Genomic DNA, 112,194 nt, shown 5'->3' on the forward strand with positions numbered 1-112,194 from the left:
AAAGAAACAACAACCACAAAAAAACCCACTCTTAAACACAGAGAACAAATTGATGGTTGCCAGAGGGAAGATGGGTGGGGGAATGGGTAAAATAGATAAAGGGATTAAGAGGCATAAACTTCTAGTTATAAAATAAAGAGTCATGAAGACAAAAAGTACACCAAAGGGGATATAGTCAAGAATATTGTAATAATGTTATATGGTGACCACACTTACCGTGGTTAAGCACCGAGTAATGTAGGAAATCGTTGAATCAATATGTGGTAATCCTGAAATGAACATAACATTATATGTTAATTACACTTCAATGAAAAGAAAGAAAAAAAGAAAGGACCTCAACATATGGTATATACATGCAATAGAATATTATTCAACCTTGCAAAGGAAGGGCGTTCTGGCACATAGTCCCACACCATATGGTAAATCTTAAGGATGTTATGTTAAGTGAAATAAGCCAGTTTCAAAAAAGACAAATAGTGTATTGGCTCACTTATATGAATTATCTAAAGTAGTAAAGTTCACGGAAACAGCAAGTAGACCACTTGGTTACCAGTGGCTGGAGGTGGTGGGGGGTGGGGGGAGGGCAGTACTTTGTTTAATGGGTATGGAGTTGCAGATTTGCAAGATGAAACGATTCACAATGCAAATATAGCTAACAGACACTACCGGACCGTACGCTTAAACACTGTTAAGAAGGTAAATTTTTGGTGTTATTACCACAATAGAAAAAAAAAAATTGCTGACCTGGTGTTCAGTAATGAGAAACAGGGGAACAGAGGTGATCTTATCCGAAAATCCTCAAGATGCAAGGACAGTGTTTTCACATGCAAGGGTAGAGTGTCTTCCCCCCTTCCCGCCCAGAGAATTGGAGAAGGGTCGATTGTTGGAGGAATGCAGAGGGGTATTGGGAGGTGAGAGAGAAGTGAAGAGTGCAGCACTATCACCCCACTCCCGTTCCCCTCATTTAACATTGACACATGGACCTGTACGCACCATTCACCAGCTTTTTTCAGATACGGAATTGTGAACAAAATGATTCCTGCCGGATTCAAACGGTTAAACCTGTTGCCTTTTGAGAATGTTTTAAGGCATTAAGAGCGTTAGGCATGGTTTCAGAGAACTGAGAGAAATGAATGCTAACCACTAAACAACTTATCGGTTGGCTGTGGGTTGTCATCGCTTTGCTTTGCTTTCTCGCTCATTCCGGTCCGGCTGCCCTGCATAAGTGGCAGTTTTGTTCTTGTTGTTGTGTAAGCCTCAGGACTTCAGTGTTCCGTGAAAACAGGTACACTTGCTGCCTTCTTCTGCGTGCCTGCAGAGTTTGCATGCAAAGCACGTTTACAATTTATTTGCAGTATGGTAGTATCTATGTTTTGGCTGTTAGATTGAAATTTTCCCCGGAACCATGACTGTTTTGTAATGCCAGAGGATAACTACATGCGTACATACTGAAGGGATGAATGAATGCGTGATGCACTTGTTGTGATTGTCCTATGCTTCGTATTTGCACTGGGGATTAGATGCATAACACTGCCCGTATTGGTTGCTAGGGCTGCAGTAAAAAGGTGCCACAGACCGGAAGGCTTAGTTCTGGCAGCTGGATGTCCAAGATCAAGATATCAGCAGGGTTCATTTCTTCTAAGGCCGCTCTCCTTGCGTTGGAAATAGCTGTCTTTTCTCCATTTCTTCACGTGATCTCCTCTCTGCATCTATGTCCTAATCTCCTCTATTGACAACGACACCAGTCATATTGGAAACAGGCTCACCCTAAAAGCCTCATTTTAACTTCATTATTTCTTTAAAGACCATTTTTCCAAACAGTCACAACTGGGGCGCTAGGGCTAGGATTTGAATATATGAATATTTTGGCAGCGAGGGGAGTATAGTTCAGCTCATAAAATATCTTAATAAGTTTTGCACTTTTAAATCAGGGTAATGGTTATATTTGACTGTAGATGGTTTGTGTGTGTGTGTGTGTGACTAAACTTGGAATTATTAATAAAAGCTGATCATCCTGCAAAAATTAAAGATATCTAAACACCAACTGAACCTACTGATTCACCCAAGGCAAAATACAGACTCTTCCAAATTGTTCAGGCACTGTCTATAGCTCATTTCATAAGGAGTTATGCCAATGCTGAGAATGTTTTCAACATTATAATGAAAAAATGATACTGGACAGAAATGATTTCTGTTCGAGGTTCAGAAATTTCCACTGCGAACAAAATTAGGCCAGTTGCCTTGACGCACAGGAAATACTTACCACAAATATCTTCCTAGAAACATTTACACATTTTACCCTTCAAAAAAATGTTTATTTTTGAGAGAGTGAGAGTGCATGTGCAGAGTGGGGCAGAGAGAGACGGGGACAGAGGATGTGAAGCAGGCTCTGTGCTGATACAGATAGACCAATGTGGGACTCAAACTCAAGAGCTGTGAGATCATGACCTGAGCCAAAGTCAGACGCTTAACTGACTAGGGCCACTCAGGTGCCCTGAAATGTTTGCGTTTTTATTTTTTATTTAGTTTTTTAATGTTTATTTAATTTTGAGAGAGAGAATGAGAGAGAGACAGAGCACGAGCAGGGGAGGAGGAGAGAGAGAGGGAGACACAGAATCTGAAGCAGGCTCCAGGCTCCAGTTGTCAGCACAGAGCCCGAAGTGGGGCTCAAACCAATAAACTGTGGGATCATGACCTGAGCCGAAGTCGGACGCGTAACTGACTGAGCCACCCAGGCGCTGCCCATTCACTTTATTTATGTATGTATGTATGTATGTATGTATGTATTTATTTATTTAAATATAATTGGTTGTCAGGTTAGCTCACATACAGTGTATACAGTGTGCTCTTGACTTTGGGAGCAGATTCCCATGATTCATCGCTTACATACAACACCCAGTGCTCATCCCAACAAGTGCCCTTCTCAATGCCCATCACCCATTTTTCCCCTCCCCTGCCCCTCCCCCCCAAAAAAGTCAGTTTGTTCTCTGTATTTAAGAGACTCTTATGGGTTTGCCTCCTACTCTGTTTGAAACTATTTCTTCCCCTTCCCTTTCTTCATGGTCTTCTGTTAAGTTTCTGAGGTTCCACATATGAGTGGGAACATATGATATTTGTCTTTCTCTGACTGACTTATTTCACTTAACATAATAGCCTCCAGTTCCATCCACATTGTTGCAAATGGCAGGATTTCATTCTTTCTCACTGCCGAATTATATCCCATTGTATATATATACCACAGCTTCATTATCCATTCATCAGTTGATGGACATTTGGGTTCTTTCTATGATTTGGCTGTTGTTGAAAGTGCTGCTGTAAACAATGGGGTACATGTGCCCCTATGCATCGGCACTCCTGTATTCCTTGGGTAAATTCCTAGCAGTGCTCTTGCTGGGTCATAGGGTAATTCTATTTTTGAATTTTTGAGGAACCTCTACCCTGTTTTCCAGAGTGGCTGCACGAGTTTGCATTCCCACCAACAGTGCAAGAGGGTTTCCGTTTCTTCACATCCTTGCCAACATCTTGTTTCCTGAGTTGATAATTTCAGCCACTCTGACCAGTGTGAAGTGGTATCTCAATGTGGTTTTGGTTTCTATTTCCTTGATGATGAGTGATGCTGAGCATCTTTTCATGTGTCTGTTGGCCACCTGGATATTTTCTTTGGAAAATGTGTATTCATGTCTTCTGCCTATTTATTCACTGGGTTATTTGTTTTTCAGGTGTTGAGTTTGGTAAGTTCTTTATATACTTTGGATGCTAACCCTTTATCTGATCTTTCATTTGCAAATATCATCTCCCATTTCATTGGTTGCCTTTTAGTTTTGTTGATAGTTTCTTTTGCAATGCAGAAGCTTTTAATCTTGATGAGGTCCCAATAGCTCATTTTTGCCTTTCCTTCCCTTGCCTTTGGAGATGTGTCAAGTAAGATGTTGCTGTGGCTGAGGTCAAACAGGTTGTTGCCTGTTTTCTCCACTAGGGTTTTGATGGTTTCCTGTCTCACAGTTAAGTCTTTCATCCATTTTGAGTTATTTTTGTGTGTGGTGTAAGAAAGTGGTCCAATTTCATTCTTCTGCATGTTGCTGTCCCAACCTCCCAACACCATTTGCCAAAGAGACTGTCTTTTTTCCATTGGATACTCTCTCCTGCTTTGTCAAAGATTAGTTGGCCATACCTCTGTGGGTCCATTTCTGGGTTCTCTATTCTATTCCATTGGTCTGTGTGTCTGTTCGTGTGCCACTAGCATACTGTCTTGGTGATTACAGCTTTGTAGTCCCTGGCTAACGTCCAGGATTGTGATGCCTCCCACTTTGGTTTTCTTTTTCAACATAACTTTGGCTATTCGGGGTCTTTTGTGGTTCCATACACATTTTAGGATTGTTTGTTCTAGCTCTGAGAAGAACGCTGGTGCAATTTGGATTGGGATTGCATTGCATGTGTAGATTGCTTTGGTAGTATTGACATTTTAACGCTATTTGTGCTTCCAACTCATGAGCAGGGAATGTTTTTTCCATTTCTTTGCGTCTTCTTCAATTTCTTTCATAAGTTTTCTATAGTTTTCAGCATATAGATCTTTTACATCATTGCTTAGGTTTATTCCTAGGTATCTCATGGTTCTTGGTGCAATTGTAAATGGGATCGATTTCTTGATTGCTCTTTGTGCTGCTTCATTAATTGTGTATAGAAATGCAACTGACTTCTGTACATTGCTTTTGTATGCTTCAACTTTGCTGAATTCATGTATCGGTCCTAGCAGCTTTTTGGTGGAGTCTTTTGGGTTTTCCATGTAGAGTATCATGTCATCTGTGGAAAGTGAAAGTTTGACATCTTCTTTGCAAAATTGGATGCGTTTTATTTCATTTTGTTGTCTGATTGCTGAGGCTAGGACTTTCCAACACTATGTTAAACAAGGGTGGTGACAGTGCACATCCCTGTCGTGCTCCTAATCTCAGGGAAAAGGTCTCAGTTTTTCCCCGTTGAAGATGATATGAGCTGTAGGCTTTTCATATATGGCTATTATGATATTAAGGTATGTTCCTTCTAGTGCGACTTTTTTTTTTAGTAAGAAAGGATTCTATGTTTTGTCAAATGTTTTTTGTTTTTTGGTTTTTTTTTGCATCTATTGACAGGATCGTATGGTTCTTATCCTCTCTTCTATTACAGTGTTGTATCGCATTCATTGATTTGCAAATATGGAACCAGTCCTGCAGCCCAAGAATGAATCCCGCTTGATCATGTGAAAAATTCTTTTATTATGCTGTTGAATTTGATTTCCTAGTATCTTGTTGAGAATTTCTGCATCCATGTTCATCAGTGATATTGGGCTGTAATTCTCCTTTTTGATGGGGTCTCTATCTGGTTTGGGAATCAAGGTAATGCTGGTTTCATGGAATGAGCCCAGAAGCTTTCCTTCCATTTCTATTTTTGGAAGAGCTCGAGAAGGATAGGTATGAACTCTGCTTTAAATGTCTGGTAGGATTCCCCTGGGAAGCCATCTGGCCCAGGACTCTTATTTGTTGGGAGATTTTTGCTCCGTCATTCAATTTCTTCACTTGGTCTGTTATGGGTTATGGGTCTGTTCAAATTTTCTATTTCTTGCCATTTGAGTTTTGGGAGTGTGTAGGTGTGTAGGAATTTGTCCATTTCTTCCAGGTTGTCCAGTTTGTTGGCATATAATTTTTCATAGGGTTCTCTGATCATTGTTTGTATTTCTGTGGTGTTGGTTGTGATCTCTCCTCTGTCATTCATGATTTTATCTATTTGGGTTCTCTCTCTTTTCCCAGACTTCAGAGAAGTCTGGCTAGGGGTTTATCAATTTTGTTTATTTTTTCAATAAGAAAACCAGCTGTTACAGTCATTGATTTGTTCTAATGGTCTTTTTTATTAATCTATATTGTTTATTTCTGCTCTAATCTTTATTATTTCTCTTCTTCTGCAGGCTTTGGGGTTTCTTTGCTGTTCTGCTGCTAGTTCCTTTAGGTGTGTGGTTAGGTTTTGTATTTGGGATTTTTCTTGTTTCTTGAGCTAGGCCTGTATTGCAATGTATTTTCCTTGGAGGACTGTCTTTGCTGCACCCCAAAGGGTTTGGACTGTGGTGTTTTCATTTCATTTGCTTCCATATATGTTAAATTTTCTTCTTTAATTGCCTGGTTGACTCATTCATTCTTTAGTAAGATGCTCCTTAGCCTCCATGCATTTGGAGGCCTTCCAAATTTTTCCTTGTGACTGGTTTCAAGTTTCATAGCATTATGATCTGGTATGCAGACTCCTTTATCCAGCAAGGCTGTTATTCAGAATAGAAGGAGAGATAAAGACTTTCCCAGACAAACAAAAACTAAAGGATAAGCCAGCCCTACAAGAGATTCTACAGGGGGCTCTGTGAGTGGAACACTGCAAAGACCACAAAGGACCAGAGACATCATCACATGCATGAAACCTACAGATAGCACAAGGACATTAAATCCATAGCTTTCAATAATTACTCTGAATTTAAATGGACTACCAAATTCTCAAAGTCTTTTTTTTTAAATTTTTTTTTAACGTTTATTTATTTTTGAGACAGAGAGAGACAGAGCATGAACAGGGGAGGGGCAGAGAAAGAGGGAGACACAGAATCTGAAACAGGCTCCAGGCTCTGAGCTGTCAGCACAGAGCCCAACGCGGGGCTCGAACTCACGGACCGTGAGATCATGACCTGAGCTGAAGTCGGACGCTTAACCGACCAAGCCACCTAGGCACCCCTCAAAGTCTTTTTAAAAATATATATTTATTTTGAGAGAGAGAGAGAGAGAGAACAGGGAAGGGACAGAGGGAGAGCAAGAGAGAGAATCTCAAACAGGCTCCGTTCTGTCAGTGCAGAGCTGGATGCAGGTCTCGAACTCACCAACCATGAGATCATGACCTGAGCCAAAATCAAGATGGATGCTTAACTGCCTGAACCACCCAGGCACGCCACAAAGTCTTTCTTTTATAAAGTGATATGATCCCCTTGTCATGTGAATCCTTCTACTGGTATTTGGTCCATATTCATGAAGCATTTACTATGTTATGCTTCATGTTATTTGCTTGGAGGGTTATGTAAGTAAAATTTAAATATAAAATACAAATACACAATACAAAGTTAGCAACAGCAAATGTTAAGCACAATTTAGGTTTTCAAAAAAAAAAAAAAGAAATAAAAGGGTTGGGTAAATTCGCAGCTGATGTTGGGTGGGTGGTTGTGGTATAGGAAATGGTGGTGAAAGTAAGAGAATTTATCTGAAGAAAAAAAGTCTTAAAACAAAAGAGCCTTGCGTTTTGAACACGATGCAATGTAAAAAAGAGATAAAACGGTTTTCTGTGTTATTTATTAATAAATATTTATGGTAAATGCATAAAAATATGCATGCAAGTTATCTGCACCAACCTCAGTTTAGATGGTAACTTTGGGAGAAAGAAAAGGAAAAACAAATGGCTTTAGTGGTATTTGTAAATTTTGTTCAAGGTTTTAACTTGATGCAAGTGAACTGTGTGCAAAAGTGTTGATTTCTTACATATGCGAGGCATTATTTTATTGAATCACTAATTTATTTAATTTTTTTGCTATAAATCCCAAGCAGGTATTGGCCGTATTTTTATTTTCAATATCATTAGTCATTTTGCTTACATGCATTTCATAATCAGAAATTTTTATTTTATACAAGCAGCAACTTCAACGGATGTTTTATCCCATTTATTTTTGTTGATGTAACGGCTTACCCATAATTTCATCTCTTTATTTTGTGTGTGTGTTTGTGCATATGTGTTTTATGATTATTTTTTGCTATATGATCTATGTTTTCTTTGTTTGCCCAGGACATAGGAGCACATCTTTTGGAAATTTGAAAGTTTTATAATGTTATTAAGGTCTTTAGTGGTAATATTGCATCTATTTATTTTATTTATCTTGTTAAAAGTTTATGTTGCTTTTATTCTGAGGGAGCTGAGTATCTGCTCAATGCTTTAGAGCCATTTGTAGATCCTTCTGGTAAATGTTCTGTTTTGGTCATTTGACTCTTTCTATATTGAATTACTAGAGGTTTCCTTAGTGAATATTTAAGGCTCTTAATATATTAAAGAAATGAACCCATTTAACCCAGATTGATATGTAACAGTTATTCTGTTTGTACTCAAACGGTTAAGGGACATGATAATGTGGGTATCCATTTTTTCCCCATACCATTCGTTGAACAGAATATTGTTTCCCCATTGCATCTTCTTGGCTACCTCACTTTATTCAAGCTCTTCTAATTTATAACTTTTATATCAGGGATCAAGGAACGGGTCAAATCTTCCTGCCACCTGCTTTTTTATAGCCAGCAAACTGGAAACATTTTTTTATTTTTACCTTTTTCATTGTTGACAAAAATTTTAAAGAATGTTTCATGGTATATGACTTTCATACTGAATTCAAATTTAAATATCTGGAAATAAATAGCTTTTTATTGGAGTTTTTTTTTTTTAATTGAGGTAAGATCAACGTATAACATTGTGTAAGTTTAAAGGGTAAAACATGTTGATTTGATACATTTATATATTGCAATATGATTACCCTCATAGCATTTCCGACACATCATATGATTATTATTACTTTTATGTGGTGAGAAGTTTTAAGATTTAGTCTCTTAACAACTTTATATAATACAGCATTAACTATAAGTGCTATGCTGTGCCTTAGAGCTCCATAGCGAATTCATTTTCTAACTGCAGGTTTGAAATCCAATTTCCTGAAACCCAACCCTTGATAACCACCATTCTATTCTGTTTTTACAAGTTTGACTTCTTTAGATTCCACATAGGGATGCTATCATATAGTATTTGTCTTTTTGTGTGATTTGCCTTACTTATCATAAGGTCCGTCCATGTTGTCGCAAGGGGCAGGATTTCCTTCTTTCTCCTGGCCGACTAGTAAATTCCATCTTAAATACTTACCACATATTCTTGATCCATTCATCCATTGATGGACATTTAGGTTATTTCCATAGCTTGGCTTTTGTGACTAAGGCTGCAATAAACATGGGCCTGCAGCTATCTTGTCTTTTTTCTTCCCACTTTTCTTGAGACATAATGGGTATATAACATTGTATTACTTTAGGTATCCAACATAATGAGTTCATAAGTGTATCTATTTTGAAATGATTACCATGATGGATCTAGTTAATGTATAGCACCTCATGTGGTTGTAACTTTTGTCCTGTGGTTAAATCTTTTACCTTAGCAACAGTCAAATGTATATTATTGTTAACTGTGGTCACCGTGCTGTGCATTATATATCCAGAACCTACTTATTTTGTAACTGTTAGTTTGTATCTTTTTGACCACCTTCCCTCATTTCTCTCAACCCACATTTCCTGCCTCTGGTAACCACCAGTATATTATCTGTTTCTATGAATTCAGTTTTTTTAGATTCTACATATAAGTAATATCATACAGTATTTTTCTTTCATTGTTTGACTTGACTCCTTTGCATACTGCCCTTAAGTTTCATTCGTATTGTCGTCACAAATGGTGGGATTTCCGTATTTTCGTGGCTGAATAATATATTCCATTAGGTAGATAGATAGATGGATAGATAGGTAATAGTTGGATAGATAAATGATAGATAGATCTACCTGTCTATATAATATCATTTATAATATCTGTCTACCTCATATTTCTTTACCCATTCATCTGTTGATGGATGGTTAGTTTGTTTCTATACCATGGCTATTGTGAATAATGCTACAGTGAACATTGGAGTGCAGCTATCTCTTCAACATAATGATTTTGGGGTGCCTGGGTGGCTCATTCAGTTGAGCGTCCGACTTCAGCTTAGGTCATGATCTCATGGTTCTTGGGTTTGGGCCCCTTATCAGGCTGTGTTGACCACTTGTTCAGAGCCTGGAGGCTGCTTCAGATTCTGTGTCTCCTTCTCTCTCTGCCCCTCCCCTGCTCACGCTCTGTCTCACTCTGTCTCTTAAAAATAAATAAATGTAAAAAAAAAATTAAAAATTAAAGATAATGATTTCTTTTCCTTGGATATATAACCCAAAACGGGATTGCTGGATCATATGGTAGTTCTAGCTTTAATTGTTTGAGGAACCTCCATACTGTTTTCCATATTGGCTAAACCATTAGTTTACATTTCCAACAATAGGGCACGAGTGTTCCCATTTCTCCACATCCTCACTAAAACTTGTTATTTCTTGGCCTTTTGACGGTATCCATTCTAACAGGTCTGAGGTGATATCTTATTGTAGTTTTCATTTGCATTACTCTGATGATTAGTGACATTGAATATCTTTTCACTGACCTGTTGGCCATGTGTATGTCTTCTTTGGAAAAAAAAAAATTCTATCCAGATCCTCTCCCCATTTGCTTTGCTTGTTTTCATTTTGTATTGAGTTGTATGAGTTTTTTTTTAAATGTATTTTGAATACTAACCCCTTATCAGCTAGATGGTTTGCAAATATTTTCTCTAGTTCTATAGGTTGCTTTTCATTTTGTTGATCATTACTTTTGCTCTATAGGAACTTTTGATAGCACCAAGCCCCATTCAGGGCTTGAACCCATGAACCATGAGATCATGATCCAAGCTGAAGTTGGATGCTTAACCGACTGAGCCACCCAGGTGCCCCTGTACAGGAACTTTTTAATTTGCTGTAGTCTTGCTTGTTGATTTCTCTTTGGTTGCTCGTGCTTTTGGTGTCATATCCAAAATACTATTTTGAAGACCAATGTAAAGGAGATTCTTCCCTATGTTTTCTTTTAGATGTTTTATAGTTAGGGGTCTTATGTTTAAGCCCTTTATCCATTTTTAGTTAACTGTTGAGAGGTATAAGTGTTTACCTAATTTTATTTTCTGCATGTGGGTATCCATTTTCTCCCCATACCATTCATTGAACAGAATATTGTTCCCCCACTGCAACTTCTTGGGTACCTTGTCAAATATTGGTAGACATTACTGGAGGGTTATTTCTGAGCCTCCATATTATGCTGTTAGCACGTCATTTTGATTATTATTGCATTAGAGTATACTTTTAAATAAGAAATGTGATACCTCCAGTTTTGTTCTTTCTGAGGATTACTTTGGATATTTGGCTAGCCATACAAATTCTAGGATTCTTTTCTGTTTCTTTGGAAAATGCCCCTTGGAATTTTAACAGGGATGGCATAGAATCTATAGGTGACTTTGGGTATTATGGACATTTTGACAATATCAGTTCTTCCAATCCATGAACACGGGATATCTTTCCATTTGTTTGTGGCTTCTTCAATTTGTTTCATTAAAGTCTTGTAGTTTTCATTGGACAGGTCTTTTACTTTTTGGTTAAATTTATTCCTAAGTACTTTATGTTTTCGATGTTATTATACATGGGATTGTTTTCCTGATTTCTTTTTCACACATTTCATTGTTGGTAGATAGAAATGCAACTAATTTCTTTATGTTAATTTTATATCCTACGACTTTACTGAATTTGTTGATCAGTTCCAACAGTTTTTTCGGTTGAGTCTTTAGGATTTTCTGTATATAATAAGATCATATGATCTGCAAATAGAGACAGTTTTGCTTTTCCCTTTCTGATGTGGATACTTTTTATTTCTTTATCTTACCTGATTGCTCTAGCCAGTACTTGTGGTACTATGTTGAGTGAGTGGTGAGAATAACACCCTTGTATTGTTTCTGATCTTAGAGGAAAAGCTTTTAACCTTTCACCATAGACTATGATGCTAGCTCTGGGATTGTTGCATATGGCCTTTATTATATTGAGATACCTTCTTTCTATGCCCAATTGTTGAGTCTTTGTATGGAATGATGTTGTATTGTGTCAAATGCTTTTTCTGCCTCTATTGAGATGATCATATAATTTTTAAAATTATTATATTAGAGTTCGACGCGGGGCTCGAACTCACAGACTGTGAGATCATGATCCGAGCTGAAGTCAGATGCGCAACCGACTGAGCCACTCAGGCGCCCCGGTATTAACTCTTCTTTAAATGTTTGGTAGAATTCACCAGTGCGATCATCTGGTCCTCGGCTTTCCTGTGTTGGGTAGCTTTTGATTCCTGATATAATCTCTTTACTTGCTATTGGTCTGTTCAGACATTCTATTTTTTTGTGCTTCATTTCTGGTAGAAAGGAATTTATCCATTTCTTCTTTGTTACCCAGCTTGCCAGCATATAATTGTTCATAGTAGTCTTTTAGGATTCTTGTATTTCTGTGCTATCAGAAGCTGAAGTGAATCTCGTACAGCATATTGTTGGGTCGTCTTTTTTTTTTTTTTCCCCATCTAGCCACTCTGTATCTTTTAATTGGAGCATGAAATCCATTTATTTTTAGAGTAAATATTGATATGTTAGGACTTCGTAATGCCATCTTATTAACTGCTTTCTATTTTGTAGTTCCAAAATATTTTGTTCTTCTTTTTTCTCACCTGCTGCCTACCTTGGTGAAATGGTGATTTTCTATGGCAGCGTGCTCTGATTTCCTTCTCTTTGTTTTTTGTGAATCTACTATAGTTTTTTTTTTTTTTTTGCTTTGTAGTTCCTATGAGACTTAAATAAAATGTCTTACAGATATAATAGTCCATCTTATGCTGATCGCAACTTAACTTAGATTGCATACAGAAACTCTACCCTTTTAGCTCTCTTTTTATGTTTTTAATGTCAAAATTTGCCTCTTTTTACATTTTGTATTTAAGTAAGTATAGTAGCTCTAGTTGATTTTAATACTCTTTTGCTTTGACTTTTGTAATGTAGTTAAGTGATTAACACACTATCATGTTGCAGAATTGAAGTTTTCTGAATCTGATTACACATTTACCTTTACCAGTGAGTTGTATAACTTAGTATATTTTCATGGTACTAATTAGCATCTTCTCATTTTCAGTTTGAAGAACTCCTTTCAGCATTTCTTATGAGGTAGTTTTAATGGTGATGAACTGCCTTAGTTTTCGTTTGCCTGAGAAAATCTCGATTTCTCCATTTCTAAAGGACAGTTTAGCCAGCTTGTGTATTCTTGGTTGGCAACTTTTTTCCCCAGCGCTTTGTTTTTTTAACTGTTTATTTATTGAGAGAGAGAGAGAGAGAGAGAGCACAAGCAGGGGAGGGGCAGAGAGAGAGCGAGAGAGAGAATCCCAAGCCCACTGCATGCTCACCATGGAACCCGACACGGGGCTCAATCTCACGAACCATGGGGATCGTGACCTGAGTCAAAATCAAGAGTCCGGGGCTTAAGGGACTGAGCCACCCAGGCGCTCCTAGTTTGGCATAATTCTTAAATTTGTATATCTTCTCTTCACCTTATAACAAACAGAGCAAGCTGGCTTTGGTAACCTTTCTTTTCTTTTCCTGAAGGTGGTGCTACAGCTGAAGCTTGTGTTTCCTCCCTTGCGTCAAACTCTGCCTTGTTTTCTGCACATCCTCTCTTTGTCTATTTCGCTGCCTCTTGCTTCCACCCTGGGAAATGCACACCCGTGAAATGCCAGTCACGGAGTGGGAGTTTGGTACTTAGGGCCAGCTCGGGGAATCCCCAGGTGAGGTTTTCCTAGCTCTTGGCTGGACTTCCCGCTGGAGCCTCGAAGGCAATTGGCAAGATCAGTGTCACTTTAAGATCAGTGTCTCTGATATTCTCATCTCCCTCTCTCCCAATCTTCCTTCTCGGACTCACGGGACTCACAGAATTCGTACGTTTATGCTCTGGGTTGTGTGGGAGAGAAGGCCTTCTCTAGCAGTGTCCTGCACAAATTGGGTAAGCCAGGCGCTCACTTGGTCTCCCTTTTTTTTCTCATGGGAGGAATACCAGCGTTCTTTTTTTTCTCTAAAGTGTGCCACCTTCTGGGAGGAATAATGCTTGCAAAGTTCCTCCCACCCACTCCAAGGCATCCAAACTCTTCTGGGTTGTTTTTTTTTTTTTTTTTTCGCGCTGAAACTTTTCCTCCATAAACCTGAACTTTCCTGAAGGCCCTCTTGTCTGCAAATATCTGCCCAAGTCTGTGTTTTCCAGGCACCACGACCAAAAGGGATTGGATCTGGTTCACAGGATCCTGCTGGTTCCACTGGGGTCTATCTGCCTATTATCCAGTTCACAGGTGAGTAAGGCTTCTCCTAAATCCCTTGGCATATGGTGCTAGATAACTCAGGCTCCCACGGAAGCACTTTCGTTCCTGGATAGATGCCCAATTTAGATGTTGAGAGAGGGCAAATGAGGAATGTCTTACGCTGCTATGATGTTGCTCCGTAACTTTTATGATTTAAATTGATTTTCTTAATTTCATATTTGTTGGCTGACCAAACGTCTATCACACGAATTTCTACCTTTGCCAGAAGAAGAATTTAGCCACATTTACAATATATATTATCTATCTATCTATTTAGGTCACGATAATTTCAATTGTAGCTCAGCCTTAGTACTTACTTCATCATACATAGTGTTGATATTAGTTATACAGCACCCACTTTAAACTTCATATTAAATACAGTCATTAACCCCAGTGAACAATTCGCACTTCTAGTCATTTCATACGACGTCTTTATCCTTTCTGAGATCCTTAGTTTTAATCATCCGTTAGTTGGCTGGGCTTATTCATCAAGTTGTTTATTTTTCGAACGATATATGCTGTATTTATCATATTCAATAAGTTCTTAATGTTAAGTTTTGGTTTTAATTTGCATGACAACTCAATGGATATAAGAACTTGCCTCTTTCGCTGTTTTTCTCAGACAGTGTAGACATTATTCTTCTATTTCCCGCCATCGATGGGCCTGCGGCAAAGTCCAGGGTGGGGTTCGCATTGTGCATTGTAAGCAACAGACTTTTTCTTTGTACCGAAAAATAAGAAACTTTACCCAGACTGCTTTATTTATTTATTCAATGCTCAGATTTAATTGTCTTCTTATTTCAATGAAGTTTTCTTCTACTAATGCTTAGCCGTTTTCCACTGTGGGCTAGTCTTCAGGAACACCGATTTTATGCATGTCAGAACTGCTCACTCTTTCTTAACAACCATTTTCTCATTGCTTTGACTTGGTTCACAGAGTCACTTTGACATCATGATATCTCTAACATAGTTTTCCTTTATGAGATATCAGAAGGCATTCTATCTTTCTGATAAAAATATCAGAGGTATTTTTCACCTCCCTTTTCTGTGCTGACTGCCTCCAGCTCATGTTTCGTCTCTCTGTTATGTCTTTACCCTCTCCATTTTACCTGTTAGAGGAGTTCTTTTTCCAGTCTGAGTCGTCCATAATTTCTTCAAGTATGAAAAAGTATTTCTATGCAATTACCTAATTTCTCCCGAAACATGGATTCTCATACAAAGTGTTCACCTGCTTTTCTATGCTAATTTTAGTGGGGGCAGCAATAAAACAAGGTGGAGAGGGTGTCTATGCAGGGATCCCCTGGAACTTCTTTCTGGACATTGTTCATGTTGTATGGGGCAGCTTTTCAAGCCAGTCATTTGTTCAAAGATAGTTTTGGAAGGGATGGGTATAATAATATAGATGATCCGGAAATTTCCAATTTTATACCAGGGATGGTATGAAACCATCAAAAGATTTTAGTGAAGAGGGAAATCATATAGACACACATTAAGAACAATGCAAGCAGAATTTGTGTGGAATAGAGAAGGAAAAAACATATAAATAAATATGATACCATTTTGAAACAACTGATAGGGGAAAAAATCCATTGTTTGTCTCTAAATACCTATGGAGAGCTCTTAAAATCAACTCATTTTCCAAACTTTTCAACCACCCCCCACCAGTTTCTGATGGTATTCAAATGGTCTTCACCTCCAGACCCCTGAGTGAATTCTTTTATTTTATTCCAACTAGTTATTTCATTGAGATACAGTGGACATACCCAAGTGATTTCTTTAACACTTAATGTCTCATTTATGAGAAAAGTATTTTAAGTATTAATAATAATACTATTCGAATTTGGAAACTTTGGCAGTCCATAACCTACATTTAATCCTCTCCTAACCCACTTCACATTTTCTATTTCTTGACTCCTCTTTGATGGGTTTTTTGGTTTCGTTGTTGTTTAACAAATCACCTCCAAAATTTAGCCTCTTAAAACAACAAACATTTATTATATTGCAGTCTTTCTTGATCAAGAACCTGAGTGTCCCTCAGTGAGATGCTCTGCCTGAGAGTTTCCCAAGATGTTGGATAGGGCGACAGGCATGTCAAGGTTCAACTGGAGGACGTTCTGTTTCCAACCTCATTCACATGGCTGCTAGCTGGCTTCCGATCTTCAATGCCTTTTGGCTGTAGATATCAGTTGTTTGACATGTGGATCTCTCCATAGGGTCCTAAGGAATAAAGAGGAAGAAAGTTTATGGCACACAGAATTCAGTTTTTTGTAGCCTAATGTCAAAAGTGACATTCCATCATTTTGTTGTATTCTATGCATTAGAAGTTAGTTACCAGGTCCAGCCCGTGCTCCTGCGTGCAAAATACATTCACCCTCCCAAAAGCCCCAAACATCTAATCCCACTAAAATATCAGCTCCTAGTGTGGAATCTTATCAGATAAATCAGGTTCATAGGTGGATGCTTCTTTGGACATATTTCTTTAAGTACAGTTTCTCTAGGTATACAGACCTGAGAAATTAAGGAGACAAGCTTCCCATAAACAAAATGTACACTGTCATACGAATGAGGAGAAATGGATTTTTGTCCACACTGTTTATCTTTGGGTCTTTAAGGTCTCAAAAATTTTAAGATCCTCGACCTCTTGCCAATTGTTTTCCAGAAAGGTTGTGGCAATTAAATTCCATGCTGATTAAGTGTAACATGCCACTTCTCATTCTTAACATCCCCCAAAACTTTCCTTTCATTTCTCTAATTTTTGCCAGTTTAATAGGTGAAAATGGTACCCACTTATTTGGTACTTTATTCTAGTCATTTTGTTGTCATAGGGATCATTCATTCATACTTTTAGCTTGAATGTACCTTAGTAGAGTGTAAAGGCATTAAGCCTAGTTGTAGTTGAGACCCACAGAACTGTGCCTGACTTAGGTTTCACTTAGTAGTTGCAACATACTAGGTCTTTCAACTGTCAGTTTCTATAAACCCTAGAGTCACATTGCGAGGTTTCACGCCCTCCCTTTCCTGTTTACTTATTTTGTTGCCTTGGACAAGATATAGTAATCTTTTCAGACCTATTTCTTAGTACTGTGAGGAGATTTCTTAGTACAACCAGTACAATCGGGAGATAAGGGTGCTTTGTGGAGACTGAGACCACATGTGTATGGGTTTAAGAAAGTTTCTGGCGGGCGCCTGGGTGGCTCGGTCGGTTGAGCGTCCGACTTCGGCTCAGGTCACTATCTTAACAGTTCGTGGGTTCGAGCCCCGCATCGGGCTCTGTGCTGACGGCTCGGAGCCTGGAGCCTGCTTCGGATTCTGTGTCTCCCTCTCTCTCTACCCCTTCCCCGCTCATGCTCTGTCTCTCTCTGTCTCTCAAAAATGAATAAACGTTAAAAAAAAAATTAAAAAAAAAAAAGAAAGTTTCTGGCTGGTGGTAGGCTCCCTCCTCTGTTGGCCTAATATATGTTGCCTATGCTAAGTTACAGTCTCTACAAATTTAAACACACACATATACACACACAAGTTATCCATAAAAGTACATATAACATGCTTTGATCATTCAAAAAAAGTCATGGAAAAGGGTGTTATTGTTATCTTTTAAGTAATTTGTGAAGTAGGGAGGAAAGATTGCAGATTTTTAATCTGCAAAGGCTTCTTTGAAGTTTTGCACAGGAAGCACTAAACTTTATCACAGGGTGTAGCCCTGATCTGCACAGTCAACAACACAGTTATTGGTGCATCAAATTAAATAATGTGGATTGAGGCACTTGGCAGGTAGCTTTAACTTTCTTACTTCGGTATACAACTATGCAAAACTCAGGTACAAGGAGGGATGCAGATTGCTTACCTAACAAAGATTTCAGAGTCTGTTTCAGACTTCGTTAAAGCCCAAGAAGTTTTTCTCTTTAAAACTACACTTCTTTCTGAGCCTGGCAATGGGGAAAGAGGGAAAGAGCAACTGAATGGTTTTGAAGGTGACGGAGACAGACGTGGGAAGCGACTTTCTCACTGGGTGAGGAGTCTATAAGGAAAGTGAGTTAAGGGAGGAGGGATGGTTGGCGGTTATGGGTACTCCCCCCCTGCCTCTGGGCTATCTGGGACGCGCATAAAGGGAAATTTACTTCAAGAGTATGTGGAAGGAATTAGAGGTTTATGGAATGGCATTCGTGGTGAACAAAACAACAAAACAACAGGTCCAAAATGGAGTCACTTGTGTTAAGCTCCACATTACCGAAAAGACTTAATTATAATTTCAGCTTTCCCAGAAATGGCATCTTAAGCCAGGCAATCAGAAATCGCCTGATCAGTGCTAGAGAGGTTATTTGCCTGATAGACCCCTGCGATCCCCTAAACGAAGGTAGCTTTGTGAAGATCGACCTAACTTTTTTTCCTTCCTTCCTCGATGCTACTCCCTTCTTTTATCTTGTAGAGTCTTTCATTTTGTAAAACTCTTCAAAGCTTCCTTCCGTCTGCTAGACCGGATGCTGCTGACTCGAATCCATTTTTGTTCAAATAAACCCTCAGCATTTTAAATATGTTTCAGTTTACCTTTCAACAATGGGGTGATATCTCCAGGGAGCCGGTCATAGGAGGAGGTCGGAGTTTTAGAGGTCAGGGTATGTCCACTTAAAAACCTACGTCCACATAGTAACAGATGAAAATAAGTTCCCATATGCCAACTTTCCCCTCCCTTCCCATTTTCCCCTCTTACTGACATCTTGCATCAGCGTGGTGCATTTGTTGCCAAAAAAATCCATACTTTCCATTAAGGCTGTCTCTATTCATATATTCTCTGTGTTTTGACAAATCTATAAGAACATGTCCAGCATTACAGTATCAGACAGAATAGTTTCACTGCCCTGAAAATCCCGTGGGCTCTGCCTCTTTATCCCTCCCTTCTCTTACCCCTTGGCCTTGTGAATCACAGATCTTTTCACTGTCCCCATAGTTCTGCCTTTTCCAGGATGCCAAATTGTTGGGGTTTTCTAGGATGTAGCCTTGTCAGATCGTCTTCTTTCACTTAGCAACATGCATTACAGTTTCTTTTAGGTCTTTTCTTGACGTAAGGACCCCCCCCCCCCTTTCTTCTTCTTTTTTTTTTTCCAACGTTTATTTATTTTGGGGGACAGAGAGAGACAGAGCATGAATGGGTGAGGGGCAGAGAGAGAGGGAGACACAGAATCGGAAACAGGCTCCAGGCTCCGAGCCATCAGCCCAGGGCTCGAACTCACGGACCGCGAGATCGTGACCTGGCTGAAGTCCGACGCTTAACCGACTGTGCCACCCAGGCGCCCCCCCCCCCCCCCCCCGCCCTTTCTTCTTTAAGTCCCTAGATAATATGCCATTGTCTGGATGTTCCACACTGCTTATCCATCCATCTATTGACAGACATGGTGGCTGTGGGACAGACAGACAGACAGACAAGCTGCTACAAACAAGCTTGGGCAGGTATTTCGTGGACATCGGTTTTCAACTCCATTTTCAACTCATTTGTGAAATGCCCAGAGAATGAAACTCATTTGTGAAATGCCGAGGTCTGGATCCTAAGATAAGCATATTTAGTTTCTTAAGAAACTGCTGCCTTTCACAGTCGAGTGCTTTGTTATTATCATCACCTGCTGAAACTTCTAAAATGTATCAGAAATTAAAACAGTCCACGGAGGGGAAAAATGTTGAAACTAAGACCGATTTCCTCAGTTACTGTCTTGTTTTAATAGAAACACGTGTCATTGCTGCTCCAACTGGACAAATCTCACTGTGCACCATCGTCGGCTTTGAAATCTAATCCCTCCCCCCCCCCCCCCCCCCCCCCCCCCCCCCGCCAAGAAAATCCAAGAGAGGGTGATGGGGGCAGACTTAACCCAAAGAGGCAGAGCCCTGTCGCCGTCTTTGCTAGGCCAGGCCACGCCCACGATGTCGAGTCCGGAGCAGACTTTTCCCCTGCAGTGAGTGGCCCCGCAGGGCATGGCAGGGGCCCTGGGAGGAGCTCCGTCCCCACTCAGTGACAAGGGTAAAGGCGTCCCCACAGTTGTCCACCAGGACCCCAAACAGCAGGTCGAGCGGCCCAGCTGAGTGTGGCAAGGAGCCAGTGAACCGCTTTGGCTTCCTGTTTACAGGCTTGCGCGGCTCCGTTCTTCCTCTTTGTCTATTTCAAAACTCGTGGCAGCGAATAGAAACACAAGGAGGTGAAACTGAGACTAAGAACCCGACCAGGTGGCGGTCAGGCCCCGTTCGTGGTTTGGGCGGCTGCCGGCGCCACCTGGCACGGCCCTGGACAGGCCTGTGCGGCCTAGAAGCTGGGGCGCGGAGCGCAGGGCTTCTGCAGACGCCAAGGCAAGGCCTGCCGAGGTGCGCAGCCCTAAGACTCCTCCGTCCCCACTTTTCCTCTTTCTCCGGAGTTCCCAGAGAGTGAAAGAGGAACCAGCATCGGCAGCCAAAAAAGGCGGAAGAAGAAAAGGCCACCCGGGTTTCGCCCAGGGTGTGACCTTCGAGGGCCTTCCTAGTCTGGTGAACATGCCCTGGCCAGGCCACTTGAAAAAATACGACCTAAGACCCCCATCCCAGACGTCCTGAGCCCCTGACCTATTCTGTTCATCAGAGTTTGCAGAACTTAGAGGCGGGGGGGGGTGGGGGGGGGGGGGGGGGGGGGGGGGGGGGGGGGGGGGGGGGGGGGGGGGGGGGGGGGGGGGGGGGGGGGGGGGGGGGGGGGGGGGGGGGGGGGGAGTAATGGAGTCCCTGGGACAGACCCCATGGGCTGAAGCTTAAGGACTTTTGGAAAGGCCGCAGGGGGAAACAAGTGTTTAGTGTTCCAGTTCAGGGTCCCTGCCCTTCCTATTTCTCAATATCGTCGTCTCCCCACTTGTCCCCAACTCCTTGGCCTTCCTGGGTGGAAAATCTGTGAAAGCTGCTCCTCTCAAGAAGCGTTGGTATTTTAAGTGGAAGGTAGAGATCCACTTGGAACTGGTCCCTGTCTCCTTTTCCACGAGCACAAACACCCTAACTTTTGGGGGGAGACTTGTTTTTAAAGTGGGTCTTGGGGCGCCTGGGTGGCTCAGTCGGTTAAGCGTCTGACTTAGGCTCCGGTCATGATCTCACGGTCAGTGAGTTCGAGCCCCCACGTCGGGCTCTGTGCTGACAGCTCAGAGCCTGGAGCCTGTTTCAGATTCTGTGTCTCCCTCTCTCTGACCCTCCCCCGTTCATGCTCTGTCTCTCTCTGTCTCAAAAATAGACATAAAATAAAATAAAATAAAATAATAAAGTGGGTCTGGGTGTCCTCAAGCCCCTGGTGGCAGAGCAAGGGTGTATTTAAAAAAAAAAAGGGTTCCTTTATTCCTTTATCAGGCAGCTTATCTGTGCCACTGTTTTCCTAACGTATTGCTCTTGGCTTTGCCATGGTTTTCAGGGTACGAGATAATCATGACCTTTTGAGATATCCTTCTCTTGACTAGACACCACCCACCTTGCCTGGCTCATTCTGGAAAATCTGTCCAGACCTCTCTTGTAGATGTCAAAGGTGCTTGCCCCCCTCCTCCCCCCCCCCCCTTTCAGAGTATGCAAAACTTTCCTTTCTCAAGCCACAACAGTAAACATTCTACAAATATTTGGTGATTGGATAAGAAATGACCAGTTGCAACTTGCTTTTAAATCCTTTTTAGCGACTCTGTGCCTTTTGATTGGAGAATTAATTACTGATAAGTAAGGGCTTGCTAACACCATCCTGTTGTTTTCTGACTGGTTTTGGAGTTCTGTGTTCCTTTCTTTGTCTTTCGTTGGCTTTCTTTGTAGGTGCTTGATTTTCTGTAGGGGTATGCAGTGGATTTGGTCTGTTTATGCTTGATGAATTTACCGTGGGTTTGGGTCTGTGGTTACCATGAGGGTTACATAACATGTGTTGCAGATAAAACAGGGCGTTTTATGCTGAAAACTTGGCTCGCTCACAAAAACTTTACCCTTTTACTTACCCCTCAATGATTTGTGTTCTCAGTGTCATAATTTATTTCTTTTTATGATGTGGGTCCATGAGAACAGTCTCATAACTATAGTTATTTCTTAACAGTTTTGCCCATTAAGCCTTTATGCTAAAGCCATGGATACATAGCACCATACTCCAGTATTTGAATATTCTGAACTTGACTATGTATATTTACTGTATATGTCTTTACCAGGATGTTTTACAATTTCATGTTTTCTTGTTACTAATTAGCATCCTTTTGTTTCATCCCGAGGAACTCTTTTTTCAGCATTTCTTGTGAGGTAGATCCAGTGGTGATGAATACCCGCAGTTTATGATGGTTTGGGAAAGTCTTTATCTCTCCTTCATTCCTGAAAGACAAATTTGCCCTGTAAAGTAATTTTGGTTGGCAGTTTTTTTCTTTTGCACTTTAAATATGTCATCACAGTCTCTCCTGGCTCGCAAGGTGTTTGCTGAGAAATCTAATAACGTTACGGGGGTTACTTTATTTGTGAAAAACTCATTTTCTCTTGCTCCTTTAAAGATTCTCTCTTTAGGGGCGCCTGGGTGGCACAGTCGGTTAAGCGTCCGACTTCGGCTCAGGTCATGATCTTACGGTCCGTGAGTTCGAGCCCCGCGTCGGGCTCTGTGCTGACAGCTCAGAGCCTGGAGCCTGTTTCGGATTCTGTGTCTCCCTCTCTCTCTGACCCTCCCCTGTTCATGCTCTGTCTCTCTCTGTCTCAAAAATAAATAAACATTAAAAAAAATTTTTTTTTAATAAAAATTAAAAAAAAAATAAACAAACTTTCTGTTCCTTTTGCCCACTCTTCTCCTTTGGAGGGTCCGGCAATGCACAGATTATTTCTTTGCATGATATCCTATAATTCATATAGGCTTTCTTCACTCTTTTTTTTATTATTTTTCATTTTGCTTCTCTGGCCATATGATTTTTTTTTTTTAATTTTTTTTTTCAACGTTTATTTATTTTTGGGACAGAGAGAGACAGAGCATGAACGGGGGAGGGGCAGAGAGAGAGGGAGACACAGAATCTGAAACAGGCTCCAGGCTCTGAGCCATCAGCCCAGAGCCCGACGCGGGGCTCGAACTCACGGACCGCGAGATCATGACCTGGCTGAAGTCGGACGCTTAACTGACTGCGCCACCCAGGCGCCCCTCTGGCCATATGATTTTAATAGACCTGTATTGTAGTTCACTACTCCTGCTTGTTGCAGTCTCCTGTTGAAGCTCTCTTTGAGTTCTTCAGTGCAGGCATTGTAGTCTTGGGCTCTAGGATTTCTGCTTGACTTATTATAATGTTTTCTGTTCCTTTGTTGAACATCTCGTTTTGTCTATGCATTGTTTTTTGAATTTTCTTTAGTTGTCTATCTGTGTTTTCTTAGAGTTCACTGGATTTCTTTAGGAGGATTCTTCTGAATTCCTCGTCAGACAGTCCATAGATCTCCATTTCTTTAGGGTCCATCATTGAAATTTTATCAGTTTCCTTTGGAGATGGTGTCATGTTTCCTTGCTTATTCATGATTACTGTGGCCTCGTATTGGTGTCTGTACATTTGAGGATATAGGCACCTCTCCGGTCTTCACAAACTAGTGTTGGAAGGCCAGACTTTCACTACTCAGCTTGTCCAGAGATTCAGGTGGGCAGTCTAGTGTTATCCAGGGGTGGGCTTGCTATTGGAGTCCTTGGGTGACCTGATGCTGAAAATGGTTGTATGTCTGGACCAGCTGTATTCACCCTGATGTTGAGCCCTACTGGGACCTTGGGTTCATAGGTGTTGCTCCCATGGAGCTAGGGTTTGTGGGTATTGATTGGGAGCCTGAGTTCATAGGAGTCACCCAGAGCCATGGGAGCCAGCTGGAGCTACCTGGGGCCATAGGAGCCTGGTAGGTGATGGAGTGGATCAGGGGCCCGAACTCATGAGAACAGTGAAAGATACCTGGAGTTATGGGGGCTCCCTGTGGCCACTGAGCCACTAGGGGCTACTGGAACTAGCTGGCATAAAGGTGGGCCAGGAGCCTCATTTCCCAGGGGCCCTCTGTGAGGCCGGGGCCAGTGAAGCTGCCTAGAGCGTGTAGCCTGCCTGGGGTCACTGGAACTGGAAGGTTCCAGAGTGAACCAGGGTCTGTTCTCATGGGAGCGTTGTAGAACCTGGTGCCATGGGAGCTGCCTAGAGCCACGGGTGCTTCCCTGCCTGAGTCAAGGATTCCGCGTGGGGCTGCTGGAGCCACATGGGGATGCTGGGGCTGCCAGATTCCCGGATGCAATGAGGGCCTAGATTCTTGGGAGCCTGCAGGGAACCCTGCCTTGGCAGCTGCCTGGAGCCGTGGATGGTGTCTGGGACCTCTGGATCAGACAGGTGCTGGATGAGCTGGTTTCATGATTTGTGGGAGCCTGCAGGGGAGTCACAGGAGTGGCTTTGGGGCCACTGGAGACAGCAGGTGCCTGGATGAAATGACGCCTGGGTTTCCGGGACCCTGCCTGGATCCTGGTCACTGGAGCTGGCTGGCACTGGTGGGGAGGAGGCCCTAGGTTAGTGGGAACCTGCAGGGAGCCACTTAGACCTTCTGTGACTCAAGCTGCCATGGTTCAGTTTGAAACCCTGGAAGAACTGGTAAAAAATGGTTTTGGATCATGCTGTTTGTTGAATACTTCGCCCTCTGAGAGGGGTAGACTGCATAGGATTAAAGCTGAAGGATAAGGAAGAACCCTATTCCAGCAGACTTGGGGGCCTGGGTGCATATTAGTACCTCACATTTATTGTGTTCTCTTCCTGGATCCCTGTGAGATATTTTAGATCAACTCTTTCATGTAATCTGCATAATTAGCCTACAAGACTAGCTCTGTCGCTCCCACTGTATGAAGAAGTATGGGGATCCTATAGTTTGTCATCTAAATATCATCTTAATCATCCTCATTTAAGAAGTGAAAACGACCAGAGGGTTCTGTAGCACAACAGGCATAAACTGGGACTTCCCTGAGCTGGGATTTTGGGTCAGTTTCACAAAAGTAAGCTGGAATCAGAGACATTGAATGAGTTAAGCTCGAAATGGGGAAGTCAAACCCCAAAGTCCGTGCTTCTCCTTATTACCACCCAGAAAGAGAGAAGGCTGTAGAGAAGAGAGGCCCAAGAGCAATGTGACAGAAAGATAACACACGTACTTACTTCCTGTAAGTAGAATTTCCTTTTAGAATAGAATTTCTTGTAAAGATAAAAAGGCCTTCTGACCTTCAGATAGGCCTGAGCAGAGAATCATCCCATCACACTTGGAAATGTACAGACAACCCTGAATATAGTGTCTGGTATATTTTGAGCTTTCTTTTCTTTTTTTTATTATTATTGTTATTTTATTTTTTTTATTTTTTTTTCAACGTTTTTATTTATTTTTGGGACAGAGAGAGACAGAGCATGAACGGGGGAGGGGCAGAGAGAGAGGGAGACACAGAATCGGAAACAGGCTCCAGGCTCCAGGCTCCGAGCCATGAGCCCAGAGCCTGACGCGGGGCGCTCGAACTCACGGACCACGAGATCGTGACCTGGCTGAAGTCGGACGCCTAACCGACTGCACCACCCAGGCGCCCCGAGCTTTCTTTTCTTTCTACTGGGATTATGTATGGCTCACGCATGGGCATTGTATTTATGGGAAGAATTTAATCTCATGGGACACGTATTGCACCATGGGATAAGATATATAAATTCTTTTTGCGCTCTTCCATTTATTAAATTATTTTGATAAGCAATGAGAAAAATTACAAACTGGCCTGCGGCTGGCCTTTAAAAAGTGTTAACACATTCGAAATTCTCTCATCGTCCATTACAATTATATAGGAGAATTTGAAAGGTGCTGAAACTCTCTACTTTGTTCTCTGTATGTTAAAAACTTAGAAACACTGAAAAGTGCCTTTTGCACTTTAATTCTTGGTGTTTATGTCTTAAATTACAGGGTGCTACATAAATATTATACCTATAAACCAATAGCAGTCTTTATTTTACCCTTTCTTGGCTTTAAAATTCTGCTTTTATCCCAGATTAAATCACACAGAGTTAATTTCCCGAACGCTTTAAGCACCCAGCACCCAATGTCAAGGCTGTTTCTATACTATTGAGTTTAAAAAGCAAAATGTTAAAAATCCTTATAGCGTCAGCTACACGGGACTGATGAATCCCCAAAAGAACAAATAAGAATTGACACTGCAATTTTCCCTTATTCCATTTCTCCTCCTTTGTTGGTGTATCTGTCAATTTCTTCTTGTAATTCCATGAAATTCTTATTATATATCCTTTAAGGCTATGTTATTAGCTGCATGCAAATAAATTTCATTCAGGGATTAAGTGTTTTTTTTTTTCCAGTGAGTAGTAACTTTATTTCACCCTGAATATGATGCTTTTTGCCATACAATCTGTTATAGCTCAGGGTTTCCAAGAGGCACGAACTCCCATCTAGTTCACGTCTGTGTCCTCGGAGACTGGCAGTGTGTCTCACATATAGCACATGTTCGATAAACTGGTCTGTGGACATGCCTTCATTATTATAAGACTCCGTCTTACTTGCGTGGTTTCTGTGAACTTTTTGACGAAGACAGGTACATTTCTCCAGACGTCTGGAGAGTAAAAAACAGAACAAAGCAAAAAACCCCCAAGACTTTACGTTGACAAACTGTGTGTGACTGACTCACAGATGAAATTTGAGTCAAAGCGTGGCCCTAACCTGGTGTTCTTTTACAAACTGGGTTCCGAGGCATATATCTAAAGCATGGATTCCATTTCTCAACCGGCTGTGACCTTGATCCATGACCAAGCCCCTTGAGCAGAATGTTTTCATATGAACAGTTAAGTATAAGAAGAGCGGTTTCACTGTCTAGTGACAAGGTTCAAATGAGATAACATGAAAGCCTTTGCCAGCATGTGAAGCTCCTAGTAAATGTTAAAATATGTTGTTCTTCCATTATAGCTCTATGGAAATAAAAATAAAGTACCAGCAATAGCTCTGCTACCAGTGTGGGGAATTCAAAGTGACGTTAAGTTCATCGTCAGTCTTCTGCTCCTCCCAGCAGGAAGTCAGTGAGCTGTTTAAGTCAATTGCTGATACTTCTGTGGAAATCATGATTAGTTGAATTAATTATTCAAAGCGCATGTGTGAAACATGTCCTTATAAGAACAAGCTTGCAAAAGTACACGGTTTATAACAGAAAAAGTCTAGGTAATTTGGGACTTACCCAGTTTCCTAATTTAAATACATTCTGATTCATTCTTGACATTGTGACCAGAGAGATGCTTTCAATACAGATGGGATCAGGTCACGTTCTTGCATAAAATCTTTCTATAATTCCTCCTCTGCTCTCAGTGTGCAACCCAAACTCCTAACAGTAGCTAAGGCCACATGATAGAATTATGTCACTGTTTCCTTTCCATCTTTAAAATGCCTGCGCCCCATCTCCCCGACCTTGTTACCAAAAAATAAATAAATAAAAGAAATCGTACCCTAAATACATTTCCGGCTACCGGATAGCTCCGGACTGGTGGAAGCGTTCCAGAATGCGCAGTAGTCAAGCCAGAGCTCCGTGGTGTTCACGTCCACTGGAAATGATAACAGGAGTCGCCCACTTAATGCACGGTCTCTTTATTCTGTGGTTTCAGAGACCCTTGGTAAACTGTGGTCTGGAAGTAGACGATTGTCCTGACATAACATCAGAAAGTCAGCAGTAGCCTATCACTCCCATCTCCCTGCCTGCCTACATCATCCACCTCAGTTCATCTCATCACATAGGCATTTTATCGTCTCAACCATCACACGAGGAAGGGTGAGTATAAGAAAAGCAGATCGATTGAAAGACAGACCGCATCAGCATAACTTTTATTATAGTGTGTTGTTCCAATTGTTCTCTTTTCTTATTGTTATTGCTTATCTCTTGCTGTGCATAGTTTATAAGTTAACCTCTGTCGTAGGGGTGTGTGTGTGTGTGTGTGTGCCCAGTACTATCTGCAGTTGCAGGCATCCACTGGGGATCTTAGAACGTGTTCCCTGGGGCGCCTGGGTGGCGCAGTCGGTTAAGCGTCCGACTTCAGCCAGGTCACGATCTTGCGGTCCATGAGTTCGAGCCCCGCGTCAGGCTCTGGGCTGATGGCTCAGAGCCTGGAGCCTGTTTCCGATTCTGTGTCTCCCTCTCTCTCTGCCCCTCCCCCGTTCATGCTCTGTCTCTCTCTGTCCCAAAAATAAACGTTGAAAAAAAAAATTAAAAAAATAATAATAATAAAAAAAAGAACGTGTTCCCTGTGGATACGTTGCGGGGGGGGGGGGGGGGGGGGGGGGGGGGGGGGAACTGCTGCATTGCTTTTTTAGCAACTTGAGAAGCATTCAGGGCGCAGCCGTCTAGGAGTAATTGGGATCATAGTCGCGTCAGCAGCTGGGGTTCCATAGACCTGAATTCTGGCTTAGACGATGGAGAGAGACTGAAGGAGCGGATCAACTGGGGGTGTGGTTTATGTGTAGAGAGCTGCAACCATAGAGGAGTTTCGTCAACTCATCCTTAGTCTTCATTTAATCGTGGCCTTTCGCGGAGCTCCTTTCTGAGTTTCTCGACATGCTTGTGTTCCCAAAGCTGTTGCTTCCCCAACAGAAACCTCATTACACTGTGTTTCTGTTACTTACCCAGTTTTCTTATTTCCCAATAACAGTGTTGCAGCATGCAAGGAGAAGTCACAGTGACTTCTTGCTTATGTTCTCATTGCTTTGTGCGGTCCCTGACGGCAGTAATTCAATTAAGTTAATTCATATTTTGGGGTACATATTGTGGTTTCCTTCAGTTTCGTGATCACAATAAAAAGGGAAAAGATTACATTTTTTCCTAAATATTTATTTATTTAAATCCAAGTTAGTTAACATATAGTGTAATAATGATTTCGGGGATAGAATTTGGTGATTTATCACTTACACAGAACACCCAGTGCTCATCCCAACAAGTGCCCTCCTTCATGCCCATCACTCATTTAGCCCATCCCCCCACCCAATACACCTCCAGCAACCCTTAGCTTGTTCTCTGTATTTAAGAGTCTCTTATGGTTTGTCTCCTTCTCTGTTTTTTATCTTATTTTTGCTTCCCTTCTCCTGTGTTCATCTGTTTTGTTTCTTAAATTCCACATGTGAGTGAAATAATATATTTGTTTTTCTCTGCCTAACTTATTTCACTCAGCATCGTCAATCCTAATTTCATCCATGTTGTTGCAAATGTTAAGATTTCATTCTTTTTGGTTGCCGAGTAATATTCCATTGTGTATATATACCACTTCTTCTTTATCCATTCAACAGTCGATGGACATTTGGGCTCTTTACATAATTTGGCTATTGTTGATAGCACTGCTATAAACGTTGGGGTGCATGTTCCCCTTCAAATCAGCAGTTTTGTATCCTTCGGATAAATACCCAGTAATGCAATTGCTGGGTCATAGGGTAGTTCTGTTTTTAATTTTTTGAGGAACCTCTATATTGTTTTCCAGAGTGGCTGCACCAGCTTGCATTTCTACCAGCTGTGCAAAAGGGTTCCGCTTTCTCCACATGCTCACCAACATACGCTGTTCATTTTAGCCATTCTGACAGATATGAGGTGGTATCTCATTGTGGTTTGACTAGTATTTCCCTGATGATGAGTGACGTTGAGCATCTTTTCATGTGTCCCTTAGCCATCCGGATGTCTTCTTTGGAAAAGTGTCTATTCATGTCTTTTGCCCATTTCTTCACTGGATTATTTGCTTTTTGGGTGTTGAGTTTGACAAGTCCTTTATAGATTTTGGATACTAACGCTTTATCACATATGTCATTTGCAAATATCTTCTCCCATTTCGTCGATTGCCTTTTAATTGTGCTGATTGTTTGCTGTGCAGAAGCTTTTAATCTTGATGAGGTCCCATAGTTCATTTTTGCTTTAGTTTCTCTTTCCTCTGGAGATATGTCAAGTAAGAAGTTGCTATGGCTGAGATCAAAGAAGTTGTTGCCTATTTTCTTCTCTAGGATTTTGATGGCTTCCCCTCTTACATTTAGGTCTTTCATCCATTTCGAGTTTATTTTTATGTATGGTGTAAGAAAGTGCTCCAGATTCATTCTTCTGCATGTCACTGTCCAGTTTACCCAACACCATTTGCTAAAGAGACTGTCTCTTTTCCATTGGGTATTCTTTCTTGCTTTGTCAAAGATTAGTTAGCCATATGTATGTGGGTCCGTTTCTGGGTTTTCTCTTCTGTTCCCTTGATCTATTCTATGCATCTGTTTCTGTGTCAGTACCATACTGCCTTGATGATTACAGCTTTGTAATACAGATTGAAGTCTGGAATTGTGATGCCTCCCACTTTGGTTTTCTTTTTCAACATTACTTCAGCTATTTGGGGTCTTTTCTGGTTCCACACAAATTTTAGGATTGTTTGTTCTAGCTCTGTGAAGAATGCTGGTGTTCTTTGGTAGGGATTGCATTGAATATGTAGATTGCTTTGGGTTGGATCAACATTTCAACAATATTTGTTTTTCTAACCCATGAGAATAGAATGTTTTTCCATTTTTCTGTGTCTTCTTCAATTTCATTCATAAGCCTTCTATAGTTTTCAGTGCATAGATATTTCACCTCTTTGGCTAGGCTTATTCCTAGGTATCTTATGGTTTTTGGTTCGTTTATAAATGGGATCGATTCCTTGATTTCTCTTTCTGCTGCTTCATTATTGGTGTATTGAAATGCTGGGGCACCTGGGCCGCGCAGTCGGTTAAGTGTCCGACTTCAGCCAGGTCACGATCTCGCGGTCCGTGAGTTCGAGCCCTGCGTCAGGCTCTGGGCTGATGGCTCAGAGCCTGGAGCCCGTTTCCGATTCTGTGTCTCCCTCTCTCTCTGCCCCTCCCCCGTTCATGCTCTGTCTCTCTCTGTCCCAAAAATAAATAAAAAACGTTGAAAAAAAATTAAAAAAAAAGAAATGCAATAGATTTTTGTGTGTTGATTTTATATCCTGTGACTTTTAAAAGATTAGAAGCAAAACAAAAAAAATCAAAGCAAGCTAGATTTTAGGTGTCTTTCAGTGTCCTTGTTGAAAGAAGCTTGATAGAGAAAAAAAGGGAAAGGAAAGAAAAAAAGAAAAAATTAAAAAATTTTAAAAAATGTATAATAAAATAGAATATAAAATGAAATCGGACAAAACTTTTTAAAAAAATAAAAAATAAAATAAAAGGAAATACATTTTTCTCTTTCTGTGTCCAAGAGAAAGAAAGAAGGAAAGAAAAAAGAAAACAATTTAAGCAAAAACAGAAGCAAAGAGAATGAGCAAATAAATGAACCAGCAAACAGAATGAAACCCAAATGAAGTTACATCCTGTTTCCCCTAGAACTGAAACTATGAAGCATTCTATAGTCCATACGCTAAGCAGGTGGAGGGACTGTGCTGGTCTTCTGGGGGATGGGCTTGGATTAATGGTATAATGGCTCCTTTCTCCACTAAGTGTTGCTGCTTAACTTACTGCAGTGGATCTGTGTGTGTGTGAGAGGTGAAAATGGCTTCACCCAGCTCCCTAGTCTCTGGGGGAAGGAACTTCTTGCTCTCACTGACCTGCATTCAAGCACCTCCCCTTTGGCTCAGGCCTCCGTCTACTCCCCACCTCTACCCTGTCCATGTCCAAGCTGTTTGCCTGTCAGGTGGCAGTTGACTCCAGAGCTTTATCTCAGATGGGGTTGTGTTCCAAACCCCACACTTCAGAGATCCCCGTGGCTTGGACCCCCACTGACTCTCTGGGGGAGGGTCTCACCGAGCAATGGCTTGCCCCAGAAAATGTTCTTATGATCACGTAGTAGCAGAGGTTCAGAGATGCCAAGTCACAACCCACAGCCCGATGCCAGGTTTCGCCGCACTCTGGTTTCTGCGTCCCAATACCAACAAACGTGGCTGCTTTCCAGGGTCCACTGGGACCTTTGACTGTAGGTGGGGAAAGGCCCTCCAAGCAAGGAACTGCTTCTCTCCAGCATACAGATCCCTCAGACCCCGCTGCTTGCTCCTGGGAATTCACCCTAGTTCCTCACCAGAGCACCGCCAGTCACTAACCTCTGAAACTTCAGACTTTGCACTCCACTGTTTATAGAATCCTGGTGGTATTGAATCCCTCTCCTTTCTCCCCATCGATGATTTTGGGGAAAAGATTTCTTATTTAGTCCCCTGCGAGCGTTTTCACTCTTTCTCTCCAGCTACTTTCAGGGGGAGTACTTTTCTTGTGCAATCCCAGTGCGCCACAATTCCCCCCTTTCTCTTTCTCTCTGTCCTCTCTCTGTGAAAGTGGCTCCCTACTTTTTGTGGCTTTTCTCTCCCCCAGTTCACCTCTCTACACCAGGTACCTGCTGAGGTCTGTGGCTCAAGTTATACGGATTGTTGCGTTAATCCTCAGATCAATTTCCTAGGTGTTGAGAATGGTTTGGTACTGATCTAGCTGCGTTTCAGGGACAAAGACAAGCTCAGCGTCTCCAAGCTGCTCTGCCATATTAACTCACCATCCATTTATTTTTGAGAGAGAGAGAGAGTGGGGAGGAGGAGCAGAGAGAGAGAGAGAGAGAAAGAATCCCAAGCAAGCTCCACGGTGTCAGTGCAGAGCCTGATTGGGGCTCGATCTCATGAACCGTGAGATCACGATTGAAGCCCAAACCAAGAGTCAGACACTGAGCCACTAGGCACCCCAGAAAATCGGATTCTTTCAGCATTCCTGTTAGGTCTAAGATTGGACTTCTGTGTCTCTCAGAATACAATGTAATAACCAGAGAGACCACTGAGACCTCAAGAGCAGGAATAACCACAGAACAGGTGGAGAGCAAGACGTGGGAAGACACAAAGTAATAAAAATGGAAAAGGAGAGAAGGACAAAGGAAGTGAACTTGGATAAGATTTATTACAACAGGAATTCAGATAGAAAATGTGGGTGGGGCCATAACTTCTGGTAGGACAGGCTGGGCTAGCATTATCTCTCCATGATCCCCATCTGAAAATCACACCAGGGATAGGCAGTCGAGAATTTTTAAAGATGGTGAGATGAAAGGGAGCTGGTTTGGTATCCTAGAACTGGAGAACTAACACGGTGGCAGGGCACCTTGAATGCCCTTCCCACTGTACCTAAAAGAAGTCAACTACAGCTTGGTATTTCCTGACCCCCAACCTAACAGTAAAAGACAACCCAGGTAGATTCTTCTTTTGCACTGATTGATGGCTTCCCACTAACACTACCAGGCAAGTCCAGTAGGGCTAGTGAAAGGGATCTACTGGGATCCCCACTGTCAGTAAGCAGCTGAAGGAAGCACTCACCCTTCCAGACCTGAGACTCTCCTCTCCCGTGCAGAGACACCACAAGGCCAGGAACGCCAGCAGGGGTGAACACATGCTAATGAGCACACTGTCCAGGCAGTTTTCTTCATTTCTGTGGCTGAAGGCTCCCTTCTTCCAGCTGGATGCACCAGGTTGGGCCGGGTGAGAACGCTCCTTCTGCCCCCCCCCCCCCCCCCCCCCCCCCCCCGCAGCACCAGGAGAGACCACGGGAGCCCCTGTGGTACCAGATAAACCAAGACCAAAATAACCCTGACTCTGAAAATTTTCACTGGAACCACAGAACCCAAAAGGGGGCCAGAGTGCACATGCTACTTCTAAAGAAGCTGACTCCCTACTAAAATAAGGACGTATAGCTCCCAGAGTCTCCAAACGTAATGGTCAAAATAGAGAATCATGTTCCTTGGTATTGACCCGAAGAAGCTGGAATCTTCCATCCGCATAAAAACCTGCACAAGGATGTCAGCAGCCTTATTCATAATTGCCAAAATTGGGAAGCAATCAAGATGTCCTTCCGTGGCTGAGTGGTTAAACAAACTACGGAACATTCAGACAAGGCAATATTATTCACAGCTATGAAGAAATAAGCTATCAGTGCATGAAAATACTTGGAGGAAACTTAAATGTGCGTTACTAAGTGAAAGAAATCAATTTGAAAAAGTTTATGATCCCAACTATACGACTTTCTGGAAAAAGCAAAGCTATGGAGACAATAAAAAGGTCAGTGGTTATGGTAGTGGGGGGCTAGAAGGTGATAAGTTAGCAGAGCAAAGAGGTGTGCCCTATTATTGTGGTTGAGATGTGTTTGCCTTCAGTCTAGTTGTCTGCAATGGCTCTCTTGGCCTGTTATAGGGAGGGTTTGGTCTCCATGATGTTAAAGGGCCAGTCTTAGGCCACCTTGGGCTTGAGTTGGGTCAGACCAGATAGATGCCCGGCCTCAGACCACTGCTGGGGTTAGAGTCTTACTTACGTGTGTGGTTATCTTACCCTCTCCCCAGGACAAGTCACTTTGGAGTGGTGCTGGCCATTGTTGGGGATGAGACCTGCATCCACTTTAGAGGGACTCTGCTGAATGAGAATGGTTGGAGGGTGTAGTCTGCAGGAGAATGTGGGGGCAGGGTGCACTGTTAGCAAAGCTAGGTGGAGAGTCTTTGGGCTGATTCCCACAGGTGTCCATGTATCTAGGCTAGTGGGCCGAGGAGAGAGATGGCACCAGCCAGATGGCACTTCTTAGAGAAGTGTCCCAAAGATATCTGCCCCTCCTGTACATGCTCTGAGGCCAGGAAATAAGTCTACCTTACTGCATACCCCATATGCTATGCTTTTCAAACTGCTGCTCTTATGCTATATCTGTGTAGATGGGCTTGTTTCTTAGGCTTTTTTTTTTTTTTTTTTTAAGGGTTGGAGCTCAGTTTCCCTGTCACCCTCAAGCTCCGTCAGAACCAAACCTGCTAACTGTTAGAGTTTCCGGTGTTAAGCCCTGCTGATTATAAAAACGTGTGAAGTTAAGCCCCTGTGATTTTCAAAGGCAGACATGATGGGGATTCATCTTCTCAGTGCAAGTCCCCCTTGTCTGGGGTCCCCGGCGTGGGTCTCTTCCTCTCCCTTCTCCATGCCTATGGTGTACCTCCCTATTGCGATGAGCCTTGCAGCTTAGTTTGGTTCCCAGCCTGTCTCCAGGCCATCCTTCCAGTTTTGATGTGGCCTCCTCTCTATGATTAAGAGTGGAGAGGGGCGCCTGGGGGGCTCAGTCAGTTGTGCATCCAACTTCAGCTCAGGTCATGATCTTGCAGTCCGGGAGTTCGAGCCCCACGTCAGGCTCTGTGCTGATAGCTCAGAGCCTGGAGCCTGCTTCCGATGCTGTGTCTCCCTCTCTCTCTGTCCTTCCCCTGCTCGCATTCTGTCTCTCTCTCTCTCTCTCTCAAAAATAAATAAACATAAAAAAATTAAAAAGAGTGGACAGCCTGTTCAGCAAGTCTTGGGGTCATTTTCTAGGTTAGTTACACTGATGTCTGTGTTATTTAGGTGTACCAATGGGACCAGGTGAGCTCAGGATTCTTCTACTCCACCAGTCTTTCTGGAAGTCACAATATTTTCATTTTTTTAAATGTTTATTTATTTTTTTTTTTTTTGAGACAGAGACAGAGCATGAGAGGGGGAGGGGTAGAGAGCGAGGGGGAGACACAGAATCCGAAGCAGGCTCCAGGCCCTGAGCTGTCAGCACAGAGCCCGACGTGGGGCTCGAACTCATAAGCCGCAAGGTCATGGCCTGAGCCTGAAGTTGGACGCTTAACCGACTGGAAGTCACAATATTTTAAACTCTGATGCTCATTAAACCCCGGTCTTTGTTCTTAGTGACCCCCGGAAGTTTCAGGTATGCCAGGCTCCATCAGAATTAGCATCTTCTTGGCCTCATTAGCTTTCTGAGACAGGCAAGTTAGACATTGATGGTAACATGTCAAAGCGAGCCGGCAAAGTGGTCATGTGATTTGTGTGGTCCAACTCCTTTTAATGGAAAGCTGACGTGGGGCTTGATCCCACAAATCATGAGACCGTGACCTGAGCTGAAACCAAGAATCTGAGGCTTAACCAACCGAGTCACCCAGGTGTGCCTAAAAACGTGTAAGTAAAAAAAAAAAAAAAAAAAAAAAATGAAAGCTATATTGGACGAGACAAAAACTACACCACCTCTTTTATGCACAAAGGGTCAGGGCCTGCTACGTAATTTGCACGGTCACGTGCAAAATAAAAGCTTGGAGTGTCTTGTTTAGATATTAGTAATAAGTTGAAGGCATTGAAGGTAACATATTAAGCTGAGTATAAAGCCCCTTTGAGCATGGAGATCGGCTCCTGGACAGTCTGGATGTCCATGTACCTGGTCCTGCACAGAGTCATTTTTCTCCCCAGTTACAATTCATCATTGACTGCTCATGTTCAGTGTTTCTGCTTCTTGAAGAGGGTGCCTTCTTTACTGAGCTGCTTAGCAATAGTCGCTTTGGCTGGATGGCTTCCCTCATTTTTCTCAGATTCTTTTCATGATGCACTAGGATGAAACACACCATTTCTCTCCCCCCCCCCCGGCTTTTTCTAATATTTATTTTTGAGAGGGAGGTGGGAAGAGGAGAGAGAGAGGGAGACAGAGAATCCAAAGCAGGTTCCAGGTTCCGAGCTGTCGGCACAGAGCTCGACACAGGGCTTGAACTCAACCATGAGATCGTGACCTGAGCTGAAGTTGGACGCTCAACTGACTGAGCCACCCAGGTACCCCCCCCCCGCCATGACTCTTACCCTTGAAGAAACATTGATGTTCAGAATATTTTAACCCAGGCATGAGCCAATCAGAGTAATCTCTGGCCAGTGGTCCACTTGGGGGAAATGGCTTTATCTGAACCCGGCAGAAAAAAGGTTGTCGGTATTCTCCAGACCAAAGCTTCATCAGGAAGATTTTAGATACTAAAGTTCATAATGTTTCCTGAAGCATGCATAAATTAATAGTTATTGGATACTAAGTATTAAGCTGAGGTTTATTGGACACCTTTACCTAAATCATAGATTTCGTTTTTCAGAGCAAGCCTGTCACCATATAGATCTTGCGGGCGAGAGAATTTAGTTAATGTGCTGTAATAATTTGTGAAATAATGAATTACCACACATTGTGGTTTAAAAACAATATGAATTATTATCTTATAGTTCTGGAGGTCAGAGTTTCAAAATGGATCTTAATAGGCAAAAGTCAGGGTGTTGGTAGAGCTCTGTTCTCTTTGGAACTCTGGGGGAGAATCGATTTCCTTGCTTTCTGCAGCTTCTAGAAGCCACTTGCATTCATTGGCTTGTGGCCTCTTGCTTCATCTTCAAAGATGGCAGCACAGCTCCTTCAAGCCTTTCTCTGGGTAACGCTGCCACCTTCCTCGAACAAAGATCCCCATGTGATTAAATTGAGCCACCCCCATATTCCAGAATAATTCTCCATCTTAACAGTCTTCATTTTTTAAAAATTTTTTAATTTTTCAAAAATTTAATTATTTAAATTCAAGTTAGTTAACATAGAATGTTGTATTGGTTTCAAGGGTAGAACCCAGCGGTTCATCACTTCCATATAAAACCCAGTGCTCATCCCAACAAGTGCCCTCCTGAATACCCATCACCCATTTAGGCCATTCCCCATGCACCTTCCCTCCAGCAAGTCTAGGTTTATTCTCTGTAGTTAAGTCTCTTATGGTTTGCTTCCCTCTTTTTTCCCCTTCCCCTATGTTCATCTAATTTGTTTCATAAGTTCCACATATGAGTGAAATCATATGATGTTTGTCTTTCTCTGACTGGCTCATTTTGCTTAGCATAATACCTTCTAGTTCTATCCACATTGTTGCAAATGGCAAGATTTCATTCTTTTTGACCACCGAGTAATATTTCATTGTATATATGGACCACATTTCTGGATTCTTAACCACATCTTCAAAGACCTTTTTTGTTTTTTAATTTAGTTTTATTTTTTTAAATGTTTATTTATTTTTGAGAGAGAGGGAGAGAGAGAGACAGAGTGCCAGCAGGGGAGGGGCAGAGAAAGAGGGAGACACAGAATCTGAAACAGGCTTCAGGCTCTGAGCTGTCAGCACAGAACCTGATGTGGGGCTCGAACCCACGAACTGTGAGATCATGACCTGAGCTGCAGTCAAATGCTTAACTGACTGAGGCACCCAGGCGCCTCAACTTTCTTTATTTTAAATAAAAAATTTATTTAGAGGGAGAGAGAGAGTGAATAGGGCAGAGGGGCAGAGGGGGAGAGAGAGAGAGACAGAGAGACAGAGAGAATCTCAAGCAGGCTCCATGCTCAACATGGAGACTCATGAGGGCCACGATCCTATAGCCTTGGATCATGAGCTGAACTGAAGTCAAAAGTTGGATGCTTAATTGACTGAGCCATCCAGGCACCCCTCTTAAAGACATTTTTAAATTTTTTTCCATGTAAGGTAACATATCCACAGGCTTGGGGATTAGGACGGGGAATCTTTGAGGGGCCAATATTCTGCCTACCATGTACACGTAAAGTTAAACAACTACCAGGCTATAAGACTTGTGCTTGAGTTGAGAGTATTTTGCTCCAAAGGCCATGTCTTTCACACAATCTTTTATGTTTCCTCACATTGAATACATCTGTCATCCATTCTGTTGTCAAAACCAGAAAGGCCAAGAAAAGTGGGGCAGAGGTAAAGTAGGACTAAATACTTTTCATGAGGTTTTGCTGTTTCCTATAGTTTCTTATCAGTGAGCTGTTCCAACAAAACAAAACCTGTTACAATTATTTTTACATTAGTCACTTGAGAGAGTCCCTTCTATTGAGTAGTGACGGGAACCTTGAAGGGCTTTTTCGCCACAGCCAGACAGTCACTCATTTGTGCCTTTTAAATATATGCCTCATTTTAAAAAATCTTGTTTGGGAAAAGAAAAAAAAATCCTTTTTTTCTAAGTGAAATTTGAAATAACTGTCTGGGTACTCTGTCTTTTCACCATGTAAAAACATGCCAGTGTATCGTGTATAGGATAACACCTGTTAGACACAGGATTTCATAAGAAGAGTGAACAGAATCCTAGGGCTTATAAGTCATGAAATTCACACAGTTTAATATAGAGCCCTTGTATTTTAGAAAGGTAGTTTTTCATGTAGCTAACACATCATCGGGACTGTATGCACTAGTTTTCTGTTTCTTTTGCTCATTAAGAGGAGCTGTTTCAGGAACAGAAACTGAGAGGGTTTTTTTTGTGGCTGTTTGACTAACAAGGTCAACGTTTGACCTTTACTGACTATGGAGGGTCTTAGTTTCAAACTAGTTCCTCAGACAGATCATCCAATCGTGGCATCTATCAGTAACTGAATGTAGACAAATGGCTTTGCCCTTAACTCGAGGAGCTCATTTTAAAATAAAAGTAATAATGTCAGCCCCGTTAAATGAGAACAAGTGTGTAAGTCTTCTCTCCGTGTTCCTAGATCATGGTAAAGGGTAATAAACTGTAGGTTTTTGTTCTCATGCCATGATAATAATAGTAAAACTGATGTTGTTAATTGTGCCACCTATGTAGGAACTCCAGTATAGTGTGAAACCTATCAAAGTTTACTTTCTGTCCCCTTTGATGACAAAATCGTGAAAAAATACAAAAAGGGCCGGCTTGACAATTCATATTTACTCTGCCGATGGTATTACAAGCTGAGAGACCCCAAGCTTACGCTGAGAACCAGAAGGGGCCGATTTAAAAAAAAAAACAAAAACAAACCAGAAACACCTCTTTGAGGGCATTGGAGCAAACGTCTTTTAAGGTATTGGAGAGTTTTCAGGGTTAACTGGAAGACCAGCAAAGATTCTGGATTAAAAAAAAAATTTTTTTTTAAGGGAGAATGAGCTCTTGAGAATAGGTTTTAATTGGAGATTGGGATTGCCCTCGCTTTTTTATGTGCGTCATATTTACTGCCCCTGAGAATCACCTCCTCCATCCTCACAGCAGTACTTCTGGTAATGCTCAAGCAGTAACATATTTGACTGTTCCCATGACCGAGTTTTAAAGAAATTTTTGCCAAAAAAAAGAAAAAGAAAGAAAAGAAAAGAAATTTTTGCTAAGCACCCACCTTCTCTGAAGGCAAGCTGCTTTCTGACTCATGTGGTCCCCTTTCTTTTCGTGAGGCGGGTGTGTAAAGGAGGAAGTTCTAAACCGAAAGGAGAGGTGGTTCTCTTGGCTTGGAAGCGATCTGAAGCCACTTGTTAGCTGTCTGCGATGTAGGGGCAAAATGCATGATAGCAATTGTGTGGAGAAAGCCTGTGTGCCGGTGGAATTGCTGAGAAACCCAAGTAAGAAGCTGGTCTGTATGCGGTGACTGTGGGAATTGGGGCGGTAAGAGAAGAGCAGTAATGCGGGTCTGGTTTCTGCACAGGGAGGACAGTCTTTTGGAGAGAGTTTTCAAGGCTGAGAGATGGAATGCTAGAGGTTATACATTGCAGGTTTACGATTGGTGTAAAAATATGCAGCTACTTGGGTACACTTGCGCCAACAAGTGAGGAGGGAGAACTGTTAGGGAAGGATGTCAGAGAGTCGAGTCCGGTTCCATTGGTGACGGAGGATAAACCTTGTAACAATGAATCTCACTGACATATACAGTCATGTTTTATTAATAAATATCAGTTCACAAATAGTAAAAGTTCAAACGTAAGAAGATGGAATTAAAAATTAAATTATGAGGTTAAAACTTAGTAAATGTCAATAACTGAATGTCAGCGAAAAGGACAATGTGCATTTTAAAGTGTCATACAGATGCAGGGTATTATCATTGGTAAATAATTGAAAATAAGGGCGCCTCGGTGGCTCAGCCAGTTAAGCGTCTGACTATTTTGGCTCAGGGCATGATCTGAGGGTGGTGAGTTTGAGCCCCATGTAGGGCTCCATGCCCAGCAGGGAGCTTGTTTGGGATTCTTTCTCTCTCCCTCTACTCACTGTCTCTCTCTCTCTCTCTCAAAATAAATAATTAAACAAACAAATAAATAAAATGAGGTGGAAATCTACAATGGAAGCTCATACATAGGAAAGATAGAGATAAAAAGCAAAGAAAAGGCAAACAGTATGGAGTTTTTTAGCAAGTAAAAAAAGTAAACAGAAGGCAAAGGAAAAATAGTACAGCATTCAAATGGAATTATCTAAAATTGGAGGCACAGTAAGAAGAAAATAATGTATATACACACATATAATCTCATATATATTATATGAGATACATTATATATTATATATATTATACATTATATATATATTATATATATTATACATTTACACAAAGCTTGAAACTCTAAAAAACCACTTGTATTCAAGGCTTTATGTGATGAGTTAGTAAGTGGGGGGGAAAAAAAACGTTTTGGACCAGTTGCAGAAAATCGAAGTGGTATAATTTAGGAGTGAAAAAAATTTCTTTTGTCTTTGATAAAAGTTGTCCTCGACCTAGAGAAAAGGCAGTTCCTACGAGGACAAGACGATGTCTAATCCTTGTTGAGTGACTTCATTTATTTCTTTATTCCTCTGGGATTTTTCATATTTCCATAAGAGCTGCTTGAAAGTATATGTTAGATAATTCCAGCATCTTGTCATCGCAGCATTGGCTTCCATTGACTGTCTCTGGCCCCGTTCGTTGAAATTTTCATGGCATCTGGACATTTTGAATGAACATTTCGTTACGAGACTTTTGATTTTGTTTAAATTTTGGGGTGTATTGATATTTGTGGTTTTAGCCGGCAATTACTCTGGCTTGGTTCAGCATTCTGTGGGCTCTAATTCCAATGTCGGCTCGGTGTTTGGATGCTTTGTAGTGTTATTCAGATCTTTCCTGGGTGTGCATCAACCATTGATGGTTCTGGGAAACATTAACGAGAAACTTTCTAGTGTGGATAGAATGTTACAGGAAAATATGCCTGCTTCACCAAGAAAGTCTTTAAAAGAAGCAGCTAGAAGTGTGTATGGTGGCCACGTGATGGACTCTGAAGAGGGTTCCAACAGGAAATTTGACAAGAGGGTTTAGGGGCGCCTGGGTGGCTCAGTCAGTTAAGTGTCTGACTTTGGCTCAGGTCATGTTTTCATGGTTCGCGAGTTCAGGCCCTCCATCGGGCTTTCTGCTGTCGGCACAGAGCCTGCTTCGGATCCTCTGTCCCCCTCTCTCTGTGCCCCTCCCCTGCTCATGGTGTCTCTCTCAAAAATAAACATTTATTTTTTATTTATTTTTTAAAAAAAAATTTTTTTTCAACGTTTATTTATTTTTGGGACAGAGAGAGACAGAGCATGAACGGGCGAGAGGCAGAGAGAGAGGGAGACACAGAATCGGAAACAGGCTCCAGGCTCTGAGCCATCAGCCCAGAGCCCGACGCGGGGCTCGAACTCACGGACCGCGAGATCGTGACCTGGCTGAAGTCGGACGCTTAACCGACTGCGCCACCCAGGCGCCCCAATCAAAAATAAACATTAAAAAAAAAAAACATTTACAGCAGGTTTTAGATAACGTAGGGTCTTTTGAGATACAACACAAATATAGAAAAGTGTACAAAACACATATACAGCTTAATGAATTATTCTAAGGTGAGCGTCCTTGTTAAATGCTGTCTTTGTCTGGGGTGCCTGGGTGGCTCAGTTGGTTGGGCAGCTGACTCTTGATTTTGGCTCAGATCATGATCTCACAATCCATGCTGGGTGTGGAGCCTGCTTGGGATTCTCTCTCTCCCTCTCCCTGTGCTCCATCTCTGCTCACACAGTCTCTCTCTCCCTCCCTCTCTCTCTCTCTCAATAAAAAAAAAATACTATCTTTGTCAGATAAAGAAGCTTGCCATCCATCTCAGAAGCCCTCTAGGCAGTCTTTAGGAATAACACTAAATTGACTTTGATGAGAATCATTTTCTCACTTTAATTTTGACTCCAATAAAAAGGCTTTTAAGTCCCTTTTAATGAAGAGATACCCCCGCGATCGCTTTTTAAAATGTGCTTTCCATGTTTTTTTAAGTTTCAAGATAATTTATCACGAAGAATTTACAACAGTCTGAAGTTTGTTGATCTCGTTACTGTCATTTAAGTAACATGATTCTCCCTCTCTTACATTTCTATTCAACTGGTAGCTGGATCTGGAAATAGAATGAGATTTGTATTTAGTTTTGGGGGACAGGTGCAAAGCCACTTCATGGCTTGTGCACTAAGATCAGTTCTTCTGTGAGCAAGTAAACTCCAGAGACAAAATTGTACATTCATAAAATGACAGGCCAGTTGGCCCCCCTAGCGAGAAGGAATGAAGAGGAAGTAACATTTTGTCGGTTAATGCTTCTAGTAGTATGACGTCTGTTCTGCAGTTAACGTAAAAAAAAAAAAACCTAAAACAAAAACGCGTTTTTCATTATGTTTTTTTCCAGATTATCTGCCTTCAAAAAAGCATTCTACTAAAGTTAAACGAAATAGAGCCTTTTCCTTCATCATCACATGTTTCATACTTATATTGAATGGAATAATTATATACGTTGTAGGTAAGTAATTTGTAATCTTTGTTCATCTAGAGAAGTCCACTTTCCAAAAGAAGAGAGGACTTATTGATAATTTCCCTGTTCTTTACAGTTCCTAAGTTTTTTTTTTTTTTTCATTTCACCAGTTGAGTTAAATTCCAATAACCTTGTAAGTGGGGTCTAAGATTTTAATTGTGTAATATAGGGGTCACATTATTACAAACTTAATAGAATGCTTAGAGTTTGCAGAAGGTAGAACCCAATTGCCAGTCATATTGTGCTTTAATTTATATTATTGCTAGGCCTTTTATCATGTAGTCTTACTATATATGTATACATTTCTATATATATTATATATGTATAAATATTTACTTACAAATATATATTTATATATTTAATATATTTATATATAAATTTACTCTCAAATTACATTTTCTTTTTAAACAATTTTCTTAGGTTAAGGATATATCAGAAATGAGCCATAGTTGGCATGTAACATTATGTAAGTTTCAGGCATACAATATAATTGAAATTACATTTTCAATTAAAATTACTTCAAAGATCTTGTGTGTAGGTCCTGATGGAGGACGCATCCAAAGAGAGCTGTAGAAACTGATCTGTTTGATTCATGAAATTGCATTTGTGCTTGAATATTTGCCAAGAATTCAGTAATTTTCTTTAATGTTGACTTTTTTGAGGGACAGAGACAGCTCTGTCTCTGTCTTTGACCTGACAATTTATTAGGATTTGCCTCAGGGTGAGGTTTGGGCGTATTCATCCTACTGGGCATTGGCTGAGTTTTTGAATGTTTAGATCATGTATTTCATCACATTTGGGAAGCTTACAGCCATTACTTTTTCCAGTAATCTCTCTGCCACTCTTTGTCTCCCTACTTTTTCTGAGACCCCTGTGATGCGTGTGTGGGTTTGCTTCATGGCATCCAACAAGTGCCTGAAGGCTCTGTTCATTTTCTTCATTCTGTTTTTCTGTCCGCTCCTCCTACCTGATAATTTCAGTTGTCCTGCTGGTAACTTCCCTGAATCTTTCTTCTGCTGCTCAAATCTGATATTAAGTCCTTCTACTGAAAATTTTTCCGTTTTAGTAAGAGAAATGTCTGTCCTGCTCCCTCCCTTTTGAGAGAGGGAACAGAGGACGGGGCTGCCTTCTACCTTAGGCCCAAACTGCCGCTGCACTAGTCAGAAGGTATTCCGTGCATGAGAAGAAAACACGTTTTCCTGCCATTTTGAAGATGGCCTTTATTGACTGGGTGTTGGCTCGATTTGTGTAGACTTTTATAAACCTTTGTTTTCCACAGGGCTTACCAGTTTCAGTCAGCTCATTTCTTGGGCTCTCTTTGGTTTGTTTTTATTTTTTAAGTTGTTCTTGTGGAGGAACGAGAACTTGGGGTTTCCCAGTTCACCATCGTACTGCCCTCTACTCCTGGGGATGGGGAGATACTTTTCAGGGAAGTGTGCAAGCGCATGCTGCCTTCCACTGTTTTCTCCTTCTGACTGCAAAGAATATTTGAGAATTACTGTGATAGAAGAGCAGTCCGCCAAAGAAAGTTATTCATTCATTTTCTCAGTGAAAGGTCTACTGTTGAGTCATAGCCTTGTCAAACTTACGTGCCCCAGGAGACAGTGATGGTTCACAGGCGGTCAGACTCCCTGATAAGCCCTGGCGTTAGCAGAACAATAGGGAAAACTATGCCCTTGAGTAACATAAAACAAAATCCATGATGCAATTCACACGCAGGTAATAATTGGTTAAAGTACTACGTTCACGTCCGCCTCCATTTTTATGTCTTTTCTCATCCTCATCACACCTAATTACCTACTTCTTAGTCCTTCATAGGTCGATCAGAGTACAGAGTTTAAAAGCACAAATCTGAGTACAGATTCTGGATTTAGATGGCTTGGGTTTGAATTCTAGCTCTCTCGTCGGTGCAGCTTTGTAAACTTGGACAGCTCTAATACCCTCTCGGTGCTTCAGTTTGCTTACTGTTGTTGAAATAATGAAGTAAATTTGTGTATGATTGAACTTGGACAATGTCTGGGGCACAGCTGGTAGACAATGACTACTGCTACTTGTTAGAGAACTCAAATTCTTTTCAGTTAAAACACAGTAGCGGACTCTGCGCTTCGGTAAAAAATTTAAAATTTCGTAGAATCATGTGAATCCACCATGTAGTGAAATGTGATGAAAATCAGAAATGGTTGAATAATTGTCCCAAAGTCATGTATTTCATCTATGGCATAGGCAGGACGCTGGCCTAATTATTTTGGCTCCATTAGAATTGACTTCCTTTTAAAGCAGGTACACGTTCGGACACATTTATAAAGTGCTTCCATTTTTCAGGAATAATATATTAATATTGATTGCACCCCTGAGTTCTCATAGCATTTGTTATCTGATGGTTATAATTATTAATTTATATGTGCATTTTTTACGTTTGCGGTGAGCAACTTGAGGGAAAAACACCATTTTTTCCCTATATCGTTAGTCCCTAGCTTAGTACAGAATAAGTGTTCCATAGATGATCACTGATTGTATAGATTTCCAATATTTTTATCCTTTTGAATATAATTTTAAATATGCGGCTTCATTTCCAGTTTTCCAACTTCTCTAATCATACTATCCATACTATAATTTTGGATAGGGATTTTTCCTTCTAAAAGTCCGAAAAGTGGTGTAGTCCAGTGATAAGGCACATCCACATTTTCACCACCAAACTATCTGAGTTCAAATCCCAAATCTGCACTTGTGAGCTGTGGAACTTTTAGAAAATTAAACGTCTATTCTTAATTTCTTCATCTGTGAAATAGGCATGATAAATCAAACCACTTCATAAGGCTGTTATGAGCATTAATAAGCTAATATAAATAAAGTATATAAACCAGTAAATAAAGTATATAAAGATTTTTTTTTTTAATCATTTTCTTCTCTGGTTTTCTTCTGCATGTTCTGTATAGCCACTATGGCTGATAGGTGAGGGACTAATTTTTCAATCCTATGTGGACTACTGCACTTTTATTTGTTTTTAAATTTCTCATATTATTTTGACAGAAAACTAATTTTGAGCCCTGTGATCCAAACCACTCAGCATGGTTGACGGGTAACATAACTTAATACTGCCCTACCTTGGACTGTGAATTTTGCTATTATTCAGTCATACCAGATGTTTTGAAATCTGTGACTGCCCTCTGGTGTCAGTAAGAGATTATACAGACTCTGTTAGCTGAAAAAAAGTCTGCTTTTATTAATGTATTTTTAATTTTTATTTTAATCCCAGTATAGTTAAGATACAGTGTTATATTAATTTCAGGTGTACAATGGAGTGATTCAACATTTCTGTAATTACTCAGTACTTGTCAAACTAAATATACTCTTAAAAAAATTTTTTTGGGGGGCGCCTGGGTGGCTCAGGCGGTTAAGCATCCGACTTCAGCTCAGGTCACGATCTCGCGGTCCGCAAGTTCGAGCCCCGCGTCGGGCTCTGGGCTGATGGCTCAGAGCCTGGAGCCTGCTTCCGATTCTGTGTCTCCCTCTCTCTGCCCCTCCCCCGTTCATGCTGTGTCTCTTTCTGTCTCAAAAATAAATAAACGTTAAAAAAAAATTTAAAAAAAATGTTTTTTAATGTTCAGACAGAGCATGAGCAGGGGAGAGGCAGAGAGAGAGGGAGACACAGAATCTGAAGCAGGCTCCAGGCTGTGAGCTGTCAGCACAGAGCCAGATGTGGGCCTCGAACTCATGCACCGTGAGCTCATGACCTGAGCCAAGGTGGGCCGCTCAACCGACTGAGCCACCCAGGCCCTCCAAGATAAATACACTCTTAATCCCTTTCACTTATTTCACCCATGTCCTCACTCACCTCCCCTCTGGTAACCATCTGTTCCCTATAGTTAAGCGTCTATTTTTGGGGAGCACATGGGTGGCTCAGTCGGTTAAGTGTCTGACTCTTGATTTTGGTTCAGGTCATGAGCTCACGGTTCGTGAGATCGAGGCCCATGTCCACAGAGCCTACTTGGGATTCTCTCTCTCCCTCTCTCTGCCCCTCCCTGCACATACACGTGTAAACACGCTCTCCCTCAGAATAAACAAGCATTAAAAAATGAATCTGCTTTTTGTTCGTCTCTTTACTTTTCTTTTGTTCCTTTGGTTTTGTTTCTTAAATTCCACATATGAGTGAAATCATATGGTATTTTTCTTTCTTTGCTTTTAAATATCTGGGTTGCAAAAGGCCACTAATAGACAAGACGCGTGGAATTTACCTTTAACTCTAAAATGGAAAGGTAATGGAGTAAGTAATTGTAAATTTAGTGTATTGAAATATAATCAGGATTAAATAATTTGATGCATTAAATAACTGGATACACCTAATAAAAAATAAAATCTTCAAAAACTATTTGCTGCTATTTTGTTATCATAAACAGTATCACTATCACCATTACCATCTTTAATGGAAATGTTATAAGCTTACAGTTAAAGAAAAGATAGAACAAGTAATAATCCACCGTGGTCATCCTCGGTTTAAAGATTTCTCAGTGCGACATTTGCTCAGGATTACCTCCGGACAGAAACCTCGAGTAGAGTGATTGCTTATCACTTGCTCTGCCTAAACTTGAACTTTGCAAAACAAAGACGAAGAGGGGAGACTCGTTTGAAATTGGTCAACATACTCAGCAGTCTCTTGTCTAGTTTGAAAGTTGGGGACAAAGATTTGATTTTACTTTGGACTCTCCCATGTTCCAGGTGATCCGTATTTCTGTTTTAATATTTTTATGATTCCACAGAGAATGATCTATTCTTGCCATTCTGTTACCAACAAGAAAATCTCTTATACATGGATGAAGCAAAAATAAAGCTACAGAGATTTAAATTAACATTACTTATTTAAGAAAGAAGCTGTGAGGTTACTTAGAGAAAATGGTTATAGAAATAAAAGCCTCACCTACTAGCAAATCAGTAAAGGCCACCTGGAGAGACTTTTCTTCTTTTTAATCTCACCTTTAGAGAGCATCTCTCCTGGTTATATGGGAAGTGTGTCAGAAAAGCTTACCCCATGGAGTACTATCAGCTTCAAAATAGAGAAAGCTTCACAAAACTTCCTTAGTTGAAGGAAGTTCCTTAGTTCCTTTCATCATCATGGGACTCTTTACACATCTATCCGACCATTTCATTTCCAGAAACTTTATTCACAAAAGGTATCTATGCCCTGTCCCTCATTTTATTTAGGAAGGCGTCTAGAGCTCTTGAACTATCTGTTCTCTAAGGCTGGGAAAATGTTATTGATGTGCCTAGTGTTTTAAGAAAGGTAGCATTGTTGAAATCTAAGTAGGCAGGTCTATAGTCCAGATTTTAAGACATTAGTAATTCTTTATTCAACTCATCCACTAACTAAGGCATTAGTTTGAATCTCAGCTTTGACATTTGCTGTGTAATATATGCAATGACTTGCAGAATCGTATTCTTTGTTTGAAAAATAAGGATGATATATTTAGCATATCACACAACTATGGAAAAGTGTATTAGAAAGTACTTGATAATGTACATATAGGAAAATATAAAAGTAAGTTGTTTTTATTTTTAGTAACTAGAAGAAAACCCCATCAAATACTGCCAGAGTGCCTTGAAGCTGCATGCCCAGAAAACTGGATTGGTTTCCAAAGAAAGTGTTTCTATTTTTCTGATGACATCAAAAATTGGACATTCAGCCAGAGGTTTTGTGTCTCACACGGTGCTGATCTTGTTCAGATTGAAACCGTCCAGGAACTGGTAAGAAAATAGTTCTGTCTAGAATAAAATAATGTGCCCCATCAATACACTATGTAATTCTATGTGAGAATGTCTAAGGTGCAGGTTTAGACACTTGCCTAGACATTGATATTTTTAACATAAGGAGAGAAAACCAGCAGGTGCTACATTCTGCAGCGGATCATCTACAGTTACCTTAACATTCATAGCAGGAAAGTGGCCAGAGAGCAAGACAGTGCTTTCTTTGACTAATGGGCAAGAACTGTGCAAACAGAATTAGAGAATTAAACAGGGAAACATAATTTTAAATCTGCACGAAGTTAACGTTGCTTCAAAATAAATCAGGCAGGAGTGATGTCAGAGAAGATGGCAGAGTAGGAAGCTTTGAAATCTGTACCTACACCTAAACAACAATTGGACTGGCAGAAACTCTCAACGAATCTGGAGCTCTGGAGTCTTGCAGCATCCAAGGGATAACTTAATGAAGAGGTTAGTAAATTTCAGTTAATTTCATGAATTTCAGCCTTCCCACTCAGTGGTTACCATTCCCCATACACCATCATGTCCTGCAGCCATGGGGACTCCTGGCCACGTTCCTGGTAAAGCTTGCTGGAGCCAGGATGGTGAATAAGAACATTGTGCTTCAAATATTGTGGTTACGTGGTGTTATTTGTCATCGCTGCTTTTCTTTGCTGAGGGACAGACACAGAGGTGGGCTGCCATTTTTTCTTCAACTCCTACCAAATGGAGTGATTTTCAGAGCATTTAAAGAAACAGTACTTGTTTTCTCCCCCCTTTTGGGAGCTAGACATTTAGCTAGACATTGCCAGCTAGACATTGGCAGTTAACTGGCTGACCATAAAAATAACAGAATAGAAATTTCAGTGACCAGACACAGTACGTAATGCACATTTTGCAAAAATTGTTTGGAAAAGTCACAACCAGATGGCTCTGAATCTCAGTAATCGAAATTCAACAATCACTGAAGAAAAGAAGTATATTCCCAGAATTAACACAATAAAGTATTCATAATGTCCAGTTCTGAACAAAGAAATTACAAAACATATAAAGGAATAGGAAAGCATAGCTTATTCGCAGGAAGAAATATCTGATAGAAACCATCCGTGAGGGAGTCCAGACATTGGAAATATTAGTCAAAGATGTTAAATCTATTGTATTAAATATGTTCAATGAGCTAAGGGAAACCATACACCAAAAAAGTAAAAGAAATCAAGAAAAATGATATGTAAATAAAATGAGAATATCAATAAAGTGGTAGAAATTATTGAAAGGAACCAAATAGAAATTCTGGACCTGAGAAGTATAATAATTGAAATGAAAAACTCACTAGAGGAGTCAAAAGAATATTTGAACAGGAAGAAGAAAGAGTCAGCAAACTTGAAGATAAGAAAGTTGAAAGTATCCTGTCTAATAATAGAAAGAAAATTTAAAAATAAAAACAAATAAACATCCTGAAGGAACTGTAGTATACCACCAAGCAAACCAATGTATACGTTGTGGGAATCCTAGAAGGAAAAGAAAAAAAGAAGTAGAAAAAATATGTAAAGAAATAATGGACAGAAACTTCCCAAAGTTGAGGAAAAAGATAAATATACATGTCCAAGAATCTCAACAAACTCCAAGCAGGATAAATTCAAAGAAAACTACATGAAGACTAACATTAGAGTAAGTTGTCAAAGCTGAAAGAGAGAAGTTTGAAAGCAGCAAGAGAAGGGACTAGTCATGTACCTAGGATCCTCAATGAGATTAACAGATGATTTATCCTGAGATACCATAGAATCCAGAAAACAGTGCAATGACGTATTTTAAATTCTAAAAAAACCCTGCCAGTCTAGAATTCTGAATCTGTCCAAACTATCTTTAATAATGGGGAAAAATTTAAGATACTTCTAAAAGAACAGCAGCTAAGTGAGTTTCTTATCAGTAGACCCATCCTATAAACAATGATAAAGGCTGAAATTAAAGTGCATTAGATAGTAACTCAGAGCCAAAGGACTAAACAAGACTCATAAAAGTAACCACATAGATCAATATAAAAGCCAGAATTACTATACTTTTGGTTTAGTTTGTAACTTCTCTCCTTTCATATATGATTTAGCAGGTGAATTCATAATACAATAATTACAAATCTATGTTAATGGGTATATAGCATATACATATATAGTCTATGACAATATTATGAAGAGAGGGATGGAGATGTAAAGGGGCAAAATGTTCATTTGCCATTATAACCAAGTTCATATTATAAACTATGTTGTTATAAGTTTAAAATGTTAATGGCAATCCCCAAGGTAACCACTAATAAAATTACTAAAATATATACAGTAAAAGAAGGAGGGAATAAAAATGGTACTTAGAAAAACTCAATTAAATAAAAATCACAATAGTAGAGGAATTAGAGAATAAAAAACATATAAGACATATAAAAAATAAATAAATGGTAGAACTAAGTCTTTTAATGGCAATCACATTAAATGTAAATGGATGAAACTATCTGATTAAAAAGCAGAGACTGGCAGTTGGCTAAAAACAAAACAAGATCCATCTATATGCTATTAGAGACTCACCATAGATATAAGGACCCAAAGAAATTTAAAGTAAAAGGCTGGACAAAGATATGACATGCAAACAGTAACCAAAATAGAGCTGTGTGGCTATATTTTTGTTGGACAAAACAGATAAAAGCAAAAAAGTTTACAAGAAACAAGGAATATTATATCTTGATAAAAATTTTGTTACAGCAAGAAGATATAACCATTATGAACATATAGTACCCACAGCACCAAAATATATGAAGGAACAATTGATAGAATTGAAATGAGAAATAGATAGTTCTATAATAATATTTGAAGACTTCATGATTCCACTTTCAATAATGGATAGAACAACCAGACAAAGGAACAATGAGGGCATACAAGTCTTAAACAGTACTGCAAACCAATTCGACCTAAAAGACCTGCAGAGAACGCCTCCCAACAATAGCAGAGTACGTATTCTTCTCATGTGTGTGTGGAACATTTTTCTGGATAGTTCATGTGATAGGCCACAAAACAAGTTAGGAAGTTTGAAAAGATTGAAATCATGCAAAGTTCCTTTTGTAAACACAATGGAATGAAACTAGAAATCAACAACAGAAGGAAAATTGGAAAATTCACAAATACATAGAAATTAAACAGCCCACTGTTAAACATTCAGTGAGCAAAAAAGAAATCACAGAGGGAAATTAGAATTGAAACAAATGAAACGAAAACATGCAAAACATAAGTGTTTTGTAACATACCAAAACCTATGGCATGCAGCAGAAGCAATACTGAGTGGGAAATTTATAACTGTAAATGCATACCTTAAAGAAAAAAAATAAATACTTGAAGTCAGTATCCCAACTGTACACGTCAAGGAACTAAAAATGGAGAAGTAAAAATAAATGTCATCTTCAAAGAGTAAAGATTTCCCCGAGAAGTCCACTAATCGTAAAGGAAACTTATACATTGGATTATATAGAAATTCATACTTGTAACCATAAAAAGACACTCTACCTGTTGACAAAGATGTGTAACGTGGAAAACTACAATGCTGGTATGAATACGATTTGTTACAATTATAGAATCAGAAAATAATTAGGTGTCATTTGGTGAAATTGACAATAACCGTTACTGTGGCCTAATCATTCATTCCAGGACAGGAGGACAGGTGCCACGAATGTCATGAAGGCATTCATAATAGCTTCAAACTTGAAATAATAGTAGTGGAAACCAATAATAGAATAGATAAATTATGGAGTAGTAAGACAAAGTGGCACTATGCTGAATTAAAAGCAAACAAGTTATCAGCAATTTCTCTCAGTTTTAATATTCGTTTGTGCTACTGTAGCATATCTATTCTGTATGTATTATTAAACAATACAAAATTAAAAAGAAAATTGTGAGAGCAGTTGAGAAGATAGCATAGAAGCAACATTTCTTCTGGGAGAGGCCAGATAATGTCGGGTTAATGCATATCATCTTTGTTTTCTGAAAGCGTTTCCTGTTGCGGTATAAAGGCCCCTCTGACCACTGGATTGGGCTCAGCAGAGAAGAAGGCCAACCATGGAAATGGGTAAATGGCACTGAATGGACCAGCTGGTGAGTTCTGAAAAATATGGTGGCAATATTTGTACCATACTGTGCACATATCTAGTGTTTAAAGGAGCAAATATTTTGAATTCACTTTGCAGGAAACCAAACACAGAAACCAGTGTGCTCTCTAAAAATTTTTATTTTGCGATTAGTCATAAAGGAACAAAGTGAAGAATTGTAGACTGCGAAGGTTTTGCAACGTCCTCAAACCGCTACAAAATCTATCATAGGTGGCACAGTAGAATGGTGGTGAACTTGACTCCAGCCTCGGCTATGTCATTTACCAGCTCTTTCCCTTTGAGCAAACTACACACTATCTTTAAGTCCGTTGCTTACTCCACAACAAAATTAGTCGTACTTGCCCAATTGATTTCACAGGGTTGATATGAGAATCAGAGATTTTGATATTTACGGTGGCACCATTTAACTTTAAATGTCATATAAATGCAAGGTAAATTACTATTTTCGTTGATCGCTGCATCAGTCTTCAACCATTTACATAGGGATTATGAGGGATGGTAATAATGTCTATTATTTATAAGATCATCATTACAATGTTTAGGACAGGTGCAGTTAGCATTGTCACATTTCATCTCAACTACATATCTGTTGGATCTTTATATCACTAGAAGAATTTTGGATAATGTCGGAAGACTTGGATTCAGAGAGCCTCACTAAATGTTTTCTTATCTGAAGATACGAGGAGGTTTTGAAAAGTTGCTTTATGATGATAAAATAGTCAGCATTGGAAATGTCCCTTTATTTAGTGGAAAGAGCACTGGACCAGACGTTGGTAATTTTGAAAACTGGTTCTTACCTATTAGCTTTTTTTTTTTTTTATATATGAAATTTATTGTCAAATTGGTTTCCATACAACACCCAGTGCTCATCCCAAAAGGTGCCCTCCTCAATGCCCATCACCCACCCTCCCCTCCCTCCCACCCCCCATCAACCCTCAGTTTGTTCTCAGTTTTTAAGAGTCTCTCCTATTAGCTTTTTGATCTCGGACAGACACTAAGTTTTAGGAATTAGAGCTTATATTTATACACTGTTGTATCTGCAGTGCCTAGCCCATTGTGGATGCTTGATGAATATTTAGGATTGACCTTTACTTCTCCCTTTATAATAGTGAAACGGTAATGTTTACTTCATCTAATTCTCTAGTGTTTAAGGAGCAAATATAGTGCTAACTGTTCAGTCATCGAAAATGGTTCATCACCATAGAAGTGAAAAATATATTTATTAAGGGCTAGCGTGTCTTAACAAAAGGCAAATCATGTCACCCTGAGCAATTTCAAACAGTACAGGGGAAAAACTTCTAGTCTAAATGCTGACCCAGATGTCTGAGCCAGGCTGCTTAAATGCTGAGTAGACAAGCATTCTCTCTCCTCTTTCCCAAAGGGAAGAAGGTGGGAATAGCGTGGACCCTGTGTTTTCACTGATTTAGTTATGAATCCTCGTTTCATTTGTTATAGAATCCTGGGAAATTCTGTGAATTTTGCTTGTTGGCTTGCTGTGTGTGTGTGTGTGTGTGTGTGTGTGTGTGTGTGTGTTTTCCCCCGGCCTGTAAAAAGAGATGATCGGTATCTCTCAGGGAAATCTTTAATATTGAAGAGAGAATACGGGGCGATGCACCTTATATTTTGGAGGCTGAATTAATGTTAGTTTCCTGATTTCCTCATCTGTGTTCCCTGTGCTTTTGAAGAACTATCCGGCGGCCAACTGAGCGACTCTGCTTTTTCATTGCAGTTTTCCTATCAGAGGAGGAGGAGAGTGTGCCTATTTGAATGACAACGGTGCCAGTAGTGCCAGGCACTATACGGAGAGAAAGTGGATCTGTGCCAAAGAGGACACGTACTCCAAGATCAGGAGGCAAAATGCAACGTAACTCTCCCCTTGTGAATTGCACTCCTTCCCGAATGTGTCTCAGCTCTGACAGTGTGGAGCCTGCTGCGGATTCTCTCTCTTGCTCCCCATCAAGAACCCCCCCCAAGACTGCCACATATAATTGCTTTCCTTCTAGAATCCTCATTGAGAGAATAAAAGTGGTTTCCTTTGTACATAACTTCTTGGCCTGATTGCACTTTCAGAACATTCCCTAGTGTTGGCAACATAAGGTGACATTCTCTACGTGCCTTCTCACTTACGTCAAATACGAGAGTGAATGAAAAGGGAAACATCTTTGAAAAGTCCTCGCGTACTTTACAAGTTTTAATTCTTCTTGATTGGAAGGTACTCCTTCAACATCAAAAATCTCAACATTTTTTTTCTCTTCAACCTCATTAAAATGTTAACTTTTTTTTTTCATTTTTATTGAGTTTTAATTTTAATTCCAGTAGAGTTAACACACAGTGTTATATTAATTTCAGGTGTATAATACAGTGATTCAACGATTGTGTACGTTACTCAGGGTTCATCATGGTAAGTATACTTCCTAAAGGAGGACACTTGTGAGGAGCACTGGGTGTTGTATGTAATTTAGTGATGAATTACTTAGTTCTGCTCCTGAAAATATTATTACACTATATGATAACTGACTAGAATTTAAATAAAAATGTGAAACAAACAAAAAAGAGATTAAAAACTGATAAATGTACTCTTAATCCCTTTCACCTATTTCACCCATGCCCCCACCTATCTCCCCTGTGCTAACCATCGGTTTGCTCTCTATAGTTAAGAGTCTGTCTCTCTTTTATCCTTTGATCATTTGTTTCATTTCTTACATTCCACATATGAGTGAAACCTATGGTATTTTCTTTCTCTGACTTCTTTTGCTTACATTATACTGTAGCCCCATCTCTGTTATTACACATGGCAAGATTTCACTCTTTTTTATGGCTGAATTGTTTTTTGAGTTTGATAACTTCATTATAGATTTTGAATACTAACCCTGTATCAGATATATTGCTTGCAAATATCTTATCCCATTCCATAGATTGCCTTTTAGTTTTGTTGATTGTTCCTTTGCTGTGGAGAAAATTTTTATCTTGACAAAATCCCAGTAGTTCATTTTTGCTGTTTACCTTGCCTCTAGAGACATGCCAAGTATTCATTGATAGATAAGTGGTTAAAGAAGAAGTGGTCTCTGTGTGTGTGTGTGTGTATATATATAATGGAATATTACTTTATTTTTCTGATTCAGCACATTGAATATATCCCGCCACTCCTTTCTGGCATGCCAAGTTTCTGTGGATAGGTCTGCTGCAAACCTGATCTGTCTTCCCTTGTAGGTTAGGAACTTTTTTTCCCTTGCTGATTTCATGATTCTCTCCTTGCCTGAGTATTTTGTGAATTTTACCATGATATGCCTTGTTGATGCTTGGTTTTTGTTGAATCTAATGGGAGTCCTCTGTGCTTCCTGGATTTTGATGTCTGTGTCTTTCCCCAGGTTAGGAAAGCTTTCCACTATGATTTGCTCACATAACCCTTCTACCTTTATTTCTCTCTCTTCCTCTTCTGGGACCCCTATGATTCTGATGTTGTTCCTTTCTAATGAGTCACTGTTTTCTCTAATTCTTAAGTTATGCTCTTTTGCCTTACTCTCCCTCTTTTTTTCTGCTTCATTATTCTCCATAAGTTTGTCCTCTATATCACTGATTCTCTGTTCTGCCTCATCCATTCTTGCCACCACAGCATCCATTCGAGATTGCAGATCAGTTATAGCAGTTTTTATTTCATCCTGACTAGTTTTTACTTCTTTTATCTCAGCAGAAAGGGATTCTAATCTATTTCCAACTCCAGCTAGTATTGTTATTATCTTGATTCTAAATTCTGGTTCAGACATCTTGCTTGTATCTCTGTTGGTTAAGTCCCTGGCTGTCGTGTATTCCTGCTCTTTCTTTTGGGGTGAATTCCTTTGTTTCATCATTTTTTAAATTTATTTTTGGGACAGAGAGAGACAGAGCATGAACGGGGGAGGGGCAGAGAGAGAGGGAGACACAGAATCGTAAACAGGCTCCAGGCTCCGAGCCATCAGCCCAGAGCCTGACGTGGGGCTCGAACTCACGGACCGTGAGATTGTGACCTGGCTGAAGTCGGACGCTTAACCGACTGCACCACCCAGGCACCCCTGTTTCATCATTTTTAAGGGAGAAAAGGAATTAATAAGGTAGAAAAATTAAAATTAAAAAAATTAAAGTTAAAAACCTATTAAAATTAAAAAATTAAAAACAAACACACTCACACACAAAATTGAATAAATGATGCTAGAACCTAGGTATGTTTGGTCTGGGTGTTGAAAGTGGCTTGATAGATTAGAGAAAAAAGGGGAAAAAAAGAAAAATAAAGGAAATCATTTGAAAATTTGAAAAAATGAATACACTGAAGTAGACTAAAATGAAATGATGGAAGTAAAATAGAATTTGAAAAAATTTACACATAAGTTAAAAATATAGTAGAAAAAAATCAAAGGAAATATTTTTAATAAAAATTAAAAATAAAAATGAATTTTTTCTCTTTCTGTATTCAAGAAAAAGGAAAGAAACGAAAAAGAGAAAAAAAAGAAAAGAAAGAAAATAAATTGAATAGTTGGACCAGCTAACAAACTGAAGTACGACTGAAATTACTTTGTTTTCGGGGCGCCTGGGTGGCGCAGTCGGTTAAGCGTCCGACTTCAGCCAGGTCACGATCTCGCGGTCCGTGAGTTCGAGCCCCGCGTCGGGCTCTGGGCTGATGGCTCAGAGCCTGGAGCCTGTTTCCAATTCTGTGTTTCCCTCTCTCTCTGCCCCTCCCCCATTCATGCTCTGTCGTCTCTCTCTGTCCCAAAAAAATAAATAAACGTTAAAAAAAAAAAAAAAAAAAGAAATTACTTTGTTTTCCCCTAGAAGTCAAACAACGAAGTGCTTTATAGTCCATAAACTAAGCGGCCGGTGAGACTTGTGTTCTTGAAGAGGGAGGTTGGCCCAGTTGGGCAGGGCTCTGTGTAACGGCTCCGTTATCCACTAGATGGCGCTGCTAGCCTACTGGGGTGGATTGTTGTGGTGCTTGTAGGTGTGTATGCGCATGCGCGGGAGCAGTGAAAATGATGTCACCCAGCTACCCAGTCTCTAGCATCAGAACTCTGTTCTCCCCGATCAGCAATCATGCACCATCCTTCATCTTCAGCTTCTCTCCACTCCCCACTTCCACCGCTGTCTGTGACCAAGCCCCAAGTAGCACCTCCCTCCCGTGTTTTGTTTCAGATGTGGCTGCCTTCCCCCGTCCCCCACTTCTGAGGGACTGTAGCTTTGACCCGCTCCGACCCTCTGTGGAGGGTCTCACCAAGCAATGGCTGGGTGCTGGCCACACCCAGGAACGCTTGCAGAACCGTGCTGCTGCCGATGCCCAGAGACTGCAGCCAGGTGCCAGCCACCCCAGAAAAAGTTCGGGAGACAGTGTAGCAGCAGCAGATTTTCAGGGATTATGGAAAATCACAATACACATCTGGCACCCCAACGACCTTGTTCTCGCACCAGCGAATGTGGCCGTTCTCTGGGGTCTGCTGGGCCCAGGTGGCCTCACAGCCTCTACCAAATGTGCTTCCAACAGTGGAACCGCTTCTCCCAGTGTGCCCCGAGAACCTCCTGGACCTACTCTGCTCCTGGGGATTTGCCTTTCCCACCAGATCAGCACCACGTATTGAGCTGCAGAGTTGCAGACTGTACTCCCCCTGTTTATAGTCTTAATGGAATTTAAACCCTCTCCTTTCTCCCTTTTTAGTTCAGTCCTCGTGGCTGTTTCCAATTTTCAACTTCTCTCCAGCTGCTTTTGGGGAGGGGTGCTTTTCCCGTATTCTCCCCCCCCCATCTCTGTCTTCTCTCTGCATGCAAAAGTGGCTCCCTGCCCTCCGCGGCTTCTGTCTTCCCAAGTTCACCTCTCCACACCATGTACCTGCTGAATTCTGTGGTTCAGGTTGTGCAGATTGTTGTGTTAATCCTCCAATCAGTTTTCTAGGTGTGTAGGATGGTTTAGTTTTGGTCTGGCTGTATTTCAGGGACACGAGACAGGCAAAAAACTTCCTTGCTGTTCTGTTATCTTGGTTCCTCCCTGTTGGGCCTTACATTTAAAAGCATGGTCCCTGTAGGGGTGTATGGGTGGCTCAGTCAGTTAAGTGTCCCACTTCGGCTCAGGTCATGATCTCGTGGTCCCGAGTTTGAGCCCCGCGTTGGGCTCTGTGCTGACAGCTCAGAGCCTGGAACCTGCTTCAGATTCTGTGTCTTCCTCTCTCTCTGCCCCTGCCCCACTCACGTGACATTTTTGTCCAAGACGACATCCACAGAATACCTTGTGGGCACAAGCTGATTGTAGTTACAAACTTTCACCTAAGACTTGAACTTGGTCTTTGACCTCTAGGCATTTTCTTCTTGCCCATGGCAGCTGTCACTTTGAGCAGATAGCAGTCAATTCCAGCCAGAAGAACATGGCTCTATGAATAGTCTGAAGCACCATTATCAATGTTCTTCATGATAACTACTCTGTGTCCAGAGTAATGTCCAGCCAGGAGCAGCACCACTTTTCCGGGTTCCGTGAACTTGCCCATCTTGACGTAAGGCACTCAAGCTTAAGCAGAAAGCAAAAAAGGGCTGGAGCTTCTCTTGATTTTGATATTTATGTTTTGTTTGCTTTTGGTCTTGCCACATGGGGGCATGAAACTGACACACACACACACACACACACACACACACAATGATGTTAAACCATCAATAAGTCCACAGTGACGAGGAGAAACAAATGCAAAGGGATGCTGGAGTTGGAGTATTATTTAGATATAAAAAAAAATGAAGCACTGACACACGCTACAATGTGGATGATCCTTGAAAACATTATGCTAAGTGGAGGAAGCCACACAAAAAAGGTCACCCAGTGTAGGATTCCGTATATATGAAATATCCAGAGAGGTGAAAACACAGAAACAGATGCAGCTTGGTTGTTGACAGGGGCTACCTGTGGTGGTGAGAAATGGGGTGCAACTGCTTAACGAATATGAGGGTTCCTCTTGTGATAATCGAAATGATTTTGAACCAGGTAGGGTTGGTGTGTGTGTATTTAGCAATGTTGGTTTAGCAATGTTGTGAATGAACTAAATGCCACTGAGTTACTCACTTTAACTTGTTTTTTTAATGTTTATTTATTTTGACAGAGAGAGAGTATGAGCAGGGAAGGGGCGGAAAGAGAGAGGGAGACACAGAATCGGAAGCAGGATCCTGCCTCTGAGCTGTCAGCACAGAGCCCGATGTGGGGCTTGAACTCACTAACCGTGAGATCACGTCCTGAGCCGAAGCTGGATGCTCAACGAACTGAGCCACCCAGGCACCTCAAGAATAACATTTTTACATAAGTGAATACAGCTTTCACAAATGAAAAACATAATAGTAAATTTTTTAATGAAGTAGAGAACAACTGATTCAGTTAAAACTGAGGATAATGAAAAGATTAAAAATATGTAAGACATTTCAAAACTTGAATGATGAATGAGAACATTCCAGAAAATATCTAATAAAAATTCTAGGGGAAAATATAAAAGAAAAAAATAAGAGAGGCAATATTTGAGGAGTCAAGGACCAATCATTTTCTATAATTCTCATTATTGTCTAATAAAAGTATAAATGATTACTGTCAGCCCAGAGGCCAACACGGGGCTTGAACCCACAAACTGTGAGATCATGACCTCAGCTGAAACCAAGGGTCAGACATTTAATAGACTCAATTATACAGGTGTCCCAGTTAAATTACTTTTAAGAAAAATTTGTCAATATCTAATAAAGTTGAAGAACGTATATATATATATATATATATATATATATATATATACTTTCTACAGATATAGATATTGAAGAATATATATACTTGTACTTTTTAAGAAAAATTTGTCAATATCCAATAAAGTTGAAGAATGTACTTGCTATATATATATATATATACACACACACACACACACATATATATATATGAATGTATATATACTTGTACTTTTCTAATGGGGAGAAAATCTCAGAATAAGTACCCATGTAGTAATGTATCTTGCAGCCTTATCTGTTTTTTCCTTTTAAATTTTATGTTTATTTATTTTTGAGAAGGAGAGAATCAGAGTGCAAACAAGGGAGGGGCAGAGAGAGAAGGAGACACAGAATCTGAAGCAGGCTCCAGGTTCTGGGATGTCGGCACAGAGCCCAACCTGGGGCTGGAACTCACAAACCACGAGATCCTGACCTGAGCCAAAGTCGGATGCTTAGCTGACTGAGCCACCCAGGCGCCCCGCAGCCTTATTTGTAAAAGGGAAAATATGGGACCCTATTAACTGAATCACTCCCCGGACATCTTTGACACACGCTGCTTCTATACATTAGGAAATGTGCATTCAGTCACCAGAAACTGTATACTACTCAAGAGTTAAAACATTTGACTAAATTTTATTTGAGGAAAAAGTCCCGTAATTGAGTTCAAAATAAAAAATATAAAGTAATAAGCAGAGACAAATACTTTAAAATACCCTGTCAATTTATAGAGGTCTGCTGAAACAATGTGCTCAAAATAAAGCTAATATGTACCTTTCAGAAGAGTGTCCCATTCCGATCTGGATTCAAAATCAGTTTTGTAGTTATACTATGCACAATTCCAAGGGGCTTGACGCTTCGATGGGTTCACAAGCTATATATAAACAGTGGATGAGAAGTAAGGGATGAAAATATGCCTACAGAGGAACAGGAGTTTCAGCAGCAAGGGATGACAGCAGCAATAAAAAGCAGACGCATTGACACAAAAGTCTTGTCACTTTGAGTCCCTTAATTTGGAATTGTACAACCCTGTGGACCTGTTTTTCGTGAAGCCTTCATTATATTACGGTATGGCTTTAAAGTCCATGTTCAGAGTAAATCATTAGCCCACATTTCATTTTGTCCCATACGTCCTGTTTAAGGCAGTAGGTTAAGAAGAATGGACTAGAATGTGTAGACACGAAACACACGATTGAAGAAAGATAAATAAAGGGGAAGGTTCTTAGAGCTTACGCTGGCAGTGTGAACTCAAGGCATGCTGCTGGGTAGGTGAACTTCCGGAGCCAGATGCCTTTAAAGTTGTGTGATTCACCTGAAGCAATACCTAGAAGGCAGGGGTGACATCAGGGAGATCAGCTGTCTGCTCTGTTTTCAAGAAATAAATGGCATGGAAGCAAGAAATGATGTCGTTTTAAAAACTGGCTTATCCTATGCACTATGATCCTCTCTGATTAAACTCTCTATAAACCTTCAGTAACACATATGCGTCCTATTATGCTCTGGAATGAAGGATTTGTGATGGTGACAGGGGACGGTGTTGAGTCCTGCCCAACGAGCAGTGAAAATAAAGAACTGCCGGCGGGTACAGCTAAGAGTCAAGTTCCGGCCAATGCTTTGTCGTGGAGCTAAGGACATCCCCATTAGAAGCCCTGTGTGAAGAGCAGGTGGTACTTCATTTGGGAAACAGCAATGAAGATCTTCTAAACTTGAACAACACCCCAAAATTACATTATCAGCATTGCTGACAGGATATTTGAGCATTTTTCCGAAAGGCTCTTTGACAGCAAAAAATCCTTGACTATCTCTGCTAGTTCACTCTCTGATACCCTCAGGTGGAGAGGCACCTGTTATGTTTCCTAGGAACTAAAGATAGTAACCAATGGGTAGTTACTCAATGACTGACTCAAAATCCTCTTCTCACAATGGATTATTAGTATTTTTTTTTTGTTATGTCACAGAAAGGAATAACAAAAACATAATTGCAGAGACAATTCCCTTACTAACTAAATAACCAACTATGGACATTTCCAGGCATGTCTTCAAGTCTTCACGTGTTTGTTTGGATTCTGGGTCATGACCACAGCAGTTAAGTTTTTCTTTGCACATTGTTCGGCTCTCCAACCAGGTGTCATTCTTCTCTGAAAACCACTAGCATGTTTCTTGGTAAGGCGATCTCTCTGATGAACAAGTAGAGATCTAGAGGCTTCCGGTGGCAAAATGTAAATAAGATAATGTGACGACTGTCAGCATGGGGAGCCTCCGGAAGCCTTGCGAAGGATATTGTGTTTTTCTTATTGCCATTCAACTTTATTCTTTCAGTGTTCTCCTTCCCAGTTTCTACTCCCCATCTTGAAACTTCGATGCTCCAGTCCCGCCACAGTCCTCCGTGACCGGACCCACCCTTGCAAACAATGTTGCTCTTATCAGATTACTCTCCAAACTCACTTTGCGCCCTAGTGCCTAGGAGATTAATTCTCTGGCAGGGGTAAAACGATGGTTTTAAGCAAACCGATTTCACTCCTAAATAAGTTAACATAAACCAATGTCTAGAAAAGTTAAGGATCCTTTCGGGTTAAAGATCTATAGCTTTAACCACGATTGCACTGTGTCGATTACAATTCCCAGCGGTTACAGCTCTTCAGAAAGGAGGCCTACAATCCCCTCTTCACTTCTCCCCGGTCCTCTCTTGAACCCGTAGGGGTAAGTCTGGTTTGTTTGCTTGCTTTTGTTTTTCCCTTACCACGTCACCCAAACTGGCCCTGTCCAGGTCACCGGGGGCCTCCCTTAATCCAGAATCAGCGTCTCCTCCCCCGCCAGCGCCCCCCCCCCCCCTCTTCTGGAGGGATGGCACCGGGGCAGGAGCCCTGGGTAGGAAAATAGCTGAGGGTGAGAGGGGGTAGGAGGGATGGCAGCGCCCCTGGAGCTCCGGGGAACTCGCCCGCCGGGCAGAGGAGGGAGATGTCGCCACTTCCCCCGACTCCTCCAGTCCCGTATAGAGAGCGCCACCGCACGCACGCACGCAGGGGCGCAGGGGGAAGCGCGGAGGAAAAAGACCCGGCAGCGCGCGCTGCACTGCGGGGACCCGCGAGCGCCGGATGTCCCCACCCACCTATCCGCACGCAGGGACTGGGGGACGCGCGGGTGGACCGGCCGGCTAGTGCACGCGCCGCACTGCGGGGACCCGCGAGCGCCGCATGTCCCCCACCCACCTCATGTCCCCACCCCCACCCCCTGCTCCCCTGCTTCCCACCGCCTCTGCAAGGAGAAAACTAAGCAAAGCCGGTGCACCACTTCCTCCGGCTGAGACCCGATAACGTTGTTTCTTCCGTTGAGGGTTCTGCAGAACCCTCCAGTTTCATCACGGAACAGAAAGAAAACACACCGGAGAGCACTGATTTCTTTATGGGGAGGAGCATCAAACCTACCTCTGGTCCTTGCAGTGAGCACAACGGTGTTGTGCCTGTGTGCCCAGTATCATGAAAGCCTTCCGGCTACACAGTCCCTATATTTGTCAGTTGCACTGAACGGCATCTCTGAGGCAAAATACTCCAGCCAGTGGCGAAGGTAATTTTAAAGCCAACAGTTTTGGGTTAAAAAAAAAAAAATCTGCCAAAGCTGTATAGGGAGAAAACGGCGAGAGGAGCGATCAGGTGTAAGAAAACCCAGAAATCCTGCATCTGGGTGGGTTGCGAAGGAGGCGCTACCCCAGGCCCAGCTGGGGCACCTTTATGAAATTCTTCAACACAGAGCAGATACCTTTAGGAAAAGTATCCTTACCCACTCCGTCCTCCACCAGGGGAGCTTTTTCCCCTGTGTGTGAAGGGTACCACATGGCCAGCAGTGGTCTTGGCTCAGCCCCCCAGAATTTACAGGGGGGTTACTCTGGCAGTTACATTCTCCCCAGTCGTATTTGAGAAGGCAGCTTCAGACCGTGGGCCCCTTGGGGCTTCCCTGAGGGAAGTGCATCAACAGCAACTCTAAGAAACCAAGAGGGAGGCGAGAGATTGTGGAATCTCAACCTCTTGGGACTGGGAAGGCCCCTCGGATTTTGCCTGGGGAGTAGCTTTGCCAAGAGCTCCAGCATCTCGACCACAGAGGGTAGTGGCTTGATATTAAGCGTAGGAACCAGGCTGCCTGGGGGAAGCCTCGACTTTCTGCTTATTTCCTCTGTGACTCTGGGCAAGCTACTCAACTTCTACGTAGTTGAGTTTTACCTTCTAGAACAATCCTGGCCGAAGTAATAAATATTTAATGCCTATTGGTAAAAAAGAGGTAAAAATCTCCCTGGAATCAGATTTGAGAAGGGGAACCTTGTGAATGCTGACGTCCTTCTGTAAAAAAAGAATAGAGCTTGGAATAGTGTGATTTGGGCACTAAATGAAAATATGACCTGGCATATGACCTGGCTAGTAAAGACAGATATTTGGGGTAATAAAAATAGCAAGATGCTCTATTTTACTTAACTTCTCTTTTAAGCTATCGCTTTCATTTTAGTCAAAGTACACTTATTAAAGTACACTTATTAAAAGGATCACTTTTGCAATAACATGCAATAATTAATAACGCAACATTATATGATAAGAAGAATGCTGGAGAGAGAGTCGGGTAGGCTGTGTTCCAGTTTCTTCTTTGTCACAGTTATCTGGGTGAGCAGTTAACATCATAAGGTGTGTTTTCTTTTCGTTTTCAAAACCGAACTGTTTAGATCGATGGCTCCATGTTATGATGTGAGTCATAATAATCTGGAGAGTTTTTGTTTAAAATATATATTCGCATGTACTGCCCCAAGTCTATTGGACTAGAATCATCTGGGTTGGGGACCAGTAATCGGCACTTTTTAAGAGCTATGATGACAAATTTGGAGCAACGCTTAATATCTACGGTTGATTTCAGCTCCAAAGTTACGAACGTAGTCCATTTCACTGTCTCCTTGTACACTCAAATTCTATGATTCACAGTTGTGTATTTCATTAGTTACTAAGACACTGTTTACACCACTGTAATTATTTCTACACTGTGCCCATATATACAGTCTCAACAGGGTCAACAACTCAAATCTTTATGTTAACACATTGGTACCAGAGGAGTTGTGAGACACAATCCTAAAAGAATGTTTCAGTTCTATTAGTTTAGGATTTCTTGTCAATTGTGTTAAATTTTCATCAGCGCACGAAGAACAAAGGAAATTTTTCCACACACAATGAGTAGCCGTGACCAAGCCCTGTAAGAGTTTGTGGTTGAGGTCGGCTTTTCTCTGCTGATCGTGTAGAAATAACATCAGGTTACGTGTGAACAGGTGATGCGATTTTTCCTTTTCACAGAAATCGCACTTGATTCTCTGACTAGGGCTTCCTGTCTCTAACACTCAGGAAATCAACTCTTTCATTCAGTGAGTATTGTTTCAAAGATGACCTGATCATTATCTTTCGTAAGATTATTTAGAGTATGAAACCAAATAAGAATATTTGTACTTGTTTGCTGAGAAAAAAAAAGTAAATTAATAGATTAAATGCTCATTTCAGACATGAGACTTAGAGACCCATTTTTTTTTTCCAAAGTATAAGACTATTGGAGTGTGCCAAAATGTTTCAAGAATCTGAACGAACATTTTAAGTAAAAAAAGTGCATATATTTCTGTCCCGTCCTATATATTTTTCCTCACTATAGCTCAGTAATGAAAAGCAGTCTTTCTTTCTATTTGTGAGATGTGAATTAGAATTCATCATAGAAAAAATAGGAAGCAAATACTTTTAATAATTTTATGAGAGGAAAGGCATTTCATGATTTCAACTACCTTATTAATAAGGAATAAAACAATTTTAAGATTTAAACAGATATAAAATTCTCTCATGTATGATTAAATTTTTTTAAAAATGAAAGAAAATGAATGGAACATAATCTCAATGTTGAAATTGAGTTGAAATTGAGTATAATGAGTTTTTTTCTGGTCTCAAATTGTAGATAAACTATCAGAGAGGAGAAACTGGTACTTTAACTTCTCTGGGTATTCTGATATCTAGTACAAATTCAGTGATTCTCTTAATAAAGTAATGTTGGCTTACCACGTCTTTAATCCGTCTGAGATCCTATCCTGTTACTTCTCCATAAACCACCAGTCACAAGTTTTGATTTTTGATTGAGAACTAAAACGGTTCTCGAAAGACTTAGGCTATATATCCTTACATTCTAGAAGTCACTTCTTTAGTCTCAAGAGCAGCAGATTATTCCCTCCTACATTTGTTTCCTCCTCCTCTGTCCACAAATATAGATGTGTGTCATTCCCACACTTCTATGACCTCAAAACGCATTTGTCAATAGCTTTGCTCTGTTATTTATTTCTTTTATGATCTTCTGGGTTTGTTCACAGCGGTGATGTTTTCTGATTTTTAAATTGTAATGCAGATTCTGCTTCTTCTTCAGTTGGAACAAGGGGAAACCCTCCTATTTAAAAATAATCTTGGGGCGCCTGGGTGGCTTGGTTGGTTAAGAGGCTGACTTCGGCTCAGGTCGTGATCTCACGGTCGGTGAGTTCGAGCCCCGCGTCGGGCTCTGTGCTGATGGCTCAGAGCCTGGAGTCTGTTTCAGATTCTGTGTCTCCCTCTCTCTGACCCTCCCCCGTTCATGCTCTGTCTCTTCCTGTCTCAAAAATAAATAAAACGTTTAAAAAAATTTAAAACAAATATAATAATAAATATAAATAATAAATAAATAATAAATAATAAAATATAATATAATAAAAATAAAAAATAATCTGTAATGTATTTTTGATACCAGCATGGTTGACCAACACTTGTTTTATATTATTAAGAGCTTGAAAATGTTTTTTTTTTTTTTTGAAAATCACAACTTGTTAATGGTAATTTTAATGCTTATGAAGTTATTTCCTAAAATAGCTGTAAGATTTGGGAACATTTCAAGTATTCTTGTTCAGGGATGAGTCTTAAATACTCTTTGACTTGATGACCTTCATTTTCCAATGTGTCATAGATGTCCTCATGGCAGTATATTTTTATGTTATCCTACAGGAAGGAAATATCATTTTGTCTAAGAGTGGATGGGAATCTGTCCTCCGCTTACAGTTTTACTTGTGTGACTCTTGGAAGAATTTTCCACAGGATAAGTTACGGCTTTGTACATTTCAGATCTTGTTTCCACCTCATTTCCTACATGCTTCTGGTTCTGGGTGCCGTGGGATCCAGTCATATCATGATATGATTTCTAGTCTTACATCTCTATGTCCTAATACAAGGTGTTTAAGAGTATTCCTGGAATACAGGGCAGTTAAGAGTATTCCTGGAAGCCATACTTGTATCAGGAAGGCTAGCAAGAATATATTGATTCCTGAATAGGCTTTGATATGACAGAAAACTACATAGATTCATGAGAGTTGACTAAGCTGAAAATGCCACCTCAACTTCTCCTTCAGAAAAGAAGAAGAAAATACTGGCCTCCAATGCCATCCAATACAAGTGGAAGGAAATGTGATGGCATGGAAGGCAGATCAGAACAGAAAGACGCAGTATGGATGAGTTATATCTTAGGTTTACAAACCTGTGACGACACACAGCCGTGAGGACACATTGCCAAAGTTCATCCGATGCCTTAGAAGGGAGTCAGGCAAGAGAGGAGTTTGAATCTTCAGCCTCACCAGCTTTGGAGTAGATCCACCGGGGGACACATTCCTGTGCTTTTCGGACAGTAAGTGCTGCATGAATGAATGACTCTTAATGTGGAAGTCTAAACTGGGAGCTGAGATGACAGATCACGCCAAGTGAGTGGAAAGACCTGCCGGGGCCCTTTCCTTCATTTGTGCCCCACGTTTGCCACATCCGGTTCAGAGCAATGCCCAGGACCGAGCGCAGTATTCTGGGAGCAATCCACTTCATGCAAGGCAGGCAAAGCCGAAACATTGTCTTGCCCATTCCAGACCGTTCATCTCTGTGAAGCCAAACTAAAGTTGCTTAGCTGGGTTATTTCCTTTCCTTCTCTTTGGCAACCTTGCTATGACACTGATGCACAGTAAGCTTGGAGTCAATGAAAACCTTTAAATTTTTCACACTTGCTAAACCAGTTCTCTCTCAAGCTGTAACCAAGCAATTGAAGTTGCACGTGATACTTAATTTTGTGTGTTAACCAGGCGACGGGCTATGCCATAGATGTGTACTTCTGCTTGAGTCTGCAAAAATGTTTCTGGAAGAGGTTAGCATTCGAATTGGCAGGTTGAGTAAACAAGGTCACCTTCATCGATACAGGTGGGCGTCATCCAATCTGTTCAGGGCCTGAATTAGAGCAAAAAGCAGGGGAAGGGTGAATTTGCTCTGCTTGCTTCAGCTGGGACATCCATCTCGTCTCTGCCTTTAGACGCCGTGGCTATCTGACCTTTGAACTAGACCGAATTACACTAGGTTTCCTGGTTTTCTAGTTTGGAGACAGCAGATTGCAAGATTTATCAGCCTCCATAACTGCACGAGTCAACCACTGTAATAAACAAACAAACAAATATCTCCTATTAATTCTGTTCCTCCCATTTGAAACAAGTGAAAAACCAAACTGTATCTACAAAAATGGCTTTTAGGAACACTGCACATCAGCGACAGTCATCACTGAGAAATGGGAAATAAATGAGGTGTGCTCTGCGATTGCTCTAGCTTACTGACTTGAGGATGTTTCCAGGCTGCAGTGCAGTGAGACTCCAGATAAAGCCCATCCTGGTAGTCTCCCTGAGTTGAGAAGAAGCCTGAAGACCGGAGAAACAAAGGCTGCTGGAATTTTCAGGACAAGAGAAAAGCGTGCCGCTGTTAAGTTTTTAATATCCACATTCATAAGTGGTATCCTGGACACATTTTTTCATGTGTTTATTAGCTACTTATATATCTTCATAGGTGAAATGTCTATTCCTGTATTTTGAGCACTTTTCATTTAGGTTCCTTATTTTCTTATCATTGAACTGTAAGTGTTCTTTATACATTCTTTATCAAATATATAATTTACAGATATTTTCTCCCAACCTGTGGTTTGCATGAATTAACATTTATGGAACATTCCACCCAGTACCTGCAGTATAAATATATTTTTCAAGTGCAGACAGAATGCTTAATGGGATAGGCTATATTCTGGGCCATAAAACAAGACAAATCTTAACAGATGTAGAATTACTCATTATAAAAAACATGCTGTTAGACCAAAATGGAAATAAATTAGAAACTAACAACTGAAAGATATCTAGGACATTCTCAAATATTTGTAAACTAAACAATATATTTATAAATAATTTGTGGGTCAAATAAGACATCCGGAGAAAAGTTAGAAACTATTTATAAATTAACACAAACACAAACATTTGCAAGATGCCAGTAAAGCAATACTTATTCCAAAATTTTTAGGTCTAAATTCCAAATTAAAAAAGAAGAAAAATCTTAAATGAAGGATTACAGATTTTGTCTTACAAACCTGGAAGAAGAGCAAATAAAATCCAGTGTAAGCAGAAGAAAGAAAACCTTAAGATAAAATTGAAAAGTTGATGAAATAGAACACAGAAAAACAATATAGAAATCAATGAAAACACGAGCTGGTTCTTTGTCAAGAACATTAAGATTGATAAACCTCTAGCCAGATGGATGAGGAAAAAAAAGGAAGAAGACAGAAGCTCGAGTATCAAAATTGAGAGAAGTGAGGTTACTACAAATTCTACAGACTCTGAAAGAATAGTTAGGGAGTACTATGGACAACTTTATCCTAATAAATTCAACTTTGATGCAATGAACAAATTCCTTGAAATATACAATCTATCAAAGCTTAGTCACTCATACATAGATACTTTGGCTATATCCCTATACCTACATAATAAAAATGAATTAGCAGTTAAAATTATTCCCACCAAGGACCTCCAGGCCCTTATGAGAACTTTACTGAGGACATTTAAAAAAGAAACAAAACAACTTCTTCCTGAAAATTGAAGGGAAGGGAATATTTTCTGACTCATTCTATGAAGCTCGCATTAATCCAATAGCAAGATAAATGACATTACAAGAGAAGTATAACAGAAATTATTATTCCTCATTAATATAGATGCAAAAGTTCTTAGCATTGAAAATATAGATATAAATAGATAATTCATCATGACCAAGTACGGTTTATATATTCATGTGAGGCTTAGTTAATCTATTCACCTACTAACAGAGAAAGAAAAGGAAAATATATGATCCTTTCACACCCAACATTCATTCTTAATAAAGCTTTTCAGCAAAATAGTAGAAGGAGGTTATCTTAACCTCATAAGGCGTATCTACAAAAACCTTACTCCTAACAGTATACTTAACTGTGAAGGACTCGATGATTTCTCCCTAAAATTATTAGCATAAGCAAGATAGCGATGTCTGCTATCATAACTTCCTCCAAATTTTGTACTAAAAGTACAAGATCTGCAGGAAGCCAAGAAAAAAGGATAAAAGGTATCCAGACTGGAAAGGTAGAATTGTAGGTGACTTGTAGAAAATACTAGAGAAAATAGAAAAAAGTTGCTACAGTCAACAAATGAGTTTAGCAATATTGTAGCATATAACATCAATATGCAAAAATAATGAACTTAAGTCTATGATTCACACCATATGCAAATATTAGCCTGGGGATAAAGTTAATTATCTCTAAATTAATCTACTAATCATTGATGCACTATAAAGCCGTAAACTATAATAGTTCTAGAAGAAAGCAGGAAAAAACCCTTTTGAGCTTGAGAGAAGTAAAGATATTTTCAAGATACAACCCCAAATACAGAATATGCAAAAGAAAAAATAAATATAAATTGGACTTCACCAAAATTAAGAACAGGTCTTTGAAAGATGCTCTTAAAGAAAGAAAAGACAGGCCACTGGGTAGGAAAAACATTTTTGCAAACCACGTATTTCATACAAGGCTAAAAAAATACATATTTTATACCTGTTACAGATAAAACATATTTATATATTGATATTTCTTATCTATATCCTCCAAAACTCGATGATAAGACAACTAACAAAAATATTTGGACATTACACAAAAGAAGATACATGGGTGGTAGATAACATATGAAAAGATGCTTGCCATCATTGGTCATTAAGGAAATGAAAATCAAAGCAAAAATCTGATATGAGGACACCTGCATTATAACATACAAAATCAAGAAATTTGATCACATTAACTGTTGGCAAGTACACACAGCTGCTGGAACTCATACGATGTTGGTGGGGAAACAGAAAATGGTACAACCTCTTTGGAAAAGAACTTGGCCATTTCTTCTTTTGTTGTTGGTTTTCTTTCTTTCTTTCTTTCTTTCTTTCTTTGTGTTTTGTTGGTGGTGTTTTTTTCTTTTTAACAACGTTGTCATTTCTTGAAGAGGAAAACGTGCTAAGCGACAAAAGGCCACATATTATATAACATGTCCATACACAGAGAATAAACAAATCTGTAGAGATAGTAAATAGATTAGTGGTTTCCTAGGGTTTGGGGTAGGTAAGGACCGGGGTGGAGATGGGGAGCGAGTGACTACTAATGGGTACAGAGCTTTATGTATGATTGTACAACCCTGTGAGTATGCTAGAAAACTTTGAATTGTACATTTTAAGCTGCTGAACTTTATGGTATGTAAATCCTATCTCAATAAAGTTATTTTTTAAAAGGTAACATACACATATCATATGACTGAACTATCCCACTCTTTGGGTTTTGTTCAAAGAATAATGAAACCACACGTTCATACAGAGACTTGTATACAAATATTCATAGCAACTTCATTTGTAACAAGCCCAAACCGGAAATAAGCCAGATGTCCAACAACAAGTGAATTGGTTGAAGGAATTGTGATATATTCATATAAAAGAATACTATTCAGTGATAAAATAGCAATGACATATGGCATATAAAATACGACCAATGAGTGTTCAAACAATTGTAGTGAAGGAACTAAGTCTGTTTATAGAACAGTGTATACTTTATTATTCAACGTGCATAAAATTCCAAAAACAGTTCAAACCTCACTACAGTGACAGAAGACATAGCCTAGTGATTGAGGTGGGGCAGAGAGGGGCCTTTCGGAGGGTCACAGAGGAGAAGTAGTCTCGAAGATAATGGGTATGTTAGTTATTTTAGTTGTGGTGATGGCGTCAGGTGCATACATATATGGAAATTTATCGATTTGTATTCCATAAACATATGGTTTTTATTTTATGTCAATTATACCGCCATAGATCTGTTAAAAATTTTTAAATATAAGAGAAAATATAATTAATCAACTAACATATAAAAAGGTGGGTTTCTGTCATCAGGTGAGTCCCCAAAGAACTCCACAGGGAATTTTTCTAAAAGCTGGGTGTTTTTCTAGTATCTCAACTAGACATGCCCAGGATGACAAAGTGGGCCAAAGATCACATGATTCCTCCACTATGTTACATTTAACATACTAAAATCTCCTCCCCCAGAGCGTTATGACAGGCAACCCTTGGCCAAATAAGAAAGAAAAAAGGAGTGGCCCATGTTCCTGGAAGTTTCCACCTCCTCCCCCTGGAATCCGGCTGACATCAAACAGAGCGGGTCTGCCTGAGCCCTGTCATATACACCCCCCCCCCCCCACCTCTCAGGAGAAGGTGCCTTTAGAATACGAGCTCCCCTTACACATTCTCTGGCCACTGAATAAATTACCTGCTTGCCGTCCAATACTGCTTTGTTATTTCACTATGTGGCGAATGGTATTGAAAAGGGAAGGAATCTACCAATTCCATAACATTTCATGCATTTTTGTGGGATACTATAATCTTTAATAAAATTATACATTGTAGTCTAAACAAATGGAGACACAGTCAATGCTCTCAGATGGGCTATTTACTCATACAAGTAAGAATATTTTTCAGGTGGGACTGACAATGCATTTTCTTCTTTCATAAATGGTTGGTGCATATTTTCTGCCATTGTTGTGGGGTTCTTTTTGTTTGTTTTGTTTTGTTTTTCACGGATTAGAAAGAGCCTCTTATGTATCAAGACTCCTTATTTTATATATGCATTGCAAATGTTTTCCATACTATTTTTCTTTCATTTTTGGTATGGTACACACAAGTTTTACATTTGTTTATCTATCTGTTTGTAAATCTGTCTTTTCTCTATGGTTCCTGTCTTTTCTAGACAGCTATAGAAAATCATTCTCTATATAACCTATTTCTCCTTCTTGAATCTTTGATCTAGCCTCCACACGACTAAATTGTTGTGTGGTTGTCCAAAGACCACTTTACTCTGCTCTCTTAGTTTTGGAGACCCCGAAGTTCCTTATGCTCATTTTGATTATTTTACCTATCAAAGTGTTTCTTTAATAACAACTAATTGTTATTATATTACTATATTATTATTATTATTATTATTATTTTATTATATTATTCTTGGGTGAACCAAATGCACAGTAGGTGATTAAAAAGATGATTATTCACACATTGATAATAACAGGTAAGATTTCTCATAAACAGATAATGGAGACTTTTAGATGGTTTGGAATAGATGCCTTTGGGTAAATGTGTGTGTTTGTATGTGTGTTTTGAGAGATGATATAACCATAGGTTTAAGAGTTCAGACTCTGCATCAGACTGTACAGATCCAGTACAGATCCAGCTAGACTGTACATTCTAGCTCTCATAGAGTGGTTTGAATGCTTAAGTGAGATAATATGTGTCCATTTAATATTGTAAATAATCAATGTAATTTATTTTTTAAATTTTTTTTAATGTTTATTTATTGTTGAGACAGATGGAGACAGAATGCGAGTGGGTTAGGGGCAGAGAGAGAGGGAGACACAGAATCTGAAGCAGGCTCCAGGCTCTGGGCTGTCGGCACAGAGCCCGACACGGGGCTCGAACTCATGAGCTGTGAGTTCATGACCTCTACGCTGAAGTCAGACACTCAACCGACTGAACCACCCAGCTGTCAATTTAATTTAATACAATTTAAAAATACAATTTAAAAATAATATCTATTATTTAAGTAAGTGATGGAAGTCATAAATTGTGTGTTTATTATTTCAAAATAAATGCATACCTATCTCATCTTTTGCATTTTCTGTCTCCAGTCATAAGGCACACAAATCAGAGTGTGTTTGTGTAAACAAACCGCCCTTTGCTTCAACTGGACTTCATCAACCCCATTCATGTATTTGTTTATTCAACACACATATTAAAAATTTTTTTTTTAATGTTTCTTTACTTTTGAGAGAGAGAGAGAGACAGAGCATGAGCAGGGAAGGGGAAGAGACACAGAATCCGAAGTAGTCTCCAGGTTCCAAGCTGTCAGCACAGAGCCCGATATGGGGCTCGAACTCACGAACCATGAGATCACGACCTGAGTTGAAGTCAGGCACTCAAACAACTGAGCCACCCAGGTTCCTCCAACACACATCTATTTTTCAAGCTACATTTGTCAAGCATTCTACCAGGTGATGTAAATCCAAAGACAGACAAGAAATTATGTCTACTACTTATACAGGTTAACTCCAATATTCATAAGGTAAGTAGAAGAATTCAAAAAATTCTTAGTTACTCAATAATCTTGGAAGGTAATCTTAGCTTTTTACTCTGCTTTTTAAATTACTAGGAATTCTATTGCCATAATCTTGTTAGCATTTTCTTTTTACGCCTCTGTCATTTGTCTTCACCTTTTTCCCCAATATTCTGCCCTCTATTTCCTTCACTGCCCTCCAGCCTTTTGGAGAGTAGTCTCTTCAAGCAACGATACCGTTGAAAGAGCCTCTCCTTTACTTCCAAATCTTCTCCTTTTAATATAATACACATGATATCACACACACACACACACACACACACACACACTGATAATATAGTTAGCTTCCAAGCAGTCAGTTTGCTGTCATCTCCATTTAAATGCGTGCTGGTCTAATTTGTTATTTTTTTCTGCAAAATTTCAAACAAATCACGAAAGCATAGGACCTATATGAAAGTTTTAGGTTAACCACAGTCTTCAGAATATACCCGAGAAATGCCAGAACCACTGCAGAGAGGAAATGAGTAGCCAGCAGAGGATGAGATTGTGGTTGCCTTCCACAGCTGCTTTTCTTTGATGTACAAAAACAATTTGTAGTTCTGCACACAACTCTCGGCAGATTGAACCAAACGTGTCTAGAATTCAAAGCATAGAATCATCCTTGTTCTAGTCACCAACGGTATATATTTAAAACCTTTGTCCTTACCTATTTTCTCCACTGTTCCAGTAGAAATAATGTTTTTGCTCCTATAAGAAGCCAACCCAGCTACGTGTACTCTGAAACCCATTTTCTCTTGACCTCTCAAAAAGCTATTGAATTATTCCTCTTCCACTCTTTCTTGCAGTGTCAATTCTTTTCCTTTACACTGATTCATTTCTATTATCATAAAATGCACTAGCACTCGCTATATTTTTTAAAAACTCCCTTGACCGGGGGCGCCTGGGTGGCTCAGTTGGTTAAGCATCTGACTCTGGATTTCAGCTCAGTTCATGATCTCACAGTTTGTGGGTGTGAGCCCTGTGTCAGGCTCTGCGCTGATGTGTGGAGCCTCCTTGAGATTCTCTGTCTCCCTCTCTCTCTGCCCCTCCCCTGCTCATGCTCTGTCTCTCTCTCTGTCTCAAGATAAATAAACATTAAAAAAACCCACCCTGATCAGACATATTCCTCTAGCTACTATCCCATTATTCCTCTCAGAGTATACTTGTCATAGAGTTGGCTAAGTTCACACCCTCAAATTCCTCACCTTCTGTTCTCTTTTCAATGCATTCTATTCTCTTCACAAAATCATTTCTGATAAACGTCACTAGGAATTCCACATTGCCAATTCAATGGCCATTTTCCTATTGTTGCTTTTCTTGACCTTTCAGCAGCATATAATACAGCTGACAAAAACTTTTTTCTATGGATTTCTGAACATGCCTTTGTATTTCCTCCTCTATCCTTAGCTGCCCCTTCTCCGTCTTACCTACTGGTTCCCCTCTGTTTTAGCTTTCCAACAGTCAAGGTCATGATCCCCAAAGGACAGGACTCAACCCTGTGTCAGTACTCTTTATCTAGGTGAGCTCCCTCTGCTTCATGTACGGTTCTTTTTCTTGAGTTCCTGGTACAAATATCTAACTGCCTATTTGACATTTCCCTCTGGATATCTAATAGACATCTCACACTTATGTCCAAAATCATATCAGTCTTTTTCCAATTATGTCTCCTAAATCCTTTATTTCCCTATCTTTTTATTTCAGTGAAACACAACAAGCACACCATGGTACCCCACTATGAATTGCAAGAACTGCTAAAAGAATCTGATGTATTGTAGACGTATGAAACAGCCTCACTGAAGGATGTGGGGATAAGGTCTGTAGATCTAAGTAATCTTGAAAATGTGTAGTTTTAACTTGTAAGACTAGTAACAAAAGGAATTGTACATAAGCACTGTCTTTGGTAGTTTCCCACAAGGTATGAGATAACAATTCTAAAGCCACAAAAAATGTATCCTGGAATTGAGCAATTAAGTAAATGGTGATGGTGGCAGCCATGTTTCTCACTGCTGGAGCAGGAGGTAATGGAAGTGAAAGGGTGGGGGTTAGGAGGATCTGTGTTGTAATTTATTAAAGTTCATCCGCATGAACTCATGGAACCAGCTGAAAGAGTTCCAATGGCTAAACTGGAACAATGTGAGGAACAAAATAAATAAGGTAGTATTGGGCTAGAACAGAAAAGTATAAAATGAATTTGAATGAGTTTTACTGATATAAATGATTGAATAAATAAGTAAATGGGAGACTACACAAAAATCACCTGCAGATTTCTAAATAATTTATGTAGATACTCTGTCATGGAAGAGGTGGGGCATAACTCTCCACTTCTTAAACTGTGGGCTGCACATATTGACTTCCTTTCAAAGGGTCCAGTATGGAAATGGAGAAAAAAGAGTAACTTTATAGTAGATAAAACTGACAAACACTACTGTAGCCACGTGATCAAAGATAATAATAGTGATAAGCCATGTTGGTCCTATGCACTCTACAAGATGTGATAAAAATGGGAATTTATCCCTATGGTCTTCCTCCAAAAACCTTTAACCCAAGTGTAATGATGAGAAAAACATCGGACTATTCCAATTGGAGAATATTCTACAAGACATATGATCAACAGTTCTCAAAACCGTAAAAAAAAAAAAAAACCCAAAACGATACATCAAAAACAAGAGAAATTGTCAGCCAAGATTATCCTAAGAAGACATAAAGAATATGGGGCGCCTGGGTGGCTCAGTTGGTTGAGCGTCTGACTTTAGCTCAGGTCATGATCTCGTGGTTCATGAATTCGAGCCCCACAGCTCAGAAGTTGGAGCCTGCTTCAGATTCTGTGTCTCCCTCTCTGTCTGCCCCTCCCCCGCTCACATTCTGTCTGTCTCTCTCAAAAAATAAATAAAAATTAAAAAAAAATTTTAAAGAATAAATAGATACTGTGGTATCCAAAATGGGGTTCTTCAATAGAAAAGGTAGTAAGTAAAAAGGAAGTAGAGACTTTAATTAGTAATAATGCAACAATATTGATTCATTAATTTTGACAAATGTCCCATACTAATATAACATGGTAATAATAGAGAAATTTGGGTGCTATGTATATGGGGACTTTGTACTAATTTCACCATTTTTCTGCCTACCTAAAATGATCCTGAAAGGAATAGTTTATTCAAAAAAAAAAAAATGAAGGTCACCTCACTCTTAAATCATATCCTTTGTGGTTTTACAGCTGTTGGGTTTATTTCAATGCCACAGTTCTGAGAAACCGACTCTGCTTTGATCAGGTAATGCCTCTCTTTCCATCTCATTCAAATATGGATTATTCTATTTATAGGATGTTTGGACAGATGCAAAACGCAGAGGGATCAATGATGCAGAAGACAAGAAAGCATCCCTATCATTGTCAACACAAGTGGACATGCAAAGGTAGGAATCCATAACCTCCCATTAGACCACAGCTTATAATATAGCTAGAATTTTCTGTGGGTCTTTTAATCCTAGACTTTTAATGAGAAATTTTAAGAACTTGAACTAGAATCTGTTGTTCAGAAACGTTTTTATCTTATTTTTAACTAACATGTTTACATAGATACCTCTTCACTAGACTGTACCCTTTTCTATATCTGTAGACTCACACCCATTTCAGCCTCTGGTATGTAGTTATATACTTATAAATATTGTTAACTTGAATGTAATCGATCAGGTGTGATTTGACCTGGGTTGAAGATTGTGGAAGTGTTATAATGCTGCTGTATTAGGTAAAGTGCATAATTATAAAAGTTAGCATCTGAGTTTGGTTTCACTAATTGATATAAATATAAGAGTTTTATTTCAAACAACATTCGAGGAGGCGGCTACACTACTCAATCTTACGTTTCTTTTTTGGATGCTCATTTTTATTATTAGTCAGTTATTTTGGTATTACTTATATTTTGCCTTCCCGGACTTCAAACCCACTGAATATTACCTGTGTGATGGAGAAAAGATGTAAATGAAGGTAGATGACAAATTTTAGTGGAAATGTTTTAACTAACCGGTTGATCAGCTAATACCCCACCCATTTGATTGTTTGTGGATTGGAGTTTTCTCCTAGAAGTGTTACATAAAAAGGATAGTTAATAAATAGTAAACAAAAGATATTGACCTCTTAGAATCAGTAAATCCAATTCTTTCAAGATAATTATGTATGTGATCATATCAATGTAATTTAAACAGAGACTGTATATTTCTTTCCCCCCTCGTTAAGACATAGGGTACCCTCAGAATTTTACATTTCTACGACACATTTTCAAGTTCCTTTTTAACGCCTATATGATTCAGAAAGAAAAATTATTTATTACAGATTACCCTAAATGTCCCAAGTGGCATCAGACTGCTCTGAGATTGTCTGGCATTGCACTGGTTAGTCTCACTGCCATAGTGATAGGACTAACCATTTTGGGTAAGTAAATTGAAAGCTCTCTGTTCAACTAGAGAAGTTAATACGTTTTCCTTGGCGTTTACCTTCATTTCTCTAACTTTCCCAGAATCATTTTGCACATTTACCTGTTACTTCAATTGCATCGATATTAAAGGACACAGTTGATACTTTCATTAATCCAAGTATTTTTTTTCTTATACAGAGGAAACAACAAACTTGTTAATTTGTAAAGTCTATTCTGCTTATAATTGTATTTATTTAATTTTTTTTTAATTTTAAAAAAATTTTGAGAGAGAGAGAGTGTGTGGGGGAGAGGCAGAGAGAGGGGGGCAGAGGAGGATCCGAAGCGCCCTCTGTGCTGACAGCAGAGAGCCCCATGCGGGGCTTGAACTCGTGAACCATGAGATCATGACTTGAGCCAAAGTCAGATGCTTAACTGACTGAGCCACTTAGGCACCCCATAGTTATTTTTTTTAATTTTATATATTTATTTTGAGACAGAGAGGGAGAGAGAGAGAGAGAGAGAGAGAGAGAACGAGTGGGGGAGGGGCAGAGGGAGAGGGACAGAGGGAATCTTAAGCAGACTCCTTGCCCAGAGTGGAGCCAGACACGGGGTTCAAACCCACAAACTGTGAGATCATGAGGTGAGCTGAAATCAAGAGTTTGATGCTTAACCAACCAAGCCACCCAAGGCGTCCCCGCTTATAATCAATTGGTAAATAGTGTGGGTATGGTTGTCACAATTCTGTGAATTGAAGTTTTGTATTTTGGTAAAAGCACTTCATTTTATGGAAGTTGAGTTGGCACTTTACATAAAACTTTTGGACGTTAGAGGTCACTTTTGATTTTTTGACGTTTTGACAAAATTTATGAGCTGCTTGAAAATTTAAGGCCCAGTTAAAGTTAAGATCTAGTCCTAAAATGAGCTCTGCTTCAAGAAGAGCTATGGCTAATTATATCTGTTATTGTTTTTATTTGTTGTGACCCTCTATGTGTTAGGAATTGTGTTAAGCATTTTACATGCATTATTTTTTAGCCTCAAAACACTCTAGGTTTGTTCAACATTTTCCCCTTTTATATATGAGGGAACTGAGAAACAGAAAAGGCTAGCAATCTGTTCAAGATCACACAGCAGTCTAACCTGTCATACCTAACAGATACAAATTTCAATATAGTTTCATTTTATTTAGATAATTTGTTATTGTTTGTTTCTACTTACTTGTTCTCAAGTGGAAATCTCCAGAGTCTCTAAGTTTATTCATCCTTTGTCACATTATAATATTGAAATGCTATAGACAGATTTCTCAACCAGCAGTGTGAGCATTCACTTGTAGTTCTGCTTTAGTGATAATTAAAAGGCACAAGGTCGTACTTGGAGAAATCTAACTGGTGTTACTACTTTATTTGCTAGTATGTCGCCTAAGTAGTGAGAAAGGAACCAAAGATTGTGATGGCATGAATATTTCTCCCAGGAAACAACAGGACAATACAAACTTCACAAGTAAGTGGTTATATTTCATTGTATTGTAGGGGAGGAAAAACTTTTCCTCCACCCTCTTAAGTTACTACCGGGGGGCGTGTGAATTAACTGTCAGAAGACCGATGAACAAGAAGAAAAGTTTTATTTGCACTCATAGGAGAGGTAACAAAAGAAGTAGCTGCCTTTGCCTGGTTACAGTTAAAGGTTTCCATACCTAGCTTAATAGGAGAAAGGAAGGGGGAAGACTTTCTTTGGGAAAAACAAGTACATTTCCACAGGAAAGACGAGCAAGTAGGTGTTTCAGGAGACCGAACTGGAGAAAATGAAGTTAGTAATGATGTCTGCATATACAGGTGGTGAGTAGTCTTTCCCTCTTCATCGTCATAAATTTGTCCAGGAAGGGGATTCATGGTAGAGTTCTTAGTCCTTTTTTTCCCCCTGGGAGTAAACCACTCCAAAGAGGAATTTATGGCAGCCTCATATCTCAGAAGCTTCTATTTTTAGTCAGATAAGGGATGCTCCGAAGAGGCTTCTCTCTGCACCTGTTGATTGCATTAGGCATATACAAAATAATTTGTTTATTGACAAGATAGCAAAGAATTTAAGCAAAAGACCCTGCCCTTACCCACCTCATGATTAATGCGTGAGATCATAAAGTCAAATGGCACTGCCATATGCAATTTAAACTGATAAAACTTTCCCGGCACATTATACCAGGATTATGTACCTTTTTTTACCCATGTGGATGTCACTTCTCTACTATAGCGGTTGCCGTTTTTGTAATTATTATTTGTTATACTATGTGATTAAGGTGTTAGGTCACTCTTTAAAAATCAGAGTGGAAAGATCAAATTGTAAGGCATTTGGAGATCAGTATGGCTCATGAAGAAGGGGATTACTAATTACCAATTTACTCTCATCTAGATTTCTATTCGTTTCCATACTGCAGCCAGTAGGATCTTTCTAAAATGCAAACCAGTGGCCAGGGCACGGTAGGCGAGGAAAGATAATTTCCCCTCTACCTTGATAGGTTTTTGACTCAGACCCCCCCGTGCAATAAATGACAGATTAATAGGAGAAATACGGAAGTTTTATAACACTTATATATCTGGGAGACATGAAAGATACCCAGGAAAACTGGGTGACCCCCCCAAAATAGCCCAAGCCACCACCTTACGTACCATCTCCAGATAAGACAAAAGAAAATGGGGGCAGAGGAGGCCGGGTAGGGGCCAAGGGCAGGCTGCCCATAAGTACCACAATAGCATATTAATTATTTTAAATTGGAGCTACTTGGGACATATCTGTCCCCCTGAAAGCGGGAAATAAATCTCCTGTATCAAAGGTACCCTCCTTAAAAAAAATTAATGTGGGGCGCCTGGGTGGCGCAGTCGGTTAAGCGTCCGACTTCAGCCAGGTCACGATCTCGCGGTCCGTGAGTTCGAGCCCCGCGTCAGGCTCTGGGCTGATGGCTCAGAGCCTGGAGCCTGTTTCTGATACTGTCTCCCTCTCTCTCTGCCCCTCCCCCGTTCATGCTCTGTCTCTCTCTGTCCCAAAAATAAATAAACGTTGAAAAAAAAATTAAAAAAAAAATTAATGTTTATTTATTTTTGAGACACACACACACACACACACACACACACACACACAGAGTGCGAGCGGGGGAGGGTCAGAGAGAGAAGGAGACACAGAATCCAAAGCAGGCTCCCAGGCTCTGAGCTGTCAGCACAGAGCCCGACGGGGGGGCTCAAAGCCATGAATGGTGAGATGAGACCTGAGCCCAAGTCGGAGGCTGAACCCACTGAGCCACCTAGGAGCCCCCAAAGGTACCCCTTTTACTAAGAAGTGGAAAGACATCCTTATCACCAGAGATAGACACTTTAATGCCAAAAAATCTAAAACAAACCTCGTTCCTTTTTTTCTAATCCACTACCTTAGCCCCACTTCTTAGAATTCCTTGCTAATTAAGGCTCCCAAACCCGTTTGCCTTATCCTGTCAATGCTTCACACATTTATTGTCTCTTAGTCTAAAATGTATAAAAACTGCCTGACTCGGTCATTTGTTTGGGTCTCAAGTTCATTATTGGGCCTCCGTGCACGCGCAGACTTTGGTGTTTGCTTGTGTTAAGCTGTCTCATGTAAATTTCTTTTTTTTTTAAGTTTATTTATTTATTTTTGAGAGAGAGAGAGAGAGAGGGAGAGAGATGCGTGAACAAGGGAGGGGCAGAGAGAGAGGGAGAGAGAGAGTCTCAAGCAGGGATTCCCTACTCGGGGCTCCATTCCACCAGCCGGTGAGATCATGACCTGAGCCAAAGCCAAGAATAGGATGTTCAATTGACTGGGCTACCCAGGTGCCCCAAGGGAGTTCATTGCTTAAAAGTGGGGCAAAATCATGGGGCGCCTGGGTGGCGCAGTTGGTTAAGCGTCCGACTTCAGCAAGGTCACGATCTCGCGGTCCGCGGGTTCGAGCCCCGCGTCGGGCTCTGGGCTGATGGCTCAGAGCCTGGAGCCTGTTTCCGATTCTGTGTCTCCCTCTCTCTCTGCCCCTCCCCTGTTCATGCTCTGTCTCTCTCTGTCCCAAAAATAAATAAACGTTGAAAAAAAATATTTATAAAAAAGTGGGGCAAAATCTTTACTTTTAAGGGAAAAGTTTAGAAATTAGTGCATTTTTTTGATATTCAAACCTTACTCTTCTGTTTCTTCCATTTTTTTCCATTTCAGCAAAGTCCACGCTAAACTTATGCCCTAATAACTGGCTGCAGAAAAAAGGGAAATGCTATAATTTCTTAAAAACCTTTAAATCATGGACCGATAGCCAAAAATCCTGCTTAGTAATGAAATCACATCTCTTGATGATCCAAGACATGGCTGAACTGGTAAGAGCTAATTTGCCAGGGAAATTAGCGCTTCTAAAACCGAGAGAAACAAGTAAATTAAAACAAAAAAATAACGTTTGTTTATTTTTGAAGGAGAGAGAGACAGTATGAGCAGGGGAGGGGCAGAGAGAGAGGGAGACACAGAATCCAAAACGGGCTCCAGGCTCTGAGCTGTCAGCACAAAGCCCATCGCGGGGCTCTAACTCACGAGCTGTGAGATCATGACCTGAGCTGAAGTCGGATGCTTAACTGACTGAGCCACCCAGGCGCCCCCAAAGTACGTTTTATGATAAAGGAATTATACTGCTGATAATTACAGCCATTTGTTGAATTCCTAGCATATACCAGGCACTGTGGTAGGCATGCCACAAATTATATAAAACTTAGTGCTCACAATAACTTTACGAAATAGGCAGTATTTTCCATTTTCATAAGAAGAATCCGGCTGAACTTGACAGGTTGTGTAACAATGCTATTTCACATGTCAGTGGCAAAGCTGGGATATCGATGCTGTCTTTCCACATCACTTCTTGGGGAGAAAGATATAAGCTCTCTGAGCATTATCAGTATCTGGCAAAACTTTCTCAAGTCTGGGCGAAGATCAGAAGAGGCTATTTTACTGCATTTAACTCCGTTACCTCTGGGTTCTCTTTCACAGAATTTCATACAGAGTAGTATACCGGATGGAATTTACTTTTGGATGGGTCTGAACATCACGCACCCACAAAAGGCATGGACCTGGCTGGACGGCACCCCATTAAATCTACAGTTGTGAGTATTTGGCATTAGAGTCTCTCACCAGCCAACCCGTGCTGGGGGATGCCCGCCTGAAACTCCAGATGGTCAAAATGGTTCCCAGAGATCGAAGACTTTGATTTGTTAATGTGTGAGTGATTAAGCCATTTACCTTACAGAAAGGAGGCTAATTTATTTGCTTATTCGGGTTCTCTTTTAGTTTATCCATGAGGCTAGAGATGTAAATGGAAAATTGTAGTTAACCTGAAATTCTGTAAAATTTCATTTCTTTTGAAGTGTTTCTTAAAAGTTTACAAAACAACCCTTATTTTAACTTACAGGAAGATTTCAATTAGTGGGAATATTTCAAATATTAAGGAATATGTTATGTGTAATACAACAAATAGCCATTTGACTTGTTTTTAATACTGTCACCCTAATCAACAATATGTGTAGTTACTTTCTGCTCCCGTTCCATTCATTCTGCTTAATTCATCCTACTCATTCATTTTTGTTTAAACTCCATGGGTAGAGAGTGCTAAAATCTTTGGGGGGCTAGGCACTAACTAATCCCCAGAGCACAGGCAAAAGCTCCTGGGGGTCCAGGGTAAAACTTGCTACTTTCAGCATCAAGGTTTTGGGGATCATCAAAAGTTAATTTTACTTCTTGAAAATTTGGAGTTTTGTTGTGTCATCTCAAAGAGATGTGAAGGAGTTTAGGGAGAATATAGATGGTCTGGAGTGATAAAGCAGGCCCACTGGACTGGCTGAGGGGCAGTACAAAAAAAAATGCTCTGAAACAGAAAGTCACCCTACAAATGAATATGCTTACCCAAAGAATATTTATAATATTTCTTTTAAAACTTGCACTCTATACCCACCCATAGCCTACTCTCTGTACATCACGCTAAAATAATTTTAAAACTTGATCTTTATCGCTAATAGAAATCTATCATCATGTTTTTGTTTTTTTTTTATTTTATTTTTTTTAATTTTTTTTTCAACGTTTATTTATTTTTGGGACAGAGAGAGACAGAGCATGAACAGGGGAGGGGCAGAGAGAGAGGGAGACACAGAATCGGAAACAGGCTCCAGGCTCTGAGCCATCAGCCCAGAGCCCGACGCGGGGCTCGAACTCACGGACCGCGAGATCGTGACCTGGCTGAAGTCGGACGCTTAACCGACTGCGCCACCCAGGCGCCCCCATCATCATGTTTTTAAAGCGATGCTCCATCAACCCACTTGCAAACTGGCTTAGAATTATCTGTTTTTTTTTTTTAATTGAGGGGTTTTGTCTGCTTTTTTATTTTAATTTTTTTAATTTTTAAAAAATGTTTATTTATTTTTGAAGGAGACAGAGACAGAGCATGAGCAGGGGAGGGTCAGAGAGAGAAAGAGACACAGAATCTGAAGCAGGCTCCAGGCTCAGAGCTGTCAGCACAAAGCCTTGAACTCACGAACTGTGAGGTCAGGACCCGAGCTGAAGTCGGAAGCTTAACTGACCAAAGATGCCCCTTTGTCTGACTTTTCAGATGCCTTATGGCTTATTTGTCTAAGACGAGAAACGTTGGCTTAAATATCCTGGAAAAAAAGAATTTAGGGGAATTTTCCTTCTTTTGTATAAAGGGTAAAAGGATTTGGGTATGCCCATATATACACAAATGAGCAGAAATTCTCTTGCTGAGGTGTCTGTGTGAGTTTAAAACATTTAAAAATGGGAGGTCTTCTTCCTGGTTGCTCACCCCAACACTCACTCCCTCCCCCATTCTGTCTGGGGTTACATTTAACATGTAAAGTATAGAGGTACCAGAGGATTCCTCTTTCTTAGGATCTTCTGTAGAAGCCAGATTGCTTATTATAGGCAAAGAGTGAAGGAAGATTTTTGAAAGACGTGGTACTTGGGATTTGGGTCTGGAAAGCGAAAAAGGTAACACTTCAGCTTTCCTCAGAAAGTCAGTTTAGTACTTTTTGAAGAACACGCATGTTCTGCATGTTTTTAGATGTGCTGGCATTTCTAAATCTCAGAATGATAAATATGAGATTGTCCGTCCTAAAGGGGGTACCATTCCATTGTTGCACATACTCAGAAAGTTGAATCTGGAATCTTTTGAGTGATAAAATGAATTTTTCTCCTAAAAAGGCCAGGATCGTCCTCTGTCTTAGTCCACTTGGGCTACTATTGACAAAACACCACAGACTGAGTAGCTCATAAGCAACAGAAATTTATTTCTCACTGTTCTGGAAGATGGGATTCCAAGATCAAAATATCAGCATGGTCATGTCTGGGTTAGGGCCCCCTTCCTGGTTGGTAGCCACATTCCATCCACCATGACCTCACATGGTGGAAGGAAGTCAGGATCTCTCTGGAGTCTCTTGTATAAGGAACTAATGAGAGTTCCACCCCATGACTTAAGCACCTCCCGAAGGTTCCACTTCCTAATATATCACTTTTATGGGTTAGGATTTTAACATATGAATTGGGGGGGGGGGACACAAACATTCAGACCACAACAAGTAACAGCTCTCTAAGATCTTTACGTATTTGTATGATGGCATGACATTGGGAAAACCAGTGTTTCTTATTCACATTTTTATTTTTATTTTAACTCCATGCAGCATTTCCATTTACCAACGGCCATTTTTGGTTAAGAAACTATTTGGAACAGCTACCTTCATTAAAGATGTCATTTTTTAACGGGTGCTCCTTGTCTGAAAATTTAGAGTCTTACTTAGATCTCCAGCTTGGAGAGCACATGCCTCCCAAGGCGGGAGATAAACACACAAAATTTCACGGTTGTGTTTTTAGCAGAATGAGAACAGAACATTGTCTTTTCATCTACAGATTTCAAGTCATGGGCCAAGTTGAAGATAACGCCTGTGCTGTAATAACAAAGAAGGGTGTGTTTTCCGAAAAGTGTTGTAATGAGAGTTACTGGATTTGTCAACATGTGATTTCTTCAGACAATGACTTCTAAACTGATTGCAGTCTATCCTTCCTATCAAAAAAAAAAAAAAAAATTCGGAAGTCTTTTTTTATTTGTGTATTTTTGTAGATGTACATCACTTTTTTTTTAAAATTTTTTTTTTCAACGGTTATTTATTTTTGGGACAGAGAGAGACAGAGCATGAACGGGGGAGGGGCAGAGAGAGAGGGAGACACAGAATCGGAAACAGGCTCCAGGCTCCGAGCCATCAGCCCACAGCCCGACGCGGGGCTCGAACTCCCGGACCGCGAGATCGTGACCTGGCTGAAGTCGGACGCTTAACCGACTGCGCCACCCAGGCGCCCCTGTACATCACTTTTACAACAAATATTATGGTGATGATGATGATAATGGTGTAGATTTGTGTCACTGTAACTCTGGGCAATCAGGCTTAACTCATTCCTTGTGGCCTTGTCACTCTTGTCACTGGTGCTATAATTCAGCAGTCATCCCCCATTCATCATAGTGGCTCTTTTAGACAGAAGTTGGCCTTTCATCTCTTCAACAGTTCTCTCCCGACAGCCCCCATTCACCATTAGCAGGGGAGCTTTTTTTTTGAAGAGAAGCCGTCAGATGATACATTCATGAATTTTCCACCACTGAGTCTATACAATTGTCTGCATCTTACTTATTTCTTTTCCTTCTCCTCCTATTTCCAAAGAAGGGGTCTTCCTCTGTCTGGCTAAATCAAATCTCAGAGTCTACAGCCGGGATCGCATCTCTTTTCATTTTTTCAAAGAGATTCCTTCCTTCATCACCTCCACTTCTAACCTCTCTCTTCTTACGCCTCCTTTTCTTTCGGCAATGAAAATGCAAGAACGCAAGAAAATTTTCCCTGAACCACTTGTGGCTTCCAGTTTCTATCCAGTGTCTCCCACCTGTTTTAAGTCAAACTTCCGAGAAATTGTTTATACTTGCTTTTTCCTCTTTTCACCTCCCACTCCAGGTTCTTCTGCAATCTGGTTTCTGCTTTTCCCACTATTTCACTAAAGTGTTCTCATCACGTCAAGGATGCCTTTCTTCTGCCTAAACACCATGACAGCTTTTTAGCTTTCCTCTTAACTCTCCGCAGTGTTGTTCATTTGTGGCCTATCCTTTCTTCTAGAAATAGTCTCTGACCTTGGCATCTGTGACACAATGCTCTCTTGAACTCGTATCTCCCTTCCTTGCCATTGCTCTTCAGTTTTTTGTTTGTTTGTTTGTTTGTTTGAAGCATTGCTTCTCTCTTCTGATCTCTTAAATACTGACATTCCTTGGAGTTTTGCATGAATTCTCTCATACACAATTCTTGGCTAAACTCATCCACTCCGTAGGTACAGTTACCATCAATTTATTGATAACTCCCAAGCCCATATTTCTAACCCAGACCTTATTACAGCAGATTGCCCACTGGACATCTCTGGTTGGACGTCTCAAAGCCCCTCAATCTTCCCGTGTTAAAAATTAAACTCATTAGCTTAGTGAATGGCAGCAAAGTGCCCATTAGCCTAAGCCAGAGTGCTTGGAATCAACCATGACTTTTTTTTTTTTCTTTCTACCCTCGATAGTCACTCATTTAAATCCTGTCAATGTGACTACATAATTATTTTTGAATCCATCTATATCCTCATAGCCACCCTATTGTCCTCGATTCCTGCAACAGTCTTTTTGTCTGCTTTTAGTTTTGTCTGCCAAAGTCCATTCTCTATCTTGTGATCATAGCAATTGTCTAAACCTCCTATCAGGCCACATTACTCACTACTTGATTTCCTGCAGGGACTTTTCATTGCTTTGCCTTGTTTTTCATTGATCATCTCTTACCAGAACCTGGCTGTCTTCGCCCGTGTTCATTTCTTTCCCACCGTCATGCTTATAATGATGCAAACACACTAAATTTTGTTCAGTTTCCCAAATGGGTCACGCTCTCTCTTGCCTCTAATCTACTCATGTCTGCCTCAGCTTAACATTCTTCCCTTTTGTACTCCCCTGTTGAACTCCTGCTTATTGTTCAGACGGCCAGTTAGACGCCATTTGGTGGAAAATATTTCCTTAACCATTCTCCGCTCCAGACTACATTACATGCATTTGTGAATATGTTCATAGTTTCCTGTACTTATCGAATCCTAATATTTGATACTGGATTTTTGACCACTGTTTATTTATCTGTATTGTGAGCTCTGGGAGGACAATGATCCCCATTACTGTACGGGAGGGACAAGATGCCTACGGCGTGATGGATGAAGAGTAAGCTCTTGTTATGTTGTTGAGTATTCTTTGTAACATGTCTTAATGTTTCCCCAGAACAACTTTTCCTAGTTGTGGAGAGCTTCCCTTGATCTACATAATCACAATCTGCATGTAGACAAAGAAACCACTCTGTTTTATTTTGTTTTGTTTTTTTCAGGAAAGGTCAGTGTTAGGTTTACATGGGTTAATAGATGATATTTTCCAGGTTTATTGTCTGTTTGTTTCTGTTTCTAACCTAGAGCCTATATGGAGACTTGGAGCAGAGAGATTATTACATTAATGTTTGTTCATTAGATATAAATTCATCAGTGGGAAACCTGCTTTAAGGTCTTAGATCCACTAGGAGTAAAACTGAAAGGTCATACATGAATTTCTAAAAGAAAAATGATTCCAAATTGATATGTGTGAACAGAAGTAATTATAGTTTACAGGGAATGAAATATAAAAACTTCAGCTCATTTTAAAAATTAAACACAGAGAGCACAAATCCGTGTTTATTTAGTATAATGAATGCAAATATACATATTATTTTATTAATGTGAACATTTGAGAAATGTGGGAAAAAATGACAGGAGAGAAAGTTACACTTAAGAGGAAGGGAGAAAAAAAATGCTGAAAGATCAAGAGTCTGTAGATCTTTTTACTTTTTATTATTATTTTTTTTTCTTGTTAGGATTGTTTTATTTTTATTTTTATTTCAATATATGAAGTTTATTGTCAAATTGGTTTCCATACAACACCCAGTGCTCATCCCAAAAGGTGCCCTCCTCAATACCCATCACCCACCCTCCCCTCCCTCCCACCCCCCATCAGCCCTCAGTTTGTTCTCAGTTTTTAAGAGTCTCTTATGCTTTGGCTCTCTCCCACTCTAACCTCCTTTTTTTCCCCCTTCCCCTCCCCCATGGGTTTCTGTTAAGTTTCTCAGGATCCACGTAAGAGTGAACACATATGGTATCTGTCTTTCTCTGTATGGCTTATTTCACTTAGCATCACACTCTCCAGTTCCATCCACGTTGCTACAAAGGGCCATATTTCATTCTTTCTCATTGCCACGTAGTACTCCATTGTGTATATAAACCACAATTTCTTTATCCATTCATCAGTTGACGGACATTTAGGCTCTTTCCACAATTTGGCTATTGTTGAGAGTGCTGTATAAACATTGGAGTACAAGTGCCCCTATGCACCAGTACTCCTGTATCCCTTGGGTAAATTCCTAGCAGTGCTATTGCTGGGTCATAGGGTAGTCTAGTTTTAATTTTTTGAGGAACCTCCACTCTGTGGATCTTTTTAAAATTCAAAGTCAAGGGACGCCTGTGTGGCTGAGGCGGTTAAGTGTCTGACTTTGACTCAAGTCATGATCTCACAACTCGTGAGTTCCAGCCCTGCGTTGGGCTCTGCACTGACAGCTCGGAGCCTGGAACCTGCTTCGGATTCTGTGTCTCCCCCTCTCTTTGTCCCTCCCCTGTTTGCATTCTGTCTTCCTCTCTCCCCAAAATAAATTAAAAGTAAAAAATAAATAAAATTCAAAGCCAAGTTATCAATGCTCCTTGAAACTCAGATTTTGGTTTAAACATTCAAGCATTGAAATAATTAAATATTAAAACATACAACAATTAGTCTACCTGGATGTTTAAAAAATTCCTATCCAAGGGGTATTCTCAAAATAATATATCTGATTAAGTTGTAAAATGTGTGTTTGCACATAAGGAAATATTAAACTGGTGAAATTTTGATATGAGAATTCTAAAACTACTGTGAATTTAATTAGCCATGTCTAAAAATCCTAATAGAAAGCAAAGCTTGTCTTATTATTTCCATTATATGTCTACATATGTGTATATTTTAAGGGATTAGATCGCCTGAATCACAACTAAAGGTATTTTTAGATTACCCAGTTCTCCAATTCAATATTTTTAATTATATAGTGATTCTAATTGTTGCAAAGGGAGTATATTAAATAACGTAAATTAGAAGATTCTCAGTGAGGGGAGCCTGGGTGGCTCAGTCGGTTAAGTGTCTGACTTTGGCTCAGGTCATGATCTCATGGTCCAGGAGTTGGAGCCCCACGTCAGGCTCTGTGCTGACAGCTCAGAGCCTGGAACCTACTTCAGATTCTGTGTCTTTCTCTCTCTCTGCCCCTCCCCTGCTCACACTTTGTTTTTCTCTCAAAAATAAATAAACATTAAAACTTCTTTTTTTTTTTTAAGAAGATTCTGAGTGAAAAATCCTTTAGGAATAAATTCATAATTTATGACACCTTAGAAGTTGTTATCCTTAAGCTTCAGACTTCTTTTGGAATTCATGTATGTTTCTGTGTATGTATGCGGCTTGGGGAAAATTATTGCTTCAGTAGGTAAAGGCTTTGATGAGACCACCTTCAACTTCCCACTTATTTTCCTATTATAGTCGAGTGCTAAATCTGCCTCCCTTTCCCCAGAAAGGAAGAAGGGCTGAGATTCTTTTGCTCCTGAAATTTTACTATGTCATTTCCTGCTCCCGTTGTTCCCCGGCCCTTTCTTCCCTTCTTTGACAAACTTTATATTATATGACAATTTTTCAACTCATCTGGTATGTTACCTCTAATAACAGAAAAAGACCTAACATTAGGGTGGTTAGAAGTGTGAAAAAGAGAAAACCAGTTGTACTGCACCCCGGCCCCATTCAGCACGCTTCTCTCTAACCCTGTGTTCACACAGTAAGGTGCACCTCAGTGCATGGCCCCCTTCGCGTTGATTTGCTGGGTAGCCAGGTCACCAAGGTGAACCTGTTGGAATAGCCTTGGCTAAGGAACTCTCCATACCACTTTTCTTCTTTACTCTTGAGGGTTCCCTTTCTGCCATTATTATTTTCCCACTGAACTTTTTTTAATTCCCAGAAACCAGTTTGATTATCCCCCCCCCAAAAAAGACCAAAAGATGAGATTATTTTATTTTTTTTAATTTTTTTTTCACCGTTTATTTATTTTTGGGACAGAGAGAGACAGAGCATGAACGGGGGAGGGGCAGAGAGAGAGGGAGACACAGAATCGGAAACAGGCTCCAGGCTCTGAGCCATCAGCCCAGAGCCCGACGCGGGGCTTGAACTCACGGACCGCGAGATCGTGACCTGGCTGAAGTCGGACGCTTAACCGACTGCGCCACCCAGGCGCCCCGAGATTATTTTAATAGTTAAAATGCACATTGGATGATATGGCAACTCCAAAGTGGTAGGTCTGAGATACATATCAGATATGGCATTAGGCCAGATCAAACGCAGAACTCGCAAGAAGAAGAAGAGACTCTTTCAATAAACCCTCAACAGTAAGCTGTTCATGAGTATTAAATTACTACTCTGGGAACATATCCCTGTAGATACTGTATAGCAACTGGATTAGTATTCCCATTTCCAAGTAAGCATTTTTCAAGTCAAATGAAGTATCATATATTCACTCTTACACAATGATAACATTGTATTCCTAAATATCTTTTTTTTCCTTCATTTATCCTCATTTGTCTTGAACACCCTGGCTTCTCCACTAATCACTGTATAAATTGCCATGTTACTTTCATACTTTTTAATACTTGTATGTGTATAAAAATATATACACTATTGATTATATATATACTATAAATACATACATACTAAAAATAAAAATATATACTTCGTGTGTGTGTATATATATAACATATACATATATACTCCTACTTAAGTGCATATAGATAGTATACTGAAAAGTATAACAAAAATTTTCGTCAAGTATAAACATATTTTAACTTTTACAAGTTGTCTTTCTGATGAACGTTAAGGGAAGAGAAGCAAAAATCATATAAAAACAGGGAGGGGGACAAAACATAAGAGACTCTTAAATATGGAGAACAAACAGAGGGTTACTGGGGGGGTGGTGGGAGAGGGGGCGCTAAATGGCTAGGGGGCATTAAGAAATATACTTCTGAAATCATTGTTGCGCTATATGCTAACTTGGATGTAAATTTAAAAAATAAACTAAATAAGATGGTAAAAAGAAAAAAAAGAACTTGTCTTTCTAGAATCTCAGGGATATGCACTTCGAAGCATAATTATTCATTATTGTCTTGGAAGAAAGATGTATGAATATTTTTATTTTATTTACAAAACACCAAAACTTGAGGGGCCTGGGTGGCTCGTCGCTTAAGTCTCCGAGTCTTGATTTCGGCTCAGGTTGTGATCTCATGGTTTGTGAGTTCGAGCCCCATGCCAGGCTCCGTGCTGACAGTGCAGCACCTGCTTTGGATCCTCCGTCTCCCCCCCCTCACTTGCCCCTATTTACTCTCTCTCCAAGTAAATAAATAAACAAACTTAAAAAAACAAAACCACCAAAACTCTCAATTTGTTTTCACAGGAACAGCTTTATTTCAGTATTAATTAGTAAACTTGAGGCAGACAACTTTAAAATCTGTATGCAATAGCACTGGGTGCCATAAAAGCCATGAGTCATACAAAGGGATTCTTGACATTTTTGCTTTATTATATAGATACAATGATCACCTCATTTTTAAAACTGTAACTTGAAAGGGCAAAGAAACATTTTACATTTTCCTATGTGATCTTGGACACTATCCAGTATTGGAAGTTTTGCAAGTCCAACTATCTCCAAATGTTTCGGCATCTCATCTTCTGAAAACTATGCACTTCTCTCATTTAGTAGTTCTGTAAATACATATGAACTAATTTATTTGTCTGAAATTATACTATTGTTGTATTAGTGCTCGTATGGGCACAGATTCAGCTTTGTGACTAAGACTAAGCAATCTAGCTTTACAGCCTACCTAAAAAATAAAACAAAAATCAAGTAACAAGCATTTGTAAAAGAAAATTATTTTCTCATAAGGCAAGCAATGACTCTTTGCTACCAAGGGCTTTTCTACTTTCGTCAGGTCAACATATTCCCTCGGACCTCTGGGGGCTCTACTCGTGTCCATGTCATGTATCCAGCCCAGACTTGATCATGAGTTCCAGAACTGTGCATTCAACGGCTTGCTCAGAGCCTGGAGCCTGCTTCAGATTCTGTGTCTCCTTCTCTCTCTGCCCCTCCCCTGCTCACGCTTTGTCTCACTCTGTTTCTCAAAAATAAACAAATATTAAAAAAAATTAAAAAACAAACAATATTTCCCCTGTAATGATTTCACTGGGAGCCTCCTTCTCGGCTTTGGGCACGCACTTCCTTCCGTTGCCGCTGAACCTTTCCATACAAGATATACATTTGTTTGTGCACTTCTTCTATTGTTTGATAATTAAACGTGAAAGGTTCATCTGTCCCATCTCTGATTTTCTGAAGAATAGGAGAGAGGGAAGTACAGGGAGGAAAGGGAAGTGAAAATGAGGGTGCGGAGAGGGGATGGAAACATGGAAACCTCGGCCTGGCTTGGAAAAGATACAAGAATGAGACCCCACTGCTCTTTTCCTGAGTTCTTACTTGTCCCGTTCTCCAGTCTGTGTTCTATTACAACTGTTTTCATTGCTAGCAGTGAGCCTACATTACGCACCCATACGATGCAGATCACGGATTTCACTTTAATGCAAGGGTCATTTTTAACAAACAGATCTCGTTAACCTCGAGTCACTGGGAAGATCGTATTCTCTGAAAAGTTACACACTCTGCCACAGAACCTGATTTGTCATTTTCTCAACTAGAGGCTTGAGCAGCAGAGTTCAAATACCTCCTTCACCCGTTTGTTCCCCAAATTTATACTATTGGTATTGTCCATTGTACAATAGGTTCCTGGCATTCGCTACTAGACAGGTGCTAGTTCAGACTATTTACTCAAAATCCTGATGGTCTGAACATGATGGCCTGTGGGGTTGGCGCATGAAAGCGATTCGTTTAGCTAGTAACTCAACGCATTTCAACACGATGCTCGTGTTTCCGTAACGCTACATTCACGAGTGACTCTTATACATATTGCAAAACCAAAAGAACATCAACTAGTATCGATAATAAAAGTAAGGAGGCAGGGCAAAAATATTGCAGTTCTTAGAAAAACAAGCCACTTTAAATGACATTACTCTGAATCCAGAGGCGTAAATACCGTAAAATGTCATTTAAGTTTTTCATTCGTATTTGATGTATTACGTATCAGAAGTTTTATTCTGTGAGATTTGGGAACAGACGTTGGGGCATGTATTTCTTGAATCCTAAGACTCTAGAAGATTTATAAACATGGGTGTAGAGACGCGGAGTAAAACACCAATGGAAATTTCTAAACATGAATCTCACGTACTTTCATATTAATATAATATGTTTCCTTCAAGAGGAATAAAAATTATTCCTTTTACACTATTTTACGTAAAATATCTTAGATCCATGATGTCTTAACTTCTGGGTATGCATAGGTCTGATTTGCTACAAATCCATTTTCTAACCAAGCGGGTACTGGAGCCTCTGATCCCCGTTTTGTGTAGATAGGCACATTCTCCAATTCCAATGATTTGAAACCTAAAACGAAACACAGAAGGGGGAAAAAAACAAAGGCGACAGGATGAGTGAGTCCTGACTGGCATGACTACAGAAAAATCTTCCTCTGCTGGGAGCGTTTACTCTTTTTTTTTTTTAATTTTTTTTCAACGTTTATTTATTTTTTGGGACAGAGAGAGACAGAGCATGAACGGGGGAGGGGCAGAGAGAGAGAGGGAGACACAGAATCGGAAGCAGGCTCCAGGCTCTGAGCCATCAGCCCAGAGCCTGATGTGGGGCTCGAACTCACGGACCGTGAGATCGTGACCTGGCTGAAGTCGGACGCTTAACCGACTGCGCCACCCAGGCGCCCCAGGGAGCATTTACTCTTACCCAACACGGTAGTGTTTGAATATAACGCAAAGTGAACTCATATGCGTTGGCCTTAAATGCGGCTTCAGAAACTCAAAAAAACCTGGAACCTATATGGTGAAGAAGTGCAGGATTTACTGCTAAGCACGTGTTAAACATGTGTTGTGAAATTCTAGAAGTAGTCACATCTCTGAACATTGATGTCTCGCCCCCGTAAAGTGGAGATAAATATGCCAATTTCCCACGGCTGTTGTGGAAGTCAAATGATATGAAACATTGTTTGGAACATTACAAGTATTAAATGCTTTGTACAATCGTTTTTTTAATGTTTATTTATTTTTGAGAGAGAGAGAGCACAAGCAGGGTAGGGGCAGAGAGAGAGAGGGAGACGGACTCTGAAGCAGGCTCCGCACTGCCAGCTCAAAGCCCGGTGTGGGTCTCGAACCCACAAACGGTCAGATCATGACCTGAGCCAAAGTCCGACGCTCAAGCAACTGAGCCACCCAGGCGCCCCTTTACTTTATACAATAATTTACATCACCACTTTTTCCCTGGGCTCATTTTACTCTCCACCACAAAGGAAACTTCCAGGAGAATGGTGTGTATGGATTTTAGCTCAGATCTCTCTGTGGTGGCAAAGGGCTTAGAGCCCCAGCTTTTGGTGGATAAATTACAGACCCAGGACTTACCAACCACTGTATATGGTTCCATCTATCCACTTCCAGCTCTGTCCTGCTTCTCGACTCAGTCCAATCCAATATTGAGAGTGGTCAGAATATCGCTTCAGGAAATCCTTTAAGAAAGTATATTAGGATGAATAGCAAATGCTTCGTTCGGTTGGATTTTCTTTTGTCTCGTTATACTTTTTGGAGAAATACAGACTTTCATATTTGGAAGGCGGCAGTGTCCTTATCTGGTTCACAGGTTAGTTCATGGGTTCAGTTACTTCTGTAACAACTACCCTAGTAAATTGCATTGGGTAGCTTTCTTCCTATTCTATTTTCTTTTTTCTTTTCTCTTTTTTTTTTAAATTTTTTTTTAACATTTTTATTTATTTTTGAGACAGAGAGAGACAGAGCATGAATGGGGGAAGGGCAGAGAGAGAAGGAGACACAGAATCGGAAGCAGGCTCCAGGCTCTGAGCCATCAGCCCAGAGCCCGATGCGGGGCTGGAACTCACGGACCGTGAGATCGTGACCTGAGCTGAAGTCGGACGCTCAACCGACTGAGCCACCCAGGCGCCCCTATTTTCTTTTTTAAAAAGTGTTTGTTTATTTTGAGAGAGAGAGAGAGAAAGAGAGCAGGGGAGGGGCAGAGAGAGAGGGAGATAGAGAATCCCAAGCAGGCTCCGCATTGCTATCACAGAGCCCGACGCAGGGCTCAAACCCATGAACCATGAGATCATGACCTGAGCCGAAATTAAGAGTCGGATGCTTAACCAACTGAGCCACCCAGGTGCCCCTCTTTTTCATTTCTAAAAGAATTGTTAGAAGACAGACATGATCTGTTCTGTGATGGCTTGGTCAAATTTGCCAGTAAACCTTAGGTTTGGGGCCTTTTGGAACAGGACAATCTCAGCAGTAAAATACATTGCACAATTGGTTCATTCAGGTTTTATATATCTTCGTAATTCATTCTGATACATTATAGTTTCTGACATTATTACCAATAGCCTAGCTTTTACGTTTTGTTTGGATTTGGTTAGTAATTGCTTTGCATATATTTCCTTGCATTTTTCTAACCTTTATGTGTGTGTTCACACGTGTGTGTATGCGTATGTGCTTCTGTCTCCGTAAGTAGCACGTTACTGGACTTTATTGCTTTTTTTTTTAAACCATCTGATAATTTTTTTTTCATTTAAGAAACAAATTAAAAGCATTTAAAAATCATTTTATCACGATTGCTGTTGTATTTGGATTTGTCAGTGTCGTGTTTTTTGACTACTAGTTTTTTTTTCCCCTTATTTTAGCTTTTTGTGAGTTCTGTTGGGTTGATACTTTCTCTATGTCTTTATTTGAACGCTTTAGTTTGTTTGAACACTTTTTACCCTTTAATGCTCACAATTTAATTTTTTAAGAATATGTCTGTCCATACATATCCAAATTTCGGTTGTCTACACAATTGTTTAAATAATTATTTAGACAATTATCCATTTCTTCAAAGTTTTCAAATTCGTTGGCATAAAATTATTTGTAAGATTTTATGCTTTTAAATCTCTACTGTTTAGGGGCACCTGGGTGGTTCAGTCAGTTAAGCGTCCGACTTCAGCTCAGGTCATGATCTCGCGGTCCGCGGGTTCGAGCCCCGCGTCGGGCTCTGGGCTGATGGCTCAGAGCCTGGAGCCTGCTTCAGATTCTGTGTCTCCCTCTCTCTCTGACCCTCCCCCATTCATGCTCTGTCTCTCTCTGTCTCAAAACTAAAAATAAACATTTAAAAAATTTTTTTAAATCTCTACTGTTTATAATTTTTAAAATTAAAATTTTTAAAATTAAAAAGTTTAAAATTTTTAAAATTAAAAAAAAATCTCTCCTGCTTATAATCTCTACTGTTTATAATCAGGTGCATATATCTGTTTTTTTTTCTGTGATCAATTCTTTCTATGTACAGAACCAGCATTGCTTTTGTATATCCTCATTATTTTGTTGAACTCTTGTTTGTTTATTCCAAAAATTATTTCAGTGACTGTGCTTTTCAGTCAAAGTATTTCCTTTGTTTTGTTTCCGTATTCATCTGATACTTCCCGTTTTTTCACTGCTCTAGTTTCTTGATTATTCTATAGAATGGAATGTATGACTTCATTTCTACTTTTCAGCCATCTGAATGTACTTATCCCAAACTCCTTGTCAGAACGAGCTACAAAATTAGTTCAAATTTAGGACAATCCCTGTTCTGTCCTTTCCTGGCAGAGTAAGGGTTCAATAAATGTTAAATACATCCCTGTGCTCCGTGAGGTCTTAACTGTTTTGTCTCTTGCCACCTCTATTGTTCTCTATCTCTATTATTTCTGGTCGGGGGAAGTTTGTACTGTGTGCTTTTAAGTTTTTCCATTAACCCTTTTCTTTTTTTTTTTTCTTTTTTCTTTTTTTTTTTTTGTTTATTTATTTTTGGGACAGAGAGAGACAGAGCATGAACGGGGGAGGGGCAGAGAGAGAGGGAGACACAGAATCGGAAACAGGCTCCAGGCTCTGAGCCATCAGCCCAGAGCCCGACAAGGGGCTCGAACTCCCAGACCGCGAGATCGTGACCTGGATGAAGTCGGACGCTTAACTGACTGCGCCACCCAGGCGCCCCCCATTAACCCTTTTCTATGCCTTGAACCTACCAGACCCTCTTGGTTATGCTTGACTCCCTTATTAATCCTTTCCAGTATCTCCGACACCTGGTTTGCCATGAATTTCTGCTTATTATTATTTTTTGAATATAGTTCCACAAAAAGCAACTTTAATTTGGTGTAAAACAGGTAGGCAATAACAGTTCATTACTGAGGGCTTTATTACGGCTTCATGGGTCTGAGCTTCGTGGGAAGTGGTTTTGGACTTTCCCTGGATTTTGCTGCTGTATTTCACTCAAAAATGTAGAGCTAGCTAATTATGCAGTTGCATTTTTTTTGAAGAATAGTCGGATCTTTCTGGTGGGAGATATACCACTCTAACCCTGCTTTTAGAGTCGAGGCAGGAATATATAAGCTGCTCTATATTAGGCATAGGGAAAAATGCCTAGTATGTAACTTATTTCTAAATCTTTCTACTCCCAGTTGGAAAAGTCAGGTGGGGGAAGTCATGTCCTAAATGTTGTCTAATAATTTTTACTCTAAGGGTTGATCTGACCTGACGTGGGAGGTGAGTGTGGTCTGACGTGAGCTCTTTCTTTGATTAAGCTGATGTGGAAAAAAAAAGGGGGGGTTTCTTCTATGATGGATGAGAGGGTCTTTTTTGGACCATTTCCATTTCCAGTGTGCATCTTCCGTATCAGCTATAACCCCCAAGAACATAATCATAATTTAAAAGAATTGCCTTACCAGTTCTTTTGTGGTGTTGAAGACAGCAAGAGTGGCTGCATGAGAGGCACAGAAGTTCTGGCTTGCTGTCCAGGTTCTTGTACTTTCGGAGAAATAGAAGCACTTTCCTAGGTAACCAATCCAGCCATCCAAGCATGACACGCGTTCAGCGGAAGATTTGTGTTTTTCAACTGAAAACAATTTCCTGATATATTAACTACCGAGGCGGTGGCACGCCCTGAATGTTCTGCTCTGAGGCGCATTAGAATTTGATGTAAAACGATTATCTTATCCCTAGATATGAAATTCACCAGATTAGCTTTTGGCCCTTCAGTCTGAAGTTTCGGGATGTCCTTAGTCATTCTTCGTTTTTCTCCAACTGAGGACAGATCGTAAATTCTCGTATTTATTTTCTTGCTAAGTTGGAAGAAATCCATGGCAGACGCCACTCGTGTAGATGCTGGCATTGCTCGGATTCAAGACTCCCTGCTCTTCTCCGGTGACACACTCCTCCTAGGTGAGCACACTCATTCTCATGACGCTGTCATGCTTATACTGATAATTATTGAATTGATGTGCCCAACCCAGGCCTCTCGTCAGAGATCTCCTATATACAATTGCCTAATGGACACTCATCCAGTCAATAAAAAAAATATATTTGTGAGTGTACCCTATGTTAAGCATCGTTGTGTGTATTTATTACAGACATGGTCCCTGCCATCATTGTGCTGAGAGCCTAGTGGGGCAGATGGAGAGTGAACAAGTAATTAACAATTTCAAGGAGTGATACAAAAGGGATAGCCACGGGTACTAAGAGAACAAGAGTTGAGGGGAGTTGGTCCCGCTCAGGGGTGGGGGTTGGAGTCGACATTTCAGGTGACACTTCAAGGATGCAGAGAGCTAGCTCACTAGACGAAGGATGAGGAGAGCACGTTCTCAGCAAAGAGGAAGTGAGCGTGTAAAGGACCTGGAGGGTAAAGGTCCTTTTCACTTGAGAAAGGAAAATCAGCACCAGTGGACCATAACCGAGGCCAGAAAATCGAACAGGAGCTAGGTGTTGCTTATACACGTGGTTAAGGTTTTACGCCTTACACTAAAAGGATTGTCTCAAAATTAGAGATAGGTGATGATGTATGGACTGGATAGAGGGCCTGTTGATTCATTAAAATTCTTGTTAGAAGAAAAATAGATTTGGGGAAAAGACAAGTGTTCAAGAGACTTAAATACAGAGAACAAACGGAGGGCTGATGGGGGGGGAGGTGTGGGGGAGAGGGGAAAATGGGTGATGGGCATTGAGGAGGGCACTTGTGGGGATGAGCACTGGGTGTTGTATGTAAGCAAGGAATCATGGGAATCTACTCCCAAAGTCAAGAGCACACTGTATACACCGTATGTTAGCTAACTTGACAATAAATTATATATTAAAAAATAATAAAAAAATAAAGTGCACAAAATAACTAAGTGGGAGATACTTGTTCCGGTTCTGCATATGCTTCTATGATGCTTAAGTTATGTTTAAAGTCGAACTTTTTCTTTGAACTTTAATGAAAAGTGCATCAGAATTTGATTTCTGTTTACATCTGCAGCTTTATTTCATCTGGTTTTTCTGTAGGCCCTTTGTTTCTGTCTCCATTTTCTTGTTTACCAAACTTCTCCTAGTCCCTTATACATGTCATGTTACTTTAGGTAATATCTGGGCCTTTGCTCACGCTGCTCTGTGTTCCTCAATGCCATACCCCCACCTTAACTTGCAATAAAACAATTTCATCCTGTCCAACTGGCAAGTATCTCCTTGTATTTAAATGATCTATTATGTTACAGCACAATTTCCTCTATGAATTTCCTCCACTCCATCCCATTGGAATTGATCATACTCTACTTTCCATGCTCTTGGCTTCTAATAGACTATCAGATTTAATACATTATAGCTATGACATTATATATATAGCTATAGCTATATACATATATACATTATATATACATATATATTTATGCATATATATACATTATATATAGCTATAGCTATATATATTTATATTAAAAATATATTTTTATATTTATTTATATTTTAATATATATATTTTATTTATATTTATATAAATATATTTATATAAATATATATAATATAAATATTATATATAAATATATATTTATATATATATAAAATAAATATATTTTATATTTTATTTTTATATTTACATTTTTTATTTTTTTATAAATTTATTTTATAAATATTTTATATTTATATTTATATTTATATTTATATTTTATATTTAATTATATTAAAAATTACACATATAGACATTATATATATAGCTATAGCTAATATTAAATATGTAATATTAAAAATTACATATTATATTTATGTATGTATGTATTTAATTATATTAAAAATTACATATATATACACATTATATATATAGCTATAACTAATATTAAATATGTAATATTAAAAATTACATATATATACACAATATATATATAGCTATATATATTGTGTATATATATGTAATTTTTGCCTCTTCTCTCTCTATCTCTATCTCTCTATTCTCTCTATTCTCTCTATCTCTCTATTCCTCTCTATAGGTAAATTGCTATACCTTATGTCATGTCTGATTGCTGCATAAATCAACAAAATATATAGCAGTCATACCCATCCAAGAAAAATCTATATAACTGTTCTCAAGTATACCTAAGTGAAGGAACAATTTTTATTCTAGACCTGATTAGACCTTTGCCTATTTTAACCTAAGTATTCATATCTATTAAGTAAGAAAAGCTCGTTTTTACATCAACGCACAAACTGCATCATCTGATCTGGGTCACAGGAATTTAGCATCCTAGGTTGTGTTAAATAACCCTTACTTTTGCTTGATAACTTTAGGAAATCAGTGAGTTTTAGCATCACAAGCAGCACTAAAAACTAGTGAATCCAGTCCTCTGCTGTATAAATAGAGAAACTGAGATGCTAGACCCTGGATGACTCATAACGAAAGATAAAACTGGGAGATGGAATTCTGGTCCCATAGTTCAATATCACTACAAGATAAAGCATATTAACCTTTACCAACTGTCTGTAGCGTTGTGTGACCCAGTTTATAAAATATTCTCTTCAACATGGCTTGAATCAGAGAACACAAATGAGGATCCATAGGAAGTCCACTGAATAAATTCCACTGAGAGAAAACTAGGAGCATCTGTGAGCATGGCCTGTACTGACTGCAGTAGGCGGCCTGGAAGAAACCCTACGTTTCTAAGAACAGGTTGCACATATTTCAGCTCCTTTAACAAATAAGTGGGTATTTTTTTTTATATAAACCATAGGAAATAAGCTCACTTAGAAAGAGACAACATTGGGGGCGCCTGGGTGGCTCAGGCAGTTAAGCGTCTGACTTCGGCTCAGGTAATGATCTCACGGTCCGCGAATTCAAGCCTCGCATCGGGCTCTGTGCTGACAGCTCAGAGCCTGGAGCCTGTTTCGGATTCTATGTCTCCCTCTCTCTCTCTGCCCCCTCCCCTGCTCGCCCTCTGTGTCTCTCTCCCTCTCAAAAGTAAAAATAAAGATTAAAAAAAAATTAACAAAAAAGAGAGAGACAGCATTGTAGATATTGTAAGAATGATGAATAAAATGCAGAGGACTTGGATTCAGGTTGTAACTTGGGTCTACTCAACGGTCTTTAAACAGCTGCTATCTCTGACGTTCAAAGTCCTTGTGTATAGCAAAAGAAAATAAGAACACTAATACTTTACTACTGCTCTGGGTCACTAGAAAATGCAAATAAAATGTTGTGTATTAAAATATTTTATAAAGCATAAAACGCTTTACAAATATATATTTGGTTTTATCAAAAATCTTTCTCCTTCTCCTCCTCTCCCTCCAGCTTCTCTCCTCCTCCTCCTCCTTCTCCTTCCTCTTAATTATTTTTATTATTTTGTCCAGAGAAGTTATATGACTGTAATTACAGTGTAATTTAAGCTGAGCAAAAATATCAATAATGTTTATTTCCTTAACTTGACCAGTAGATATCATTTATGCTTTTATTTGGGCAACAGTCTCCTTAGTTTGTAGTTAGGTATAAATTATAACTTTAGACCATGCCTCAAAGAGGAATAGTTTGGTGCTAAAATTTTTACTGTAAATATTTAAGCCCATTCACCTAATATGATGTCATAGTCTTTTTGGCAAAGCTGTTTACTCACCTGGACTTCATTACTTATGTCCTTCTCATGGAACTCATCATTCTTATTATTTGACTCATGACTTTGCTTTGTGGAGTAAGTTCCATGAAGGCAGGAATCGTATCTGTCTTTGTTGTCAACACACAGCCTAATGCCGAGTTTGTATAATGATTTCTTTCTGCATCTCCTTATCTAATTATCTATTTATCTACATACAGGGTATTCACATGTATATATATTTCTATATATGTACAGAAATATATACATGTATATATGTACATATATACATGTATAATACATATATTCGTGTGTAAATCATATACATGTGTATACATATACATATACATGTGTATAGAAATATATACACATATATATGTACATATATACATGTATAATACGTATATTCATGTGTAAATCATATACACATTTATATATGCCCACCAAATGCATATATACTTATGCATATATTTTGAAACATCTCATTAAAATTGTTTCAAGTTATTTTCAGAAAATACGTACATAGTTTACTATCATGAGAGGGTGATATACCATTCTAAACTTCCTTTTAGAATCTCAGAGTAATTGATATTTTGTGTACAAAATATGGTCATTAGGATAGTAAAAATTTCTTCTTGTCCAATTCTCTGTAGCCCATATGTATAGTTGTGAATTTTAATTGGAGCTTGATAATGTGACCCCATCATTGGAAGCTGCACAACCAGACACAGATCAAATGTTTTGCACCTTAAACTCAATTTCCACTCTTATCAACATAGTCATTAACTAGAAGCAGTTTAGAAAAAAAAAATACTAATATATATGTAAAAGTATATGGTTTAGGGCAAGGTAGTCCCCAACTAGATAATATTCCATAAATTGCTACCAGTCCACAGGGAGATAAGGACCTGGTGATTCATTGTTAACTATGCTACAAATATACTGTGCAGTTCTTTTTATATTTCTTCATAATGAGACTTTTTTGATGAAGGATGCAGTATGGAGATGTACTATTTTACCATGAGCTCCTTACCTTGTAAGGACTATAAATCACACTGGTTTAGAAGAAAGTTTCATATGCGTTACTGTTATCCTCACAGTATGAAATACAGCTATTATCCTCATTTTATAGAAGAAGAAACATATGTCCATTCCATGCACAAAGATGTTCAAGAATTACCCTTAAAGCACACATACGGTGAAATATTTTATAGCAGAGTTAACATGAGCGTATTTGGGAAGTGGGCAACTCACCTGCTAAAATTGTGGCCAGGGTAGTTATCAAAATCATCAGAAAGAACATGACAATGGTGACAACTTTACAGATACAAAGTCTCTCTTTAGTCCTTTTCGAGGGTCCTTGTGGTTTGTTGGTAAGGTTGAAAGTGATAATGTCTCCTATTAAAAAAATCAATCAGTTTTTCATTACTAACTCGAGTTTGGAATGATAGAAGAACAAGATCCGTATACGCAAAGTGATCATATTTATCTGCTCTCAGTGATCAATGGAAAATTAAAATATACCATTTACAGTACTGCATAAAATATTGAATACTTATGGATAAATCTGACAAGAGACATGCAAAACTTGTACACTGAAGACGACAAAACATTGCTGAAATAAATTACAGACATGAATAAATGGAGAAAGATGCTGTTTTCGTGAGTCAGAGGACTTCACTTTGTGAAGTCGTCAGTTTCACTCAAATGAATGTATAGTTTCATTATAATCCCAAACAAAATTCTCAGCTGGCATTTTTTTTTTTTTGGAGGGGGGTGGAAATTGGCAAGCTGTTTCTAAGCATTTCAATGTATGTCAATTTTACCTAATGATGCTGTTAAAAATAGTACAGAAATTCGTTATCTTTTATCCACCCAGTGTGGATCTGGTTATAAGATACTTTGGATCGATAGCTGAAAATAATACACCATGGCTAGAAGAAATGAGCATGGAGATACCAACTCTCTGAGGAGAGTTAGGACTCAGAATCGATAGCAGGTACCCACCAAACGTAAATTTGTTTACTGCACACATAGCACCTAGAGCCTGTCACGCATGCGTTTCTTACCCTTAGACTGGAAATCTGAATTCCCCAGCGATAGTCCATCGTCCATGTCTCTTTTTCAGCAAAGCAACGATACAGATTGGTCGTAGGGAAGGCACAGGATTCCAGATCTCCGCCCGCCGGTTGGATTTAGTGTCAGCAATATGAAGACAAGCTAAAATGAGAAAGTGAAGTTAAGGCAAACTAAAATGAGAATTCCACATCAATATCAAAATTATGACAAACCGCCTCGGAAGTCTGAGCAATCATGCGACTCCCGTCCTTTTGCTACATTGCCATCCGGAAATCATTCCGCTACCCTGTGGTTTGAGGAGCCACTGGAGGTGGTGGGGGCCTCCCAAATGATTCTTTTGACTGTGGGGTTCAGTGGAAAGGAAGCCAGGTCCAGTAGTTTATGAGGCCGACAGATAGAGTTTTCACACCGTCCCCTTGACCTACCAAAATTTTTAGTTAATTCTGACCATGATGGATCCAAGCCACAGAGCAATCCTAAAGAAGTCCAGCGTGAAATACCAATTTACACTGCAGTGAAAAGAACATCGCATCACTTTAATAATCATAATAGAAACAATCATACCTCAGGTGTATTGTGTGTGCACTCTATGGTAGCCCTGGTTCTGAGCTTTTCAGTTTTAGGACTTAATTTATACTCACAATGAAATGAAACAGGAGCTTATTATTATCATTACTTTACAGAGGAAGTAACCTCCTGAAAGTAACAGAGAGGTAAAAAGGGTTCTTAAAGTAATATAGCCAGTATGTGGCCAAACATATATTTGTTGGCTCTGATCACTGAACGACTCTGCTCTACTGTACTGCTTCTGTCTGTTCTGGTCCTTTCTGTGAGCGTTCTCATATGCTCAACTTCTATTTCCAGATGTAGAAAGCAGACCTCCCGTTCAGCAGCAGCATTTCATTTTTTTTTTTTTAAGTTTATTTATTTTTGAGAGAGACAGAGACAGAATGCGAGTGGGTTAGGGGCAGAGAGAGAAGGAGACCCAGAATCCGAAGCAGGCTCCAGGCTCCGAGCGGTCAGCACAGAGCCCGACGCGGGGCTCGAACCCAACCCACGAGCTGTGAGATCATGACCTGAGCCGAAGTCAGACGCTCAACTGACTGAGCCACCCAGGTGCCCCAACAACAGCATTTTGAAGTCCCCTTCTTGGGAGACAAACGGAAAGTAATGGGTTGACAGTTTTTAAAGCTGGATTATAAGCTATAGAGTTCTCTCTAATTTTGCATATTGATGGTTTTAATATATGATTATTAATTCATATCCCCAAATAAAACGTTTATTTCAGGAGCCATGGCTATGTGTTAGAAAGAGAGAGAGAGTGAGAAAATGGGGAAATCTATGGCTAGGTTATTTTCTCAAGCCTTTATCCGAAGCAAAGATTATCCCAATACTCTACGTGCTACTTAAAAAGCATACATTTTCCCTGCGTACCGGTTAGCTCTTGCCGTATTCAGGCTATTTTACAAAGCACGCCCCAAACCCTGGCTCACTCACTAGTCTGTGCTGCGTTGGCCAAGTTGTCTGGGTTGTCCGGTCAAGGCTGATTGCGGCTGTGACCCTGCCTCAAGCCGTGAGTCTGGTGTGCTCGTCTCTTGGCTACCCCGGAGTCCAGGCGGAAAAGTCAGCCGCTACTCCAGAAGCTCTTCGCACAGAGATGTCAGAGGTACAAGAGGGTAAGCTCATCAATTCCGCATATTTCAAGTCACTATTAACATCTCATTGGCTGAAGGTTATCTCCTGGTTGACCTCAAAGGCAAGGAATGGGGAAGTGCACTTCACTACCCTTAAGAGGAATTGCAAAGCTGTATGGGTACAAGGAGTGAACTAGGGCCACAACCTAACTTGCTAGAGCACTTCTGGAACCCTCCTGGTCACATTTTGCCATTTTTTTTTTTTTTTTTTTGAATCAGTCTCTTAGGTCTTTTTTGTTTTGTTTTTAATGTTTGGTTATTTTTGAGGGAGAAAGAGAGAGACAGAGCCCGAGTCGGGGAGGGGCAGAGAGAGAGAGGGAGACACAGAATCCAAAGCAGGCTCCAGGCTCCGAGCTGTCAGCACAGAGCCCGATGCGGGGCTCGAACTCACCAACCGTGTGAACCTGAGCCAAACGCTGATGCTTAACTGACGGAGCCATCCAGGTGCCCTGATTTTGTTTTGGTTTTCAGTGAAGAACTTTACCTATGAGTGCTGCTTTCTGCCTCTGATTTTCCCTTATGGGAGATAGCATCTTTATACTAAGTAGTAGGATTAACCTTTTTTTTCAAAATTAGTTCCATGTAAACTTTTCATATTTTTTCCGTTTATTATCACGTTCCTTTTTCCTTCACTCCTCTATATGTCCATTTCCTGCTGGCTCTGTTATGTTTTCAAAAATAAATGTTGCAGATCCAGTAATCTAACTCTGCAAGGACCAAGTTGTATAGCAATGCAAAATTAATCCACACAAGTAGAGTCATGATTTTAGAGACAAAAGACCCTATTTCAACCACTGAATTTTATAGATAAAGGAAATGAATCCAGGCATAAATGCATAAATTATTCAAGGTACTCAGCTGATTGGTAAAGGCTTCTGACTCTCTGTTTGCCAATTCATTTTCTCTCCAGCCTCTATGTCCAACTTTGTAGATAAATTTGCTTGGGATTTGAAATCTGTTCTCAACTCTCATATGACGTTCAAAGCAGAGACTGAGGACTAATATTCAACTTAAATATTCTCCCACAAATAAGATTGGTCACAATTATACATAGATATCTCTCTAATGTGTATATTTCTTTCCCACTCCAATTCTACTAAATATTTTAGCGTCTTACCGTCTCTCAACCACACATCTATGACAGCTTCTAATTACTTTGCCTCCAGCCCAATCTTTTCCTTCTCTTTCAGTCCAACTTTCACATTACTCTCATTTTTTCTCCTACATCATAAATCTCTTCAGAAGTCTCGTTGCTTAATTGTTTTCAATTCTTCTCTGTCATCTCCAGAATAAAAAGTAGGCTCCTTGGAATGACTTCAAGCAATTCAAATGTGAAATTACATCATCCAGGTCATTTCTTTTTTTTTTTTAATTTTTTTTTTCAACGTTTATTTATTTTTGGGACAGAGAGAGACAGAGCATGAACGGGGGAGGGGCAGAGAGAGAGAGGGAGACACAGAATCAGAAGCAGGCTCCAGGCTCTGAGCCATCAGCTCAGAGCCTGACGCGGGGCTTGAACTCACGGACCGCGAGATCGTGACCTGGCTGAAGTCGGACGCTTAACCGACTGCGCCACCCAGGCGCCCCCATCCAGGTCCTTTCTTTTCCTTCTTTTCCATAGTGGACTTTGCATCATTTTCCAAACGTGCACATTTTTTTTTTCTTCCAATGTTTTATTTATTTATTTTGAGAGAAAGAGAGAGAGACTGTGTGTGAGCAGGAGAGGGGCAGAGAGAGAGAGGGAGAGAGAGAATCCCAAGCAGGCTCCACACCCGGCACGGAGCCTGATCCGGTGCTCGATCCCATGAACCGCAAGACCATGACCTGAGCAGAAATCAAAGGTCAGATGCTCAAGACTGAGCCACCCTGGTGCCCCTAATCTGCCTTCAAAATAGTTGTACCCTCTCATAGTGTCGATAGAACTTATTTGGAACTCTTCATAGATACATGTATTAGTAATGATATTTTTATATGAGTGACCTCCCTTCTTTTACTATATAAATATTGTTTGAGAGAACCACTGTGTAAAGTCTTTCAGGATAGAGAGTTTTAGTACATGTCCAAGGGAAGGAAAGACCAGGGTTTCTCAAATTCTTGTTCATTGCTCTCTTCCTCTTACAGCTAACCATAAAGGCTGTTGCATTTATGCATAAAATGCATAACATGCATAAAAGCTGTTGAAGATGAGAAGTCTATTATAAAATATTAGAGCAGGTGGTTTTTCCACCTCCATTACATCACTTTTCATATTTTCAGGAAAAAAAAAAACATGCTTTTGCTCACTGTGCCCAAGCAATCACTACTATTTGAGATTTCTTTTTGTTCGGGGAAAAAATGCCATTGATTTTAATATTTCTAATCTATGAGTTTAACTTCTGAATTCTGCATGGGAATTCAATTCATTAATACTGAATATAGAAACTCTAGTCAAGACCAGACATTTTTGGAGGCCATGCAACTTAAACTGTGCTGCGTACCGTCATTTTAAAAAGATTTTTCTTATAACTTTTAAGAATGCTTATTCATTTTTATTTTGAGAAAGAGAGTGTAAGCGGGGGAAGGGCAGAGAGAGAGGGAGAGAGAGAGAAGCCCAAGCAAGCTCTGTGCTGTTTAAAATTTAAAAAAAAAATTTTTTTTTAAAGTGTATTTGTTTATTTTGAGAAAGAGACAGGGGGAAAAGAGAGAATCCCAAGCAGGCTGTGCACTGACAGCACAGAGCCTGACACGGGGCTTCATGCCATGAACCGTGAGGTCATGACCTGATCTGAAATCAAGAGTTGGACACTCAACCAACTGAGCCACCGAGGTGCCCCTGTCCTTTTTTTTTTTTTTTTAAAGGGCCAAAAGGAAGTATAGTGAAATATACATTATAAAATAAGGTCTTGACTTTCAAGAAATATATGAACAATTACAGACATATGGAAGTGTGAGTGTGTTTACGTGTGTGTTTTTACACGTTTCTGTGCCATTTCTTTCACCGGACCCCTAGAGACCTTCCTGTAAGAGATCTTTGTCGGTTGTTGGTAGCCTTAAGACATAGACCTATCGTGTCACGTATCCCTGTATTTTAAAATGTATTTACTTAGTATGCCTTTATTTTAAAATTTGTCTTTCTGGGGCGCCTGGGTGGCTCGGTCGGTTAAGCGTCCGACTTCGGCTCAGGTCATGATTTCGCGGTCCGTGAGTTCGAGC

The 112,194-nt window shown here is 40.0% G+C and overlaps 2 protein-coding genes and 1 long non-coding RNA gene across 4 annotated transcripts; 2 read left to right on the forward strand and 1 right to left on the reverse strand.

Annotated features, from left to right (window-relative positions):
- Positions 1-16,060: 16,060 nt before the first annotated feature.
- Positions 16,061-17,310, reverse strand: LOC122472205. The gene is made up of 2 exons (XR_006294383.1): positions 16,882-17,310; positions 16,061-16,311 (listed from the first exon to the last, which is right to left on the reverse strand). It is a non-coding gene; the product is annotated as an uncharacterized LOC122472205 (long non-coding RNA).
- A 22,696-nt stretch (positions 17,311-40,006) lies between these two features.
- Positions 40,007-55,336, forward strand: CLEC2D (C-type lectin domain family 2 member D). Of its 2 annotated transcripts, XM_043561492.1 has the most exons (5): positions 40,014-40,216; positions 43,295-43,405; positions 48,972-49,156; positions 53,174-53,277; positions 55,021-55,336. In XM_043561492.1, exons 1-5 carry the CDS (start codon positions 40,156-40,158, stop codon positions 55,157-55,159), a joined length of 600 nt encoding a protein of 199 aa, XP_043417427.1. In that variant the 5' UTR covers positions 40,014-40,155; the 3' UTR covers positions 55,160-55,336. The 2 variants fall into 2 exon arrangements, with proteins under 2 accessions (XP_043417428.1, XP_043417427.1); XM_043561493.1 differs by lacking the exon at positions 43,295-43,405 and having other exon boundaries at positions 40,007-40,216.
- A 23,486-nt stretch (positions 55,337-78,822) lies between these two features.
- LOC122472562 (killer cell lectin-like receptor subfamily F member 1) lies at positions 78,823-85,522 on the forward strand. The gene is made up of 5 exons (XM_043562257.1): positions 78,823-78,977; positions 79,894-79,992; positions 81,383-81,472; positions 84,173-84,327; positions 84,986-85,522. The coding sequence occupies exons 1-5, from the start codon at positions 78,839-78,841 to the stop codon at positions 85,100-85,102; spliced, it is 600 nt and encodes a 199-aa protein (XP_043418192.1). The 5' UTR covers positions 78,823-78,838; the 3' UTR covers positions 85,103-85,522.
- Positions 85,523-112,194: the final 26,672 nt, after the last annotated feature.

The sequence above is a fragment of the Prionailurus bengalensis genome, chromosome B4, assembly GCF_016509475.1.
Source record: "Prionailurus bengalensis isolate Pbe53 chromosome B4, Fcat_Pben_1.1_paternal_pri, whole genome shotgun sequence".
NCBI classification, from domain to species: Eukaryota; Metazoa; Chordata; class Mammalia; order Carnivora; family Felidae; genus Prionailurus; species Prionailurus bengalensis.

Bases quoted from the DNA above. Each gene is read 5' to 3' on its own strand.
- CLEC2D (XM_043561492.1), top strand. From the start codon at position 40,156: ATGCATGATAGCAATTGTGTGGAGAAAGCCTGTGTGCCGGTGGAATTG. The intron at 40,217-43,294 runs GTAAGAAGCTGG...GTTTTTTTCCAG, and splicing joins GGAATTGCTGAGAAACCCAA to ATTATCTGCCTTCAAAAAAG. The intron at 49,157-53,173 runs GTAAGAAAATAG...GTTTTCTGAAAG, and splicing joins TTGAAACCGTCCAGGAACTG to CGTTTCCTGTTGCGGTATAA.
- LOC122472562 (XM_043562257.1), top strand. From the start codon at position 78,839: ATGCCTCTCTTTCCATCTCATTCAAATATGGATTATTCTATTTATAGG. The intron at 78,978-79,893 runs GTAGGAATCCAT...TATTTATTACAG, and splicing joins ACACAAGTGGACATGCAAAG to ATTACCCTAAATGTCCCAAG. The intron at 79,993-81,382 runs GTAAGTAAATTG...TTTATTTGCTAG, and splicing joins GATAGGACTAACCATTTTGG to TATGTCGCCTAAGTAGTGAG.